This window comes from Balaenoptera physalus (assembly GCF_965194825.1).
Source record: "Balaenoptera physalus genome assembly, chromosome: 11".
Lineage (NCBI taxonomy): Eukaryota > Metazoa > Chordata > Mammalia > Artiodactyla > Balaenopteridae > Balaenoptera > Balaenoptera physalus.
Genome location: NC_138896.1, coordinates 107799879 through 107943319, shown reverse-complemented (window position 1 = coordinate 107943319; position 143441 = coordinate 107799879). Strand labels below are relative to the sequence as shown.

The window sequence follows — 143441 nt, the reverse complement described above, 5'->3', positions numbered from 1 at the left end:
TGTTAACTTTCTTATTTATTGTTTCTAGTTCTTTTCATTTGTTCTGGTGGATATTATTTACTATTTGGAGTCATTTTCTTAGACCAGTACAGTTTTGCTTCCACCCACCTTCTTGTACTTTTGTTGGCATTTCTACATTTAGAAATAAATAAATACATTTATTGACATTGACGTTTCTATATTTCATAGGCCCAACAATACATTATATACATATTACTTTATATAATTGCTTTTAAAATCAATTAATAGAAGAAAGGAGAATAAATATGAACTTATACTACCTTTGATAATTACACAATTAGTTTTATCAGTCCTTTTTTAAAAATGTGAATATAGGATTCTTGGTTCACAGTTTTTTCTTTGAGCACTTTGAATATATTATCCCATTGCCTTCTGGCTTCCATTATTTCTGATGAGAAATCAGGTGTTAATCTTATTGGGATTCCTTTGTAAATGATGAGTCATTTTTCTATTGCTGCTTTCAAGATTTTCTCTTTGTCTTTGGATTTCAGCATTTTTACTATAATGTTCCTGCTTGTGGATTTCTTTGTGTTTATCCTGTTTGGAGTTTAATGAGATTCCTGGATATATAGATTAACGTTTTTCAATAAATTTGGGTACTTTTCGGCTATTTTTTTTTTTGAAAATTTCTTTGTTCCTTTCTGACTCTCCTTTCCTTCTGATACTCCTATTACATGTATGTTGTGCTTAATGATGTCCCATATTTCTCTGAAGCTCTGTTCATTCTTTGTTAGTCTTTTTTCCTTTCTGCTCTTCAGATTTCATGATCTCTATCAGTTTATCTTCAAGTTCACTAATTCTTTCTTGTGCATGTTCAAATATATGGTTGAGCCCCTGTAGTGAATTTTTCATTTCAATTATTGTACTTTTCAACTCCAGAATTTCTACTTGGTTCTTTTTTTTTTTTTTATAATTTCTGTCTCTTTACTGAAATTCTCAGTTGGACGTGGCATTGTCGTCATACCTTCCTTTACTGCTTTAATCATGGTTTCCTTTAGTTCTTTGAACATATTTGCCATTGCTATTTTGAAGTCTTTGTGAGGTTCAACATCTGGTCATTCTCACAGGCAGTTATAGTCACTTATTTTTTCCTTTCTCTGCTATATGAGTCATCAGGTCCTATTTCTTAGATGTCTCATGATTTTCTTGTTGTTGTTAGAAACTAGACATCTTAAATAATGTATTGTAGCAAATCTGAATGCTAGTCCTAACTTTAAGGGCTTGTTATTGTTATTTCCTTGTTTACTTGTGATTTGCTGTATTATCTCATTGAAGTTTATTTCTCCCAACTCCAACAGTGTGTACCCTCTGATGTCATTCCTCATAGGGCACAGCCTTGGGTATGCCAGGGTCATCCTGGGATGACATGGTTTTTATAGGACTCTCTTTGACTGTTTCCCTGGCCACACCCAGCTGTTAAGCTCCACTAATTGCTGGCTGATTGCCCTATTGTCTTCAGCAATGCCCTGGGGCATACATTTCTTCACAGACTGATCCAATCAAAACCAGGCTCCTTCGAAGAGATAGTTCCTGAGATCAGTGTTGGAGTTTTGTTGTAACACCCAGGAGGGCTCTTCCCAGCTTTCTCTTTCCATGGTTCTCTTCAGCAAAATGGCTGGTTTCCCATTTAACCTATATCACCAATGAATTTATCAGTTGCCTCCCAATTGCCGTTCACCGCAACTTCCACTGTTTCTGAATGTGCTCTTAGGCTTGAGCTTCTCCACATTGATTGCAAATTAAATCAGTTCCTTTGAAAGAAATTTGGAGCTCTCTTTTCTATGGCCTGCTTCTTCCTCCAAGCAGAGTCTCTTGAGGCATAGTTCTGGTGCTAGGAGTGGGGCAATGGTGAACTTCTCTTTGAATGACACCCCAAATTTAGGGCCTGAGTGCTTAGTGTATGCAGGGAAGCAGTCCAAGGTCTTGGCTTACCTCTCTTGGTGTGGAACCCTTGCCCCATGAGCTGGAGCAAGGGTAAGTGGGTCTCCGTGGATCTGTACCCAAGGCAGAGCCTCCATGCCATGAGTGGGGACTGAGTGAAAGGAGGAAGAAGGAGTCCTTCCCTCTCGGCTGCACTTGCCTGGAACTTAGACTCAGCAACAGGTAGCTGGGGCAAAATGAGAAATGCTGATGTCGTTCTCCTCTTGGGAAGATAGCCCCTGACTAGGAGCTGGGGAAAGAGGAAACCCTGTGTTCTTGGCTGTACCAGTTTGTCTCACTGAGCTGGGAGTAGGATGGGATGGAGTGGATCTTGGTTTAAATACTACAGATTCTTGCTGTTCTTACTAAATCTTAGTATATTTTCTTGAATAAATGTTACTCATTTCCAGATACTTTAAATGTTTTTTTTTTTTTTGGTTTTTTTTTAAAATTTTCACCTATTTCTCTGGCGAGTGGTCCATGGAAACACTCACGCTGTCAAGCTAGAAGTGGAACTCACAAAGATATTGTCTTAAAATAGTTTCTAGAAGCTATATTGCTTTGCCTTTCATATTTAGGTCCATAGGTCACCTGACTTTGATTTTTGTATATGATGTGAGGAAGGGGTCGAATTTCTTCTTATGCCATATTGAATAAACGGTCTTCCTCATTGTTCAGATGAGTCTTCTTTGTCATAACTCAAATGTCCAAATATGGCTGCTCTACTTATCTATTCATCTATTCTTGTGCCAGTACCACACTGTGTTGATTACCGAGGCTTTGTGATTAGTTTTTATATCTCTCTTGGCTGTTCTAAGCCTCTTGTATATCCATACACATATTACAATTATCTTGTCAATTTCCACCAAATAATCCTCTTGTACTTTGGAACTGCATTGATTGATTCTTTAGGAATTAAGAGTGAACTCCTGAACATAGTTATGTAGGTCAAGAGTTGGCAGACTGTGACTAGCCGGCCATATCTGCCCACAGCCTGTTTTTGTAGGATCCTCAAGCTAAGAATGGGTTTTACATGCTTAAAGAGTTGTTTTAAAATAATATGCAAAGGAGGCCAAACTGCTCAGTTTTGATTGCTATTCTTTTGTTTAAGAATTTTGCATTTATGTTCATGAGTACTACTGGCCTATAATTTTTCTTTTCTTATGATGCCCTTGTTAAATCCAGGGTGCTGGTATCAAGATTATGTTGACCTCATACAACTAAATTGGAGAGTTTCCTCTCTTTTTCTGTTTTCTGGAACATTAGTGGAAAGTAAACTTTGCTTCTTTCTTACGTATTTGGTAGAGTTTTTCTGGGTTTTCAAGGTGGAAAATATTTTAATACAGGTAGACTTTCTATAATAGTTATAGGTCTACTCACATTTCTGTTTCTTCTTATCTCAATTTGACATTTTGCACTTTTCTAGGAATTTTTCCATTTTACCTATATTTTCAAATTTATAGCTATAAAATTGTCCATAACATCACCTTATCATTTTTGAATGTCTGCAGGATCTGTAGAGATGTCCCTTTTTTATTCCCAATATTAATAATTTGTGTCTTCATTCTCTCATTTTCTTGATCAGTCTTATAAGGAGTTTATTGGCTTTATTATTAGGCTTTTCAAAAATATAACTTTTGGCATTATTGATCCTCTTTATCATATGTTTCTTGTTTTATTAACTTCTGATATTTTTATTATTTTCCTTCTATTTACTTTCTTTGGATTTATTTTGTCATTTTTCATCAAACTTCTTATAATGGTTCACTGATATCTTTTCAGCCTTTCTTCTTTTTAACTGCTAAAAAATTTTAATTCATGTTTAAGCATTGCATTAGCTTTGGTCAAAAGTTTTGATATGTAACATTTTCATTATCTTGTAGTTAAATAAGTTTTCTAATTTTCTTCATGATTTCTTTATTCACCTATTCGTTGTTTGGAACTATATATTTTAACTTCCAAAAAATGAGAATTTCCTGGTTATTGATTTCTATCCTAATTGTATTGTGGTCAGAGAGTGTACTCTAGGTGATTTCAGATCTTTTATATGTGTCAAAACTTGCCTTACAGCCTAGAGTATGGTCAGTTTTTTGTCCAGCTGTGCTAGAAGAAAGAGAAACATCTTGTATTTGTGTGTGCAGTGTTCTATATGTGTTAATTAGGTCATGTCTGTTTGCCACGTTGTTCACATCTTATATATTCTCACTGATTTTTGTGTTTTTTTTTTATCAATTATGGAGAGAGGCACAATCTGCCAATATGATCATGGACTTTTCTGCTTCTCCTTGTATTTCTGACAATTTTTGCTTTATATATTTTGAGGCCAGATTATTAGATGTTTTCAAATTTAGAATTGCTATGGAGTTCTGGTATATTGAATTTTTAATAGTGTGAAGTGCCCTACTTTATATGTCTACTAATGCTTTTTGCTTTAATGTCTACTTTGCTTGGTATTAACATAATTGCACCTGCTGACTTTTGGTCTTATTGTTTGCCTGCATATGCTCCATTGTTAATTTTCAATCTATTAATTATCTTTTATTTTCTTTATATCTTTTGAAAATAGCATATAGTAATAGTTTTAAAAATCCAATCTGACAATGTTTTTCTTATTGTAGGAGGTTTTCAGTCAATTTACATTTTACGTAATTGTTGCTACATTATTGATTTATTTTTGGCCATGCCATGTGATCTTAGTTCCCAGACCAGGGATCGAACCCATGCCCCCTGCATTGGGAGTGCCAAGTCTTAACCACTGGACTGCCAGGGAAGTCCCTACATTTAGGTTTAAATTTAACATCTTACCAAGTGCTTTTTAATTGTCCAACATGTGCCATTTTCCTTATTCTCTACTTCAGTGACACTTTCATTTATTTAAGAATTCATAAATTCTTATTTATTTAAGAACTTAAAAAATTATCCCTTGTTAATTTGGAAAGTATATACTTTTTTAATATTCTTTTAGTAGTTACCCTAGAGATTACAATAGGCATCCTTCATTTATCAAAGTCTAATGTTAATTGGTACTTTACCCTTTCCTGGACCATGCAAGGACTTTGGCATATTTGAATTTAAATTAGCCTCTTGACTTTTATGCTGTTGCTGTCATTTATTTAATTCCATATATATTTTAACACTGTAATATTAATTGTAGTAGTATTAATATTATCAGTATTCATTTAGACTTATCTGCATATTTTAAAAGTTTTTGTTTTGAGGTATTTTTAGACTTACGTAGTAGTTGCAAAAATAGTTCAGAGAGCTCCCCTGTACCCTTCACCCAGCTACTCCCAATGATGATATCTTTATAACCACAGTACAGTGAACCAGACCAGGTGATTAACAGTGCTGCGGTGCAATGAACTAAACTATAGACCTTATTCAAATTCACCAGTTTTTACATACACTCCTTTTATAGGGGGTGGGAAGGAATGTACTTATAGTTCTATGAAATTTTATCACATATGTAAATTCATGTAACCATCATCACAATAAGAATACAGAAATATTATATTATCTCAAAGAAACTCTCATGCTACCACTTTATAGTCACACTCTTCCTTCAATCCTAACCCCTGGCAACCACTGATCTTTTCTCCTTAATTATAGTTTTGTCACTTTGAGAATGTTATATAAATGGAATCATATAGTATGTTACCTGGGATTGGCTTTTTCCTCCCTCAGTGTAATGTCTTTGAAATCTATCCAAGTTGTTGCATGTAACAGTAGTTCATTTCTTTTTATTTCTGAGTAGTATTCCATGATATGAATGTATCATTGTTTGTTTAATCATTCACCTGTTGAGGAACATTCTGGTTGTTTCCAGTTTTTGCCTGTTACTTATAAGGCTGCTATGAACATTTGTGTAAGGTTTTTATGTGGACATAAGTTTTTATTTCTCTGAGGTAAATACCCAGGTGTGTGGTTGTTGAGTTGTATTGTAGTTTCAAAAGAAAGTGCCAAACTGTCTTCCAGAGTAACTATAGTATTTTACACTTCCATGAGCAATGTATGGGAGATCTAATTTCTCTGTATCCTCACCAGCACTTTTCCTAATTTTTAATTTTAGCTGCTATAATAGGTGTGTAGAGATATTTCATCCTGATCTTAGTTTGCTTTTCCCTAATGATAATGATATTGAATAACTTTTCATGTGTTTATTCACCATCCATATATACTCTTTGGTGAAATGTCCCTTCGTGTCTTTTGCCCTTTAAAATTTGATTGCTTGCTTTTCTGTTTTTTTAATGTGGAGTTTTGAGAATTATTTATATATTCTAGATATGAGTCCTTTGCCAGATACATGGTTGCAAATACTCTCTCCTGGTCTGTTAATTTTCTTTTCATCCTCTTAACAAGGTTTTGCAGAGCAAGAGCTTTAAATTTTGATGAAATTCAGTATATTGATTTCTTTTCCTTTTATGGGTCATGCTTTTGGTGTCATTTTAAGTACTATTCACAAAGCCAAGGCTTTCTCCTAGGTTTTCTTCCATAAGCTTTATAGTTTTATGTTTTGCATTTTAACCTATGATCTGTTTTTGCATTAAGATGTGAGGCTTAGGTCTAGATTCATTTTTTCACCTATGGATATCCAGCTGCTGTAGCATTTGTTGAGAAGACTAACCTTCCTCCATCAAATTGCTTTTTGCGTATTTGTCAAAAATCAGTTGGCTATACTTGTGTGGCTCTATTTCTGAGTTCTCTGTTTTGTTCCATTGATCGATGTGTCCACCTCTTCACCAAATACCACACAGTCTTGCTTACTGTAGTGGTATGGTAATACTTTATCTGATATTAAATAGCTATTCCTGCCTTCTTTTGTTTAGTGTTTGCATAATATAACTGTCTCATCCTTTTACTTTACCTGTGTCTTTAAATGAGGTCCTTGTAGAAAAGCATATAGTTGGGGTCGTGTTTTTATTTACTCTGCCAATCTGTCCTTTAATTTACACTTAATGTAATGCCGTTTCATTTTCTGTTTATTCCCTCTGTTTTTCGTTTCACCATTTCTTTTTCCTGCTTTCCTGTGGGTTACTTGAACAGCTGTTAGAATCCCATTTTGATTTATCTGCAGTGTGCTTGTATCTTCTTGTATAAACTTTTATTGGTTGCTATAGATATTACATTATACATACATAACTTATCAGCACCTACTGGTGCTGACATTTGACTAGTCTGAGCAAAGTGTAGAAACTTTATCTCTCTTTACATTCCTGTACCCTCCCTTGTTTATAATACAATGGCCTTAAATATTTCCTCTAGGTTCATTGAGAACTACATCAGACAATATTATAGTTTTGCTTCAACCATGTAACGTAATTTAAAAACCTCAAGAAGAGAAAGACCGTCTTTTGTATTTACCCATATTTTTACTCTCTGTTCCTCTTTCCTGATGTTCCAAAAGTTCCTTCTTTTATCATTTCTTTTTTCTTCAAGAACTTCCATAAGCCATCCTTTTAAACAATTTCTCTTATTTTTCTTCTGAGAATGCCTTGATTTTCCCTTTATACCTGCAGGATAATTTTGCTGGATACAGGATTCTAGGTTAAGGGTTTTGTTCTTTGAGTGCTTTGAAAAATGTGCTACTTCTTCCTTCTGATCTCTGTGGTTTCTGATGAGAAACCCACTGTCATTTGAATTGTTTTTCTCTTATAGGGAAGGTGATGTATTTATCCTACTGCTTTCAAGATTTTTTTTTTTGCCTTTAAGTTGAAGCAGTTTCATTGTGGTGTGTCTTGGTGTGAATATCTTTGAGATAATCTTATTTGGGATTTGTTCAGCTTCTTGAATCTGTAGGTTTATGTCTTTACCAAATGTGGGGATTTTTTAGCTGTTATTTGAATACTTTTTCAATCCCACTGTCTTTCTCCTCTCTTCCTGGGACTCTGATGATGTGAATGTAAGATTTTTTTTTTAATAGTCTCATAAATCTTTTTTTCCCCTAGTTTATTTTCTCTGTTGTTCAGATATGGCAGTGTCTACTGCTCTGTCTTCAAGTTCACTGATTATTTCCTCTGTCTCATCCATTCTGCTGTTGAGCCCATCCATAGGGTCTTTACAATTTCAGTTATAAAATTTCCATTTTCTTCTTTTATTATCTCTTCTATTTCTTTGTTGAGACTTTGTATTTCTTCAGTGAAGCTTTGTGTTTTTTCATTTGTTTCAAGTGTGTTCACAATTGCTTGTTGAAACACTTTTATAATGGCTACTTTAAAATGCTTGTCAGGTCATTCTAACATCTGTGTCATGTTGCTATTGGAATCTGCTATTGTCTTTTCTCATTCAAGTTGAGATTTTTCTGGTTGAGATTTTCTAGGTATGGTGAGTTATTTTCAGTGGTATCTGGGACATTTGTGTGTTATGTTAGGAGTCTTTGGACCTCACTTAACTATTTTGTTTCAGCAGGGCTCCTCTGACACTGCACTGCTAGGGTAGGAAGAGTCATCTCAGTGCTGTCAGGTGGGAAAGGGAATCCAGGTTTTCTAATAGGCTTCCGTTGATAACTTCGAGGCTCATGCCTTGTTATTGCTGGGCATTGAAGTTTCCCACTAGACCTCTGCTGACATATGTGGATGTGAGGGAGAGGGAAACTTTGTTACTGCTCCTCACATGGTCCCTTTCACATTGAGGGGGTGTCTCATCACACCTAGGCAATGGTGACGATCCTGACTCCTACTTTTCCACCTCTGACACCTCCCCAGAGGGGTGGGGGTGAATGCTCTGGCCTCCCACTCAACCTTTGCTGATAGGAATGGGGATGGGGGCACAGTTTTTTCCACGAAGCAGTAGGCTGGTTTGGCTAGAGGAAGGCAGTTGCCTAACAATTTTCTGCCTGGCTAGGTTTGTTCTTTCTTGGTTCTTTCGCTAGAAAAATCAGACTTTTTGAAGTACTTTTAAATTTCTGTACCCCTTGGTATTTCTGCTGGCTTTTCCAGCACCCAGTCTGAGTTCTAGAAGACGGCAAAGAACACTTGGGAAACTCACTGCCACCTCTTCTGGAGTCTCGAGGTCTCTAGCTGGTCTGCTTTCTTCTCTCCAACTTTCAGAGAATTTATTCTCTATATGAAAGAGTGTTTTTAGTTGTACTTAGAGGTGTAGGCAGAAGTGCATCTACTCCATCTTGTCCTGTGTGAAATTTTAATTATTAACTCATTTATTTACTTGTTATAATTCTTTCAGATTTTTATTTTTCTTTAATTAGTTTTTGGTAATTTGTGTCTTTTGATAATTTACTCTAAATTGTCTAATTTGTTGGCAAAAAATTGTTCATAATCTTCCCTTATTATCCTTTTAATTATTAAAGGATGAGTAAGAATATCTCTTCTTTCATTCCTGATTTTGTTAATTTGTATCATTATCTTGCATCTTTTTTTCTTAGTCAATCTAGCTGAAGTTTTGTCAGTTTTGTTGATCTTTTCAAAGATAAAAATTTTAGATTCATTGGTTTTTCTCTATTGTCTGCCTATTTTCTATTCCATTGATTCTGCTCTAATCTTTATTATTTTATTTCTTCTGCTTGCTTTGCATTTAACATGGTCTTCATTTTCTAGTTTCTTAAAACAGAAACTTACGTTATTGATTTGAGATCTTTATGCTTTCCTGATATAGGTGTTTAAAGCTTTCAACATCCCTGTAAGCACTAGTTTAACTGCATCCCATAAATTTTGATATGTTTTGGTTTTTTTTAATTCAGGTCAAATATTTTTGAACTTCCTTTGTTGCTTCTTCTTTGGCTCATAAGTTATTTAGAAGTGTGTCATTTAGTTACTAAATAGTTAGAGATTTCCCATATTTCTTTCTGTGGCTGTTTTCTAATTTAATTTTGTGTTTGGAGAGCATATTTTGTATGATTTTCATTTTTAAAAATGTATTGAGACTTGTTTTGTGTCTTAACATGTGTTCTATCCTGAAGACTATGCCATGTGCACTTGAGAAGAATGAGTATTGTTTTGTTGTTGGGTGGAGTATTCTGTAGATGTCTGTTAGGGCTAGTTGGTTTATAGTGTTTAGTGTTCTATTTCCTTTTTGCTCGTCTTCCTAGTTGTTCTTTCTATTATTGGAAGAGGGTATTGAAGTCCACCTACTATTGCTGAATTTCTGTTTCTCCATTCATTTCTTTTAACTTTGTGTATTTTAGGGGTCTACTCTTAGACGCAAACATGTTTGTTTGTTTGTTTTTGAACTGGACCATTTTTAAAGGCTTTATTGCATTTGTTACAATATTGCTTCTGCTTTTTATGTTTTTGGTTTTTTGTCCCTGAGGCATGTGGGATCTTAACTCCCCAACCAGGGATCGAACCCATACCCCCTGCATTGGAAGGCAAAGTCTTAACCACTGGACGGCCAGGGAAGTCTCTGCAAACGTGTTTTTGATTGTAGTGTCTTCCTGATGGACTGGCCCTTCTACCGTCATTAAAATGTTCTTGTTTTTCTCTAGTAAGAAGTTTTGTCTCCAACTATTATTGTTGAATTGCCCATTTTTCTTCCAGTTATGTCAGTTTTTGCTTCATGTATTTTGAAGCAATACTGTTTTGAGGCTCTTGTTAGGTATCTATATATTTATAATTGGTATATCTTTAGTTGATCATTTTATTATTCTGACATGTTCCTCTTTGTTCCTTTAGTAATATTTTTTGGCTTTAAGTCTATTTAGTCTGATTTTAACATAGCCACTCTAGCTTTCTGTGGTTGCTGTTTGTAGAGTATATATATTTCCATCCTTTTTCTTTTCAACTTGTCTCTTTGCATCTAAGGTTTGTCTCTTGTCAACAGTTTATAATTGGATCTCACCTTTTTATCCAGTATGACAATCCCTGTCTTTAGATTGGGATGTTTAAACCATTCACATTTAATATAATTATCAACATAGTTGGATTTACATTTGCCATTTTGCTATTTGTTTTCCATGCCTCTTATCTTTCCTGTTTCTCTGTTTTCCTTGACTGCTGTCATTTGTATTAAGTAAATATTTTTTAATGTACCATTTTAATTTTTCTGTAGATTTTTCCCCTACATTTCTGAGGGTATTTTATAATGCTTGTTCTAGGGATTTTAATATGCATCTTAACTTATAACAGTCTCCTTCAAATTAATACTAATTTAATGCTAGTAAAATATAAAAGATTTGCTCCAGTATAGCTCTATTCTCCTCCGCCTACTTTATGCTGGTATTTCCATATATATTACATCTAGATATGTTGTAAAGCCAAGAATACAGCATTATAATTATTACTTCATGCATTATTTTGTATTTCAAAGGCATTAAAAGAAGACATGAGAAATATATATTAATAGAGTCTTTTATTAAATTATGTATTTACTATTCCAAGTGTTTTTCATTTCTTCCTGTGGATTTGAATTACTCTCTGCAGTCATTTCCTTTCAGCCTGGAAGGCTTCTTTCAGAATTTCTTTCAAGGTAGGCCAGTCGGCAGTGAATTCTGTCAGTTTTTGCTTATCTGGGAATGTTTAAATTTTGCCTTAATTTTTGAAGGGTAGGTTTGCTGGACATAGTAATTTTGGTTGACAACATTTTCCTTTTATCACTTGGAATAGGGCATACGACTGCCTCATGGTTTCCATCATTTTCTGATGAGAAGTCAGCCATTAATCCTATAGTTGCTCCGCTGTACATAATGAGTCAATTTTCTCTTACTATTTTCAAAATTTTTGCTTTCTCCTTGGCTTTCAGCAGCTTTAATGTGATGTGTCTATGTGTGAATATTTTTGTGTTTTCCAACTTGGAATTTGTTGAGCTTCCTGGATGTGTAGTTTAATGTTTTTCATTAAATTTGGGAAGTTTTGGCCACTATTATTTCAAAAAAAATTTTCCTACCTCCTTCTCTTTCTTTGCTTCTTTTGGTGCTCCCATTACACATATGTTGGTATGCTTCATATTGCCTTATGCAGGGGTCCCCAACCCCTGGGCTGTGGACCGGTTCTGGTCTGTGGCCTGTTGGGAACCGGGCAGCACAGCAGGAGGTAAGCGGCAGGCGAGCAAGCAAAGCTTTGTCTGTCGCTCACCATCATTCGCATTACCGCCTGAACCATCCCCGCCCCCCAGGTCCATGGGAAAATTGTCTTCCACAAAACTGGTCCCTGGTGCCAAAGAGGTTGCGGACCACTGGCCTTATGGGTCTCTGAGGTTCTCTTTATTTTTCTTCAATCTTTTTTACTCTCAGTTCTTCAGACTGGATAATTTCTTTCGATATATCTTCAAGTTCACAGATTTTTCTGCCCCCTCAAGTCTGCTGTTGAACTCTTACAGGGATTTTTTTCATTTCAAATGTTGTGCTCTTCAACTCCACAATTTGATTTTGATTTTTTCCTATAATTTGTATCTCCTAATCAATAATCTTTCTGTTGATTCATTGTTGTCATACTTTCTTTTAGTTCTTTAAATATGGTTTCTTTAGTGATTTGAACATTTTTGTAATAGTTTCTTTCGAGGACTTTTCTGCTAAATCCAACGTCCTTTGGCACAGAGGGTCTTCCAGGGTGGGCCAGGGTTAAGGAGGCTCCCTCAGTCTGGAGCTGTGGGTGATGCCCGTGCCAGCGGGTACTGGTGATGGAAGTGATGATCTCAGAATTGGAAAAACAGGGAGAGCCAAGGAGTCTATTATCCTGAGTTGTGGTTGTTGGTGGGGTAAAGATATCCCTGACTGAGGCTGCGCATGTGAAGCAAAGAATGGAGAAGGTCCAAGCTATTGGACAGACTCCTGGTCACCTGATTTGAGGAAACAGGAAATGGCCCAAACACAAAGGCCACACAGCCTTCCACTGTTCTTATCTGAATCTCAGCAGTTGTTCAAGCATAAGAGCTTCTTGGGTTTGGGGCAGTGAATGGAGGTAGGAGAGGCAGGGAAGTAGGTTCCCTTAAAGACCTACGTGATCCCGCTATCCTGGAAGAAAGAATTCCAGGTGATTTGTCTAGGAGGTCCCTCAGGCTGCCCCTTAGGACCACAGATGCCATTTGTGTACCCACAGGACTGAAACCATAGCCGTGGAAACTGAGGCCCAGGGTGGAGAAGGGGATTGTGAGTGGGGTGCAGAGCTAGGATGCTGGCTGTTCCCCCAGGCCACAGACCACCTCGGTGGCAACTTCTGTGACCCTTGAAGGGTCTGATCCATGAGAAGAGCAGATGCCCCTCCTAGCCTGGCATCCGCCTGCAGCATGGATGGCACTGCCCCCACACAGCTCCTTGCAGTTCTCTCTCTGACCCCCGCACGTGTTGGGCTTGTCCAACACCAGGGCCTCTGCACCTGGTCTTCTCGGCCTGGGGTGCACCTGCCCACTTCCCCGCAGGCCTCACCTCCCATGTCATCCTCTTCAGAAGCTCTCCTGACCACCCAGCGTAAAGTGCGTCTCCCTTGTTCTCCATCACAAATCTGATTTTTCTTCTTTTTAAGTCTCTAATCCCCATCTGCAGTTACTGAAATTATTTACATATTTGTTTCTGGTTTGCTTCTCTCTTTATGGAAGGAAGTTCCCTAAGCTCAGGAACCCGGTACTGGGGCTGGTGAGGAGACAACAGTCACACCAACGGATGTGGGGTGAAGGCTCAAAGGGGGGTGAGTGAGTGAATGCCATGATCCCCGGGCCCTTAGTGTGAAACTCCTCTGTGAGGGGTCAGCCCTGTGTGGCAGGAGGACAGTGGCGGGGCCGTACCCTGCTGAGAATAGGGAGATGGCTCTGTGTCTGTATAATCCCAGGCCATTTAATTACCCAGCGAAGCTCTACTTACTGGGGGCCTATAATATGCTAGGAGTGAATACAACCAATAACATTTCCTGCCATTCTGTACACACAGGATGAATAGCTCCATTATATAATATCATTTAATATCTGATATGACAACAGCTGTTAGAAATAAAACAGGGAGATGGAGAAAGAGCTGGGGGGACCAGCTGCAATTTAAGGCAACGTATATACAATGGCATAATCTCCAGCCAAGGGAAAGAAGGAAACCCTACCATTTGTGACAGCGTGGGTGGACCTGGAAGGTGTCATGCTAAGTGAGAGAAGCCAGACAGAGAAAGACAGCTACTGTGATATCTCTTATACATGGAATCTAAAAAAGCCTAACTCATAAAAACAGAGAGTAGAAGTGTGGTACCAGGGGCTGGGGGTGGGGGAAACGGGAGACGTTGTTAAGGTACAAACTTGCAACCAGTGGATAAATAAGACCCGAGAGCTAATGCACAGTAGAGTGATGATTTTAGTCAACAATACTCTATTATAAAAGTCAGAGTTGCTAAGAGACTAGGTCTTAGTAGTTCTCAGTACAAAAAAGAAATGATAATTATGTGACATGATAGAGGTGTTGGCTAAGACTACTACTGTTGTGATCCTATTGCAAAATGGAAATGTACCAAATCAACACTGGTACACCTCAAATACACAGGGTTTATGTTGATTATATCTCAATTAAAAACCATAACTTAATGCATATACCTCCCTGAGGTTATTACATACAAATATGGTAATATATAATCATAGAATATCGCATTCATTGTATCTAATGTTATATAAAGTATATTACATTGTATCTATATATGTTATAGTGTTGTATCTAGTATATGATACCATGTGCGTAATCATAATATAAAATTATATCATATGATAAATTATGTGATGATTGCACATACGTGGTTATCACATATAACAATATAGGGTATTGTGTGTAAAGAGTACTCAGAATTAGAGAGATGGCATAATCGTGACACAATAGTATCCCCTCTCACACCTCATCAGAGTCAACCAGCATCAAACTCTGTGATCTTACTTTATGCTAATGTCTGTATCTGTGTGTGTGTGTGTGTGTGTGTGTGTGTGTTGGAAGTGGGTGGGGGGCGGGGGGTTACCTGGCATAATTTCAAGGAAAGGAAATCCCAGACTTTACACATACGGATTTTTAAGAAGTAACCACAAAACCATCATTGTGTCTGAAAGAATGACAATAATTCCTTAATATTTTCTAACTTGGAATGTATTCAGTCCTTCCTGTTCATGTTAAGTGTTTTTTTTTTTTCCCCACACCTGATTTAATCAAATCAGGATCCAAGCAAGACTCACATATTCCATTTGGTTTATAAGTCTCCTGTGTGTCTTTGAATCCATAACATATTCTCCCTTTTTATTTTCATGCCATTTATTTCTTAAGCAAACCAGGTTATTTGTCCTTTAGACCAGTACGTGCTTTAGAATGAATGAATGAGTTAGTGAACAAATGATCACTCGCAGCCTCTCAGGCATTTTTTCAGGAAAAGTGGGAGAGTACTGATTTCAAACTCAGGCTTTGGAGGGTGTGTCCGTACAGCCCATGGGGCTTGCATTTACTTATTGGTTGTTTTTTCCGGAAATCCTTATTTCCCGAAACTTGTCTAAGCAGCTGACCTCTGGCAGGAAATGTGGAAACGGCAGCATCTCCCGGAGCATCTGCAGCTCCCTGGACTGAGCGGGGATCCTCTGAGGGGCTGGGCATTATTTATGGAGATGTCCGAGTGACAGGGGGAACTTCTGGCCAGGGACTGCCCGTGGTGTCACATCCTTAACCCGCTGACATCGGAATGCCCTGGAGGGAGCATTTCTCCAGGAAAGGATGGTGGGTCAGGAGCCCCCATGGCGTCTTTTCAGAGCGATAATAGAGATATCAAAAGGGCAATCTGTCAGGCGCGGTCGGCGGCAGGGAGCACTGCGGCCGGGCAGGTGGTGCAGAGGAGAGGGACGGGGCCCGGAACCAGATGTTACGTTTCCTGAAAATAGACATGTCAGGTCTTCGGGGCTGTCAGGTGCCCCCTCATTAGCCCATCAGCCTGAACGGAGCCACGGAGCGCTGACATCTCACTCAGCCGTGGCACCTGGCGGGGACCCAGGTCCAGCCTGGGACCCAGGCCTGGGCTTTGAAGAGGCTGGGGAGGTAGGGCTCCGATGGCCAGTCCTTTCCCCTTGGGAGAAACTGAGGCTGAGACCCCAGCAGAAGGTACTGCAGAGCCCGATGGGCCAGGGTTCAGCTCGAGGGACCCGGAGGGATGATTCTCTCTGTGACTCGGGACCCACGTGGGAGGGTTTCTAGTGCCCAGTTGTTCAAGGCTCTCCTGAGCGGTCCCTGAGCTGCACGGCCCCTCCCCATTTTTGCCATATTATGGAGCACTTGTCCTTGGACTGACCTTTCTTTAAGCACATTCAATTTTTTTTTTTAATTCAAACAAGTGGAAACTTGATAGACTATCTTAAAAACCCACACAAACCACCACCCCAGCCTCACCTACTAAAAATGAAAAGTAAGGGTAGAAATAAACTCAGTGACTCTTAAGCGACAGTGGTGCCTGAGCCAGCAGGTCGGTCTCAGGACGCCTGGCCTGAGGTCTCCTCTCGGTTCTGACAGCAGAGGGAGGCGTGGAGGGTGGCGATGACAGGCAGGCACCAGGCTCCCCACGGAGCCGTCGGGGGAAGGAAGAGCCACGGGGGCAACCTGCTCGCCATGCACGACGCCAGCGGCACCTAATAGCCCGGTCCCACCCAATGCCACGGTCCGGACGGGAAGCTCCAAGGTCGGCGAGGCGCCCACTCAAGGCCGCACAGCCACAGTGCTGCTGCTGAGAGTCTCATGTCCACGAAGGTCCCTCTGCTTCCCTGCGACCAGCCGGGCTGTGTGACTGCTGTGTGGCCGTGACCCTGGGAGGACTGCCCGCCCTCTCTGGGCCTCGGTTTTCTCTTCTGTCCAGTGGGAACAAGAACCCTCCCTTTTCCAGGTTGGTTGTGAGATGTTAAGAGGAACCCATTCAGTCAGCAGATACTGACTCAGCATCATGTGTCCGGCACCTAGTAGGTGCTCAATACACAGAACCGCCTCACTTGTAAAAAGTGACTTTGTGGCATAATAAACACCGAGTACCAGCACCTACTCCACGCCAGCACCTGCCTTGGGGCATCACCCATGCTCCACTCAGCAGGTATCATGGAACCATTTAACTGACGAGGAAGTAGAGGTTCCGCCTGGCACAGAGCAGCGCTGGGACTCGGACCCTGACACAGGCCCAGGGAGACCAGACCCGCCCGCGGCCTTGATTCGAACATCCAAGCTGCCTGCCAGCGGTTGCAGAGGCAGGTTCTGAATTTCCAGACCCCAGAGAAGAGCGAGCCTGTCTCCAGCCTCTTGGGGGAGAAGATGTGTAATTATTTCGGGCAGATTGAATGCTTCTGACAGAAAGAAGGAGGGAGGAGGGAACACTTAGCCCCGCGTTGCAGGCCGCCGGTATTTCTCTTGCAACGAGCACCGCAGCCCGAGACGCTGTAATTAGGACCTGGTAATAACAGGCTCGGTATCTCCTGCACCCTGTCAGAGAGAAGAATCCATCTTATCGGTAATTGTAGGGTTGGCGGTTTCTGAACGTCTCTTTCCGCTAGGCCGGGCCTTTCCCGGGGGGAAGCTGGCAGGGCTTTCTGAGCGAACGCTGCCTGGGCTGGGGTGCAGGAGGCTGGGGGGAGGAACCTCCCTCTGAGCTGAGCTGAGGGCCCCGAAGCCACTGCCTGGATCCTGGCCCCGGCCTCCCAGTCTGGGTTCTCTGTCCCCCACCCTCCCACTACCCACCCTCCACAAGCAGCCAGAAGGCTGCAGCTACCCTGGGAGTCACACCACGTCCCTCCTCTGCCCCGCGCCTTCCCTCAGAGGCAGCCACAAAGCCCTCCAGTGGTCTGCAGGCCTGCATCATCCGGCCCGGCCCTCTCTGTCTCCTACCTTCCGCTGGCTCACTCTGCCCAGGGCCACTGGCCTGCTTCCTGGGCTCATGCCTACACAGTCCTGCCTCAGGGCCTTTGCACGTGCTGTTCCCGCCTCCTGAATAGCTTTTCCTCTAGACACGTGCCCCCTCGCCTCCTTCAGATCCTGGCTTGGATGCTCCCGTCTCAGGATCATCCACTCCAGGGCCTCCAGCACCTCCTTTATTTTTCGTCCTCTATGTTTCTCCTTACTCTCTGTTTCCCCACAAGCCTCTCAGCTCCAGGAGGCCAAGGGGTTTTGTCTGGCCGGCTCACTGCTGTGCCCCGAGTGGCTGAAACAGTGCCTGTCACACAGTGGGTGCCGAATAAGTGGCTCACAGCTGGCTTGGCTCTCGGCCCAGGTGTTCTCTGCTTCACGTGAAGTTCTGATCATCACCGAGGATGCACCCACAGGCCCCTTCCTCTAGGAAGGCTCCCTGGAATCCCCTCTAGGAAGGCACACCCTCCCTGCCCAGGCCTGTCGAAGACACTTGATCTCCCCGCACTCAGTCACCGTCTTTTCCTGAATCGGTCGCCATGTACTCCCCGGGGCCGGGGCCAAGGCTGATGTCCTCTGGGTCTCTAGGGACCGGCCATGGCCCTGGATCCTAGCCAGTGCTAAGTAGATGTTTCTGACGAAATGTGGGCATGAAGGGGGTGAGTGGCTGGGGAGGTGGGTGGCCAGGGAGAACAAACAGTAATGACCACTGAAATTAATCGAGAACGTCCCATGGCCACGCGCTGCGCTGTGCGCCCTGCCTGCACCTGCTCGCTCCTCGAAATAGCCCCATGAAGCAGCTATGGTTAGCATCTTGCCCATTTTACCAAGAACAGAGGTTATTTTAACAGGTGAGGTCGAAACTGTTTTGGTAGCACATCCTTATTGGTTAAAAAAAAAAGAGTATAGATCTCTATTTTTGCCATCTTTTCATTTATAAATTATATATATTAATATTTATACATACGCTGCACAAAAATAGAAATATTAAAGAGATGGATGTTGATAAAGAGATGTTTTTATGTGTTCTTCCTTTCCACAATGGATCTTGCACAACCTCTGGGTCTGTGCATCCCGTTTTGGAACCGAATATGCCACAGATGTGTGATGCAATGAACGAGGGAATGAGTGAATGCCCATGAACCATGGTGTTCAAGAGCCGAGGCTCTGGGCTCAGATTGTTTGGTTGCCTTCTTCACTTATTAACTGTGTGTCCTTGGGCAAGTTACTTAACCTCTCTGAGCCATAGTTTTCTTATCTATAAAGCGGAGATGGAAATAGTCTTGGCTTCACAGGGCTGTGGTAAGGGCTAAATGAAAGCTCGTCATCAAGTCCCCTCTGCTCTTTGTCTACACTGACATGGGCTGGAGTTGAAATCCCTCTTTGCAAACAGCACGTGAGGGGAGAGTGTGGAGATTGGGGAAGACTCAGCCCCGCCTCTAACTTGTGTGCGGCCAGATCGGGCTCTCGTCTGCAGTGCACAGCGGCTGGATGACTTAGTGGCGTGAATGTGCTCTGCCAGTCGGAGGAGAGTGCGCTGGGCTCTGGGTTGCTTGACGGGGTCATAACTCGTTCATCTTCTGCCCAAATTGGCATCCTCAATTCCTGGTTTACAGGGATAATTTTTCCTCAGCCCAACTGTGGACAGAGTACATCAGAATCACCTGGAAGGCTATACACATATAAAACCAGCAACCCTGGCCTTATTACAAAGGGTAGACTCAGAACTCTGAATTTATAACAAGTTCCTCAGGAATGTACAGCACAGCCAATTTGGAAATGGTTGTATTACATAATCCACATTGCCTGCTTTATAATGTTTAAGGGACTCAGGATTTCTCTCTGTGAGGGGTTATAGACCAGTAGGCAGGATCAGACAGGGCTAGGGTTCAAATTTACCAGCAGTGTGACTTTGGATGATTTGCTTTTTGGCTGAGCCTTGGTTTTCTCATCTGTAAACAGGGATAGTAAGAGCACCTGTTTTCCTAAAGCCTCTAGCAGAGGCCTGCCTGGTAAGGGCTCAACAAGTAGTAAGTATGATTATTGCTATAATAATAATAATAAATTGCTATTTGATGTAAATATATATAAAATATAATTTTTTAATTATAATTATATATAATTGCTATAATTAATAATAAATTAGTTGCTATAATTAATACAGCAGAATCGACCCCTCCTCTGTCTTCAGGCACCTCTAAGAGTGTAACGTACTGTGCGTGCGTTAACCACTCTGTCTTTCTGTTCAGTAAGGGAATGACTGCATACCCAACAGCTGAAGCTGAAAAAATAATACAGCAAATTATTAAAACAGACTTTTCAATGCAAATACACTCAAAATTTTTCACATTAAAATCGTTTTCTTTAATTACTTTAAAAGACAGCAGTGCTCTGTAGTTCACATAGTATTTTTTTAAAAGCAGTTAAAAAGCCCTCTAATAAGTACTTAATGAAAATAAATTGACTGAAGGGTAGCAATGATGGCTTTTGCATTAACAATAATATTTGGAGGGTAGGTGGAGAAAATATCAAACAAGAATATAGACATTTAAAACTGTGTTTTATCCAGCCTTTATCTGTTTACTAAATCTTGTGTGTATTAGAAGAGGTAATTCAAGATACTCAGCTTCAGTTGTACTTCAAACGCCCAATAGACTTTGGCATCATTTGACATAAGCGAAATCATCGATTGACACATATAATAGGAACTCTTAGATGTTTAGGTTTTTGATTGGCTAGAGTCTCTCAGCTGAGGACTCTGGCCTTGTAAACCTTTTTTTTTTGGTCCTCATTGGTGTGTTATAATTTTTAATTAGATAAAAGGGCATCTTATTGTGGGTACTGTGATGGCAGTTGTTAATGATAAAATAAGAACACACTTAAAAATTGGAACGTACGACTCACTATCACAAGAACACTCTAAGCAGACTCAAGGATGGTTTGAAGTTTCTCTATGTGATTTTTTAAATGTTTCATGCAAAGCGGTCATTGCCTTTGTAATTACCCTGATAGTTCATTTGAAAATTTTCTTGTGCTTTCAAAGCTAATACAATTGGAGTGAAATTGCAAAAAGAATACTTAGCCCTTGAAATCTTGTTCAAATGAGTGTATTTACAAAATCAAATGTTCAGTGAAAAATGCCTTGAAAACTTAGCCTAAGACCAGGGATTTGGCATCTGGGCTTTCCCCGGGTTAATGCGCAGAATTAGATGATGCAAGACATTTCTGTGGGCATTTTATCTTGAAGGGTGTTTGCTGGTTTCTGTAGTGAAAGAGCTGCATTTAATACCAGATGAGACTCATCATGATCTCAGCTACCCAAACTGATAATCAGAGAACCTGGTTTTAAAGAACAATGCAGGAAGGATGGTCAAGTAGAATCTGCAGACATTTCGTGATTATTTCTGGTACTGCATTTTTCATCGTTCATGGACTGAGGGTCATTTATGAAAGATGCTGGGAGTCATAGGAAATCACCGCCACCAACTAGAAGAATTATCAGGGTGTATGATTAACCAGGATTAAATCGAGCCTTTAGCAACAGAGGGACCAACAGATACCACCTCAGTGTGACCTTTTATTAGACCCGAACATCTTTGGGCCCTTTTAAAGTGACTTGAGCATTTAAAAATAGAAATAAATTCCGGCCTTAAAGACTAACCAAAAAAAAAAAAGAAAGAAAAAAAAATTCCTGTGACATCATCAGAGCTTATCAAAATTTTGACCAAGGGAATTTGGGCTGTGGGAAACACACATTTAAAAAGCTATTTTCCACATGTTTCTTATAAAGGCAATGCTATCGTTCTTCAGGTGTCCATGATTTCACCAAGTCCTGTCCATCCCTTTAGCGAAATGTCTATTGGCTTTCAACATCCTTGGATCAGTTTGTCTTTTCCAATATTTTTAAAGCGTTCTAAATCCTTTAGGCCTTCAACATACTGGAGAAATACACATCCCAACTCTTTGCATCTTAAAGAAATGCAGGCAGGCTACTTTCCTCTTGAATGATCTTCAGAGGAGTTGGAGCCCTAGACTGAGTAAGATGAACTTGATCAGTGCAGCACCCACCGTCATAACCTTCACAGCGCGGTCCTGAAACCTCACCCCACAGGAGACTCCCAGTGCAGGAGGCCACGGACCCCACTTTGAGAAACAGCCATTTACAGCTCTTGTCTGTTTTTCCTTCGGTGCTAGGTGTGCCACTGACAGCATGATTTATTACCTTGTGGGTCACTGGAATGAGAGGCACACAGACATTTGTGGAATGTCATCGGTGGTATTTTCACGGAGGCTCATCACTAACGTGGTAACGCTGGCGCCAGATTTCACTGAAACCCCAGGCATCCCTGTCTTGATCACTGGAGTTCTTAACACATCCTGGTATCTGATAAGGCAGGTCCTTGACCCTCTTCTTCAGGCATGTCCTGATTCTTCTTGCATTCTACGTAATTTTTGTGTGTGTTATTTATTCGTGTTTTAAATTGATATATAATTCACATATAATAAAAATCTATCATCTTAAAGTGTTCAATTCAGGGTTTTGTATTATATTCACAGGGTATGCTTCCATCACCATTATCTACTTCCAGAGTGTCATCACCCCCAAAATAAACCCTGAGCCCTTTAGCAGTCACTGCCTATTGCCCCTCTCCCCAGGCAACTGCAAATCCACTTTCTGTCCCTATGGATTTACCTATTCTGGACATTTCATATAAAAGGAATCACACAATACATGGCCTTGGTGGCTGATCTCTTTCGCTGAGCATAGAGTTTTCCAGGTTCATTCCTGTTGTAGCAGGTGCCAGTACTTCATTCCTTTTTTATGGCCGAATAATATTCCACTGCGTGGATAGACTACATCTTGTGTATCTGTTCATCAGTTGTTGGACATTTGGGTTGTTTCCACCATTTGACTACTGTGAATAGTGCTATAATGACATCCATGTACAAGCTTTTGTGTGAACATATGTTTTCAATATATACCCAGGAGTGGAATTGCTGGGACATACGATAACTTATGTTTAATTTTGTGAGGCCCCCTCCAAACTTTTTACCACAGTAGCTGCACCATTTTGCATTCCCACTAGCAATGTCTGAGGTTTTCAGTTTCTCCACATCCTCGCCAGCACTCCTCATTGTCTGTCTGTTTTATGAAAGCTGTCCTGGTGGGTGTGAAGTGGAATCTTCTTGTGATTTTGATTTACTTTGCCTTATGACCAAGGATGTTGAGCATCTTTCATGTGCTGTTGACCCTCTGTACATCTTCTCTGGAGAAATGTCTGTTTAGATCCTTTGCACGTTTTTAATTGGGTTGTCTTTTTATTGTAAGAGTTCTTTATAAGTTCTGAATACTAGACCCTTGCCCGTCTGTTTGTGGATTGCCTCTTCTCCTGTATCAGTTATTTGTACCAGGGTTTATCTTCCTGACTACATAAGAAGTTTCAGTAAAGACTTAGAGTGGCCACATGATCTGCTGGAGCGGGGAGGTTGACTTTGAACTTATACAGCTGGGGGATATCGGGAAAGTCATGTACGGTCTCTGTGCCTCAGTTTCCCCTCTCTGTGAAATGGAGATGATAATAATAGTGCCGACCCCCATCTGTGGCCGAGGGAATGGCACGAGATAAGGAATGTGAGAATGCCCGGAGGAGTACCTGGCCGGTGGCAAGGTCTCAGTCACTGTTCGGGTGGAGTTGCCATCCTCCTCCTCCTCGTCACCTCCAGCCTTCTCCACAGTGTGAAACAGACGACTGTGGGTTCAGTGGATATGTGTCTGAATAGTGGACAGACCTCTCTGTAGCCCCCCCTTACCCCTTCTCTGCTAAGTGCCAATCTTCACCTGTGAATTCACGCCTCTCCAGGGGTCAGCCCCGTGGTCCTGGTGGGTCCACCCTAGCTCCCACCCTGCCACATGTCAGTCTGTGCCTCACTGTCTCAGCCACAGCGATTGGGTCCCGGGTTACCACATGACCAAGGCCTGGCCAATCAGAAATAACCAGGCTCGACTCTAGGTCTTTGAGTTCTCTTGCCCCCAAGGACCTAAAGCTGGAAGGGGTGGGGTGTTGACACCGCTGCATCCCTCTCTTCACCACAACAGGGGACCTGCATGGGGAAAGATCCAGTGCAGAATGGGTGACCCCATAGAGGAGGTGAGAGAAGTCAGTAGCAGTGACATACCTTGACCCCTGCATTAAGCCTTACCTGAAGGCGGATCTACTCTTTGCCTTTTCAATTAGTGAGAAAAAAAATCCCCCTTATGCTTAAGGCAGCTTGGGATAAGCACCTGAAAGTTTCCTAAACCGTAGTTATTCCAAGCCTGTGTGACACACAAATTTACATGTATTGCTACTTGCGTTTTTAAAAAGAATTTATTCCGCAAATGTAAAATACAGTGCATGCTGAAATCACAAGGTACTTGGCCTTTGACGAGCTTTTGAGTGCCTGTCTCCGCACCTCCCCCCTTCTGAAAACCGTTAGGTTACCTGCTTCCCTCCACACCCTCCACGCATCCTGAGCTGCAACCAAGCTGTCTTGTGCCAGCACTGCCACCCTATGGCCAGGCAGTGTCGGACTCAGTGTTTTCCTATACCTTTTTCCGGTCCCAGGAAGGAACTGTTATCACCTCTCCCCTTGTATCTCTTTTTATTAATAATCAATTCAGCTCAATTCAGACAGTTTCCTTCTGACCCACACACTGCCCTTCTCCTTGTCGAATCCCTTCTGGAAATCACACCCCCCAAACCCTTGATCTGTCCCTCTGTTTCTCTATCCACTTGTGTGTCTCCCCTCACCCCAGAGATGCTCTACTTTCCTCATTATGACCAGGGAGCCTCGAAGATGCTAGTGATGTTGGCAGAGGTGTGATTTCTTTTAGGAGCTCACCACACCTCCCCCAGTCTGTGATTAACCGTCTGTGTACCCCCTCCCTCACGGGCAGAAGGTCTGATCCAGAGGAGACCCTATAAGTGTTTGTTGAGGGAACACACTGCAAGGCTCTGCCTGAGGCATATACAGTGAGCCTTCCTCTGGGCCAAGGCCCCGTGGCTTGGAGCTGAGACCCGCTGCCCTTCCCCTTCCACTTATAAGTATATTGCAGTGGTTCCTCTTCTCTCCTGAAATTGAATTCATAGATATTATTAACTACTTGCAACCCATAATCTAAACAAATCAATATAATGCCCCAGTTGTAATATTAAAGAGAAATAAAAGGAAAATCATTTGTAACAAAATTACACATATTTCATCACATGAATGCTCGGGCAGGACTACACCAGAAGAGAGGATAAAGTTGTCAAGTGATTGTGCCTATTTGTAATGAACGTGTTTAGATTTAAGAGAAATAGGACGCTCTTTAACTGAAAAATGTAATGCTTTCAAACAAGGGCTAACACATGTATTTACACATATGCATAGAATGTACCATGTATACAACAGCTGCAGATGCAGACGGACACAGGTGTGGTTTATAGTAACTGGGGAATGCAAGTGATGTTATGAAACAGTGAACAACTCTTGGCAAAGTCCTGGGAGATAGAAAGCATCGCCTTCCCTTGATTTACACAGTGGTTCCACCCCTGGCAAGACCATATGTATTAAAAACAAAACCTTGCAAAAAATAATAAAACTGCTTTGTGTTTAAATGCAAAATAGAGTGAGATTCTAGACTCTGGGAATCACAAAGAGGGGTGCCGACAGCTCTTCCTGGTGGGACAGTCCTGTGTGCTGAGACGTCCAGCTTCTGGGATCCTGTCTGCTAAGTGGGAGTAGCTCCACCCCCCAACTACCGGGATGAACATAAACACCCCATAAAAGTCCACATGCCCCTGGGAGATAAAACTCCCTTTGAGAAATCCTAGTTTAGAAAAAAGTCTGGCAGCTGCAGGGGCCAGAGTTGACTCTGTACAGCCTCGGGTAAAGGGCTCCCTGAGCCTCGGTTTTGTCCTCTGTTGAATGGGGCTTTTTTTTTTTTAAATTATTAGCACCTTTAATTATTTATTTATTTATTTATTTATTTTGGCTATGTTGGGTCTTCGTTTCTGTGCTAGGGCTTTCTCTAGTTGTGGCAAGTGGGGACCACTCTTCATAGCGGTGCGCGGGCCTCTCACTGTCGTGGCCTCTCTTGTTGCGGGGCACAGGCTCTAGAGCACAGGCTCAGTAGTTGTGGCTCACGGACCTAGTTGTTCCGTGGCATGTGGGATCTTCCCAGACCAGGGCTCGAACCCATGTCCCCTGCATTGGCAGGCAGATTCTTAACCACTGCGCCACCAGGGAAGCCCGAATGGGGCTTTTTGATGTGAGGTAAGATGGTGAGTTGGCGCGTGACAGGTACTCAGCAGGTAGGAGCTCTCTCTTCCCTCCCCTGTAGTCCTCGGCCAGGCCTCGAAGCCCTCACTCTTACTCCCACTCCGGGAAGATGGGCTGCAGGCCCACCTAGCCCTGTGTGCTTCCAGAAGCTTCTGTGGGTTGGCCTTTCATTGCATCTGAGATCCCTTGCCCTCCTAAAGCCTCTGCCAGCCAGAAGCCTGAACCTCTATAGCCCTCTGATTCCTTCACTCAAATGTTGCTAGAGCACCTGCTTGCTGTGGGTATGGGAAAGCCCGGGGAGGGTATGAAAGGAGCACAGACTGGGGCTCAGATTTAAGGCGCGGCCGAAGCCCTGTGCTGTCCGAAGGCAGCACAGAGGGCTTCCTGGAGGAGGGGGTACCTGAGCAGGGCCCAGCAGCTGGGGAAGGTTTGGACATGGAGCTCTGAGGACAAGAGCATCGTGGGTAGAGGAAGTGTTGGGGTCAGTGACTGAGAGGCCAGGACATGGGAGGTGGTCAGAAAGTCACTCAGTTTGTCAGGGGCCGAGTTCAGGTCTGCTGTGCTCTGGCCTGTGCCATGGCACCACACCTCCCTGGTCTCCTGGCTTCCAGCGTGCTCCTCCAATCCTCCTCTGATGCCTCTGCTAAGAGCAAGCTTCCCCAGTTTGCTGTTAACCTTGTGTAGCCCTGCTCAGACCCTCCATGGCTCCCATCTCCCACAGGGTGTTCAGGTCCTTGGTGACCTGGACCCACCTCCGTACTTGTTCATACCCTTTAGTTTAGTTGTTTCTTCATTCAGTACATACTGAGCACCTACTATGTGCCAGATCCTGGTCTAGAGGCCAGGCAATTAGTAAAACCCCAACACAAAGGTTCCTGATCTGATGGGACTGACATTTTGGTAGGGAAACAGACAATAAAGAAAACAAAAATATAAGATGATGGAGTTAAGAGCACGTAAGAAAAATATAGCAGGGTCAGGAAACAGAGAGCAAGGAAGGAGTTTTCTTAAATATGTATATTTTAAATGTTAAGCGTTGATCAGATACCATTTTGTCATTCGTGGTTTTTTAAAAAATCCATATTTTGTTCCTGTGAAAGTTTTGTGTCTAATTCTGAGGATGAATTCTGACTGGACTTGGTTGATCTTGGCTGTCCCACTCCCCTTGGCCAGGGATTTGTTCAGGGGTGGGCACAGGTCCATTTTGGCCAATAGTATTTAATGGAAGGACTGCCAGGGGCTTCTGGGAACAATTTTACTAGAAAGAGATATGCATGGAGAAAGCCTTTTGGCCATAGCTTCCCTTACTTTTTGCTTGAGCTGCTATCATGAGAGGATGTGATACTGGGAACTGTGGCAGCCATCTTGTGACCATGAGTAGAGATAGCATGGCATGCAAAGAGTGGCAGAGTGGCAAAGTAGAAAAACTTGTGACCTCAGTGACATCACTGAACCCCTGAACAAGAGCAAGGCCCTTATTCAGTCAACACTAATGTTTTAGATAACACTTTTTTATTAGTGGGTGTTATTGGTTATAGGTGTGCTAAATTATGGCTTCCCACAGGCCTCAGGCAGTAGAGCAGGCTGAGTGGCTGGGGTCCCAGGCTGGTAGCTTCTGACCTCAAAAGTGCCTTCTATTTCCCCCGGTAGCCAACCCACAGTATCATCCCTCTGCACACCCTAGAGGGATGGGGCGAAGGTTGGGAAGCCCTGCTTGAGGCCCAGCAAGTCCAACATCCTACTGTTGTCAACCGTGCCCATCTTCAGTGATCGCCCTCTGCTCCAGTTGTTTGGAATTACTCATGCTTCCCCAGACAACCCCAGGCCCTGTCTAGCTCCATGCTTTTGCACTTGCTGTTCTCTCCTCCTGAATTCCCTATTTGCTCAGCTCTTTCTGGCAAACTCCTACTCACCCTTCAAAGCCCAGTTTGAGATTCAGTGTTGCCTCTTGTGTGAAACTTCTCCAGACCTCTGCTCCAGTGTCTCTTTTGTGCTGCCCTGCCACTCCCTCCCATTGGTGGATGGTCTCTCCAGTTGAGGGCCTTCCAGGGACTGGGTTTCATTTCTACCTGTGGTCCCTGTTCCTAATTCAAGGACCAGAGGGCTCAGACCAGAAGCTAATGGTTTTTGTTGGTGAGTGAGTGAGCGAGTGAATGAATGTTCTCAGCTGCCAGACTGAGGGCAGAGGCTGGGTTGGCCTCTCCTCTGCAGAGCACAGCGCAGAGGTGGTGCTGGCACCGTGGTTGTTCCGATGATCTGGAGGTGATGCCCCAGGAAGGTGGGGCAGGTGGAGGCCTGCCTGCTCCCAGCCCTCCTGCTTTCTGTAATCTCCACTCTCTCCCTGCATCTCCGGCGGGCAGCTTCGCAGGGGCCAGTTCCACCCTAGTTCTTCCCCAGGCCTCTGCCAGCTGAGTTATCTTCTCTGCCATCTCTGGGATTCCGGGAGCAGCACCCCCTTCCTTCGGGTGTGCTTGGGGGGTGGAGTGGGACACTGGAGAGGAGACAGGTGACAGTCAGTCCTTGCTGCTCTGGGGAAAATTAATTAGCCTGGGTTCCGCAAAGCACTTTGAAGACAAAAAAAAGAAAGAAAGAAAGAAAGGAAATTCACGCAGTAGTCCCTTATCGGGACAGTTATTACCTGGAGGCTTACCTCTCCCCTCTGCTAGGGCAGGCTGTGTCCCCATTCCCCTACATACCTGTTTTTCTAGAAAATCCAACTTCTGAAATCCAGGCACTTTGGTGCACAGAGCAAGGAGAGGCGCATTTGGCTTCCCTCTAGGTGGGGCCCCAGCTGCTGAAAACTGATTCCCAGTTGCCGCTGGGATGCTGGGCTTCAGATAGGATTTAGGATTCCAAGACCACCGACCCTGGCGGGGCCTCGCCTATTTGAGCCTCCGGATTTCAGCAAAATGAGGGTGGTGATGCGTCCCTTGGAACCAGCGTGTGACAAGTACTCAGTCCACCGAGCTCCCGGCCTCTCCTGTCAGGACAGAGCAGACGGAGTCCGCGCAGCCCGCAGGTAAAGGCTGGGCCTGGTGTCTGGGCTTGGTTCCCCACAGACCACCCAGCCAGCCTGCCCGCTACAGGGCGGCTCCAGCTCAGAACCGCAGAGCCAGCTGCCAGCTGCCGGGATGCCAGCTTCCTCCACACAGTCGGAAAGGCCTCGCCGGGCCACAGGCAGGCGACATAGTGGACTCTGGGTGACCGGAGTCATCTCCTTGAGATACTCTGGAATGTTCCCTCTGCCCTTTCCTGAATTGGAAGCAGAGGCTCAGAGAGGTCCAGTCTCTGGTGACTGGATCCCCAGCTGGGCTTCCCGGCTTCACACCCCAGCTGGGCTGGGGGAGGGAGTGGCCGACAGGCAGGCAGGTGAGGTTTGGCAGAAGGAAGCTCTGTGAGCTTTTATGGGGCTTCAGAAGTTTGGCACGGTTCAGCTCAAGGTGGGTGACGCTTCCTTCTTGGGGACCCCTCCCCTTCTCGGGTCCTGGCATACCTGTCAGGCAACAGGTGGGCCTCAGAACCAGCTCATTTATGGTTCCAGGTGAGTGATGGGGGGCCCCTCACTGAGGACTGGGGAGGAGGGGCCTCGGGCTCCGGATGAAAGGCCAGAGATGACCCCCATCTCCACCCCTCCCCACCTGGAGCTCAGGACCCAAGAGCGTTCTGGGAAACCAAAGTGCTTCTCTTTCATTCTGTGCCCCCCGGGGGCCCGCCTCTCCAGCTGGGTCCCTTCTGCCGTGGAAGGGGCGTCACAGGTGCCTGGTGGGTGCAGGCCTGCACAGGGTGCTCCAGGGGCCCCCGGAGAGGAGGCACTGCTGGCGGACGTGGTCTAGAGCAGGTCCCTCACCTCGCTGAGCCTCAGTGTCCTCTTCTGTAAAATGGGGGTAAGAGCGAACGTCCCCCGGCCCCCCAGCAGCGTCACTGAGAAGATTAAGTGAGATGAGAAGTAGCTGCATCAGGGGCTCCCCGGCACTGGCCCAGCTTGTGCAGGCACAGGGGATGGAGAGAGAGTGAGCACGGGGACGCCACGTCCTGAGGGCAGGCGACAGGGCGGCTGTTGTTGGCGTCTGCCTGCTGACAGACTCTGAGCCCGTCTTTGCCCCCAAGGAAGCCTGGAGGCAATGTGGGAGATTAAGGCAGGGAGGATGACGGTGATGGGGTGATAGCAGGGACCAGGTTTTTCGAGCGCTCGCGATGTGCCAGCCCCCGTTTTAAATGCTTCACCTGTTCTGAGTCATCTAATGCCTCCACCACACCACCCAGGAGGCTGGTATTTTATGGCCATTCGCAACCCTGGGGTGAGGGACGGAAGCCCAGGGAGGTTGGGTCGTGGCCTGAGGATGCCACACGCAGCTGCAGAGTGCAGCCCTAGGATCCGAACCTGTCAGGCTCTGAAGCCACTACTTCTAACCATGGAATCACTCTGCCTTCCAGAGAACAAATGCTCAGGATCTTTATATAGAAAAGAAGTATAGGATCAACGTCATAAAGCAGAGGGAAGAAGAATCTAGGAGATGCCCATTGTTCTTCCCAAACTACAGCTTCTCCTGCTCACACACCATCAGCGGCTCCCCAGTGCCTATGGGACCAGTGCAGGGCCCTGGGTCCCCTGAGCCCTATGTCCTCCTCACCCTCCACCGCCCATGTCACCTGCTGGCCACTCCTTGTCTGGCTGGTCTTGCTGACCCCGTTGCTCCACCGACACTGCTCTCTGCCCAGCCCCCCGCTCCCTTTGCACAGGCCCAGCTCCCTGGCTGCCTCGGCTCCCGCGTCACTGTTGCCCCCCATCCCTCCTTGGCTGGTGGGTTCCTGGTCCTGCCAGCGAGACACAGTCGCTGCAGGAGGTTCTCAGACGTGCCAGGTTTAATACTGGGATTGTTTTATCACATTTTTGTTTCTTCTTTTTAAACCCTTGAGGGTACCGTAGACACGTTAAGTATCATAGAAAGTCAGGAAAATAGAAAAGCAGAAAGCAGAGAAGGGCTTTTAAACTGTACCCCTCCCCAGGAGATGACTGCTATTACTGTACCTGGGGTGTGGCCAGCAGGCCTCCTCTCTTTTTTCTACTCATGTGTGGTTTCGCAGGCAATGGGAAGTCCCACCTTTTCCTTTATTTCAGGGCCTATCCCCAGGGGATGAGTAAGTCCTCCTGCATCTAACCTACGTCCCTCTTATGGGGTTCACCGCGGGTCCTGCCCTCCAAAGCAGTGGACCCCCGAGAAGCTGCCGTCCTGGGTTGCAGTGGTGGGCAAGAAAGAGGGTCTTCACTGGAATCTGGTCAGAGGGTCAGGGGCTCCAGGAGCCCCATAAAATGAGGGATGGAGGGTCACTAAGTAACCTTGGCAACCTGGAAGACCAGCTCCAGGGAGGCAGGTGCCTCTGCCTGTCCTGTTCGCTCCGTATCCCCATGGCCTGCAGCAGGGCTCCCAGGGCAGGCGCTCCTGCTTGTGGAATGAAAGAGGCAAGAAGTGCCATGTGGAGAGGCGGGGAGATGGACCAGACCAGGGGGGAGGAGGCCTCGCCCACCGTCGAAGGCTTGGCCATCAGAGGCTGGGCAGTCCCTGCAGGGTCGGGGGCCAGGGTGGAGTGGAGGCGCTTCCTGGCAGCCACCCAGCCATCATCGCAGAGGAAGTGGAGGCTACCAAGTCAGAATGCCTGAGGGCAGCCTGGCTTTGGAGACATTTATCACCTGCAGCAATTCCAAGAATGCGGAGCCAGAGGAGGGAGGGAGGCTGTGGGAGCGGGGATGCCCCGCCTTTCTCCAAGAAGCAGAGAAGCCAGACCCTTGGCATCTGGAGAAGGCAAATCTCGCCCGAAGACTCAGACTCACAGAGCAGTGGGGGCGCTGGCTTTTAGGGGGTGCCCACCGCATGCCAGGCACTGTGGTGACCCTTACGGCACTAAGTGCTGCCACAAGACCCGAAGGTCACACCCCTGGGGCCTGGCAGAGCCAGGACTCACACCCAGAGCTCACACATTGATGGAGAGTGCTCCGCTGGAACCCAAGCCAGGCAGGGCCTGCTGTCTGCTCAACTGCCTGCATGGCTCCCACCTGCTCAGAGGAGAAGCCAAAGCCCTCACAGTGGCCACGGCGCCCATGTGCTGCCTCAGGGCCTTTGCACTTGCTGGCCCCACTGCCTGGGATGCTCCTCTCCTGTTACCTGCTTGGCTCACTCCCTCTCCTCCAAGTCCCTGCTCAGAAATCACCTCCTCCAAGAGGCCTTCCTTGACCACCGTGATGTGACCTGCTCTCAGACAGCAGCCACCAATTACTTAAAATGTGCGACTCAGAATCCAGGCGTGTCATGAGTGTCAAATAGGCACCTGATTTCCAAGACCTGGTGTTTAAAAAAAACGTAAAACAAATCACTAATAATTTTTTGTATTGATTACATGTTGCCATGATACTGTTTTGGATCTATTGGATTAAATTAAATATACTATTAGTATTAATTTTGTCTTTCTTTTCACTTTTTTCCAAGTGGCTGTGAGAAAATTGAGAATGACGTGGCGCTGCCTTCACTCTGACCTCTTTTCTCCCAGCGCTCACCCGCCTGCCCGTTACAGGTGCCCCTGCCTGTCTATCTACGATCTGGGCCTCCCAGGAGGAGGACAGATCCGCTCCTGTTCCCTCGGCTGTAGCCCAGCACACGGGGCAGTAGCTGTCGCTGAACGAGGTGCCTGCTCTGTGTCTGGTGTTGCCCTGGGCTTTGTTCCTGAGCATCTGAACTTGGGGTAGGGGTGGAGAGTCACGGGAGGAGGGCTGGGGTCCACAGGGGTGGGGGGACAGAGCACGACGGGGATTGGGTCCAAGCAGTGCCTCTGGCTCGCTTTGTCCCTCTGCATTTTACTGTCTGTCCTCTGAGGCCGTCGTTCTGTGCAGAGGTTCTGATGGGCTCCATGGGGTTGTGCCGTGAGCTCCGGCGGGCCAGAGGGGCTGGGGAAGCTGCCGTCTCTGCTGATTTGCACCTGAACCAGGCAGCATGGTGAGTGAACCGTGCCCCGGGGCACTGCCACCTTTACCGTGGCCCCGTAGCGGGCAGTGGGAATGGAGGAGCCGGCGATTTGGGCAGGAGGTCCCCGCACCTTCTGGGATGGGGACAGGGGCCAGGCAGAGGGGCCTGGGGACACACACAGGGGGACATGGCCTGGTCCTCCTCCTTGACAGGGGTCTCGAGAATTCCAAAGAAGTGAGGCAAGGGCAGGGGGTCCGCAGAGAGGGGCTGCGGGATTCCAGAGGCGAGTGTGGCCTCTGCCTGGCTTGAGCAGAGGATTCCCAGAGGAAGTGACGTTTCCCCTGGGAGGGGAAGGCTGGGTGGCGCCTGAGGGCAGCTGAGCAAAGGCATGGAGGGGCGTGGGGTGGGCAAGGAGGTGGTGACGCTGGAGCCGTGGCCCCTGGTGGTGGTGGGAGCCCGGCCAGAGGGGTTGTCAGGGGCCCGGGTGCCCTCGAGGGGACCCCGGCCTGCCCCGGGGCGCCGTGGCAGCTGCTGCTCCGGGTCTGCTGAGAGTCGACCAGAGGGCCCAGGCATCCCTGCTGAGAGGGTGCCGGGAAGTCGGCCAGCCCGCAGTTTGTCTCTGGTACCCAGATGCCCGTCCAGCCACAGCTCGCACACCTCCACTCCCTCCAGGGCGGCCCATGGCTGGGAGAAACGTCACCTCGGGCGTTTTAGGAGGATCTCAGGGGGAGGGGAGAATGCTTAGACTCCGTACAACTTCTAAGTGTCTTGATTTTTAAAGAACCGTTCAAACCCTAGAGTGTTCAGATGCCTTAGAGCAGGGTTTTTCAAATGTCTCCTTTGTCTCTACCAATTTGGTATTGTTCTTCGGTCTTTGGTCATTTATATTTTGTTTTAGGTTGTGAAAGAATGCCCATCAGTTATTTTGTTGACGGACCTTCAGCGTGAATCTGTCTGGTGTTTTCTCATGATTAGAAGGAGGTGACGCATTATTGGCAAAGGTGCTGCAGACATGCTTCTTGGAGCATCTTATCAGGGGTCTCCGCCTCTGCTGTCATTTGTATTTTTATCGAAATGGATCCCCTTTTTAAATTCACTGCCTGACTTAATCTAACCATAGGAAACACTGTCCCCCGAATTATGATGGGTTTGATATGCGATAGCTGTTGAAATAGAAAAGCTTTTTTCCTGTTCCACCTAAAATCAACTCGATGCCCTCCAGGGCGACATGCACCACTTTTGACAAATGTTGCTGTAGATTGTGTAGGATCTTTGGAACTGCGCAATGTTGCTCTGGTTTATTTTATTATTATTGTTTTCAAAGAGTCCTCATAGCCGTCAGAACTGTTTGCCTCCTTGGTCCCTCTTAGATTCAATATGTTGAGAACTTTTAGGAGTTCAGGCCCGAGTCCTCCGTCTCTGCTCCCACCCGGCCTCCTCAGCTTCCCAGTTGCCTGGAAGGGCGTGGCTTGTTCAAACTGCATGTTTCTTGATCCTGAGAAACCTTGGCCAGTGTAGGAGCTTTGAGTTGAGGCCCTGGACTCTGCCACTTGATCAAGCCCCCACCCACGGGGGTGAGATTCCCACACTGCCCCCTCAGCACCCTGCAGAGGCGTTTATCACACCTCGGCTGGTATCGAAATTTCAATCAGGAAAAGCAGAGAAGTCTGGGGGACTCTGAGATCTGGCTTCCCAGAGTCAACCACGCACGACACGGGAGCTTGTGTGGATGTCTGTGGAAGCTGCCACGTGAGCCCAGGCCACGCCAGAGCCACGTCCACTCTGCCACCCCGTCTCATGGGAATTCCGCTCCCAGGAAACTCTTCCTCCAATGGGATGGGGAAGGGACCCTGAGAAACGCTGTTCCCAGGCTGTGTGGGGTTTGAGGCTGGGCGACAGCCATGTTTCGTCCCGTCACCTTCCCCAGACGTGCATAACGTGTTCCCTTCTGTTTAGCGATGTGACAGCACCATGCTTATACCTACCCTTCCACCAGCGGAAGGCAAAGTGCCCCCCACCCCCAAGGAGGAAGCGTGGCATCTGTCACTGGGTCTCTTCCAGGTGAGCCACGAGCCCTTTGACACTGCGACTTGAATGCTGAGATTCGTGTGCCTTGTATCTTGACAGGATGGAGTTGGGGGGGTGGGGAGGAGAAAAATCATGGGTTAATATATACAAGGATATTCATATGAAAGCAAGAAAAATGCACATAAATCCTAGTCCTCATTTCTGCCATTAGCCCTGTGGCCTCAGCCGCGTCTGGAGCTTCCTTTTGCCCTCGCCGTCCCGTGTCCCGTTGGCTCTCATCTGAGTGTGGCTCCTGGCCTCGTGGCTGTGTCCCTGAGGGGGCTGTGCCACTCGTGCTCCTGCCTGTGCTGGCTGGGCTGCTGTAGTTTCCTGTTAACCACAGGGCACGGGTGTACCTACAGGTGGCCCTGCGTCCAGGGGCCTGCCCTGTCGCTCTGCTGCCAGCACCCCACAAACCTCCGCTTTAGGAGTGCCAGGCTGCCCCCTGCTGAGCCCCGTGACTAGGAAGGGGGGCCAGTGGGGAGCAGAAGACGGGGCATGTCCTGGTGGGTGCCGGACAGCAGCCCAGCTGCCCCCCCACCCCCGTGCCAGGTTTGAGCCCAGCTGCTCCAGGCGCTTCAGGAGGTGGCCTGGGGCCTCTGGGGACTCGTTTGGGCCTCTTTTATCTTGCCCTGTCCCTGAGCCCTGCCGTCTGCCACCCAGGAAGCCGGGCCAATTCTGGGCTTGGAGCGTGGGGAGGGCAGCCTGGCAGGGCCGCCGGAGATGTTCTCTCTCGGGGATGTGGAAGGATGCACTGTGGGGTTCAGGCGGAGCCAGGGCGCGAGCAGTGCAGGCCGCGGTGGGTGCATAAAGCGCCCTTTCACTGCCTTGCGGGGTGGTGGCAACTCGGGGGATCCCTCAGCAACCTTGGGGTGCGGGGAAGCCAGTTCCCAGGAGACAGCTTCAGGCCCGTGTGGCATGACATCTCGGTGGTGACACTCCTCCAAGATGCGTACACACGGAGCCTGAAGCCCAGGCCTCAGGAAGACTTCCTCTGGGCACCACGTCTGAAACTTCTCACCATCTTCCAGGACATGTTGCATCTTCCTTCCCAGGTTCATTGTCACTCTTTAGCCTTTTTTTGTGCTCTAACGCACCAGACACCCCAATTACATTACTCATCTTCATGGTTACTGTTTGTCCACAAGGACAGGGGTTTTTTTGTTTGTTTTTTATCCAATACATCCACTGCCATAACTTCAGCAGCTGGTGAGTGCTTTGCACGTAGAAGGTTCTCATTAAAGACTTAACGGAAGGAACACATGCTGTGTGCTTAGAGTAGGGATGTGGGAAGCTGTCTCTGTCCTCAAGGAGCTGACATTCTTGTGGTGACAACAGATGCAGGAACTGGTGACTGCCATCTGGGAGGTGGCAGAGCCTCTGGCTAAAGCCAGCCCAGGGCTCAGAAGAGCTGAAGGGGGTGCTGGGCCCCTGGCTGGCAGGGGAAGGACATGGGAGTCGGGGGAGGAGCAGAACATGGAAATTTAACATTAATACCGCAGGACCTAATTCGTGAAAACATCTAATTACAAGATGCCGGTGTTTAATTGTCATTTTGGCAATGACCTGCAACTGCATACAGATTATAGGGTAATCAACTCAAACGTGCTTACAGTTGCTGTAAATGCCATTTAATCTAACGTGGGGCGCAGACAAGGGCAGGGTGCTAGGGACGTCCTCCATTTGGCTTGTAACGTCACAGCCAAGGAGGTGACTAGCATGGTGCTGGGCTGCAAATGCCAGCTGCCGTGCATTCCCCCCTCCCCTGTGCATGAAGAGTAGCCTGCACATAGGCCCCAGTTTAAACTGCAGCGAGAGAGACTTAGGTCAAACCCAGGCTGAACCGGAAGGGCTTGGAGGAAGAGGAGGAAGGTCGGCCTGCTGGTTGGTTTGGGCAGGTGGGAGCCAGGAGACAGGGGCTTGGCCGGGTTGGCTTTCTTCGTACTCGGAGGGGGTGGACCAGTTAGAGGTTGGAAACCAGTGGCCACGGAGGTGTTTTATTTGGGCTGCGCAGCGTTCTGAAGGAGCGGATCTGAGAGCCTTGGATGGGGCGCCCCCTCTCTTGTAACCGCATCCCATCTTGCCCCCTGTGGTCACCCTGCAGCCCACTGTCTTTTACCCTCACTTGCACCTTTACTGCCCGGGCCCTGGCGGCACTGAATCGCCCACATGCTTCCAGAGGCAGAGATTCTGGTAAGAGGAACATGGGCTTTGGGGCTGGACACCCAACGATTGAAACCCATACTCTGCCCCTTGCCGGCTGAGTGGCCTTGGGCAGGGAAAGGGATCTATGAGCCTCTCCGTGTGTGAGAGAGATTATGCACATGTATAAAATGCCCAGCTTTCAGGGTCAGCCAACACGTTCTCCAGCTGCAAGAGGCAGTCTAGCGTCGTGGATAAGAGCGTGGGCTCTGGTGCCAGCTACCTGGGTTCCCATCCCAGCTCTGGCACCTGTGGGCTTTCCAAACTTGCATACCCTTGGACACCCTCATTTCTCTTATCTGTAAAATGGGGTTGGTTGTAAAGACTGCTGCCTAGCTCAGAGGGTTTATGGAATGAGTTCATGAACAGGAAGGGCTTAAAATAGTGCCTGGCACACAGTAGGCACTCAAGAAATGTTAGCTGTGAATACCTGCCGTGTGCGGGGAGCTGTGGGTAAAGTGGAAGACAGGATAGCTCAAGTTCCTGCACGGGCGCATGAGTCTCCACTCCCTCTCCTCGAAAACTTTCCCTGGCTGATCTGCCTGGAGAACTTTTATTCATCCCTCAACACCCAGCTGTTTTTTCCCTTGTCTGTCCAGTCTTGGCTGCTCCCCTCCTCCTCTGGGGTGATATCTGTTGGATGCTGGCTGCTCTGGTGGCATCCAGTTCAGGGGGCCATTGGCTTGTCTCTGTCTCCGAGTGGAAGTGTTTGGGAGCGTTTTGGTGGCTGGCATCGTAACCACACTGGGCGTGGCACCCAGGAGAGCTTGCTAAGTGTTGGTTGAACTGGTCCTATTGAATTAGCAAGCAAGGAGGCCCCTCAGAGGACTCAGTGCCAGGGTAGATGCTTTTTATTTTTTTTATTTTTATTTTTTTTATTTTTATTTTTATTTTTTTAAGAAATTCACGTTCTTTTATTTATTTTATTTATTTATGACTGTGTTGGGTCTTCGTTTCTGTGCGAGGGCTTTCTCTAGTTGTGGCAAGTGGGGACCACTCTTCATCGCGGTGCGCGGGCCTCTCACCATCGCGGCCTCTCTTGTTGCGGAGCACAGGCTCCAGACGCGCAGGCTCAGTAATTGTGGCTCACGGGCCCAGCCGCTCGGCGGCATGTGGGATCTTCCCAGACCAGGGCTCGAACCCGTGTCCCCTGCATTAGCAGGCAGATTCTCAACCACTGCGCCACCAGGGAAGCCCTAGATGCTTTTTAATTAACTTTTTTTTTTTAAAGGAAACATGTTTGTAAGGAAAAATGTATGTATTAACAGTAACTAATTATATAGGGTAAAAGTAAAACTTTCCTTCTCAACCTCTTGAATTCTCTAGGGGCGACCAATGTTTATAGTTTCTAGTACTTCACTGCAGACGTTTTCTATACATCTACGCGCCGTGTATATTTCTCTACAAATGGACCCTCAAAACACACGTGTCTGCATCTCCTGTTTCCACTTGCTAATATTTCTTGACCATCCTTCAATTTCAGATTTCACAGACCACCCCCATTTGTTTTAGTGGTGCGTGGAGTTCCAAGGTACGGATGCCTCATGATTTATTTAGCTGGCCCCCTGTTCACAGACATTGGGCTGTTTCTGATTTCTGCTCCCCCAAGCCAGGCTGCACAGGCCTCTCTGTACATACCCCTCGGCATGCGGATCTGCTGGTGGTGAAGCAGTGGACAGCGGTGAGGTCTCCTGCCTGGCCCGGGCTGCCCCCCCCCCGCTGGGCCTTGCCGTTGCTTTCAGTCCTTTGCTGTTTCGCGGGTCTTTTAGCGGCTTAGTGCTCGTTCTGCACTGCTTTAGAAAGAGCCTTATTCCCGCCACCGTTCAGGAGCTCCGAGGTTCTGATGGGAAACACCCTCGAGGGTGAGAAGATGGACAGACAGGTACATCTCTGCCATCTCCGTCCCGTATCACCACCAGTCAACTGGGGCGACTCTGCTTTGCCCAGTTTTATGTGGATTTTTTTTACTATAAATGTGGAGTTTCTCAGCTACGGAACCATGTCCAAAGGCTCTTCTCTCTCCATGTTTTAGACCCAGGGAAACTGAGGCCCAGGGAGAGGGGCATGGAGGCTGAGGCCCTGCTCGGGCCTGGGGCGGGGGGGTTAGGGGCCCTTTGCCGGAGCAGCCCCCCGTCGGGGCCCTGCAGCCCTGTCCCCCGGCCTAATCCCGTTTTCTGCCCAGCTGAACAGCGGAGAGGGCTTATTTCTCATCCCATTTTAATGCAAAGGAGGCTGCCAGGCCTGGCTTGTTCTGAGCTCGGTGACAGTGGCCGTGAATGGGGACCCCAGTAACCGGGACAAAAATGTGACAGGGCCCTCCATCATGGCATTGTCCGACAATCAGGACATTATAGTTGCTCCTGGAACCCTCTCCGGGAAGGGCGGGGGCCTCCGCCTCGTATGCTAAGCAGACAGGGGCCGGCCCGCCTTGGGCCACCCGGCCTTGGCCTGGTCAGTACTTCCATTGTGTCAGGAGCTTGGACCTGAGCAATTCAAAGGGTCCCCCCGCTAGCCCCTCCCTCCCTCCCTCCCTCCTCCCGCCACGAGGCCTGGACGTGTGCGTGCAGTGGAGGGGCTCCCAGACCGCCACCCCGGGGAGGCTGCGGCTCCCCCTGCCCTGCTGCCCGACGGCAGGACAGGTGCTCCCCTCTCTGGGCCTCAGCGACAACAGTAACGATCACCACCCAACAGCCAGCGTTTCTGAGTGGCATGGAGGGGCGCGGGAGGCGCGGCTGGGGGGCCCCCAGACTGCGGGGTGCAAAGCGGGGGCAGCGCTGTCCAGCAGAAAAGGGGCCCAGACCACACGTCATCTCAGACTTCCGGGTAGTCACGTTAAAAGAAAGTAAAAAGAAACAGGCAAGATGAATTTTAATAGTATAGTTTATGGAACTCCATCCAAAATAGCATTTCAGCACGTAATCTATATTGAAAATACCGTTAACAAGACATTTCACACGACTTTTTTCATACCGAGCCTTTGAAATCTGGTGGCTATTGGACCCACACTGCACATCTCAGTCCCCTTGCAAGTGCCCAGGGTCCACACGTGGCTGCTGGCTGTCGTGCTGGACGGCTCAGCTCTAAAGGGGACCAGCGGGCACGCCCACACTCTGCCAGGGCTGCTCACCTACTCTGTGACCCCGGGCAGGGCGCTCCGCCTCTCTCGGGTTCACTTCCCCCTCTGGAGCTCCCTTCACAGCCGGGTGATAGAGAGGAGCAAGGCGATCCCCGGGGCCCTGGCTCGTGGCACCTCGTGCGTAGGCCCTCTGCCAGGCCCTCTCTGGGCCCCCTGATCATTCTGCAGCCACGCCCCCCCACCACGGGCCTTCCCCCCAGACCCTCCCCTCTCCAGGCACCAGCAGAGCCCACACAGCTTCTGTCCCACTCCTCTGGGGGGCTGGGGTGGGAGCGCTGGGGTAATGCAGGTTGGGGTGAACTAGATGGGTATCTCCTAAGCCAGGCGGCAGTCCCAAGATGGTTTCCCTTTGCTAAACCTCTCCTTACTGAACCCATTTTGCAGATGTGGAAACAGAGGCCCACTCGCACAGAGGCACAGGGGGCAGGCGTGGCTGAGCCAGTCTTTGACCTGCCTCTTGCAAGACGTTTAGCTAGGACAGTGGTCCCCACTCCAGTTTCTTCAACGATTGGTGAACCTCCTTCACTTACAGATGCAAATGCCACTACTGCCCAGGGTGAAAACCCAGGGTGGGGCAACTGGGAGGGGCCTGCGATCAGAAATCGGGTGGCCTCCGTGTGTGTGATCAACAACTGTAGGTAAGTCATTGCCCGCCCCACCCGGTTTCCCACGGGCAAGTCCAGGGTCTTTGCATCCAGGGCAGGGGGGGGCAACGTTTGCAAGCTGTGATGGGCAGTTCCCAGGCCAGGGGTGGGAGGGCAAAGGGAGCAGGTGTGGACACAGCACCTCTCTCTCCTCCCCCACCCCCCTCGCCAGACCCCATTGATCGCAGGAGGCTCCTGTCCTCAGAACCACAGGCTCGCCTGCTCTCGGCTCCCTTCCATTTGCGACTGGACAACTTCCAGGGCCGGAGTGGGGCAGGCAGTAATGGACCACAGAGTGAGTTATGCAGCCACGGTGGGGGGGGCACCTCGGAGGAGGTGATGGGGGCTGGGGGCACTCAGGTGTGAAATGCCTGCGCCCTCCGCCTCCCTGCCTGGCTCCTCCCCGACGCCCCAGTCTCCTCTGAGCCTCTCTCCCGTTCTCTCCCCGCTCCACCCCAGGTGGGCTAGGCGGCTCCGTTTTCCAGAATTGGAGACTGAGGCCTGGAAGAGGGGAGGGGCTTGTCCAAGGTCACAGAATAAGTGACCTCTAGAGTCTGAGGTCCTTTGTCCTGGTGCAGAGGTGCCTGGGGACCCTCCCAGCAGCCTGAGCCGTGAGCCCTCCCCCTACCTGCTCCAGTGGTGCGGGATCCAGCCCTGAGGCTCCCAAGTCTGCTCTGTCCCTGGCCTTGGATTGGGTCTGCCTGCTGGAGGGTGCTGGGCCCACTGCTTCACCTTTACGTGCTGTGCGACGTTAACCAAATCACTTCTCACGTGAGTCTTTCCTCATGTGTAAAATGGAGAATGATTTTTACACCTGGTCACAGAGCAACTGGGGACAATGTGAGAAAGCCTATTAGGGCCTCTGCCCTTTGGGGCACGCTTGCCTGAGCCTTGACACTTGGCATGCTGGATCCTGGAGCCCAGATTCAAGCGGGGGTCCTGACAGCCCTGGGATAGCCCCGAGAAGGGTGGACCTCTGTCCCCCCTGCCCCCCTGGAGCTTCTGGGGCCCAGACCCTGGAGTTGCCCCCTGACCACAGAGGCGGCCTGGGCTCTGCTGGTGCCTGAAGGGAGGAGAGGATGCCCAGACACAGTCTGGGGGAAAGGCCCCTAGGTGGGGTGCTGCAGAGTGATCCGGGGTCCCAGGGAAGCCTGCCCAGGGTCACCGAGCGGCTGAGCAGCCCAGGCAGAGCGTGCGCGCGTCCCTAGGTCCTGAAGCTTGTGGTCCGTCACCTGCCTGCAGCGCACGGTGGGCACATGGGGGCCACGCACTCATTCCTGGAGCATTTATTGAGCACTTGCTGTGTACTGAGCACCAGGTGTTGTAGACCAGTCCCAGCCCCCAGGAGCTCCCAGCCCACTGGGGACCCCATCAACCGAGTAGGGACAAAGGAACAAATGAAAACCTGTACCGGTGATGGAGGAAATGAGAAAGTCATCGGTGGGGAGCCAGGGGCTCAAGGAGCGCCCTCTGAGAGGAGACTGGAGCTGAGGCTGGACAGCAGAGTTGGGAGAAGGGCATCCTGGGCAGAGGGACCACACGTGCCAGGGGCCTGAGTGGGAGCAGAGCCCAGGAACAGAAAGGGCCTGTGTGGCTGGGAGCAGGGGGGAGGGGGAAGGGCAGGAGTCAATGCCAGAGACAGGCCACGGTGAGGAGTCACTTTGCTCCCAGTGGGGTGGGGAGCCCTGGGCTGTTGTAAGCAGGGCCATAACCTGGACGAGAGATGGTGGTGGTGCGTCCACGTGGCAGTGGACGGAGAGGGAGAAGTAGATGGATTCCAGATCTGTTAGGAGCGGGGAAGGGTGGGCTCAAGGATCAGACGTGGGAGCTGAGGGAGAAGTGAGGAACAATGCTGAAGTTGGTCTGAGCAGGAAGATCTGGGGGGTAATCAGCGTTTCCACACTGGCCTCATCAGGTTGCCTGTGAGACCTTCAAATGGACAGGACACGCAGGCAGTGGGAGGCCTGATCTCACTGGGGTGGGTGTCTCACAGCAGTGGATGAGATCACTTGGAAACAAACACGGAGCGAGCAGGGAGGATGGGCTCTTAGCCGGGCCAACTTGAACTCGGGTCCCATTAATCAAGGTCTATACCTAGAATGAGGGAGGTGTAGTTGTGCTTTAGGCTGCTCAGACCCCTCCTGGATCCTGTGCCTGGGGCTGGTTGAGAGGAACCAACCAGCTTTGGGAGGAGTCTGCAGACACCATTCTATAAGTGGGGCTGGGGAGATGCCGAGCTCCGTCTGGAGTCTCTGCCGGCTGCCCCAGGCGGGGGAGGAGGTGGGCCGTGGGCCCAGAGGGCCAAGCTGGGCTCCAGCGGCCAGAGCACAGAGTCAGGCTCCAGCTTGGTGTGAAGGAGAGCGTCATCCCAGGCAGACTCAGCAGGGATGGGGCGGGCTGACCAGTAAGGGGTCAGTTCCCTGTTCAGGGAGCCTCACCTGGAGGGTGATGAAAGTGGTCTCCGGCATTGGGTGGGGGCTGGACTCCGGGATCCGCAGGGCCCCTCCTGCTCAAAGATGCGGCCTCCAGCGGGAAACAATGTTCCCAGGAAGCAGCAGGAACTACCACTGATTACAAATTGCTCTGTGATTTTTCTCCCGTTACCAGGGCGACAGCAGGCTGAGCATCTTAAGCAGCAGCGGGATCTTTTAAAGCCGTAGATGATTTCTCTTCAGCGTTCTACACCTCCTTTCTCCACTTCCCAGCCTCCCCTTCCCCTTGTACTACCCTGTCTCCTTAACACTGTTCGCTCCCTCCCTCCCTCCCTCCTAGCCTCTCTCCCTACCTCTCACCAACCCTGTACTTGGCAGTAGGGATCATACCTATTCCCTACTCACCTTCTAAATACTGTGCCTTCTCTCTGCAATTCATACCAAGGCTTCTTGCTCTCAGATTCTCTGGGCCTCAGTTTCTCCATCTTTAGAACGGGAAGGGCATGAGCCTGGGCGACCCTCCCCGTCTCCACATGTCCAAATCAGCTCACCCTGCATATCCAGCGCCAATACTTCCTCCTACAGGAAGTCTCTTGAGTGTCCTAGCCTGAAGCAAACACCCATTCATTCATTCATTCATTCATGTTCGCAGGCATTCATTAGCCTGCACTGTCCAGTGAAGTAGCCACAGGCCACATGTGGCTACTGAGTCCTTAAAATGTGGCTGGTACCATGTTTTGAATTAATATTGAGTTAAATAACATATATTATTAGAGTTACTTGCATCGGTTTCTTTTCACTTTTTATTTTATTTATCTTTTTTAACATCTTTATTGGAGTATAATTGCTTTACAATGTTGTGTTAGTTTCTGTTGTTTAACAAAGTGAATCAGTTATACGTATACATATGTCCCCATATCCCCTCCCTCTTTTCACTTTTTAGAAAATTTTAAACGAACTATGTGGCTTGCCTTGTATTTCTACTGGAAATGACATTAAACTAACATGTGTGACCACAGAGTAGCAAGGACAGTAGCAGCTGCTGTGGACAGAGCATGGGGACTCATTTCAGCCGACAAAACCCCGTGACATGATGTCCATACCGTTAGTCTGACTGACAGGGAGAAGGAGACTCGGAGGAGGGAGGGGCTTGCTGAAGGCGCCCTGCTGGGTGGTTGTGCTAGGACCCCGTCTCGGTGCGGGGGCTCTAGAAAACAAAGCCCCCAGATGCGGGGGTTTAAGGCAGAGACCAGGAGCCTTCAGAGCTGGGTGGAGGCTTCAGAGCTGGGTTGCAGCTTCAGGGCGTTCAGGTTGGCAGCAATGCCAGTGGCCACCCCCGTGTCCAGGATGTCAGGTCGTGGTAAGCCCCAAGGGGGTCCTCACCAAGCCTGGAGCCCCCCTCAACCTCATCGCCCTGAAACTCTGGCATCATCACCTCATCCAGTTGGATCTAACACCCAGGTCCCACCCGCTGTTCTGTCCTGGCCCCGCACGTGTGCAGCTTTGTAGCAGCTTGTGTGATACCCTCGTCCGTGAGTAAGCTTGGTATATACAAGCTTGTGTATATGCACACATGTACGCACACGCATATACACATACATATATCCAGTGTGTGTGCGCATATATGTACGCACGTGTACATATAATCCTATACATACATATGTGGTGTATAGGTGCACGTATGTACATATACACATATGTACACATTCACATAATACGTGTATACCTGTATATACATATGTATGTATGTACGTGTATAAAATTTGTAAAAGTCATTAAAAAATGCCATGTAAGTGTCCAGACTGTGCCCTGCAGATGCCAGTTGGATGCCTGGGTGAGCCGGCTTCCATCCTTGGATGGAGGATGGAATGCTTTCTGCCGCCTCCACGGCTTACCTGGTTCACTTTGTGTCCAGCTAGCATCTGGCTCGGTGCCTCCAGTCCCCTGGACAGAAAGAAACGGAGACACCATATTCCTGGGACTTTGCGTCATCTCTGTGGCCAGTGCCAGGGCTGAGCACTGGTGAGGCGAGCTGGGGACCAATGGCAAGCGTGCGTGCGGGCAGGTGCTTGCGCCCTGCGGGAGCCCAAGCTCTGGCCTTCGCCAGCTCTGTGGAGACAGCTGGGCTGCCTATTCTCCATCAGCCCCTCCAGACCCCCTCCCGTCCTGGGGCTGGCCCTGGGGCTGTCCACAGCCTCCCAGCTGCCGGTCAGAGCGTGAGTGGGGCTCCCTGGCCCTCCTGCAGGGCGGCAGGTGGCTGCATCCACCAAGGCCTGTGGCTCCTGCCCGGCAGCCCACTCCTCTGCTGTCTCTGGTCCCAGGAGCAGCTTTTCTGCGCCTCAGGCCTCGAGGGAACAGCTCCCCGCTGCTGCCAGCCCCCAGGTGCCTTACCATCCCTGCTGATTTCTCTAGCCACTGCCCACGCCTCTGTAACTGTCCCCTGTGTTAATTACCCACTTGACAGTGCTGTCTGTTTCCTGCCAAGACCTTGCCTGGTGCACCAGGCACACCCCTTCCCATAGCTGAGTCTTGGTTTCTGTACAATGGGAGTGATCACAGGAGCTACACCTGGTTGAACAGGTTAAGTGAGAGAATTCATCCAGCGGCGTGGCCAGCCCATCACCAGTGCACGGTAAATGGCTGTTATTTAACTGGGCTATGGGGGTGGGGAGGGTACAGCAGTGGTCAATAGCATGGACTCTGGAGCCAGACGGTCTGGACTCAAATTCCATCTCGGCCATGTCACAGCCGTGTGACCTTGGGCAAATGACTCAGCTTCTCTGCGCCTCACCTGTAAAATGGGGGTGGTAATTATTAGAACACCTATCACGTGAGGACTAAGCACGCTTACCAACTGGGCTGTGACTACCATTCCCTAGCGGCCATGGATGCCCATGTGTGCTGGTGAGAGGCTGAGGGCCCGTGGTCTGTGGGGTGCAGTGGGCGCCTGCTTTCATTTACACCGTAGAAGCTGACAGACACGGCACGTGGGGCCTCTTCCATTTCCCCAAATTCTCCTCGACTTCCTCTTCCACGCTGATGGTCGGGTGGATGTGGCCATGCGGTCCTGGACGGTGTGTTCATGTCCTCTCTTCTCTGGGTGAGGGGTCTTGGGTGAGGGCTCTGTGGCCTCGAGGCTCTCCCCCTTCCCTCCCTCGCGTGGATGTGCGGGGCCTCCCGCAGGGCCAGCAGCACCGTGGCCCCTCCTGGGGCAGGCGCCCCCCTCCCCTGTCCCGTCCGTGTAACCGGAGCCGCAGCCCGGGGAGCCAGTCCCGCGCCAGATCGCACAGGTATCAGCTGACCACCTGTGTCCCGTTTTCCTTCACACGAGGGCAGCTAACAATGGCTGACAGTCCTCACGGGGGGCCCGGCCCCCCCAGGGAGAGGCCCCTGCGAGCTATCGGGCCACACGATCTCGCCCCTTAGAAGGCCAGCCCTCCCTGCTGACACGGCGCACAAACGGGGCCTTCACCGGCTGCCAGCGCCCGGGGAGCGGCCGGAACCCGGGCCCCCGTGCCAGCCGGGCCCGCACGGCGGCCTCTTCCCCTCCATGTGAACCTGCCTCTCCACACACCTGACCATTCTTCTCCCCTCGGCCTGGATTACACCCCGTGAAAGCCCTTTGTTCCCGGCCCTGGACGAAACAGGGCCCGGCCCGGCGAGGGCCCGCCCTGCCTCTGCCCATGGAGCCTCCTGCCCCCCGCGGCCCTCGGGCTGTGACCAGCTCGGTGGGACACCAGGCCCAGACCCAGGAGGCAGGTCGGGGGGGGCGGTGAGGCAGGGTGCTGCGGTCGCCTCAGGTGGCCCTGATTTTGTCTCTTTCCTGCCCCCAAGATGCTGGGCTCCTTTGCTGGAGGAATTTCTCCGCAGCAGCACGTGGGAGACTGGGATTTGCGGTCCAGCGGGGCCCAGCTCTCCTGGATGAACGGGGGAAGCCTCTGGCCCTCGCTGGACCCTCTCTTCTTCACCTGCAGGTCGGTGATGATGGCGGCTGCCTGCCTCATGGCTGCAGGCCTGCCTGTTCACGCCCGCGCACAGTAGGCCCTCAGCTCACACTGGCAGCGGCGGCCACAGGCCTGGCAGCCGCACAGTCAGCTGTGAGGGTGTTCACACGGGGCAGCGAGAAGGCCAAGCTCAGCTCCAAGCACTGCGCTTGAGACCTTCAAAGCCACACCTTTCAGGGCAGTGGGGAGGGTGGCCTGAAGAGCCCCAGTTTCAGGCCAGGACTGGGGTTTCTTGAGAGAATTCAGCCTAAGCGGTGGCCTGTCCCCGAAACAGGCTCTCAGTCTGTGGGAGAGCCAGGTCCTGGGAGAGCCAGACCATCCAATGCAGGAGCTGCTTGTCACGTGCGGCTACTCACATTTAAGAAAGATAAAATAAAAACTAGTTCCTCACTCGCACTGGCCACATTGCAAGAGCTCAGCAGCCAGGCATGGTTGTCGCTGGCACCCTGGACACTGCAGAACATTCTCTGGGGTGGCGCTGCTTTAGAGCCTGCAGAGAGTGAACCAACACACACTTGCTGGGCACCTGCCGTGTGCCAGGCCCCAGCCAGGCTGTCCGTGAGCTGGCCGGTCACAGGCGCCCTCCAGCCTCGCGGCTGCTCTTCCCACGTGCACGTGTGGGGCACGCACTGTGCTAGCACCGGAGGGAGGGGATGCCGGCTGGGCCCTGGGCAGGCTCGCAGCAGGCAGCGGATGCATGTGGGGTAACATGGCCCTGGGGTGTGATGATCCCTGAGGGAGGTGCCGGCCAAGGGCTGGGGGCCTGGTGGGGAGGAGTCACCCCCACTGGGGCAAAAGGGATGCTTCAGTTTCTCCATCCCGAAATGTGCAGGATGGGCTGAGAGTGAGTTCCAAGGTTTCGGGTCTGAGTTAAGCACCCATGACTCCCACCACCAGGGTTCTGAGTGGGCCTAAGATGTGCTTCCATACCTCCAGGGACGGGGAGATCACTACCTTCGCTTTGGCAAGACACAGCCCAACCTAGCTGTGGGAGACAGGATAACGGCCCCCCAAAAACTCCTGTGTCCCAATACCTGGACCCGAATATGTTACCTTGTATGGCAAAAGGACTTTGAATATGTGAATAGATTAAGGGTCTTGAGATGCGGGGGGTTGACCCTCAACTGCACAGGTGGGCCTGATGTTATCTTAATGGCTTTCTGAGGAAGGCAGGGAGTGATGTGCTCTGAAGACAGAGGGAGGAGCCAGGAGCCAAGAAATGCAAGCGGCCACTAGAAGCTGAAAAAGCAAGGGAATGGATTCTCTTCTCAGAACCTCCAGAAGGAACCAGCCCAGCTGGCACCGTGCCTTCAGCCCAGTAAAAGTGATTCCAGACTTCTGACCTCCAGAGCTGTAAGGGGGTAAGTCTGTGTTGTTTTAAACCGCTAAGTTTGTGGTCATTTGTTAACAGCAGCAAGAGGAAACTAATACACTAGCATAGTGGTCGGTATCATGGGTTTTGGCGCTGGACAGAAATAGGTTTGAATACAGCTACTACCTTTTTTCTTCTTTTTTAAAAATATTTATTTATTTATTTGGCTGCACTGGGTCTTAGTTGCGGCACGCGGGACCTTCGTTGCGGCACGTGAGATCTTTAGTTGCAGTACGTGGGATCTAGTTCCCTGACCAGGGATCGAACCTGGGCCCCCTGCATTGGGAGCATGGAATCGTAACTGCTGGACCTCCAGGGAAGTCCCCCAGCTACTAAGTGGATACTCTTGGGCAAGTGGCTCCATTTCTCTGTTCCTCAGTTTACTGTAGCTGGAAAATGGGTCTCATAATGATACCCACCTAATAGGGTATTGTGCAAGCAGACTATTCGGAAAATGCCCCCTGTTGGCATCATTCTCATTATCTCTTGAAAGGCAATATGTGGTTTCTTGAGCGTGTAGTGCCCAGAACTGGACCATCTGGGCTGTAAAATTACTCATAAGGATTTCTTTATCTGTAAAATTGCACTGGTGATGGGATGTTATTAAGATTAAATGAGGGACTTCCCTGGTGGCACAGTGGTTAGGAATCCACCTGCCAACGTGGGGGACACGGGTCCGATCCCTGGTCTGGGAAGATCCCACATGCCGTGGAGCAACTAAGCCCGTGTGCCACAACTACTGAGCCCGCGTGCCACAACTACTGAAGCCCGTGTGCCTAGAGCCCGTGCTCTGCAACAAGAGAAGCCACCGCAGTGAGAAGCCCGTGCACCGCAACGAAGACCCAATGCAGCCAAAAATAAATAAATAAAAATAAATAAACTAAAAAAAAAAGATTAAATGAAATACTCTGCATACCTCACTAAGAATAGTGCCTGGCCCCTGGTAAGCATTAAATCAACGCTAATTATTATTATTGATGTTATTGTATTCCCAGCCCCAGCACCCCATCCTGGGGGCCCCGTGGGCGTAGCTGAGCGTGCGGCCAGGAAGGCTGCTGGGCAGTGCCCTGCCCGGCGGACAGGCAGGGTGAGGGTCTGGCCGGGCCTGGCTGTCTGCATCTCTGCTTGCTCTGCCCCGCGCCCCTCAAGCTGTCCAAACACGGGCCGGGCGCCCGAGGAGGACTCCCAAGGAGCAGCCCTGGGAAAGGCTGGCTGTCCACAGTGCACGGCTGGAGGAAGTGGCCCTTGTTTGCTTTCCTGCAGCCCCGGGAGCTTCCTTCCCTCTGCGTGTTTGCTTTACTTCCCAGCAGCTGTCTGCTGTGGAGGGCTGGCCACCCAGTGGACCCGGGACCTGGAGCCCCAGATGCTTCCAGAGCCGCAGAGGCCGCTCAGGACAGCTCAGCCCCTGGTCTCAGCTCCCAGACTCGGCTCTTGGATTCCTGGCCATTGAGACGAGTTGTAAAGCAGCTGAAGCCAGCATTGCCGAGCACCAACTGTGTGCCAGGCCCCCTTTGCAGCGGTCCACGTAGGTGAGCTCCTTGAACCCTCCCTGGGACACTTTGAGCTGGTACCTTCTGTCCCCATCGACAAGCCAGGAAACCGAGGCACAGAGCCACCAGGCAGAGCAGCCAAGTTCTCACCACCCCTGGGAGGTGGATGTGACCTCCAGGAACCTCGACCCAAAGCCGCCCGCTCTGTGTGGCCCCCCTGGAGCTTTCACATAGACTCAGAGGCTCAGAATGACGTTATCAGAGCATTTTAAAGCAGAGTCGTAAGATACAGGAATCCGATGATGGAAATCCTCAATGGTATTACAAGATCTTGTAGTAAAATCAGAGATCCTTATTCACAGGCTCCTTACATCTCACTTCCGGGAGCCCCTGAATGTCCTGCGGTCCCCCTCCTGCTCAGTCCCTCCTAGGATGCATTTTCTTGCACGGCCCCACTGTGAGGCTCTCCCACCTCCCCAGCCCGCATGTCCTCCTAGCAGCCTCCCTCCCATCTCCCCTTCCTACTTGCCTGCATAAATTAGCACCCCTGCCTCTGAACATCTGGTGACAAACAGTGGCACGGATTCTACAAGGCTGTGCATTTCTTGTGTGGATTTCACAGGGCCGTCCCCGGGGAGGATGGGGAAGTGTCATCCTGAGGCTGAGGCTTCTCTAGTTCCCTCAGCAGACCCCACCCCCCTTTCAGATCATGGCTGTGAAGGAACCTCATGCAGGTCTCAGCCAGGATCAGCCTGCAGTAGGTTGGTACAAAAATAAAAGCTGCTAGTGGGGACACATGAAAGGTCGTCCAGGGCAACTCAGACGTTGACGGAGGAGCCCCCGGCTGCGGCACCCTGTCGAGTGGCGGTTGAAAAATCCCTTGAATTCCTCCAGCAAAGGAAAGCTCACTACCTCAGGGACTCTCCGGGGCTGATCCAGGGTCATCCGAGGGGATGACCAACCCCCTTCCTGGGAGGTCCATCAAAATGTAAAAGCCACCACCATTTGACCCAGAAACCCCACTTCTAGGAGGCAGCCTTACAGCAAGGCTCACGCCAGCGTAGAAAGGTAAACGTTCAGGGGTCTTTGTCACCGTGTTGTTTGTGATGTTGGGAAAGTGCACAGAGCCCTTTCCCGTGTCCATCATCAGGCGGCTGATGAAATCATTTGGGTCCCTCCGTGCCGTGAGACACTCTACGACTGGTAAAAAGAAGGAGGTAAGTCTACGTACATGGATGGTGCAGTTAGCGGAACAGCCTGGGAAACGGGCCCGGGGCGGAGATGAGGGTGTGCACGTCCGTGTTCACAGAGACACGGTGCGGTCCTGGGGCTTCCCTCCCGGGAGTAGGATTTTGGAGGAGACATGCATATTTCCACCTTTCACTTTAGACACTTCTGTGCGGTTTTAAACCAGGGAACAAGTGTTAACTTTTGTTACTGAAGATATAAAGAAAGAGGGTGTCCCTCCTGTGCCTGGAGCGAGCACAGGAGAGGGAAGGGCTGCTCGATTCATCCCATCTGTCAGCGCTGTCACCAGACTTAGGGCCAGGCCTCAAGCTGCTGAGATGGACACGGCCCCAGTCCCGCTGTTCCAGCTGGTCATTCCTGCTGCTCTAATAGCGAAACCTCGGCATCTTGGTGGCTTCATGCAGTCGAGGCCAGCCCCTTGCTTTTCTTAAGTCTGCAGAGGGCACATGTTGGGGTGGGTGGGGGGCGCCTCTGGGAACAGGGACCTGCCTGGAGGGGAGGACGGACGGAGTCCTCAGAGTGGGGATGAGCGTGGCAGGTCAAACCCAGCCTGGAAGCCCCGGCTTGGGCCGCCGGCAGGCCGTTCAGGAGAGGTGGGCTGCAGCAGGAGCCAGGTCCCGGGGCCGCTTCGGCCACGGTAAGGAGTTTGAATTTATTCCAACTGTGGTGGGAAACCAGTGGATGAATGAACGAGGCAGAAGAGCAGACGGGTGAGAATGCAGCGTGGTCTGTCCCCGGCGGGGAGAGGGCAAGCGCAGGGCACCACCCGAGTCCAGAAGCCCCCCAGACATAAGGAGACGACGCCAGGGAGCAGGGAGGTTGGCCAGGCAGGGAGCTCAGGAATGTTTGCTCAGGCAGTGGCCCTGGTGGGCAACGAGGCCAAGGGTGTAAGCAAAGCCATTCACGGCACAGGAGACAGAAAAGGCCCCAAAGCACGTGCAGAGATGGGCAAACTCACCAGTCTCACTTTCATCCACTAGACTGGGAAGGACAGGGCCGGGTGCTGCCAGGTGCGGGCATGGGTGTGGGCGTGGAGGACCCCTGGTGCCCTGCGCGGGAACAGCAGCTGCTGGAGCCAATCACGAGAGCCAGCTCTGGGGCTCATGCAAATGAAGTGCCCCCGGCCTGGGACTCAGCAATTCTGCTCCTGGACACTTGTCCCAAGACTTCCTCACAGGTCCCTATGGCGCCCTGTGGTGCTGTCTGGGGCAGCGGGCATTGCAGGCACCTGGGTGCCCATCACTCGTGACTTGCAGGCACTGTGCTGTGCACTTGACCTCAGGATTCCACTGCAGAAAGAATCTCTTTTGTGCCCATTGTACTGCCAAGGAGACTGAGGCTCAGCAGGTGGGACCCCTGGCCCAAGGCACTGCGTGTCCGGAGCTAAGGTCTGACCCAGAGTCAGCTGTCCCGGTGGCTTCAGCTCCTGACCTGCTCCCCATCACAGGGGCAGCTCCTGCAGGCACAGTGGCTGTGAGGCGGGGAGGAGGTGGTCTTGCGCCCTGGCCATCGTCAGGAGCCTGGTGTGAGTCGCGGCCCTGCTACTCAGCAGCCCCACAACTTCAGACAAGTTGCCCCTTTGCTGGGCATCCTCAGGCTTCCCTCCTGTGAGGTGGGCACAGGGGGACCCACCTCAGAGGCCTTAGTGGGTTTCTTTTTTTTTTTTTTAACTTATTTATTTTGGGTTTTTTTTGTTTGGCTGTGTTGGGTCTTCGTTGCTGCGCACGGGTTTTCTCTAGTTGTGGGGAGCAGGGGCTACTCTTCGTTGCAGTATGCGGGCTTCTCACTGCAGTGGCTTCTCTTGTTGTGGAGCACAGGCTCTAGGCATGCGGGCTTCAGTAGTTGTGGCTTGTGGGCTCTAGAGCGCAGGCTCAGTAGTTGTGGTGCATGGGCTTAGTTGCTCCGCCGCATGTGGGATCTTCCCGGACCAGGAGTTGAACCCATGTTCCCTGCATTGGCAGACGGATTCTTAACCACTGTGCCACCAGGGAAGTCCCCTTAGTGGGTTTCTTATATCCAGCCCCTGACACAACTGATGTGTCTTCGCCTTCTCCCCAACTCCCCATGCACACGGGGGAACTCTCCCATCACTACCCCAAATTTCAATAAGGAAGGCTTCTCAGCCGGGGAATCATAGAAACTGGTTTTGCAGAAGTTGAATCCAGGCTGACTCAGCTGTGAGGCCTTCACTCTCGGGCCTCCGTCCCCCCAGTATTAGGCCAGATGGTCCAGGGGAGCTGACACTCTCTGACGCAAGCAATGCTTCCTGTTGGGGGCCGGGAGCTCTGGGTGCTCTTGATGAAAGAGCCCGGGGTGGGGGGAGAGGGAGACTCCCCAAGGGAGTGTGGACTAACCTGCACACCGACGTGGGGGCATGTTGAGGGGTTCACAGCAGCCAGAGGCCCCAGCCCTTTTCTCACCAGCAGAGCCTCACCCACATACCTGCCTTAGCAAAGACCCTTGGACCTGAGACCCATTGCACTCTGCCTGGGCCCAAACAGAACAGAGAGGCCAGACACTGAGCTGCCAGCCTTCCTCGGGGGGCAAGCTGGCCACCGGGCTGGGGTGGCTGGAACCTTCAGACCGTCAGGGAAGAAACAGGAACCAGCGGAGGGTGGCTCACGGTGAAGAGTCCAGGCACTGGGGCCAGACGGCCTGGTTCGCGGCCCGCCCATCTCCCGCGGCTCCCTGGGCAAGTGTGTCGCCTGCCTGTGTCACCACAGGGACAGCAGCGGGGCCTAGTCACTGGGTTGCTGTGACCACGCAGCAGGGCAGTTGTTGCATTAGGCACACGACACAGGTAAGCCACTGTCATTGTGATTCTTGCACGTCCACCAAGCCCTCTGGCGAACACGTGGGCCACGGCATCCCATTCATCAAGCCTGTCAGTCAGGAGAGGCTAAGTTATGCTGTGGTAACAAAAGCCCAAATCCCGGGGGCTTAATACAACAAAAGTTTATCTTTCACTCATTCAGCATGCCCCAAATGGCTCAGCTGTGGCTTTGCTCCGTCATCGAGTCAGGCTGATGGGGCAGCCAGCGTCAGGAACACTGCCAATTGCTGTGGCAGAGAGAAGGGAGCAGTGGCTGCTGCTGGCTCTTAGAGTGTCTGCCTGGACGTGAGACACATCACTTCTCCTTCAGACTGACCAGTGCAGGTCACATGGCCAGTCCCAAGGGAGGAGCACGGCCCTGGATGCACCTGGAGGATAGAGAGACACCTTATGTATGAGCAGCGCCAGTGACTGCCTGCCCAGCCAACCTCCTTAATCACTGTCATCACTATTATTCTAAACGCTGGGCTCAGAGGGACCAAGGAGCCGGCCCCAGACCACAGGGCAGTCACCGGCAGAACAAGAGCCGTTCCCTTGGTTGACGATTGTTTATTGAACAGCTACCGTGTGCTAGACCCTGTCTTAGGCATTGGAGAAATCACACAGAACAGGGAGCCAAAAAGCTCTGTGTTTAAGACAAACTTTATTTTTTTCTGGTGGTCGTGGGAACAGAGACATAAGCAGTCAACATAATAAGTGAGTGAGGGATAGCCTCGGTGAGAAGGTGGAAACAAGAGTCAGGGAGGGGAGGTTGGCATCCTGGACGGAAGGAGGCCCTTCAGTTTTAAGTACGGTGGTCAGGCCTCATTGAGAAGGTGACATTTGAGCAAAGACTGAAGAAGGTGTGGGGGTGAACTATGGGGATGTCTGGGAAGAGCATTCCAGACACTGGGAGCAGCATGTGCAAAGGCCCATTCTGTTACTCAGTCGACAAGCACTTATTAGTCCCTACTCGGGCTGGGCACGGCACACAAAGCCAAATGAAATAATCCCTAACTCTGAAGACTTCAGAGTCCAGTGGGGAAGAAAGGAAAGGCCTGGTCATTAATGAATTAATCATCCATCCATCCACTAAGCATTTATTTAGTGCCCACAGAGTACCCTGCTCTGTGTGGGGTACGGGGGCTTTGGCACAGGTGTCTGTGCCAGCCTGGCAGGGAAGGCAGTTGCTATCCAGTGTGAGAGAGAAGCACAGAGGTCAGAGCTGCCCAGAGAGGGGCCTGGGGCTTGGAGAGCTCTGAGACCTGGGCCACAGTCCCAGGGAAAGATGACGAAGGCTGACTATAACAGTGGGGCTGGAGGGAAGGGATTTAGGAGGTGGAATTAGCAGGACCTGGTGACTGATTGGATTTGGAGGCTGGGAGAAGGGATAACCCAGGGTGACTTTGGGGGTCCCACCTGGGGTAACTGGGAAGCTTGAGAAGGGAAGATTAAGAACGTGGGACGCAAGATGAACAACACAGTCCTACCGGACAGCGCGGGGAACTGTGTTCAATATCCTGTGATAGACCACAATGGAAAAGAAAAAAAAAAAAAAAAAGAAGGTGGGATGCAGAAACATCTTGGCAGAAAATGATGAGTATAGACTTGACCATATGGTGTCTGGTGGGACGTTGTGCTGCTTCATCAGAGCCCTGCGGGGTTCGAACCTGGGTCTGCCCTTGCCTGGCTGCACGGTCTGGGACAAGTCAGAAGCCAGTCCTTCTCTGAGCCTTATTTTGTCACTTGTAACCTGGGAATGAATATTATGTACTTTGCAAAGTTCTGGCATGGGCGGGGGGTGGGGGGTTAAGTGATGTCACCTATGTGCTGCATTGGTGGCCCTCAGCCTCAGCTGCTCACAAGAATACCAGGGAGCTCTGAGAAAACCCCACGCCCCAGCGGCTCCCCAGCCCCACTCAATCGCAGGGCGGGGGCGAGGCATTGTCCTTCCAGAGCTTGGCGGATGAGGCCAAGTGCAGCCAAAGTTTGCTCTGCCTGGCACACTGGGGAGCTTTTCATTTTCAGGTTCGATGCTGTTATTTTCTGTACCACTATTTAGGTGGCGACATCCAGAAGGCAGCTGGAGAGCTAACTCTGGAGGAAGGTCCTACTTGGTGCTGCAGACCCTGGTCTCTGGCCACGTGGGTCAGAACACTTCCCAGTGGGAGTCACTGCCTTGGGCCTTCCTAAAAGGGGCCCCTGTGGGGATTGACTTCAAAAAATGGGCAAGAAAGGAAGCAGATTGTGGAAACAGTTCCCACACGCCCATGTAACCGGGAGCTTTATGTCTCTCAAAGTAATTGAAAGTTTTTACACCAAATCGGCATAAAGGACAATTACAAAATACAGGTAAGGAAAAAGAACACAAAATGCCTAAGTCCACCACCTGGGGGAAAATCACTGTGAATAACCTTACAGGCAAATCACAGGTAAATATGTTAATTATACACGTATAGATTCATATATATGTATGTATATACAAATATTCGTAACTATAATACTTTTATTTCCACCAAAAATAAAACCAAACCCTTAAGCTTCAAGCAGACCTGGAGTCACACCTGCCTTCACCTGTTAGGCAGGTAACTTAACCTTTCTCTGCCACGTGCTCCTTGTCTAAATGATAACTCCCACAATAGATGCGTCGTTGCTTGTGTTTAAACAGTCAGTTATTTTGAAAGACATTTAAATACTGCAAAATATCATCTTTTACATTTCCCCATGGAGTCACCATTTCCAGTGCAATCTGTTCCTTTGTGTAAATCCAAGTTTCCATCTGGTGTCATTTTCCTTCCTCCGAAAAGACTAAATGCTAATTCTTCAGCATTTCTTGTAGTCTTTGTTTGCTGGTGATGAAATAGTTTAGTTTTTGTGTGTCTGAAAAAGTAGCATGTTTTTTTCCTCTGCCTTCTTTTAAGATTTTCTCTTTATCACTGCTTTTGAGCAGTTTGATATGATGTGCCTTACTGTGATTGTCTTTGTGTTTCCTTTGCTTGGGGTTGGTTGGGTTCTTAGACCTATTGGTTTATAAATTTTCATGACATTTGGAAAGTTTCCAACCATTACTTCTTCAACTATTTTTTCTGCCTCCCTCCCCGCCTTCTCCTTCCCAGACTCCAATGACTTGTATGTTAGGTGGCTGAAAGTCGTCTCACAGCTCACAGGTGCACTTTTCAGTTTTTTAAAATTTTTTCTCTGTGTGTCTCATGTCAGATAGTTTCTGTTGCTGTGTCTTCAAGTTTCTAATCTTTTCTTCTGCAGCGTCTAATCTGCCTTTATCCCTGTCTAGTATATTTCTTCATCTCAGACCTCATAGTTCTTATCCTGAGAAGGTGTTTTTAATAGCTTCCACATTTAAAATTCCTGAACCCGTGGCACCCAGTTACGGTAACTATTTTAACACCCTTCTCTGCTAATTCTAGTGTCTATGTCAGTTCTGGTTTGGTTTTGATTAGTTGATTTTTTTCCTCTTCATCGTGGTTGTGTTTTCCTGCTTCTTTGCCCCCCTGGTGATCTTTGGATGCCAGACATTGTAAATTTGACCTGGTTAGGTGCTGGTATGTTTGTGTCCTGTGAATCTTCTTGAGCTTTATTCAGAGATGCAGTCAAGTCACTTGGAAATGGTTTGGTTCTTTCAGGTCTTGCTTTTATGACCTGGTCGGTGGGTCTGGAGCAAGGCTCAGTCTGTGGCTAGTCATGCCCGGCTCCCGAGGCCAGGCCTTCCTGAGTGTTCCACTTACCGCCCTGTGAAATGGGAGACTTTTGGTCTGGCTGGCGGACACAGGCACCATTCCCAGTCCTGTGTGATACCAGGCCTCCGTCTCTCTGATCCTTTCAGCTGGCTCTTCCCCGGCCTCAGGTAGCATCCTCACACACCTGCACAGGTTACCTGCGGGTGCTCAAGGGGGCCCCTCCTTGGATCGGCAGGTTCTCCCTCTGGGCACTCTCTCCTCCTGTGCTCTGCCCTTGAACCATGGCTGCTGTAGTCTCCGTGTCCCCCAGGAGTTCTCTGAGCCCTGTGAGCTCCCCTTCCCCACGACCCAGCCTGGAAGGTCTCAAGGCAGCAAGGTGGGTAATCATGAGAGCCCACCGTGTTCATTTCCTGTGTTGCAGCGATCATGGTTCTTTGTGGCCTGAAGCCAGTGTCTTGATAATCGCTGAGTCATGTATTTTATCTGTTTGGTTGGTTTGTTTCAGGTGATAAATCGGTCCCTGTGACTCCATCTTGGCCAGAGCAGACAACCCCCAGTGATTCTGGGCCTCTGCACCTGAATTAAACTTGTTTCTTCTCTCTCCTCCCTCTGCCAGCCAAGGCTGATGTGCACCCTGGGTCAGACCTTCTGCCACCCCTGAGGGAGGCCACATGGAGGCGCAGAGAGCCTTGGGCCTGGAGAGGGCCCAGCGCCTGGGGAGAAGGAGGGGTCACAGTCAGCACGGTCCAGGCACCCGGCAACACGTGTCATCCACCCCACCTCTCACAGGTGAGAAAGCTGAGGCCCAGAGAGGTGGAGCCCCCCAAGGTCACACAGCACGAGAAGTCAGGGCAGGATCTGAACCCAGGCCTGGCAGACCATAGGATTAATAGCTAACATTTGTTCAGTACTTACCCTGTGCCAGGCACTGTTTGAAATGCCTTCTGTGGCTCGTGATGTTTAATCCCCAGCACAGCCCTGTCAGGCAGAAGTGGTTGGCTCAGTATTGAACCAGCAGTGCTGCTGAGGGTTCGAGAGAGAGAGGGCCTCTGGAGCCTGGGTTTGAATCCTGCTTCTAGCTTTTAAAGCATGTGTGATCTTGGACCAGTCACTTAAACTCAGCCTCAGTTTTCTCACCTATAACTAAGTGTTATAGGTTGAATTTCCCCCCCAAATTCATATGTTGGAGTCCTAGCCCCCAGAACTTCAGAATGTGACCTTATTTGGAATGAGGATCAATGAAGATGTAATTAAATTGGGATGAAACCATTAGGGTGGGCCCTAATCCAGTATGACTGGAGTCCTTATAAAAAGAGGAAATTTGGGTGCAGAGACATGCATTGAAGGCAGACAGTGTGCAGATACTCGGGTTGAAGAGTGTCATGTACGAGCCAAGGAGAGAGGCCTGGAACAGATGCTCCCTCACAGCCCTCACAAGGAACCAGCCTTCTGATGCCTTGATTTTGGATTTCCAGCCTCCAGAACTGTGAGGAAAGAAGTTTCTGTTGTTTAAGCCACCCAGTCTGTGGTACTATGTTACAGCAGCCTTGGTAAACCCATATGTCAAGGCTGATAACAGTACCTATCTCACATGGAGAGGATTACACGAGAGCAGATGTGTGAAAGTGCTTAGAAAAGGGCCTGGCCCACACCAACACGCAATAATTGATGAGGCAGCTTAGGCCCAGAGAGGTTAAGCAATTTGCCCAGGATCACACAGCTCCTGTGCTCCTGATCTCTTGATCACCCTACTGAACTCCAATCTAAGTTCTCTCCAAGTACACTTTGTGGGGTTCCTGCCACCCTGGGCCTTCTTTGCCTGTAGTTGGTGCTTAACCACACCAATCGATCATCCTTTCAGAGGTCAAAGGAAAAAACTGAAACAGCAGAGAAGGGGGCCAGGCTGGCGGAGGAAGGATCTTACTCAAGGAAGTAATTATATATTAAGTGGAAAAGTCCACCAGTGTGTTCAGTGATTCAGCACTGCCATGTCCCTGTCAGATGTGCAGCCCTGGCTGCCTTCCAGGGGCTAGAGCTGTGTCAGAATGTCTGCTGTAAGTCACCTCTCTGACACCATCCAGGTGTGCTGGCTTGTGGGGGCTGGCAGGTGGGCTGGAGGCTGCTCTGGGCAGAAGTTCCCGTGGAGAGGAGGGCGTGGCGTTTCAGGATGCAGCGGCCTGGCGCCTAATTAAGTGCTAAATCACAGGCTCTGGGAGCCGAGCCTCAGTTTCCTTGTCTGTAAAATGGGTGTCACTGTGATGGGGAAGCCCCAGGACCTGTGGACGTTCAAGAGCCTGTTGCCGGGTGGCACCTCCCCAGCCGTGCCCTGCTGGAGGCCAGAGAGAGTCAAAGCAAGGCTGCAGAGGACACAGTCCTTCCCAGTCATTCAGGGCTGGGGAGAGGGTGGGAGAGCAGATTGCAGCAGCTGTGGGACAACCTCTCCAAGTAGACCTGACTGGCTATAGCGTGTGGGGTAGAGGGGCGGGTGTGTAGGGTGGGTGAGTGGATGTTGTGGACACTGAATTTTAGGGAAAATGTTACTAGAATGAAATGTGCCCACGATCACCACAACTCTGCTCCTGCCACCCCCTCATCTCTGCTCTGGGGAGGGAGACTATCATGCAGATCAGAGAGGTGGAGGGACTGCCCCTGGGGTGCACAGCCAGAAAGTGGTCAGGTCACGCTGCTGAGGACAGATGTCCAGAGGGCAGGGGCCCTGAGCACCCAGAGCAGGCCTGGCACAGCTGGGGTCACCAGATTTAGCAAATGAAAATAGAGGACACCAGTGCAATTTGAATTTCAGATAAACAATGCATTAGCATAAGTATGTCCCATGTAATGCTTGGTACATACTTGTACTAAATTTTTTTGCTTATCTGAAATTCAAACCTAACTGGGCATCTTGTATCTTATTTGGAATCTTAAGCACAGGGACGGGTAGAAGATGGTGGGGTTTCGGGTGGGAGACTCTCAAGCCAGACTGCCTGAGTTTCAGTCCTGACTCTGCCACTTACTGGGCCCACGGTCAGTCCCCTCGGGTTACTGGAAGCTCAGCCTGGGCTTCCTCCTCGTCTTCAGATCACCTTCCTCATAGGACTGGTGTGAGGATTCCCTGAGATGACCCTTCTAGAGCCCTCAGATGGGGCCTGGCCACAGTAACGACTCAATACATGCTCCCTATTATTCACTGAATTTGGGTGCACAGAGGAACTATAATCAGTCATTAGCCCTGTGTCTAAGGCAGCAGGTCTCAAACATTGGGGGTCTCAGGACCCGTTAGCTTTTAAAAAATTATTGCAGACCCAGAGCTGTTGTGTATGTGTATATCTATCAATATTTACAGTGATAGAAATTAAAGCTGAGAAAAAATATATTTATGCATTCATTTTAAATGACAATGAACCCACTGTGTTTACAGAAATAATACATTTTTAATGAAAAACAGCTCTCTTAAAACCAATGAAATACAATAAAACTTAGCGAAAAGAGTGGCACTGTTTTTCACTTTTGCAAATCTCTTGAACGTGTGGTTAATAGAAGTCAGCTGGATTCTCACGGCAGCCACTGCTTTCCACCTCTCGCGATATCACACCTCACGTAGCCTCTAGAAAACTCCACAGTACGCCTGTGAGTTGTGAGCGTGTGAGTGTGAAAAACGGAAGTATCCGAGTTATTACCATGAAAATAGTTTGAGCTTTTGATCTGCTGATCCCCTGAGAGAGGCGCCAGGACCTGGCTTTGAGAATCACTGTCTGAGGCTCGTTTGGGACAAGGGCCCCCCCCCACGCCCCCCCGCCCGCCCGCCCGCACGGCCCCTGAACGCACCCGGCCGCAGTGGCAGTGGGGCTGAGCCGGGCCCGCGGTGCCGAGGTGGTCCGGGCGCTGCTGCTGACTGCGCCGCTAGCAACGGGGAGCCCCGCCTGGCATCATGCGTGTGCCCCATCTCTCCAGGTAAGAGGGGGCGAGCTGTGCTTGGAACCCTGCGTCTGGGGCTGAGAGCAGGGGCTTGGTGGGGGGCACACTGCTCTGTGGGGGGCAGGGCTCAGCCTCAGGGCTTGTCTCTCTTTACACACACACACACGCACACACGCTCACACGCTCGCTGCGGGCCTGCCGCACAGCAGGTCCCAGGGACCACAGGTGAATGGCGGGCGAGGTCAGGCCGTGGCCTCGCAGGTGATGCAGGTTGCTTAGTCCGCGTCTGGCTTCTGGGTGGGCGTGCATCTTGTGAGTGACCCTGTGCCCCTTGGGGAGGCCTGTGCGCGTCTCAGGGCCTCTTGCGGGGGTCTGTCTGCGGCTCTGGTCAGGGCGGATGTGTGTCTGCCCTTCCCATGTGGGTGTCTGGCCTCTCCCTGGGCGTGAGGCCCTCCGGGTGTGTGCAGGTCCCTCTGGGTGTCTTGTTCAGTCCGCCTGTGACCATGGGTCCGTGTGTGCCTGCACATGAGCATGTGGTGTGACACTTACTCTGGGTCAGAGGTGGCTTGCCATCTTGGAGGCTAAGCTGGGGGTGGCTGCAGAGTTCTCCCGTTGTCTTCAACACATTCTTCTGGGGCCAGGAGCGTCGTCATGGCAACCAGTGGCCACCTTGTCAATGGAACAGATGTGCCTGTGACCACGTCCAGGGGGCTTGAGCTGTCTCTACACTCCCAGCCACTCCCTGAGCAGGCAGGCAACCCTCAGGACAGGCCACCTCTTGTCCCCCAGCTCCTGGGCTCCAGAAGCCTGCCCGAGCCCACTGCCCCCCAGCCTGGATCTGGGCAGGGGCCGGGCAAGTCTGGGAACAGATCCAGGTCTTCATTCTTTCTTTTTTTTCCCTGTTTTTATTTTTATTAAAAAAATTTTTTTTTATTGAGATAAAGCTGATGTACAAAATTATATAAGTTATGGATGTACAACACGGTGATTCACAATTTTTAAAGGTTATTGTTCACTTATAGTTATTGTAAAATATGGGCTGTATTCCTTGTGTCTATAGTATAGCCTTGTAGCTCATTTATTTTATACACAATAGTCTGTACCTCTTAATCCACAACCCCTGTCTTGCCCCTCCCCACTTCCCTCTCCCCACTAGTAACCACTCGTTTGTTCTCTATATCTGTGAGTCTGTTTCCTTTTTCTTATATTCACTAGTTTGTTTTATTTTTTAGATTCCACATGTAAGTGATATCATACAGTATTTGTCTTTCTCTGACTTACTTCACTTAGCATAATGCCCTCCAATTCCATCCATGTTGTTGCAAATGGCAAAATTTCATTCCTTTTTATGGCTGAGTAGTATTCCGTTTTGTGTGTGTGTGTGTGTGTGTGTGTGTACACCATACCTTCTTTATCCATTCATCTATTGATGGACACTTAGGTTGCTTCCATATCTTGGCAATTGTAAATAGTGCTGCTGTGAATATGGGAGTGCATGTATCTTTTCACATTAGTGTTTTCATTTTTTTAGATATATACCCAGGAGTGGAATTGCTAGGTCATATGGTAGTTCTGTTTTTAGTGTTTTGAGAAACCACCGTACTATTTTCCACAGTGGCTGCACAAATTTACATTCCCACCAACAGTGTACAAGGGTTCCATTTTCTCTGAGGTAATAGGTCATTGTGATTTTTGCATTTCTCTGATGATTAATGATGTTGAGCATCTTTTCATGTGCCTGTTGGCTATCTGTACGTCTTCATTGGAAAAATGTCTGTTCAGGTCTTCTGCCTATTTTTTTAATTGGGTTGTTTGTTTTTTTGATGTTGAGTTGTATGAGCTGTTTATATATTTTGGATATTAACCCCTTATCGGTCATATCATTTGCAAATGTTTTCTCCTATTCAGTAGGTTGTTTTTTCATTTTGTTTCCTTTGCTGTACAAAAGCTTTTAAGTCTAACTAGGTCCCATTTGTTTTATTTCTGCTTTTATTTCCTTTGTTTTAGGAGATGGATCCAAAAAAAATATTGCTACCATTTATATCGAAGAGTGTTCTGCCTATATTTTCTTCTAAGAGTTTTAGTTTTGGTCTTACATTTAAGTCTTTTAATCCATTTTGAGTTTATTTTGTATATTTCATTCTTTTACATGTAGCTGTCCAGTTTTCCCAGTACCACTTGTTGAAGAGACCATCTTTTCTGCATTGTATATTCTTGCCTCCTTTGTCATAGATTAATTGACCATAAGTGTGTGGGTTTATTTCTGGGCTTTCTATTCTGTTCCATTGATCTAGGTGTCTGTTTTTGTGCCAGTACCAGACAATTTTGATTACTGTAGCTTTGTAGTATAGTCTGAAGTCAAGGAGCATGATTCCTCCAGTTCTGTTCTTCTTAAGATTGTTTTGGCTATTTGTGGTCTTTTGTGTTTCCATACAAATTTTAAAATTGTTTGTTCTAGTTCTGTGAAAAATGCCCTTGGTATTTTGGTAGGGATTGCACTGAATCTGTAGATTGCCTTGAGTAGTATGGTCACTTTGACAATATATTTTTTTAATATTTTAATTTTATCAGAGTATAGTTGATTTACAATGTGTTAATTTCGGGTGTACAGAAAAGTGATTCAGTTATACACATATACCTTCACTTTTTTTTAGATTCTTTTCCCATATAGATTATCACAGAATATCGAGTAGAGTTCCCTGTGCTATACAGTAGGTCCTTGTTGGTTATGTATCTTATATATAGTAGTGTGTGTATATTCATCCCAAGCTCCTGATTTATCCCTCCCCACAACGTTTCCCCTTTGGTAACCATAAGTTTGTTTTCAATATCTGTAAGTCTCTTTCTGTTTTGTAAGTAAGTTCATTTGTATCTTTTTTTTAAAGTTAGATTCCACATACGAGTGATATCATATCACACTTTAACAGTATTAATTCTTCCAGTCCATGAACATGGTATATCTTTCCATCTGGTTGTGTCGTCTTCAATTTCTTTCATCAGTGTGTTATAGTTTTCTGAGTACAGGTCTTTTACCTCCTTAGGTAGATTTATTCCTAGGTATTTTATTCTTTTTGATGCAATTTTAAATGGGATTGTTTCCTTAAATTTTTCTGATAGTTTGTTGGTAGTGTTTAGAAGTGCAACAGATTCTTGTGTATTAATTTTGTATCCTGCAGCTTTAGTGAATTCATTGATAAGCTCTAATAGTTTTCTGGTGGCACCTTTAGGATTTTCTGTGTATACTATGTATACATGTCATCTGCAAACAGTGACAGCTTTACTTCTTAATTGAGCTCTTTTATTTTTTTTTCTTCGCTGATTACTGCGTCTAGGACTTCCAAAACTATGTTAAATAAAAGTGGCAAGAGTGGGCATCCTTGTCTTGTCCCTGGTCTTAGAGGAATTGCTTTCAGCTTTTCACCATTGAGTATGATGTTGGCTGTGGATTTGTCGTATATGGCCTTTATTATGTTGAGATATGCTCCCTCTGAAGAGTTTTTATCATAAATGGATGTTGAATCTTTTCAAAAGCTTTTTCCACATCTATTGAGATGATCATATGATTTTTATTCTTCAGTTTGTTAATGTGATGAATGCATTGATTGATTTACAGATATTGAAAAAGCCTTGCATTCCTGGGATAAATCCTACTTAATAATGGTGTATGATCCTTTTAATGTATTGTTGGATTTGGTTTGCCAATATTTTGTTGAGGATTTTTGCATCTATGTTCATCAGTGATATTGGCCTGTAATTTTCTTTTTTGCAATATCTTTGTCTGGTTTTGGTATCAGGGTGATGCTGGCCTCCTAGAATGAGTTTGGAAGTGTTCCTTCCTCTGCAATTTTTGGGAATAGTTTGAGATGGATAGGTGTTAGCTCTTCTCTAAATGTTTGGTAGAATTCACCTTGAAGCTGTCTGGTCCTGGACTTTTGTTTTTTGGGAGTTTTAAAATTACTGATTCAGTTTCATTACTGGTAATTTGTCTGTTCATATTTTCTATTTCTTCCTGGTTCAGTCTTGGGAGATTGTACATTTCTAGAAATTTATCCATTTCTTCTAGGTTGTCCCTTTTATTGTCATTCATTCTTAGTCAACCAATATTAACCCCCAGCTGTGTGCTGGGCACTGGAGACCCAGTGGCCGCAAAGAGAAACAAAGTCCTGCCCCCAGGATATTTAAACATGTTAATTAAACCTCACACTTCCTCAGTTCTTATAGTGTACTAGGCACTGTGTTTTGCAATTTACATGTGTTAGTTCATTTAATCACTGCGATAATTCTATTACTGGTCCCATTTTACAAATAGGGACATACCGGCACAGAGAGGTTATGTTACTTGCCCTAAACCACACAGCAATAAATAGCAGAGGCAGACTTGAACATAGAGTATCTGGCTCCAGAGTGCATGCTCTTAACCACCTATACTGCACAACCTCTAGTAGATGAGAGATAACATTTCAGATAGTGGTAAACGCCACAGAGAGACAAAAATAGTGGGTGAGGGGTGCTGGAAGCCAGGGTGGTAGAGGTATATACTTGAAGTGTTGGCATTTGAGCTGAGTCTCATCAACCAGAAAGAGCCAGCCATGCAGAGGTCATAGGGGATAGCACATGCAAAGGCCCAGAGGCAGGGTGGAACATGGCATGTTGGAAGAACAGAAGGAAGGCCTCTGAGGCTGGAGCCTAGTGAGGGAGGGGCTCTGTGCTGTCACAGATGAACTCCAAAATCTCAGTGGCTCCCCACGACAGACATGTATTTCTTGCCCTTGGGTGTTCCTGATCAGCAGGTGGCTCTCCTCCAGGTGGCCATTCAGGGACCCAGGACTCTTCCTTCTGGGGCTCCACTGCCCACACCTCATGGCCCCCTGTGTCAAGCTAGTGGAAGGGAAAGAGTGTGTGGGGTGCCGATGGGCCCAGAAGTGGAGCACACCACCCCTACTTCACGGTCCAGAACCTAGTCCCGTGGCCACTTCCAAGTGCACGGGAGATGGGAAGTGTGGTCCAGCAGTGTCACCTGGAGGAAGAGGGCCTGTGTGGCGGGAATTCAGCCAGATCCAGCCACACCGGTGGATGGTGGGTTTGCAGACAGAGAGTAGTCCTGTGGGATTTGCTGATGGCTGGGGGAGCGGAGGAAGACAAAACCCATGACTGACTCTAGGACCAAGCAGCTGGTGGAGGTGGCTGAGGCTCTGGGGTGGGAGTGGGGGTCCATCAAACAGAGTGGCTGTGTCCCTGCCACATGGTCAGTGCTAAGACTGTCTTCTGCTCAGGACAGCATGTGCCAGTGTCTTCACAGGGGTCCTGTCTCAAGTCCCCTCCCTGTGCCACACCCATTGTTGTGTGGCTGGGCAGCTGCTCCCATTAAGAGACAGAGTCTCCTTCCCAACGCCTGGAACCTGGGCTGGCCCTGTGGTTTGCTTTGGCGCTTAGCATGTAGCGGAATTAACGCAGTGCCAGTGTTGGGCCTGGCCTCAAGGAGCCTGGCCACTTCTGCTCCTGTTTCTGGAATCCTTCTTCTCTGATGTGAATGAGGCCTGCTGGAGGATGGGATCATGTGGAAGAGGACCCAGCCATCCTAGCTAAAGTTCTAGATCAGCCTAGAGCCGCCAAGTCTGAAATACAGACCCAGCCATCCTAGCTAAAGTTCTAGATCAGCCTAGAGCCGCCAAGTCTGAAATACAGACCCAGCCATCCTAGCTAAAGTTCTAGATCAGCCTAGAGCCGCCAAGTCTGAAATACAGATTCTCACCTGTACGTGGGAGTGAACAGCCTCCCAGGGGCTCAGGAAACATGTCACGGACTTGCCTGGAGCTGGCAGGGGACGGCTGCACCTCAGGTGGAGAAAACTTTGTCCCAGGACTCTCCTGACCCGGGTCTCGCGGAGGGAGTCCCTTGAGTGGAGGGGCATGGGGCAGGGAGCGTGGGAAGATTGGGGGGGGGGTGGTCCCAGGCCTTCTGCCGGGGCACCCCCTGCAGAGTGGTGCAGGGCACAGCCCATCCCTGCGGGGCCGTGGGAAGACTCAGATCCCTCCCTGGGGAGCCTTGAGCTGATTTTAAACTTTAGTCCAGGGGGCATGTGAGAGTGTGCACACGCACGCGTACTCACATATGTATGTCTGAACAACAGATTGGCCTTGGTCATCCCTCTGCTGTGCTTGCTGTGTGGTCTGGGGTAGAATCCTGCCTCTCTCTGGGCCTCAGTTTCTCTGTCTCTAAAACAAGAGATTTGGTCCGAGTCCGAGGCTGCATGCCGCCGACACAAATGCCAAGTTCAGCTTGCAGTCATGTTTTGCTCCAGCCTCATGGTGTTAACATACAAAAAAATAGATTTTACTTTAGAAACCTGAACGTTCAGCCCTTCTTGAAAAACTCAACTGCGGGCTCACTTGCCGCCGTTTTGTGACACCTGGGCCCCGGCATCTGAGTGTTCAGCACCACAGTCCTGGGGGGCTTTCTAATTTTTGATTCAGCTTCTTATGATTTTGGCCTTTTTAAAGTCAGTTTTCTTGAAAAGCCACTTTAGGAATAAACCAAAGAGGGGAAAAATACCTTTGCCCAACACAGAGCCAAATATTTATTACCATAAGCCATGTTTGAAGAATCTCATCATTATGGGAAGAATATAGTAATAGTAGTAGTGATAATTAATAATACTAATATTTAGCATTGATCCATTGCTCCGCCACTCAAAGGGCCGTGCAGTCATTACCGGGAGGGAGGACCTTCACAACAGCCCTGTGAGGGAGAGATTATTCTCCCCCTTTACAGATGGAGAAGCTGAGTCTCAGAGCACAGCTGAGCTGGGCACCTCGAGAGAGAAGGCAGGCCCCAGGCTTGGGAACTAACAGTATTCTAAAGGGCCACGGGAAGCCTGGCAGCCCACCTGGTCATTATTCTCAAAGGCCTGGTTGCCCTCATGCCACGCCCGCTCCTCACTCGGATTGAAGGGGAATCATGGGGTGATTTCTGATATAATGTTATGTGATTAGCATTAAATGGTCATCTGGGGAATCTGGTCAGAAACTCCCCCATTCTCAGGGGCCATGAGACCAGGAGCAGAAGGACCACAGGACTGGGAAGTCTCTGCTCATGGTAGACGCTGAAGGTTTTCCAAGGCAGAGATAAACTGAGACATGGGTGGGGGGCTTCAAGAAACTTCTGTATGCTTTCTTCTCCCTTATCAATCCACCCATCCATCTACCCATCCACCGACCCACCTACCCACCCATCCTTTATCCATCCATCTGTCCATCAACTTATCCATCCACCCATCAACTCATCCATCCATCCACCTACCCATTCATCCATCCACCCATCCATCCACTTATCCACCAACCCACCCACCTACCCACCCACCTACCCACCCATCTATCCACCCATCTATTATCCATCCATCCACTTATCTATCCATCCATCCACTTATCTATCCATCCATCCATCCATCCACCCACCCATCCATCCATCCATCCACCCACCCATCCATCCATCCATCCATCCACCCACCCATCCATCCATCCATCCATCTACCCATCCACTGACCCACCCATCCATTATCCATCCATCCATATACCCACCCCATTCATCCATCCATCCATCTACCCATCCACCAACCCACCCACTTACCCACCCGTCCATTATCCATCCATCCATCCATCCATCCATCCATCCATCCATCCATCCACCCACCCACCCACCCATCCATCCATCCATCCACCTACCCATCCATCCATCCATCTACCCATTCATCCATCCACCCATCCAACCACTTATCCACCAACCCACCCACCTACCCACACACCTAGCCACCCATCCATTATCCATCCATCCACTTATCTATCCATCCATCCACCCATCCATCCACCCACCCACCCACCCATCCATCCATCCATCCATCCATCTACCCATCCACTGACCCACCCATCCATTATCCATCCATCCATATACCCACCCCATTCATCCATCCATCCATCTACCCATCCACCAACCCACCCACTTACCCACCCGTCCATTATCCATCCATCCATCCATCCATCCATCCATCCATCCATCCACCCACCCACCCACCCACCCATCCATCCATCCATCCACCTACCCATCCATCCATCCATCTACCCATTCATCCATCCACCCATCCAACCACTTATCCACCAACCCACCCACCTACCCACACACCTAGCCACCCATCCATTATCCATCCATCCACTTATCTATCCATCCATCCACCCATCCATCCACCCACCCACCCACCCATCCATCCATCCATCCATCCATCTACCCATCCACTGACCCACCCATCCATTATCCATCCATCCATATACCCACCCCATTCATCCATCCATCCATCTACCCATCCACCAACCCACCCACTTACCCACCATTATCCATCCATCCATCCATATACCCACCCCATCCATCCATCCATCCATCCATCCATCCATCCACCCACCCACCCACCCATCCATCCATCCATCCATCTACCCATTCATCCATCAACCCATCCAACCACTTATCCACCAACCCACCCACCTACCCACACACCTAGCCACCCATCCATTATCCATCCATCCACTTATCTATCCATCCATCCACCCATCCATCCACCCACCCACCCATTCATCCATCCATCTACCCATCCACCAACCCACCCACCTACCCACCCATCCATTATCCATCCATCTATCCATCCACTTATCTAGCCACCCATCCACTCACTTTTCCATCCATCCATCCATCCATCTACCCATCCACTGACTCACCCACTTACCCACCCATCCATTATCCATCCATCCATCCATCCATCTACCCACCCATTCATCCGTCCATCTACCCATCCACCAACCCACCCATCCATTATCCATCCATCTACCCACCCATTCATCCATCCATCTACCCATCCACCAACCCACCCACCTATTATCCATCCATCCACTGACCCATCCACTGACCCATCCACTTACCCACCCATTCATTATCCATCCATCCACTCATCCATCCATCCATCTACCCACCCACCCATCCATCCATCCACCATCCACTGACCCACCCACTTACCCACTCATCCATTATCCATCCATCTATCCATCCACTTATCTATCCACCCATCCACTCACTCATCCATCCATCCATCCATCCATCCATCCACTCATCCGTCCATCCATCTATCCATCCATCTACCCGCCCATTCATCCATCCATCCATCCATCCATCTACCCATCCACCGACCCACCCACCTACCCACCCATCCATCTACCCATCCAGCAACCCATCTACTTACCCACCCATTAATTATCCATCCATCCATTCACCCACCCATTCATCCATCCATCCATCTACCCAACCACAGACCCACCCACCTACCCACCCATCCTTTATCCATCAAATTGTCCATCCATCTGTCAACTCATCCATCCATCCACCCACCTACCCATTCATCCATCCACACATCCATCTACCCATCTACCAACCCACCCACTTACCCATCCATCCATTATCCAACCATCTATCCACTTATCCATCCACGCTCCCATCCATGTATCCATCCATCCATCCATCCACCATCCACTGACCCACGCACTTACCTACTCATGCATTATCCATCCATCTATTCAGCCACCCATCCACTAACTCATCCATCCATCTACCTATCCATTCATCCATCAACCCATCCACTTGCCCACCCATTCATTATCCATCCTTCCACCCATCCATCCACCCACCCATTCATCCACCCACCCATTCATCCATCCACCCATCCATCCACTGACCCACACACCTACCTACCCATCCATTATCCATCCACTTATCCATCCACCATCTACTCACTCATCCATCCATCCATCTACCCACGCACCCATCCATCCATCTACCCATCCACTGACCCATCCACTTACCCACCCATTCATTATCCATCTATCCATCCACTGACCCACACACCTACCCACCCATCCATTATCCATCCACTCACTCATCCGTCCACTCATCCATCCACTCATCCATCCATTCACTCATCCATCCATCTATCCATCCATCCATCCGTCCGTCCATCCATCCATCCATCCATCCATCCATCCATCCATCCATCCACCCACCCACCGACCCACCCATCATTATCCATCCATCCATCCACTCACTCATTCATCCATCCACTCATCCCTTTACATGCCTACCCATCCTGACACCCATGTAAAGAAGAAAAAAATGGTCCAAGGGAAGTAGTCAACCAACTGTTCAGCCATTTTATTTGTCCATGCTGTGATCCAGGCCCAGTGCTAACATTGGGGAGTCCAACACAGCTTAGACACTGAGGGGCTCCCAGTGTGTGGGGCCATGGGGCTGTGGTCTCAGAGGTATCTGAGTTTCATCAGTGTCTATGGGCACGTAGTTCAGAGGTGCCATCTCTTGGTGGCTCAACACAATCACCAAAGGTCCCCGCTGTCTGCTTCATACCACAAGCCCTCAACCGCAAGCAGAGACAACCCGGGACCAGCAGATGCACGGGCACACAGCAACCTCAATCTCCCAGGCACATGGAGAGAGATACACAGATAGCTGTGTACATGCAGGAGCACACAAGACATACACACATCAGCACCCGGGAGGTGCTCGAGGGTGCCGTCACATGGCAACCCCGAGGATCCTTAAAGTCTCTCCCTCTCTCTCACACACACACACACACACACACACACACACTCAGACACAGGGAAATGCAAACGGACACACATTAGGACACCACACCCTCCTGGAGGAGAGCTTTCCAGATTGAGAGGCACTGGATGTAGTTGGACCCAGTGTAGAGAGGCCTCATCCACACCTCTCTCTGCCCTGGAACCGTGACACCAACCACGCATCCACTAACTCACTGCTGCTCGAGGGACCCCTCACCCCAGCTCTGCTGCCCCATAACTGAGGATACACGGCAAAGGCAGGGCATCCTGGTGAGGAGCGGGCTCCCTTAGCTGGCTTCTGCTGAGTGACGATGACCTGTCCCTGTGATGGTCACGTGATGCCGAGGGCAGGAGCCTGCCCGCTGCATGGCTCCACTCGAGGCCACCGCTCAGGGACCCTGCTCGAAAGGCCTGAGCTCAACAGGCTGTGGCCAGGGGCCTGCTTCCTTCCTGGGGATACCGATGACACTGCAGCCCAGGCATCTGGGGCCGCTTCTGCCCACGTGGCCAACAGAACTTGAGAACCCAGCCATGTGAGGGTCCCCGTGGGGCTGACCCCACACCCAGGCCTCGCCCCCCCTCACCCCAAAGCGAGTACTGGAATTAAGAAGCAGCAGAAGCCGTGGAATGATACAGGCAGACGCAATATAAATAAAATAGTCATATAAAAATAGTCTCTTAGAAAATATTCTCTCTTATCCAGTGGCTCACTTTCCAAAAGATGGAAACTGCTGGGACTTTTAGTATTACCTTTCCTCTCTCTATATATTCCAAACTGGACTTTTCTAATGGTGACGTTTGAGCTGGGGAGGACTACAGGATGGGAAGCGTATCCTGGAAAACGTCTCCATTTCTGGACCAGCTTAAATCTCTGGAGAATTAGCAGCAAACAGCAAAAAAATATAAGTGTGTGTGTATATGTCTACATAGGTATACAGGATGTCTGCCCTTGCACTTAAACATCTAGTGCGGCAGGGGGGTACTTGCGAAATCAACTAGTAGAAGTATCTGCAGAAAGAATCATTATGTACAGTTCTACTCGGCTCCTCGTCCTAGCGACAGAATTATCCCACAGGAAAGCAAGCGGTCCACTTTGATTGCAGAAACGGATCCCGACGAGGTGGAAGGGTTCTTTTTAATTAAATAAATTAATATTATTTTTTATCAGAATAAATTGTTAAATATTGCTCTCTTGAGGCCCCGGAGTCCAGAGTTCCTGGTGCGAAGGCTCTGCTCCGGCCGAGGAGGCCCCAGGCGGTGTCTGGGGCCGAGGGAGCGGCGCTGGGTGTGGCGTGGACAACTCGGGGCCCTGGAGGGGTCCCCCGCAGGGGACCCCACAGCAGACAAGACAAGCTCAGCGCGGCTGCAGAGGTCTGGGCCGTGCCCGCGGCGTGGAGAGCGTCCGGTCCTCGCCGCCCCGCGTGCGGCCCGTGGGGCCGCCGCCCCGCCGCTCACTTGCACGTGTAGACCTCGGTGCGCTCGCTGCACGTGTTGCACTTGACGTAGCAGCACCAGTGGAACTTGCAGTTGCACTGCCACACGCGGGCGTACTGGTGGGTGTTGTAGCCGCGGCCGCAGCACATGAGGTCGCAGCCGCTGGCCTGGGGGGCCGTCTTGTTGCAGGCTCGGCCCTGCGTGCCCACGCTGCCCGTCACCGGGTCCTCCTCGCAGTAGTTGGGCGACTTCTCGATGTACACCAGGTCGGTGTCCATGGGCTTGCGGTAGGACAGCGGCTTCTTGATCTTCAGGAAGGTGGGCCGCTTGTTGCGGCTGGCGCGCACGGGCTCCACGTGAACAGCCTCGTTGTACTTGTCCTTGAGCACGTAGCCCAGCTCGCGGAACTGCGGCAGCGTGGTCCAGCAGGTCTTGGTGGTGCATGAGCCCGACACGCCGTGGCACTTACACTCCAGCTTCATGTTCTCCTCCAGGATCTGCGGGGGTGGCAGGGAGAGCACAGCGCGTCACTGCGTGGCCGGCCGAGTGGGGCCCCGGCCCGCCCGCCCCCTGCCCCGCCTGGCTGGGTTGGGCGTGGGTTTTTCTTTCTGGTGCAGGAAACTGAGACCTGGATTCGAACCGCTCTCACCTGCAGCCTGTGTGCTGTGCCTTCCCCAGGACTCGCCTCCCCTCCCTGCCAGCCCGCCCTGAGTGGCCCTCATGCCGGCGCGTAGATCAGTTCAGGCCAGTCCAGACCACACATAGGTTCTCTCGGGGCTGCACAGGCTTAAAATCATTTTTGAACCAACATTTAAAAACCAGGAGACTTTCAAAGACAGACTGCCAGGTTTGTTCGCAAACAGAAAGGGCATCTGGCAACTCTGGAGTGATACTCAAATTATTTCATAACCAGTGCAGCTGGGCACTGACCTGCTGGCCACAGAGGCCACACGGCAGTCCTGCTGCATCTGGCTCTCCTCAGCCCGCGTCATCGCATGGCATGATACCTGGAGTTTTATCAGCACCTGCCTCCCTCACGGGTCGGCATCCCTCAGCTCGCCACAGTCCTTACCAGTCCCTATCGCTTCCCTGACCGCCAGCTCTGCTTTTTCAGAAGTCATCTGCTTTGATCACTTGTGACAGCTGCCAGGCCCTATGGACATCTGAGTCTGGGAACCCTGACTCTGATTTCACCTTCCCTGACTCCCAGCCTGGGTGATGTTTTCCTTCCTCTGAGTTCCCAGCACCTCTCAGGCATCATCACAGCATGAGGGCCAGCATTGTACAGGGAGTGAAAAGCAGAGATGTGGACCCTGGGTTTAAATCCCAGATCTAACATGAGCCTGCTGTGTGCCCTCAGGCAACTTGCTTCAGCAGAGCTGCAGTTTCCCCACGTGCAGAACGGGGAGGATGATAGTACTTCATTATAATCATATAATGAGATGCTGGACAGAAATGAGGATGAACTTCTAATACACATAAGAAGCTCCGATCTCTAAGATGTAATGTTGCATGAGAGAAGTTGGAGGCAAAAGAGAATATACTGTGTGATTCCACTGATAGGAAGTTCAAGGACAGGCAAAGCTAATGACTGGTTTTCACTTAATCTTTATTTACATGTATAGGCAGTGGGCCAGAGATGGTCCACGTGCTGGATTTTGCTGGCCCCTGCTTTGGAATATCCCAGCAATAAAAGAAGACACCATTTACCAAACCCCTCATAGTGCAAGATATTTATATTGCTTTCAGGTTTGTTTTTTTTTTTTCCAATTTTTCTCTTCCCTCCTTTCTTTCTGTTTCTTTAAAAACTATACGTAATGTGTAAGGCGGCGTTTTTGGAACTAAAGCTTCTCCTACTTCCTCCTCATCTTCAGCCCGATTTCACCCCAATGGACACTTGCTGTTGTGTGCCAGGCGCTGGGATGGGGATGTGTTAGTGAACGCGGTTTCTGGGTCATTTTCCTGGTTCTTCATCTGGACCGCCACATTGCCTTTGCCTGTTACGTAGTGAAAGAATAAGTGAATGAATGAGTAAATGACTATTCGTCACCTGTGCACACCACACACTGGGTCCATGCTTTTATACGTGGCGTCTTATTTAACTCCATGGAGTTAGTGTGACTCCATTTAACAAGGCAAAAACCCAGGCTCGGCTAACTCCTAGAGCTGGTCTATGAGGTGTTCGGGAACGAGGGTCTTACTGCCAAGGGGTGCGAATCAAGTGCTTGATGGATGCTTACTTGCTGTGTGACCTTGAGATTGTCACACACCCTCTCTGGGCCTCAGCTGCCTTCAGTGAACACGGAGTGAAGGCAATTTCCATCTTTTCTGACAAAAGTTAGAGGGCTGGAACAAAATCAGATATCCCAAAAATAGCCATTAGTTCTGCCTCTGGGTCTGGGCCTATGCTGGTGCTGGGGACACAGAGGTGACAAGATAAGATTCCCGTCTCCAAGGATGGGCCCATGTCCAGGGTCCTCCCGACCCTAGATGCTCAGCTTCCAGGAGGAGGTGACCAGTGCTGGTCAGTGTACTCAACAGAAGGGAAGACCACAGTGTCTGCACTCAAACAGGCCAGCGAGGCCGGGGCATCCAGAGTGTTCGGGGACAGGGATGGATTCTGGTCGGCTGAATGTCTGGTTCCAGGACACCTAGAGCGACAGAGCACGTGCTGTCCTGCGACCTCCGCACACGTGCAGCTGGTGGTGGGTGAGCAGCCCCCCAAGTCACACAGATGCCCCTTTTGGTCATCAGTGAGGAGATAGTTCCCAAATGTCACCTTTCCGTGTTGGCCTAGAAAGCGTGGGGAAGAGCGAGGTGCAGAGGTGTGGTGTGTGCTGCGGGCAGAGTTGGGCAGGCGTTTCTGAGGCCTCCCGGCCTGGCTGGTAGATCTTAGCGCGTCAGAGACTCCAACGCGGATGCCTGGGGGCAGGGGGCATTGAGAACAGATTCTGACACTGAGTGTGGGTGAGGCCACAGAGCACCTGGAAAGCTGAGACGCACAGAGCTGTGACTCAGAAGTGTCCCTTCCGAGATGTATGCCCTAGAGAATCATATGCTTGTGTGCACAGGAAACAGGTCCAAGGATGTTCAGAGCGTCAGCGTTCATTGTGGCTCCAACCTGGGCATGATCTGATGTCCGTCCACGGTAAAATGGATAAGCGAGGGGTGTGGGCTCAACGGGACGCTCGAGGGCAGTGACCATGACCGGCCACGGCAGCAGAGGTCAACCTCAGAAATACAGTGGGGAGGGAAAGAGGCCATCGTGGACGATTTCCACAGAACGATTTCATGTGTATCAAGTTCAAAGGCGGCAAAACTGGACTGTGTTGTTTAGGGGCACATACAGAGGCGGTGAGTGCAATGGAGAGTAAAGAAATGCGGGTCGTAAATATCAAGGCAGTGGTTGTCCGTCGGGTAGGAGGTGAGGGGCTGTGGTGGGTGAGGGTCACCCAGGGGGCTCCTGGGGTCCTGGCAATATTCTGTTCCTTGATATGAGTGCTTTATAATTATTTTCTAAAATCCAAATGGATGATCTGAGTGGGTTTTTTTTGCATGTAAGCTATACTTGCAATTTCTAAAAATGCAGTGGGCACAGTAGCCCATGAGCACATGAAAAGATGCTCAACATCATTAGCTCCAGGGAAATGCAAATCGGCACCACAACGAGACACCAGTTCACACCCACTGGGATGGCTACAAGAGGAAATACAGGTAGAACAGTTGTTAGCGAGGATGTGGCGAAAAGGGAAAGAACCCTCAAACGCTGCTGGTGGGAATGTGAAATGGTGCAGCCCCTGTGGAAGTGGCCTGGCAGTTCCTCAAAGTGTTAAACCTACAGTTAGCAAATGACCCAGGATTATGGTCGCAATGTCTGGGTCTCCCCCTCCCCACCCCCTCAACTCATACGTTGAAATCCTAACCCCCAAAGTGATGGTATTTGGTGGGGCCTTTGGGAGGTTCTTAAATCACAAGGGTGAAGCCCTCATGAATGGGATTAGTGCCTCATAAAAGAGGCTCCAGAGAGACCCCAGCCCCTTCCAACTCGTGGGGACCCAGGGAGAAGGCCCCAGTCATGAACCAGGAAGTGGGTCCTCATCAGGACTCAAGCCTCATCTCGGGCTCCCAGCCTCCAGGACTGGGAGAAATCAATTTCTGTTGTTTCTCTGCCACCCTGTCTGGGGCATTTTGTTGTAGCCACTCGGGCACACTAAGACACCCAGCAGTTCCACTCCTGGGCATATACCCAGGGGAAATGAAAACACACATCCACATAAAAAACTGATAAAACAAAGTTTATAGCAGCATTCTTTAAAAGAGCCCCAAAGTGGAAACAACCCAAATGACCACTGACGAACAGATCAATGAAGTCCATCCATTCAGCAGAATATTATTCAGCCGTAAAAAGGGATGAAGTGCCGACACCTGCTACACCATGGATGGACCTTGAAAACATGCTGCTCAGGGAAAGAAGCCAGACACACAAGACCACGTATTCTATAACTGCATTTATAGGCAATGTCCAGAAGAGGCAAACCTGTGGAGACAGAAGGTAGACTAGTGGGCTGGGAGGAGGTTGGAGAAATGGGGAGAGACGGCTGAAGAGGGTGTAGGTCTCTTTTTGAGGTAAATTGATTGTGGTGATGGTTGCACATATCTGTGAATATATTAGTGTTGGACTGTACACTTTGAGTGAGGGCATGGTACAGTATATGAATTAGACTAATTAAGTTGGCTTTTTAAAAAAAAGTCCCTGGTAGGATGTCGTGAAGAAGCATTGGGTTGTATTTGTGCATCTGTGACGCTGAATGTGTCCTCGGTGGTGGCCCCTGGGCAACGAGCCCCAGAGCCAGGGCCAGGCGCCCGGGCTGGGCAGGCAGCTGCCTTCCTCTTCCTCTGTGGCCACCCATGACCTGAGGCCGTGGTGGCATTTGTGTGGGCCCCTAATCAGACGACACGCAGCCCCTTAACGCTGCAAACTCTGCATTTTGAGAGCCTCAGTGATCGCGTTATGTCCGCATTAAGCTGGGCATAATCACAGCCGCCCTGGCCAGGGCTGGTCACCCAGATGGGCACCGAGCCCTTTGCCCAAAGCAGGGGACAACAGCAGAGGAGGTGTGTGGGACAAAGCCACGCTGTGCTCCCACCGTGAGGCCAGCCTGGCTCCCAGCTTCCGAGCTGCCCAGGGGGACTTCCGGGGCACCCCCCTTACACTTGAAGAGCTTGGGTTGTGATTCTGAGTCAGGCGGTCGAGGGTTTGCAGGTTCTGAGAGGACACGGCTCCGTGCACCTTCCCAGGGGCCGGGCACATGGCGGGTGCTCTCAGGAAATGCCCAGAGAGAAATCAGCAGTGGAGTGCCTTCAAACCCTGGCACAACGGGTACCTCCAGCCCAAGCATCCAGCCTGAATGTCCAGGGTCCTGGAGGCCCTGCCTGGCTGAGCAGCGGCCCTGCATTGCCGGATGGAGGGCAAGTCGCAGGACCTGGGGAGGGGCTGCGCGGGGAGAGGGGCAGTGGGGGGCTTGGAGCCGCTGGTGTGGACCGATGTCAGTGGTTGCACTGGTGGGTCCTGGCTTAAAGACCGGGCACCTGGGACTGCTCGGGTGCTGCTGTTTCACCATCCTTGATGCAGAGGAGCCTCAGTGCAAAAGGAAAGCCAATGAGAAAACAGATCGTGAGGCATCTGGCCTCGGTACACACCCAGTTCTCCTTCCGCCTCTCGCCTCCATCTGTCGCTGCTGGTTGGTCACGGCAGGGCAGGGAACTGGCCTCCACAGGAGCCAGGGACACGCCGAGCACCTACTGTGTGCCGGCACCGTGCAAGGACTGGGGTCTCGGTAAAGTTAAGGCCACGAAGCTGCCGCCCGTGTAAAGAAGACACGCTGCGGGGAGAGGGGAGCAGGCAGCCACTTCAGATAATAGAGTAAGTGAGAGTAAGGAGAAGGTGGGACAGGATCTGGGCTGGAGAGCGCGGGAGGAGGCAGGGGCGGCTACGCGACACTGACGGGAGGGGGACACCCGAGCGGAGGGCAGCACAGACCTGGTCCCTCGTTTCCCCTCCACTTGAAAGACGGACCGAGGCAGGGCCAAGGGCCTGAGGGCAAAGGGCCCGAGGCTTCTGCACAGTAGGGCCAAGGCCTTGCGGTGGCCGGGCTACAGTGCAAGTGCCCAGGTGGCACAGGTAGGGGGGCCCATCCCAGAGGCTCTACCAACCATGTTAAGGAGGTGCGATTTTTTTATTATTCAGTGTTTTTTTTATTGAACTTGTTTTTAGTTTTACATTTACGGAAAAATTGTGAAAATAGTACAGAGGATTCCCATGCATCCTGTATGCGGTTTTGCCTATGACTAACATCTGACATTAGTGTGGTAAATTAATTAATTAGCTAATATTAATTTATTATTATGAACTGAAGTCCATACTTTATTCAGATTCCCTTGGTTGATACCTTATGTCCCCTTTCTGTTCCGGGATCCCATCCAGGCCACCACATGGCATTTAGTCATCCTGTCTCCTTGGGCCGGGAGATGGGATTTTATTGTGTGTGGACAGGGCAGCCAGTGGTGGCCAGGAGCAGGATTTACGATTTTAAAAAGACCTCACGTTGGCTGTAACAAATCCACCACTCACTCTGGTGCTGGGGGAGAGAGAGAGAGAGAGAGAGAGAGAGAGAGAGAGAGAGAGAGAGAGAGAGAGAGAGAGAGAGAGAGAGTGTGTGTGTGTGTGTGTGTGTGTGTGTGTGTTTGGGGGTGGAGGGTAATATAGGAAAGCTCTCTACCTTCTCCTCAATTTTGCTGTGAACCTAAAACTTTTCTGAAAAAATAGTCATTTAAAAAAAAAATCCTAGGAGAGAAGGAGGGAGTTTTTCTGGAGTCAAGATTTGGCCGTTTCTGCAGCTGCCCGGCTGGATGTCCTCGCTGGGCCTGGCTTTCCCCATTTTGAACTCAAGGGTTTGAACTAAATGATTTCCGAGGCTGCTTCTGACTCTCTCCGAGAATCCTGACCTCGTATCCACACTGCTTTTTAACCCAGACAAAGCGTTTTCAGAGCTCTGGTGGCATCTGGTAGTCTGACACCTGCTGAGAGATGGGCATATCCATCCCATTTCACAGGTGAGGAAACTGAGTCTCAGAGAAAGGAAGGGACTTAAGACCACAGAGCAGGCTGGATCTCCTCCATACGTCTCTCCGGAGCACTCCCCACCCTTCCCCAGGAGGCTGGACCAGAGGGTGGCACCCCTGAGCTTGATCTAGTTCCCTGATGGTTATCGGTGAGTGGCCTGGCCCAGGGCACACCGGCCGAATGCAGCCGCGCCCCTTCCAGGTGGGTCTGGCCAGTGGAAGGCGCTGGAGGGAGCCCTGAGGGCAGAGCAGAGTCCTGGTTGGTATTCCTCCCTGCTGGCCCGGAGGGTGGCTGCGTTCCTCTAGCAGAGGTCACGGCTCCCACATGCTCTCTGTGAGTCCCCCTGGGTTCTAGCAGCCCGACCTCCCTAAGGAGTAACGGGACCCCTGGTGCCAGCCCCAGGGTGCTGCACCATCCCCCTTGGTTCCTTTAACTTTGTCCTTTGTTTTATTAGCAACCTCTCCTTTACAAAACAGCTTTGTTGCAATATAATTCACATACCATACGATTCACTGTCCTAAAGTACACGATTCAGTGGTTTTCAGTATATGCAGAGCTGTGCAACCATCACCACTAAGTGTAGAACATTTTCATCACCCCAAAAGAAACTCCATGCCCATCAGTAGTCACTCCTGTTTCTCCCTTCCTCTCAGTCCCTGGCAACCACTAATCTACTTCCTGTCTTTAGAGATTTGCCTGTTCTAGACGTTTCATATAAATGGACTCATACAATATGTGGCCTATTGTGTGTCCAGTTTCCTTCACTCAGCATCATGCTTTCAAAGCTCATCCATGGTGTAGCAGGTGTCAGCACTTCATTCCTTTTTATGGCTGAATAATATTCCATTATAGGGGTATGCCGCACTCTATCCACCCATTCATCAGTTGTTGGCCTGCAGTCTCTGTTTAAAACTCTCCCGAATTTCCTAGTCTGAATGTGCCCGTTGCGTGGGCCCTGACCCCGGCACTGCACACCATTCCTCGTGGCAGAGCCAAGCACGAGCCCACCCCGGGACTCCCAGCCTGTCCTCTTTCCCCTTCGTCCACCTCTGGGCTCTGCACCTGCCGGCCCTTATCTGGAAGGCCAATCTTTACTGCCATTATAGAGGCTTAACCCAACAATTCCACCACAGAATATGTACCCTCCGGGGAGGCTCATGCATGTGTAAAATGACAGCCTCAGAGAGGCATTATCTGAAATATCAAAAGGCCGAAAGGATCTAAAGGTCCACCAATGGGGACTGGTTCTACAAATCATGGTGCACCGATAAACCGGAATGTCCTGCAGCTGCCAGAGAGAATGAGGCGGCCCTGTACTTTCTAGTGAGGTACACGGTGGAGGGAACAGAGGTGCAGGAAAGTATGCAGAGCAGGAGCTGTTTGTACGAGACAGAAAAGACCTGTGCGTGCGTGTTCCTAAGAACACAGAATAACATCCCTGGAGGAATACGTGAGACACCGGTAGGAGTAGCTGCCTCCGGGGAGGATGCCAGGTATCAGGGGCCTTACTTTTCATAGGATTGTTCTTTGTACCATTTGAATATTCTACGCTGTCAGAAAAAACGTCACCTCCTCCACAAAGCCTTCCCTGATTGCCAGGTTAGTCGTTGACTCCCTCATGGTTTCCATAACTGTCCTGGGCTGTTGTTGGGTAATTTTCACTTTGTCCCTGTGATGACTATCTACCTGTTAGCTTCCCCCATCAGGCCAGAAGCTCTCTGTGGTGGACATGGAGATATACCACCCAAACCCCCTTCAAGGGAGGTCTTGCTTCACAGCTACATGTAGAAATGTGCTGGTGGACAGGCTCTCAAAAAAAAGCCCTGTTTTGTAGTGTTTGCCAATTCCTGTGGGATAAATGCTCCCACCATGGCCAATTTTAAGCTACCGGTGGTTTCCCAATCAGCTTGCAAATCTCTAATATTTAATACTGGGTCTTGCGAGTGATAAGCCCCGGCACCAGCACACCACGGGACAGGGCAGCCTCCAGCTGTCAGATCCTGCAGGGTCTGTCCCAGCTCCAGATCCCTGCAGCCCTCCCGGCAGCCCGGGACAGAGAGAGGCGGGGGTGCCAAGGTCCGGCCACTCCCACCGCGGCTCCAGAGCTCCAGAGCTCCCACCGCGGCTTTGCAGGCCAGCATCACAGCTGCACTTCTGCCCTGTCCTGCTCCTCCCGCCCTCTTCACTGACCCCTAATAAGCAGCTTAGACCGAACTCCATCTCAGCCTCTCCTCCTGGAGAACCCTACCTGTGACACTCCAGGGGGGCTGGGGCCAGGACATTCCCCTCCACCTCCTAGCCTCGGGCAGAGAGCCTGGCGTGGAACAGGTGCCGGCCAGCTGCGAGGGGAAAGAAGGACCTACTGTGTGTCTGCTCTGATGTGCATTCATTCAGTCGCGCACTCATTTTGCATTGAGCACCTACTGTGTGCTGCTGGCATCACTCCTGCTGTGGAGGCCCTGGGAGGGTCATGATACAAGCAGATGCTGCCCCTGCCTTCTCTGAGCCTGCAGACCCACACCAGAAGCAGCCATGGAATTAATGCCCCCCCCCAAATCTAATTACAAGTTGGTGAGTGCTGTGAAGGAGTGACACACAGAGCGAAGAAAACTTGACCCAGGAGGAGCTGCGCCGTTTGCAGCAAGGGCCAGATACCAGGAAGGACACGTTAGAATCAGCCAAACTCAAGGCCATACAATGGAGAAAAGACAGTCTCTTCAATAAACGGTGCTGGGAAAACTGGACGGCTACATGTGAAAGAATGAAATTAGAACACTCTTTAACACCATGCACAAAAGTAAACTCAAAATGGATTAAAGATGTAAATGTAAGACTGGATACTATAAAACTCTTAGAGGAAAACATAGGCAGAACACTCTAGGACATAAATCCCAGCAAGATCCTTTTTGACCCACCTCCTAGAGAAATGGAAATAAAAACAAAAATAAACAAATGGGACCTAATTAAACTCAAAAGCTCTTGCACAGCAAAGGAAACCATAAACAAAACGAAAAGACAACCCACAGAATGGAAGAAAATATTTGCAAACGACGCGACCGACAATGGATTAATCTCCAAAATTTACAAACAGCTTATGCGGCTCAATATCAAAAAAAACAACCTAATCAAAAAATGGGCAGAAGACCTAAATAGACATTTCACCAAAGAAGACATACAGATGGTCAAGAGGCACATGAAAAGATGCTCAACATCACTAATTATTAGAGAAATGCAAATCAAAACTCCAGTGAGTTATCACCTCACACCAGTCAGAATGGGCATCATTAAAAAGTCTACAAACAAATGCTGGAGAGGGGGTGGAGAAAAGGGAACCCTCCTACACTGTTAGTGGGAATGTAAACTGGTGTAGCCGGTATGGAGAACAGTATGGAGGTTCCTTAAAAAACTAAAAATAGACCTACCACATGATCCAGCAGTTCCGCTCCTGGGCATATATCCGTAGAAGAACATAGTTCGAAAGGATACATGCACCCCAAAGTTCACAGCAGCACTATTTACAATAGCCAAGACCTGGAAGCAACCTAAATGCCCATCGACAGATGAATGGATAAAGAAGATGTGGTACGTATATACGATGGAATATTAGCCATAAAAAAGAATGAAATAATGCCATTTGCAGCAACATGGATGTACCTGGAGATTATCATACTAAGTGAAGTAAGTCAGACAAAGACAAATATCATATGATATCACTTATATCTGGAATCTAAAATGATACAAATGAACTTACTTACAAAACAGAAACAGACTCACAGATTAGAGAATGAATTTATGGTTACCAGGGGGTAAGGCAGTGGGGAAGGATAGATTGGGATTTTGGGATTGACATGTACACACTGCTATATTTAAAATAGATAATCAACAAGGACCTACTGTACAGCACAGGGAACTCTGCTCAATATTCTGTAATAACGTAAATGGGAAAAGAATTTGAAAAAGAACAGATACATGTATATGTATAACTGAATCACTTTTCTGTACACCTAAAACTAACACAACATTGTTAATCAACTATACTCCAATATAAAATAAAAAAATTTTTTTAAATTCGAACTTGGAATAATATTTTTAAAAAAATTTCTATGGAACCTGAGGAAAGTGAATAAACGTAAAAATGTAAAGGAAAAGAAACTAAAATCTTTCTAAATAAATACCTGACATTAAAAAAATAAAATAAAATAGATAACCAACAAGGACCTACTGTATAGCACAGGGAACTCTGCTCAATATTCTGTAATAACCTAAGTGGGAAGAGAGTTGGAAAAAGGATACATGTACATGTACACGTATAACTGAACCACTTCGCTGAAACTAATGCAACATTATTAATCAACTATACTCCAGTATAAAATAAAAATTAAAAAAAAAAGAATCAGCCAAACTTGGGATGGGGCAACGGCAATTCAAACCAGGGAAGAGCACATGCCAAGGCCCAGAGGTGGGAGGGATGCAGCCCGACCACGAGAGGAACGGAGGAGACATGGCTGGGGCTGCGTGAAAAGAGATGGAGCAGGGAGGCGGCGGGGCTGGATGCTCAGGGCAGGGATGCACCTGGAGTACCTGTGAGCCAAGGGGCTTTCGTGCAGGGAGTGATGAGGTCTGACTGACACTTCGAAAGATCATGCCAAAGAGAGTGGAAATGAGGTCAGAGAGTCAGAGTGGCAGGATGGAGATCCAGAGGGAAGGTCCCCATCACCCAGGCCAGAGATGATGGCAGCTCCGACGAAGAGGGTGCAGTGGAGGGAAGAGAAGGCGGTACTCGGTGGGGGAGGATTGCGGGGCCCAGGGGTGACTCGTGGGCCTCTGATGGATATGGAGGCCGTGCACTGAGACGAGGGACCGGAGGAGGGGCCAGGCTTGGGGAAGGGCATGTGTTGAGGGTGTGATGAGAAAATTTGGGGCACAGTGAGTGGCCAGGAAGAGGGGCCTCTCGGGGAGCGGAAGGGTCTTCTGGTGCCACTGAAATCTGGCCCCAGCCAGCTTGGGTGTCCACAGTGGATAATCCCAGTCAGGATTCAGTCACTTCCAAAGACTAAATAAAACGTGTGGTTGAAAACAGCCAAAAGTAGGACGAACACCTATAATTTTTGGTATTAAAAAAAACAAGATTGCGGAAGCACAAGATAGGAGAGACTGAGAAAGATGGAAAGCTTTAGCTGACCACCAGAGCACTATGAACTAAGAGGCTGCTAAAAAGCCACCCATCTGAAGCCGTATTAACAGAGGCCTGGCGCTCACAATTCGAGAGGAGATGGTTTTGCTCTATCGTTTTCAGAACTGGGCTACACCCCAGCAGATGGACAGAACCAGAGCACACGTGGAGAGGAAGGGGCTGGAGAGCCCAGGCTAAAGGAGCTGGAGCTGCCCCGCCTAGAGAAGGCAGTTTCTGGGGTCCTGGTCACCGCCCCATACATTCTGCAGGCCTGTCCTGGGGCAGGGTGAATGGGAGGGACTGGGTGTCTGTCCCAAGGGCAGGACTGGGACCCCAGCTGGAGGGGAGTCATAGGCAACAGATCCCAGCTCAGTGAGATGCCAGCCGTCCCCACTAGGCTGACCAGCACTGGAGGGGCCGCCGGGGGGCGGGGGGGTGAGCACCTGTCCTGGGAGGGTGTGGGGTCTGCAGTGGAGATTCCTGAAGCAGGTGGGGCAGGGCTGCTCTCACCCTGCTTCTCTGTCCCCCAGCCCAGCCCCAAACCTGTCTGGAGCAGTAGGAAGGATTTTCTGCACCGCTGGAGGGAAGAAAATCAATCTCCTTCTGACAGGTCCCCCAGGAAGTGCCAACAATGTACCAGGTGCTGCCCAGAGCCCAGAATTACCAGGGCGGGGCTCCCAGGCCTGGGAGAGGCCTCCGGAGAAACTTGGCTCCAGAAAGATTCCTGATTCATTACACCCAACAGATACCATCAAGGTTGGCCTCCCGGGCTGTCCAAATTCTCGGGGCTGCCCAGACGATCTAGGGGTGAACTTCCTGGAGGAGGAGGGGTTCTCAGGGGAGGGAGGTCAGACAGCGACCTCTGGCTCCCACACGTCCCTGCCACATGGCGCTCCTGGGACCAGGAGCCTCTGTCACCCGCCACAGCATTCTGAAAGGCATCTGAGTATTAAAGCCAAAAGCAGTTTGCCAGTGTTGAATTCCACTGCCCCCCTTCACCTCCCCGCCAAACTGCAGTCCCCAGGAAAAACACAGCCCAGGAGGGTTTCCCCACCTCAGGGCAACCGGTCCTCCTACCTGCCCTCCTCCAGGAATGCACCTCCATTCATCCCGGCATGGGCCAGGCCATCCCAGCCTTTCCAGGGCCCCGGCAAATGCCACCTCTTCCACCTCTTCCTCAGAGTGCCCTGCCCGCGCCCCGTCCAGCCCCAGCAGGACTCCTCCAGCACGGACCTCTCCCACCCCTGACACCCTTCTCTTTGTGCCTTGTTTTACAGCGAGCGCAGTGTGGCCTCCGAGCTCTGCAAACTCTGACTCCTCGGTGAGCCTTTCCCCAGGCGCGGACACTAAAGCAGTCCCACGGGTCATCACCCCCAGATCCCACCGGTCATCACCCCCAGATCTTACCGGTCATCACCACCAGTTCCCACCGATCATCACTCCCAGTTCCCACCAGTCATCACCCCCAGATCTCACTGGTCATCACCACCAGTTCCCACCAATCATCACTCCCAGTTCCCACCCATCATCACTCCCAGATCCCACCGGTCATCACCCCCAGATCTTACCGGTCATCACCACCAGTTCCCACCGATCATCACTCCCAGTTCCCACCAGTCATCACCCCCAGATCTCACTGGTCATCACCACCAGTTCCCACCAATCATCACTCCCAGTTCCCACCCATCATCACTCCTAGAGCCCACGGGTCATCACCCCCAGATCCCACAGGTCATCACTCCCAGATCCCACCGGTCATCACTCCCAGATCCCACCGGTCATCACTCCCAGATCCCACCCATCATCACTCCCAGAGCCCACGGGTCATCACCCCCAGAGCCCACGGGTCATCACCCCCAGATCCCACCGGTCATCACTCCCAGATCCCACCGGTCATCACTCCCAGATCCCACCGGTCATCACTCCCAGATCCCACCGGTCATCACTCCCAGATCCCACCGGTCATCACCACCAGTTCCCACCCATCATCACCCCCAGAGCCCACGGGTCATCACTCCCAGTTCCCACCCATTATCACTCCCAGATCCCACCGGTCATCACCCCCAGAGCCCACCGGTCATCACCCCCAGATCTTACCGGTCATCACCACCAGTTCCCACCAATCATCACTCCCAGTTCCCACCCATCATCACTCCTAGAGCCCACGGGTCATCACCCCCAGATCCCACAGGTCATCACTCCCAGTTCCCACCGGTCATCACTCCCAGATCCCACCGGTCATCACTCCCAGATCCCACCCATCATCACTCCCAGATCCCACTGGTCATCACCCCCAGTTCCCACTGGTCATCACTCCCAGTTCCCACCGGTCATCACTTCCAGATCCCACTGGGCATCAATCCCAGTTCCCTCTGGTCATCACTCTCAGTTCCCTCTGGTCATTGCTAGGTATGGGCTGGTGACTCAGGCAAGTCAGGACCAATCAGAGTGAGTCCTGGGGATTCGGTGTGAAGAGAAGACGAGAACTATTGGTAATTTCGTGCCAGAGGAACAGGATGGGATACAGAGGGCAGAGCCGTGGACAGCTATGGACAGGCATCTCGCAACCATGTGGGTCTAACTAAGAAAGCAGAGCTGAGAAATAGAGTATGAGGGGTGTGTGGACTTGGTTCCTGGGAGTATCATTTGTACCCTGGATCAAGCTGGCCGTGAATCCATTACCTCAGGACCATTTGGTTCCATGAACTAACGAATTTCCTTTGTTTTTAAGCTGGCTTGAGTTGGGTTTCTGTCCTTTATGGATTAAAATGTCCTAACTGTCCCAGAGGTCCTTTCGTCTGTGCAGTAAGATGTTTTACACAGACCCAATAGACAGTCCTTAGTTCATGGGTTTGAAGTCACAGCACGAAGCAGATCTGAGGGCCTTGGGGAGGCCAGGCCCTGAAGGTGGAGGCTGCGGGTTAGCTGGGCATCTGCTGCTCTGTCCGTCTGACCCCCCACTGTTGGCCAGCCTGACTCTTCTGCAGGGAGAGGTCAGTTCTGGGCCGTGTGCACCCCAGCTGGTGAGCAGTGACCCAGGCAGTCAGAATCAGTCTCAACATGGCAGCACACTGTGACAAAAAGCAGCCTGAAGCAGGGGAGAAGGTACCAGTGTCAGAGCCAGGTAGCCCAAGAACCTGCTTCGAATCCCACCTCTGGCCACCACATGCTGGTGATGGCAGAAATAGCCAGAGGGAACAGGGCACACTCCCTGTCTGGCCCTCCACGGCCTAACCACAGCTTGCCTGCTGCTGACCACAGAGGCTGAAAACACAGGAAACTACCTGATAAAAAGAGAGACCTGAGAGAGCAACTTCTTGTTTTCCGTCTTTGTATGCTGTGGTGTGAAAGCGTGATTCTGGGAGCTTAGGCAGCCATCTTGTGACCCCGAGGCAAGAGAACCAGAGGGCAACAAGGTGACAATCTGCAGATGGAAGGATGGAAACAGCTTGGGCCTTGAAGAGATTGTTGAACATCTGAAAGAAACTACATCCAGATTTTCATTTTGCAAGAAAAAGCCAGCTCCTATCAATCAATGAAGCCACATCTGGTTAAGCATTCTGTTACTTGGCACCCATGCATCTTCAGTGATCTGCTCCTTGTTTTAAAGTAGGAGCAGCTCTTTCCTCAGAGGAAATGGTGGGGATTAAGGAGAGAAGGGCTATCAGGGCCTGGTGTGGCGCGTCTCACACTACAGGCCCCTAACCCGTGAGTTCTCGTTTCCGCACAACGAATGCTGGGGATGCCGGGGTGAGCCTGGTGCGGTGCTGGAGGGGCAGGGGTCAGGGTTGTGGGGTGGAAGGAGCTGACAGGCGCTGGTCCTGCTTCTGCCTCCATCCACATTGCTGTGTGTCTGCGAGCAAACCCCTTTTCTTCTCTGGGCCCCAGTTTCCCCGCCTATACAATGAAGGCGCCAGAGGGGGATTTCCAAGAGAGAAGACAGTGACACAGAGGGACAAGGAGGGCACATTCTCCCAGACGTTGCTGGGTGGGAGTCGACCTCTGGGTAGTGCGGTAGTGCAGAGACACGAGGGACTGAACATCCCCCCGGGGCCACCGTGAGTGGCCAGTGGGCCCCCTGAAGCAGCTCGGCCCGTCGCCCTGCCTCCTGCCTCCTCCCACATGCAGACGCCTGTCCTGTCGTAACCCGCACCCCCAGCTCCTGCGGCGCGTCTGCGCTGCTGCCACCTGCACGGGAGAGCCTCCACGGTCACCACCTCCTCCCTCACCCCATCTGCCCCACTCCCTGCGGCATCCTTTCCCGTCCGTGTTGCTGCTGTGCCTTCTCCTGCTCTCAGCTGCCAGCCACCCTCCCCCAGCAGGAGACCCGGCTCCCGAACCTTCTCCAAACCCACTCCCACCCCGACCGGAGGCAGCCGGGCCACCTGGGAGAGGCGGCACCGTCGGGGAGAACACAGAGAGCAGGGGGCACATCTGCTGGGCGCCGAGGCCTCCTCCTCCGGGGCTGTGTGCTTTCCACAGAAGGCCCTGCCTGGGCTAGACTCGGGGGACGTGGGCAGGAGGATGGTCCCCGAGTCCCGCTGGTTTCCTCTTCCAGGGCTCCAGGCCCCAGCTGCCCGTGTTTCTCGTCTCCAAGCTGCACATGACCCAAACCACCTGCAACAACAGAGGCCAGCACCGGTCCTTCGTCCTCTGTGTGTGACAGAAGGTGTCCCTCACTGTGCACGTGCTATGGCCGTGCCCTGTGCTGGGCCCCTCATGCCACCTGCCTAAGGAGCCCCACAAGGTGGGGGCCATGCTGGAGTCAAGGCTGAGGGCCTGGGTGTGCTGGGCACCTCTGCGCCCCCTCCTCCGGCCCTGGAGGTTCACCTGTGTACCCTGCGCCCACAGGCTCCCTGTCCTCCAGCGTCTGGTCAGGCCCAGCCGGCAGTGGGGAGCAGGGAGTGGGGAGTCCTGCAAGAGACTGGACGGCAGGAGGAGAAAGAGGCAGGGACATCTCTTCCCCGGATCCCCTCTCTGTAGGGCCACGTGGTGGCCGTCACCCCGTTCCTCTACCTGGGGCCACGGCTCCCGCCAAGCGGCCCCTCTCCTCCAGTCCACAGCTCCCCCCTCTGCCCCGCAGGCCCCGGGCAGTACGAGCGCCCCACGGCTGCCAGCCCCAGGTGCTGCAGCACCCCTCGGAGGAGAGCCTGCATGCTACGTATGCCCTGTAAGTAACCCCTTCGTTCAAGTTCCTTCCGTGACCCCAACAGACCCCGGCTGGGACACCGGGTGAGCGCCACCCCTCCACCGGCCTCGGTCGTGTCTCCTTGTTCAACAGAACACATCCAGTGGCGGCAGCATCAGGACCCAGTGACCAGAGGCGTGGTGCCCGGCCGGAGGAGCCCTCAGGAAGGGCAGCTGTGTTATTATGGTGGTTAGATTACTGACGGCGCTGCATGAACTCCCTGTGTTCCTCCTGGATAAGAGTAGGGACAGCTGCTCACACAGAGCCCCATGCTTGCTCCACGCCAAACTGCCCTGTGTCATAACTTCCTGTCTGCACACCCATCCCTCCCGCCAGGCTGTGAGCCCCACGAGGGCAGGAACCGTGCCCAACTCCAATAAAAGCCACTGACAGCATCAGCTGGCGTTCCAAGCCCTTAACAGACAGCAACTCGCTGAATCCGCACGGTAACCCTATGAGGCAGAGTTATCCTCATCACCCCCATTCTACAGGTGGGGAAGCTGAGGCACCAGGGGCCACAGATGGGAAGTGCTGGGCTGGTATGTGAACCCGGGTAGTCTGGCTGTAGCACTACGGGGTGCAGCTGGACAGAAGGAAGGCGGGGGTGCCGGGATGGCGTTGCTCCCCCAGGCCACGGTCACAGGACTGGATAGTGCAGTGGACGCCATGGTGCCCCCCGCAGGCCCTCCTCCGGGACCGTGCACTCGCTGCCCGGCTGCCCGCAGTGTCAGCCGCTGACACCCCCAGCCGCATCCCTCCTGGAATTGTCCTCCCGTCACGGGAGCCGCCTCACCCGCGGTCACGGCCCCGCATCAGGGCGGCCCCAGCCGATGACTGGTTGATGCTGGAGACAACTCTAAAGGGCCGTTGCAGCCCAGAGCCACTCACGGGACCAGCTGAGGCCTCGGTGGCTGCTGCATCACAGCCCAGCTTGCCTCCCGCTTCCTGGCAAATGCCCTGCACGCAGGGGTCCGTTGCAAGGACGGTGGCCTAAGACAACGTGGAAGCCAGCGGGCAGGCAGCCGTGGGCGCTGCCCTCACAAAACGTACACCGGAGACCCCGGGCGTGAGCGGCGCCCGGGGGGGGGCTGCAGGCTGGGGGCCCAGAGCCGACACCGCCACCCCTGCCCCTCCCGCCCCCCTCCTGCCCCTCTTCCTCCTCCGCCTCCCCGCCTCCTGCACGTCCATCCATCATGAGCAGAAAGCTTCATTTCTTTCAGCTGCAGCTGTATTCCTCTGGGCAACTCACATGAAAGAGGGGAGAAGACAGCTTTTTTTTTTTTTTTTTTTTTAGTAAACATTTGGAGTATTTTCTCCTTGGTCACATTCTTTGAGTCACATTGGATGCACCGACTTCAAGCAAGTATTCCTGTCTGCCTCGGGTGGGGATGGCAGGGTAGGCTGCGTTCCACAGAACAAGGCCGCTGGAATGCAGCTGGGTTAGCCCGACGGCACGGGAGGCGTGGACTCCGGCCAGGGCCTCAGGAAAAGGGGTGTCAACCCCATCCCGAGGGACAAGCTTCCCGGTTTAGACTGGGACCTCCTGCAAGGAGTGTTCGCCGGATTACGGCCGCTCAAACACTGCCTCTGGCTCCCAGTCATCCTGGGGTTGAAGCCCGGAGTCCGTGGCCTGGCTCTCGAGGCCTCCACGAACTGGCCTCTGCCATCTATGGGGTCTCGGAGGAACCGTTTCTCGGGGACCGACACCCCTCACCCACAGACTTGGGTCTTTCTTGACGTGACTCTCACAGTCACCACCCCCCACACAAGCTCACACACAGATTCCTGGACGGTGGAAGCCAGCAGGGGGGTCCCCGCGCTGCCCGCCAGGGCCCGGGCAGCCTCCGCCGCGCTCGCCTGTACCCAGAGCCAGCACGGCCCACTGTCGACGGGGAACAGACAAGCCCCGTGGGCAACCCTGCCCCAGCCCAGCCCTGCCACCGCTCTGGCTGCTGCTCTCTCACCTGGGGGTGGCCTCGGACGGGGTCTGCCGCCCTGGAGTGTGGACTGTGGACTGAGTGAGGCAGTCAGGGACCCCAGCTATTGCCTGAGGGGCAGGGAGGCCAGCGGGAGTGGGTGGAGCCAACAAACACACGTTCCTCCCCACCTCTGATGCATCAGTGGATTGGCCTTGGCATTCATTCATTCATTCACTCACTAATTCATTTTTCTACCACATGTTAATTTAATCCCTGCCCTGTGCGGGCCTGAGGTTGGTGGCCAGGTGGCAGAAAGAGGCCAGGCCCCTGCTCTCCGGAAGCTTACGCTCTTGGGGGGTAAGGCGGCCATGCATCCAACTGTCACATGGGCACGAGGCCAATGCCAGCCTCCACCATCGGCGGCTCTGAAGGGAAGTGCGTACCTGCCCCTCCTGTGGTCCCAGTCCCCCAGCAGTCCCCCGCTCCACAGCCCAGCTGGAAAATGTTTCTAAGACAACGGAAGAATCTGAGTTAGGTGGGGTGTTACACAGCACTGAGGGATTGTTCACGTGGCTCTGAGTAATAGCGCTGCCACTGTTATGTTCTTAAAATCCTTATTGATTAGAAATACACAGTAGGTGAAATAACATCTTGTTGGATTCGCCCCATACCGTTCCAGTTTGTGGGAGCTTGGGGGTGGAGACTAGAACAATGCTGATGGCTGATGGCCAATGCTGGGGTTCTGTGGGGGGTCCGTGGGGTCCCGTACACTGTTACCTCTCCACCTACACCCCGTGGTCCCTCACACGGTTCTCTCTCCACCTACACCTCGTGGTCCCTCACACCGTTCTCTCTCCACCTACACCCCGCGGTCCCTCACACGGTTCTCTCTCCACCTACACCCCGTGGTCCCTCACACCGTTCCCTCTCCACCTACACCCCACGGTCCCTCACACCGTTCCCTCTCCACCTACACCCCACGGTCCCTCACACCGTTCCCTCTCCACCTACACCCCACGGTCCCTCACACGGTTCCCTCTCCACCTACACCCCGCGGTCCCTCACACGGTTCTCTCTCCACCTACACCCCGCGGTCCCTCACACGGTTCTCTCTCCACCTACACCCCGCGGTCCCTCACACGGTTCTCTCTCCACCTACACCCCGCGGTCCCTCACACGGTTCTCTCTCCACCTACACCTCGCGGTCCCTCACACCGTTCCCTCTCCACCTACACCCCGCGGTCCCTCACACCGTTCCCTCTCCACCTACACCCCGTGGTCCCTCACACGGTTCTCTCTCCACCTACACCCCGTGGTCCCTCACACCGTTCCCTCTCCACCTACACCCCGCGGTCCCTCACACGGTTCTCTCTCCACCTACACCTCGTGGTCCCTCACACCGTTCTCTCTCCACCTACACCCCGCGGTCCCTCACACCGTTCTCTCTCCACCTACACCTCGTGGTCCCTCACACTGTTCTCTCTCCACCTACACCCCGTGGTCCCGTACACTGTTCTCTCTCCACCTACACCCGGTGGTCCCGTACACGGTTCTCTCTCCACCTACACCCCGTGGTCCCTCACACCGTTCTCTCTCCACTTACACCCCGTGGTCCCGTACACCGTTCTCTCTCCACTTACACCCCGTGGTCCCGTACACCGTTCTCACTCCACCTACACCCCGTGGTCCCGCACACCGTTCTCTCTCCACCTACACCCCGTGGTCCCTCACACGGTTCTCTCTCCACCTACACCCCACGGTCCCTCACACCGTTCCCTCTCCACCTACACCCCACGGTCCCTCACACCGTTCCCTCTCCACCTACACCCCACGGTCCCTCACACCGTTCCCTCTCCACCTACACCCCACGGTCCCTCACACCGTTCCCTCTCCACCTACACCCCACGGTCCCTCACACCGTTCCCTCTCCACCTACACCCCACGGTCCCTCACACCGTTCCCTCTCCACCTACACCCCACGGTCCCTCACACCGTTCCCTCTCCACCTACACCCCACGGTCCCTCACACCGTTCCCTCTCCACCTACACCCCACGGTCCCTCACACCGTTCCCTCTCCACCTACACCCCGCGGTCCCTCACACCGTTCCCTCTCCACCTACACCCCGCGGTCCCTCACACGGTTCCCTCTCCACCTACACCCCGTGGTCCCTCACACGGTTCCCTCTCCACCTACACCCCACGGTCCCTCACACCGTTCCCTCTCCACCTACACCCCACGGTCCCTCACACCGTTCCCTCTCCACCTACACCCCACGGTCCCTCACACCGTTCCCTCTCCACCTACACCCCACGGTCCCTCACACCGTTCCCTCTCCACCTACACCCCGTGGTCCCTCACACCGTTCTCTCTCCACCTACACCCCGCGGTCCCTCACACGGTTCTCTCTCCACCTACACCCCGTGGTCCCTCACACCGTTCTCTCTCCACCTACACCCCGCGGTCCCTCACACGGTTCTCTCTCCACCTACACCTCGTGGTCCCTCACACCGTTCTCTCTCCACCTACACCCCGCGGTCCCTCACACCATTCTCTCTCCACCTACACCTCGTGGTCCCTCACACCGTTCTCTCTCCACCTACACCCCGTGGTCCCGTACACTGTTCTCTCTCCACCTACACCCGGTGGTCCCATACACGGTTCTCTCTCCACCTACACCCCGTGGTCCCTCACACCGTTCTCTCTCCACTTACACCCCGTGGTCCCGTACACTGTTCTCTCTCCACTTACACCCCGTGGTCCCTCACACCGTTCTCTCTCCACTTACACCCCGTGGTCCCGTACACCGTTCTCGCTCCACCTACACCCCGTGGTCCCTGCTACCTCTTTGGCCTCATCTCCTACACCTTTGTTCACTCCACCCTAATCGCCATGGGCTCCTTGCTGCTCCTCCAACACACCAGGCATGCTCCTGCCTCAGGGCCTTTGCACAGCTCTCCCTCTGCCTGGAACACTCTTCCCCACCCTCTCCATGGCTCCCGCCCTCATTTCTCAGGGGCCTTTGCTGAAATCTCACCTTTGCAGGGACTCTCCCTGACCCCCACCCTGGTTCATTTTGCTCCCCACGGGCATCAGTATCTGACATAGCACACATTTCTGCCTTCGGTTTCTCTTGTCTCCCACCAGAATGCCAACTGCCCAAGGGCAGGGAGTCGGTTTGTCTGCTCCTGCCGTGGCCCCAGCACTCCGAGTGGTGTCCAGAGCACAGCCAGTGCTCAGTGAATACTTGCTGAGTGAATGGCTGAGAGCAGGAACAAAGGGGCCCGACTGGAATGAGGAGGTGAGGAAATAACCCCTGAGCTGAGACAGGACCTGAGGAGGGCCAGGCTGGACAGAAAGCAGGAAAGGGCAGGCCGGGCAGAGGGAACGGCATGGGTGAAGGGCAGTGCGGAAGGGAGCAGGGGGAGCCCAGAAATGGGAAGGAAGCCAGCCGTCAGGGTGGAGGGCCGACCCACCGCCGGACAGGACAGGGTACTTGGCACTGGAGAGGCTCCCTCAGGCAGCCACGTGGGGGACAGACCAGAGGCCTGAGCAGGTGCGGGAAGAAATAGGACAGTGGCTCAGCCAGGCAGAACCACAGATGGGGAGCAAGGAAGCACAGAAGCCGGAGGCCCGCTCACCGCTTTCCAGGGGCAGCGCCCGCGAACCAGCTGACGGAGACCGAGCCAGTGCCCACGGCACCTGCTGGGCTGCGGGGCTCTGGCCAGCCTCACGGGGACGCAGAGCCAGAGTACCCAGGGCGCAGGTCCTGCCTGCGTCTGTCCAGCCCCTCCTCCTCTCTTGACCCAGAGACATGGGCTTTTTCAGGGACAGCCCTGAAGAGGATGGACTTCAAGGGTGTGTGGTACTGACCACAGCACAGTACAACTATCAGACCAGAAACACGCGTCCGGAAACACACAAAACTTGTCCATGCGTGTTCACAGCAGCACTATTCAAACAGCCAAAAGGCGAAACAACCCAAATGTCCGTCAACGGATGAACAGAGAAACAAAATGTGGTCTATCCATACAGGGGAGTATTATTCAGCCATAAAAAGGAATGAAGTGCCAACACCTGCTACACCATGGATGGACCTTGAAAACATGATGCTCAGTGAAAGAAGCCAGACCCCTAAAGTCATATATTGTACAATTCCGTTTACACACAATGTCCAGAATGGGTAAACCCACAGACACAGCAGATTACTGGTTGCCCAGCGCTGGGGGAAAGGGGGATGGGGAGTCACTGCTAACAGGTGCGGGGGTTCCTTTTGGGGCGATGGAAAGTTCTAGAATTGCTTGTGTTGATGGCTGTGCAGCTCTGTGAATCCCTCTCTGCACACTTAATGCCAGGTCCTTCTGAACCACTCCAAGCCCCCAGGGCTTCTGCACCTGCTGTCCCCTCTGCCTGTGACACCCTTCTTCCGGTTCCTCATCTGTCTCATTCAGGAGGCACCAAGACGAGGCTGAGATGTTCAGCAAGCATTTGCCGAATGAACGAATGAGAGAATGAATGAATTCATCCTGGCTCGGGAGCCTGGATGGCCATTTCCTTCACAGTGGGGTCTGGTAGAAGAGACCCTGACTTAGTCCACAGAAGATCAAGCTGAAGCCCCCAGGGAGGGGCTTTGGGACAGAGGACATAGGAGCTGATGCCCCAGAGCACAGAGGCATCTGCCCTCTGGCTGACCACCCTCTGTGCCCCTGGCCACCCCCAGATGAATTGCCCTGACCTCAGCAAGGCCCTGCCGGGTGACCAAGTACCACTGAAACTCTTTGAAGCCCCCATGCCAGAGCAGAAGCTCCTTTTGTGTTGGTGTCCAGGAGGGTGGCTGGCCTGGCCCGCAGTTCCATGCTGCCCTGCAGCCAGGCCTGAGGACACGGGCACAGGGCCACCTCCCCTGAGATAGCCTCTTTCCTGCCCCCAGTGGAGTCAGGTTTTTTTCCAGGCCGGCGACTGGGAAAAACACCCTGGGTTATCTCTATCCCAGGGCAGTTTCCAGCCGAGATGGCGGGGGCTCTCCCCCGGGCGGGGGGTGGGCATGGTGGGGGGACGAGCTGGCTTCTTACTGCTCTGCGGCAACAAGGAGCTGACACAGGGGCTGAGCCCCGGGGCCATGTGGCCTCTGATGCCCACCCTCCCGGCCAGCTCTGCGGCTCCGTCAGGCCAGGTGGGCCGGCCCGTGTGCCTGGAGGAGCTCGAGTGGGCCAGGAAGATCCGCTGAAACTGTCATGAAGGACCTGGAGCCTCTTACAGCAGAGGGAGGAGAGGTCTCAATGTCCTTACTTGGAGCCCTAGCTCTGCCACCTCCTGGCCGGGTGATCGGGGGAACAGCACTGAAACTCCCTGACCCAAGAACAACAACGACAGAGACCATGGCTGAGGCAGAGCGTGTGAGGCGCCCGCTCACAGGAGGGAGGTGGAGGGGAGGGCTTCGAGGCGCCCTCCGCATTTTTGCAGGACTAGATGCCAAGCAGCTCGGGGACCCAGGGAGTGAAGCTGGCTCTTCCCAGTTGGCCTGGGGGCAAATCCCAACTAAGGGCCTGTGGGGATGGAGTGAACGTCCCAGGAGGGAGGGAGCTCCCTGTCACCAGAGGCATTCAAGCCAGACTGAGATGTGTGCCATCCAGGAGGGGAGCCACCAGCCACACGAGCTCCTGAACTGTGGCTAGTCTGAACGGAGATGCGCTCTAAGTGTAAAGCAATTGCCAGGTTTCAAAGACTTATTATGGAAAAAAGAAAAGAACGTAAACCATCTCAGTATTTTCATATTGATTACCTAGGGAAATGACAATATTTTGGACATATTAGATTGAATAAAAGATATTATTAAGTTTACTATCATCCTTTTTACCTTTTTAATGTGGCTACTAGAAAATTTAAATTACCTGTGTGGCTCGTATTAATTTCTATTGGACAGCGCTGATCAAAATCCGTGTGCTCCAAGAGTGGTCCCAGGGCATCACTCGGGAGCTTGTTGGAAATGCAGACTCTCAGGCCTCATCCCAGACCTGCAGAATCAGAAGCTGCATTTTCACACTCCTCAGGTGATTCGTGTGCAAGTTAAAATCTGAGACGCCCTGCAGATGCCTTGGCTGGGGGTCTGAGGGACCCCGCTTTAGGGGTCAGTGAGAGCAAATGGCCTGAAGTCCAGGCGTATTCTGTGAAATATTAAGGAATGGATACCTTCGCCCCCTGAGTCACACACTCGGTCCAGCTCGCTCTCACCAGAAAGCAAACACAAACTTTCAGGAGAAAAGGGCAGCTCAGCGGAGACGAGGCTCTCTTAGAAACGAACGATGTCCCGGAATACACCATTAGTTGGCATCCTGCAACTTTTTTAAAGGCTGGGCAATAATCTCAGAAAACAACTGAAAAATGGATCTACGTGTTAAAAAAAAAAAAAAAAAAGTAACCAACTCCCCCTAAATTCCTCCTTCTTTTTCTTTCTGAAAACTTGGCCTAGAGGCATTAAACAGCACTAAATATAGAAATGGTGAGCAAGTAAATCACTCCGAGGTGCCACCCGTGGCCCAGGGCCTGTTTCACTGTTGAGCTGTAAACCATTGAGAGCTGGGAGCTGTAATCAAAATGCTGACAGCCTCCCAGCTGTGAACAGGCCAGGAGGAAGCAGGGCTGGGACCCCCACCGAGGGGAGCAGGGAAGGAGGGGGGGTGCCTTTCCAAACACAAATCAGCCCAGGTTCAAAGTCTGCCATTGGTTTTCCGAGACATAACCAAACCCCCACACACTCCTTATAGGGCCCAGAAGGTGATCTGCCCATATCTCCCACCTGGACCCCAGACGCCAAACACACCATCTGGGACCTCATATCCTCTCTCCCTCACTCAGTGAGCGACAATGGCCTCCTTGCCTCCGGCTCTTACATTTGCTGTTCCCTCTGTCTCAAATGCTATTCCCCAGACGGCACACTTCCTCACTTCCTGTTCAGAACTCGCCTTCTCAAAGAGGTCTCTCCTGACTCCTTAATATAAAATGCTCCCTCCATCATCTTTGCCCTCTCGACCTGCTTTACTTTTTCATCATAGTATTTATTACTCTCTGACAGCAGATTCTATATATATTTGATTATTTGTTTGTCCTCTGCTTTCTCTCTGGAATGTCAGCTCCATAAAGGCAAGTACCATCTAATTCCAGAGCCTAAAATGGTACCAGACACATAAATAGGTGCTTAATAAACATTTGCTGAAAGAATGAATGCATGGATTTCCATCCCTTTCTTTCAGCTGTTCTGGTGATCTCATTGGGATAATGTCCAACTTGCCAGCAATGAGCTCAGCTTTTTACCCATCCATTCACCAAAGCATGCTTCCAAATAACTATCCATTCATCCATCTATCTATCCATCCATCCAACTGTCAATCCATATAACCATTCATCCAACCATCCTTCCAAACACTTTCTTTCTGTCTATCTATCTACCTACCCTTCCGAATACCTATCCATCCATCCATCCATCCATCCATCCATCCATCCATCCATCCATCCATATATCCATCCATCCAACCATTTTCTAACATCTACCCACCTAATCATAAATGTGTTCATCCATCCATATAACCATTCATCTAACCATCCTTCAAAATACTGTCTATCATCTATTTATCCATCCAACTATCCACATATCCATCTGCCCAACCACTCAGCCATCCACCCATCCAAACCAACCCCCAGATGGTTAGACCTCCTATCCTGGGGTCCCAGAGTCCCCTACCTTCTCCTTTACCCTATTCAGCTCATGCTGTCATGATTACATGCAGTAATTCACACTTTCCCTCTGTTATTACAATGTAAGCACCTTGAAAGCAGAAACTGTGTCTTATCTCTGATTTCCAGTGCCTAACAGAGGGCTGACATTTAGTAGATGTCAGTGAATGTTTGCTGAATGAATATATTTTTCCATTCCCCTTATTTATTTGTTTTGCATTTCCTACTAGACTGTGAGCTCCCTGATAGCAGAGACCTTTTTTTTTGAATTTTTGAATTTTATTTTATTTTTTTTATACAGCAGGTTCTTATTAGTTATCCATTTTATACATATTAGTGTATATATGTCAATCCCAATCTCCCAATTCATCACACCACCACCTCCCGCCACTTTCCCCCCTTGGTGTCCATGCGTTTGTTCTCTACATCTGTGTCTCTATTTCTGCCCTGCAAACCGGTTCATCTGTACCATTTTTCTAGGTTCCACAAATATGCGTTAATATACGATATTTGTTTTTCTCTTTCTGACTTACTTCACTCTGTATGACAGTCTCTAGATCCATCCATGTCTCTAAAAATGACCCAGTTTTAGTCCTTTTTATGGCTGAGTAATATTCCATTGAATATCTATACCACATCTTCTTTATCCATTCGTCTGTCTATGGGCGTTTAGGTTGCTTCCATGACCTGGCTATTGTAAATAGTGCTGCAATGAACATTGGGGTGCATGTGTCTTTTTGAATTATGGTTTTCTCTGGGTATATGCCCAGTAGGGGGATTGCTGGGTGGTATGGTAATTCTATTCTTAGTTTTTTAAGGAACCTCCATACTGTTCTCCATAGTGGCTGTATCAATTTACATTCCCACCAACAGTGCAGGAGTATTCCCTTTTCTCCACACCCTCTCCAGCATTTGTTGTTTGTAGATTTTCTGATGATGCCCATTCTAACTGGTGTGAGGTGGCAGAGACCATTTTTTAGTCATCTGCTGGTCTCTAAAATCTTGTGCCGGACACAAAGTAGATTATGTTATAAATATTTAGTGAATGAGTGAGTGAATGAATGCACACAAGAGAAGAACTATAGCAAGAGTAGAGACTCTGGAGCCAGACTGCCTGGATTCAGATCCTGGCTATTTTTTTAGCTGTGTGACCTTGGGTGAGTTAGTGAACCTCTCTGTGCCTCAGTGTCGTCATTTGTAAAAGTGAGATAATACTACTTACATCATAAGTCAGAAGGAGAAAGACAAATACCGTATGATATCACTTATATGTGGAATCTAAAATACAACACAAATGAACCTATCTACGAAACAGAAACAGACTCACAAACATAGAAAACAGACTTGTGGTTGCCAAGGGGAAGGGGGGGTGGGGGAGGGAAGGATTGGGAGTTTGGGATTAGCAGATGCAAGCTATTATATATAGGATGGATAAACAACAAGGTCCTACTGTATAGCACAGGGAACTATATTCAATGTCCTGTGATAAACCATGATGGAAAAGAACATGAAAGGGGCTTCCCTGGTGGCGCAGTGGTTGAGAATCTACCTGCTAATGCAGGGGACATGGGTTCAAGCCCTGGTCCGGGAAGATCCCACATGCTGCGGAGCGGCTAGGTCCGTGAGCCACAAGTACTGAGCCTGCGCGTCTGGAGCCTGTGCTCTGCAACAAGAGAGGCCGCAATGGTGAGAGGCCCGCGCACCGTGATGAAGAGTGGCCCCCGCTTGCCACAACTAGAGAAAGCCCTCGCGCAGAAACGAAGACCCAACACAGCCATAAAAATAAATAAATAAATAAATTTAAAAAAAAAAAAAAAAAAAAAAGAACATGAAATAGAATATATATATATATTTATAACTGAGTCACTTTGCTGTACAGCAGAAATTAACACAACATTGTAAATCAACTATACTTCAAAAAAAATTTTTTTGAAATAGTACTTACTTCACTAGGTTCTTATCAGCATTTTATGAGTTAATATATATGAAGTACTTAGAATAGTGCCTGGAGTAAGATAAGGGGACATAGGAATTTAAAAATAAAATCTCTATTTACTACCGGCCCCCTGGAACAAATACTGGAGACACAGGTGAGAGGAAAGCTTCTGTCTGAGCCTGTACAGTTCCCACAGAAGCCTCCTACAGCACTTCTTCTCCAGCCACGCTGGGATCATTTGGCGACTTACCAATATTATGTCAGGTGGTCATAAGTGCCATGTAGAAAAAGAAAACATGACAGCGGAAAGGAATTGGTGAGGCAGATGGGGGGCAATTTCAAATAGGGTGGTCAGGAAAGGCCTGCTTAAGAAGGTGATATTTGAGCAAAGACTTGAGGAGGGGAGGAGGGTGGATGTCCAGATGGCAAACGTTCCAGGCAGGGGGAACGGCAAGTGCAAAGGCCCTGAGGTAGGGACACACTCGGTGTGTTTAAGGAACAATGTAGGTGGAACGGAGTGAGTGAAGGGGAAGTAGGAGATGAGGTCAGAGGGTCCCAGGGGTCCAGGTCATGAAGAGCCTTGTCGGCCTTTGTGAAGACTTCGGCTTCTCCTCTGATTGAGTTGGGAGCCACTGTGAGGTTATGAGTGGAGAGGAGACGATTTAACTTACATTTGAAGAGGCTGCCGGGGCCAAGGTGGAAGCAGGGAGACAGGTTAGGAGGCTGTTGTGCTGCTCTAGGTGGGAGATGATGGGGGCAGGGGTGCGGGCTGTGAGACGGGGAAGGTCCTGGACAGATGTTTTAGGCAGAGCCAACATGCTGGATGTGGAGTGTGAAAGGAGTCAGGATGAAGCCAAGGTTTTGGGCCCAGACAACCGGGAGGACAGGGCTGCTGTTTCCTGAGCTGGCAGGGGATGGAAGGCAGGAGCATGGCTGTGGGAGAAGGACCAGCAGCGAGGTTTGGAACAGGTGGGTTCCGGGCCAGCAGACATCCAGGAGCGGGGGGCGGGGGGCAGCTGGATGCATGAGGTTTGAGTTTGGAAGGAGGTCTGGGCTGGAGACTGGACTTTACGGACAACTTTGCAGGTCCCGGAGTGTGGCACGGGCTTGGGTGGGCTCTCTCCACAGGGAGCAGCTCAGATACCCCCGAGAGACCCAGATGGACTTCACCTGTCACAAAGTGAGGAGGGCCAATGTGGTATTGCAACAGCTTTGTCCCCAGCGACCCCCTCTTTTCAATGAGGTGACAAATCTCCATGGATTCCCAGACATCTCCTCCCCAAGTCCTCTTAGCAGGCTACACAAATGGTACGTGGGAAACATGGAGCTTTAGAGCTAGAAAGATCCTGCGGAATGGAATATAGGAATTAAAACCTAGCTGTGGCTTTAAAATGACTACTGCTGCTACCAGCACTAATAATAGTAATAACGATATTCATAACAACAGCTACTGTCTTCCAAGCACTCATCACCCGAGAGTGTGGGACTCGGTACTTCCAGGGCATCATCTCATTCACTCAGCATGATGGCTCTGAGAAGTGCAGGTTATCACGGCCTTTCTGCCACTGAGGGAGCCAAGGCTGCGGGAGACTACCCAAGGGCACGCAGCAAACAAATTGCAAAGTCAGGGTTTTTCTGGCCACTTTTCTCAGCCGTGTCATTCCTGCTAGGAGCCCCCAGCCTCCCCCCCCCACAGGACTCTATGCCCCGCAGAGCCACCCACCCTGCAGGCTGAGCGGTGCCCGGCCTGAGCCTCAAGTATGTCGCCTGAAAAACGGGCACAGTTACACCACTTGCTTGGAGGAAAGTTGTGAGGCTTGGCCAAAGAAAAGTGTTAGAAAAGGTTTTGCAAATTATAAAGTGTTTTTACAAACGTTGTTAGAATCATTATTTCAAAATACTACCAATCCTTCCAGGTCTAAACTAGACACACACACACAATTGAGGGCTAAGAAGAGACCCAGAGAGGACGGGCAGAGCGTGGGCTACAGAAGCAGGATGGCTGGGAGGGAATCCTGGCTCGATGTTTTCTACCTGGGCCACCTCAGTAGAACCACTCTACTTCCACTCTCCTCAGCTGTAAAATGGGACTAACCACACCTTCCCTGGGAGATCACTTATGGAGAGCACTAGGAGTGGGGCAGCACATGGTGCATCAGGCCTTGGGAGAGGCGCGCAGAGCAGCTGAGGGCTGGCCTGACCCTGCCCACCCCCAGCCCGCCCTGGGCCTGCCCCCTCCACACGACGTCCTGGGGAGGTCCTGAGATCAGGTGAGCCCTTGATCTACTGCAGCGGGGGCTGCCCTGGGACGCTGCTCAAGTCCCTGCCTGGGCCTCAGCTGCCCATCTGTGAAATGGAGTTCACAAGGACCCCCAAGGTGGTTGGGCCAGTGAAATGGATTCACTCGTGTAGACAGAGCACGGGATTAGTGTCTCGAAGGCACACTGCAGGGTGAAGACTTGAAGAAGGCCCTGTGTCAGGTAAGGGGTCCTTTTTCGGGACATAATAGTACCTGGATTTCTCCTCAAAGGACACACAAGTGTGCAAGATTAGGGCAAGTGACGCTGCCGCCTGGGTGCCAATTCCTCCGCACCCCCCACCCCGCCCCTGCCTACCCTCCACCACTTGGCTCCCCGTCCCCTGTCTGGGCAGATTTGATAACACCCGAGAGTCCCACTCCCCCTGCAGAGGACAAAGGCGGTAATTGTCCCCGGTGGGCGCCTTTTGACTTGGTCTCACCGCGGTGTAACCGAGCCCCCTCGGCTGCACCTCACCTGGGAGGCCTCCCGGGGCCTCGCCACGCCGCCCCCTCCCATCTCAGCCGGTTTCAAATGTGCCCCCTCTGAAGGGCCAACAGCCATGGTGGGGATTCCTTCCAAGAGAAGTGACACGGCCACTACTGGAGACCCCGCCTTGGGCTGGCAGGGGCCCAGGGAGGTGAAAGGATTGCTCCCCTCGCTGCTGAGACCTTTCCGGGTCCCCTTAGTAGTGACACCGAAGCCTGAGCCCAGCGCCCGCCGCTCCAAGCCGGCCCGTCCACTGGACCTTCCTGCAGCAAGTCACGAGCAACGTGGCTACCTAGCACCGGACATGTGGACCGAGGGGTTGAACGCTCAATCTTATTCATTTGTGATTAATTTACATTTAAATAGCCACACGTGGCCTGTGGCCACCGTATAGGACAGCAGAGCTGCAAGCACTTTAAATGCATTTAATCTTTTAACCCTCACAATACTCTACAAAGCCATCATTGTCCCTGTTTTACAGATGGAGAAACTGTGGCACAGAGAGGCAAGTGAACATGCCCAAGGCCACATAGCTGAGAAGCAGGGAAGCCGGGAATGGTCTCCGGAAGCCACCTCCCACACCGGGACAAGCCATCCTCAGTCCATCCCCATCCGCTGCACAGCCGTGCCCAGGACGGCAGAGGACAGGCACTCCCAACCCCCAGGGCTGCCAATCCTCTAAGTCCCCTTCTGGATGCCGGCCTTGCACTCACGTCACGCCACGTCGCTGAGAGCACCCACTGGGTGCCAGGCTCCAGGCTGGGCTCTGGGAGATGGCGAGGTGTCTCTCACGCCTGCCCGGAAGGATGAGAGGATCCCGCAGGGGGACAGGATGTGGGTCCCCCACTGCCTTCCCTAGGCTGAGCCAGCCCAGAAACCCCGTGACAGCAGGAGGTGTGCCGGGTCTCTGCACAGGTGTGGGCACTCCTGGGCACCCCCCATGGCGGTCCAGGCCCCCTCTCCTGCTGGGGAGGAACAACGCGCAGAATCTTCTTCTCCACGTGGCCAAGCTCCCTCCTGGCCTGGAAGAGTCCTCTCTCAGCCAGACGACAGCGGCCCAAGGACTGTCCCAGGGCTGCAGTGACCAGGAGGGGGGAGCACAAACAGTGCCAGAATAATCTAAAGTCCCCAAACCACCAGACACTGGGGCCTTTTGGGGGCTGGGGACCCCAGAGTCTCCAAGTTGCCCCAAACAGGGGATTGGAGAATCTTAGGACAACATTTTGGAATGGCAGGATGTGAGAACTGGGTCTGGGGATAAACATATCTGAGTCCAAGAAGCCCCAGGGCTGGTGAAACAGTTCAGAGGTTAAGAACTGGGTCTGGAGCCAGACGACTTGGATTCAGACCCTAGGGCAGCACCTGCCAGCTGTGTGGCCTTGGGCAAGTTTCTTTACCTCTCTGGGCCTCCATTTTCCCATTTGTAAAATGGAGAGAACAACGGAGAACGTCAACCTCACAGGACTCGTGGAGGTTAAGTCAGCATGCACCCCATCGTCTACATTCTCCCAGCAAACAGGCACCTGCCCTCCGGCCTATCCCATTTTCTCATCAGAGCTGCAACCTGCATCTTCCCACACTCCTCTACTCCGTGGTCCTGGTCCTGCCTGCCGCCTTCCCACCGCCCCCGCCCCCAGCCCTTCACTGACTGCAGGACAGTGACAGCCCCCCGAGGTGGCCCACTCCGGGCTGAGCTCCCGAGCCCCTCCCAGGCTGGTGTGTCCAGCCGCCTCCTCTGGGCCTGCCCCGGGGCCGCTCACGCCCACCCAGACTGGGGTGGGGAGGGGGTCTCAGGAGCCCAGAGCAAAGTGGGGTGCTGAGGACCAGGCCTTACGGAGCTGGGGGCCCACAGACATTTCCCTTCTCTGTGGGAAGGGCCGCTCCTGCCCCGCCCCTGCTCCCCACCCCCGTCCCCCCCATCTCATCCCCTCCCTTCCCCGGCACCATCCACTGCTATCACCGCAGCGTCACCCACCGGACCTGGCTGGGCCCTGCCCTCGCTGTGTCATCGGAGAAAACTGGAAAAAAACCCTCAGGCCTCGTGGGCGTCCTCCACCCGGGACCGAGTTGGTTCCCCTCCAGCCCCTCCTCAGTGGCTTCCGCTCCGGACCTGTCTGACTCTTTCCTCCGGGCCTGCACATCCCGGCCTGGTCATCCCAGTGGGCATTCCCCAGTGGACATGTCAGCCCCGCCCAGCCCCACTTGCCCCGGCCAGTCATGGGGGGAGGAGGGGGCAGGAGGAGCTGGGAGCCGGGCCCTGGGTGTGAATCCTGCTCCGCCCCCCTTGCTGTGTGTGGCCTTGGCAGGGCCCCCGTGGTGGTGTCAGTCTCTCATCTATTAAATGGGACCAAGGAAGGGAGTCTGGTTCTGAAACGATTTTTCTCAGTACTCTCTGGAGACCAGCCTCCTCCACGGGGCAGCAGGGGCTGGGCGGGGTTGCCAGGTTGAGAACATAAACAGACAAAACGATAACCCTGACCTAATATATGCACCTTATATAAAAGTTAATTCAAAATGGATCATGGAACCTTGAAGACATTATGCTCAGTGAAATAAACCAGCCACAAAAGGACAGACATTGTAAGATCCTACTCATATGAGGCCCCTAGAGCAGTCAGATTCATAGACACAGAAAGTGGACGGTGGGGGCCAGGGCCTGGGGAGGGGGGAGGAGAGTTAGTGGTTAATGGCGACAGAGTTTCAGTTTGGGAAGATGAAAAGTTCTGGGGATGGATGGTGATGACGGTTGCACAACAGGGTGAATATACTTAATGCCACTGAACCAGACACTTAAAAATGGTTGGAATGGTAAGTTTTATGTTATGGGTATTTTACTATAATAAAAAATAAATACATTTAAAAAATCAATTTTCAGGGGCTTCCCTGGTGGTCCAGTGGTTAGGACTCTGCACTTCCACTGCAAGGGGCATGGGTTCGATCCCTGGTCAGGAAAGTTCTGCATGCTATGAGGTGCGGCCAAAGAAAAAAAGAAAAAAAAAAATCAAATTTGCAAACTAAAAAAATCAATTTAAAAAAGAAACAAACCTTAGTTGATTTAAAATTAATTAATTTTAAAAAACAAAAGACAGACTTAAATGTAAAATGTAAAACTACAAAGCTTTTAGAAAAAAACACAGGGCAAAATCTTCAGGACCTAGGGCTCAGCAAACAGTTCTTAGCACAAAAGCACTATCCGTAAAAGGAAGAACTGATAAATTGGACCTTATCAAAGTTAAAAACTTTTGCTCTGCAAAAGAGCCTATGAAGAGGAGGAAAAGACAAGTTATAAATTGGGAGGAAAAAACTGCAAACCATGTGTCTGACAGAAGACTAGGATCCAGAACATACAAAGAAGTCTCAAAACTCAACAGTAAAAACCTAATCTAATTAGAAAATGGGCATAAGACACAAACAGACATTCCACTGAAGAGGATGTACAGACGGCAAATACGCACGTGGAAGGATGGTCCACATCACTAGCTGTTAGGGAAACAGTCATTAAAACCACAGTGAGATATTGCACTCACCTCTCAGAACGGCAAAACCAAAAAACAGTGACGACCGTCAATGCTGGAGGGGATGCAGCAAAACAGGATCCCTTGCACATTGCTGGTGGTAATGTAAGATGGTTCAGCCACTCTGGAAAAGTTTAGCCCTTTCTTACAAAGCTAAACATACAACTACCATACGATCCAGCAGTTACACTCTTGGGCATCTACCCCAGAGAAATGGAACCCTGCGTTCACACCAAAACCTGTCCACAAATGTTCACAGCAGCCTATTTGTCATAGCCCCAAACTGGAAACAACCCAGGCGGCCTTTAACAGATGAACGGTTCCATACTGTGAAACACCACTCGGCAATAAAAAGGAACAAACTACTCATAAATGCAACAAGTTGAATGAATCTTGAGGGGCTTATGCTGAGTGAAAAAAGCCAATCCCAACAGATTACACACTGTACCATTCCATTTATATAACAATCTTGAAATGATAAAACTGTAGAAATGGAGAACAGATTAGTGGCTGCCAGGGATTAGGAGGGGATAAAGGAGGGAGGGAAGTAGATCTGGCTCCAAAAGGGTAGCACAGGAATCCTCACGGTGGAATGTTCTGTGTCGTGACTATACTGATATCAATACCCGGTTGGGATACCATATAATTTTACGAGCTGTTAGGGAAAACCGGGCAAAGGGCACATAGGATCTTTCTGAATTCTTGCAACTGCACATGAGTTGACAACATCTCAACATAAAAATTTGAATTTAAAAATGCAAGAAACCCACTTAAGTTTTAATTTGAGATAAATAATAAAGTTTTGCTATAAGTATGTTCCACACAATATTTGGGACATACTTGTACTAAAAAATATTTGTTATCTCAAATTTAACTGGGAGTCCTGTTTTTTATCTGGCAATCCTACTCCTGGGAAATTCCCCCAGGTAAGAGGAGGCACTTGTCATGTCATTCATTCACTCAACAAAAATTTCTTGAACACTTACTATGTGCCAGGCACTGTTCTAGGCACAGGGGATACAGCTGTAAACTCAGGCCACCCCTACCCTCGTGGTGCTGACATTGTAGTGGGAGGAGAGAGGGAATAAAGACATAAAGAACTGTGCAAATAAAATCATTTCATATGGTGGTAAGTGTTACAGAGAAAATAAAGCAAGACAGTGTACAGACAGAGCCGAGGTGGAGAAAGGGGAGGAAGGTCAGAAAGTCAGAGAGGGCTTCCCCGGGAGGGCGACATCTGAGCAGAGACTTGAAGGAACAGCAGGAACTAGTTATGCAAACATCTGAGGGAAGGGCCTTCCAGGCAGGGGAAACAGCATGTGCAAAGGCCCTGAGGCAGGAACAATCTTGGCGGACTCCAGGAGCGTGTGGCTGGAGACATGGTTGGCGTCCAGTGGTCCTAAGAACCCTGTATTCCCCACCCCCACATGTCAGAACTAGAAGACTCTTCTGAGACACGAGGTCCCACCATGGCAGAAACTGAGGCCTTGGAGGGCCGGGATCTGCCCAAGGCCACCCCTGGTCCAAGTGCCTCAAGTTCCAGCTGGAAGCCTTTGCATCTGGGAAAGGAAGAACCCACATCTGCACCAGATCTGGAGCAGGAAGGGAGGGCACGGAGCCCTGCGGAGGCCTCCTCACAGCCCGGCCTGGTCAGCTGGCTTCAGGCCAGGCAGGGCCTGGCTCCTCGGGCCCTCAACGTGCCACCACTGACCATTCTATCCGGTCAAATATGCAAGTGGCCCTCGGGACAGCAGAGGAGAGCATAGCTGAGCAAGCCTTATCGGGGCCCCGCCCCAGCTGCCAGAGGCCAGGTCCCTGGTGTCCCCTGACTCACAGGCCTGCCTGCAGCCAGGGCAGGGTGGGAATCCAGCTCCCAGGAGCACCCAGACCAGACAGGGCAGGGCAGGAAGGGACAAGACCAGCACCCTCCGCGCGCAGAGGCTGGGCAGGGACTGGGAGGTGACTCTCGTTTGGGTGGAATTCCATCCCCCTGAGCTCACCTCCCTTGGAGCACATTCCAGCAGGGGCCAGCCCCGTCCCAGCTGGGCCCCCATCCCCAGGGCTGCCTCTCTTGGGCTCAGTCACCACGCTCCCAGGAAGGGGTTGTGGAGGCCCCCTCCCTCCCTGGGGCCCCCAGAGCTCCCAGCACACTTTGCCCTCAGTGGCCGGCAAGGCCTCGATGGCACCCCCGGCCCGGTGCAGTACCATCACTGAGGCGCGGAGAGCCCGGATCCCCCCGGCCCCGCAGCCCAGCTTCCACAGCCAGGATGCAGCAGAAGCTGGCTCTGAGCTCAGTGCTCGGGGATGCATCCACAAGGACCCACCTCTGCTCTTCTGTGTCCCATAGCCCTCCTGCCCCAGTGCCCATTTCCTCAGGGCTGTGCCCGGCTCTGGGCTTTCCCACTACAATCTTCCTGCTGGCCAATCCTGCCAAATGCCAGGGCTTCAGCAACTGCCTCGCGTTGGTGGCTGCCAGGAAGTGGCTCCAACCAAGACTTCTCTCCAGGCACCAGTGGCCCCTGGGCATCCCCATCTGATGCCCACAGGCTCTCCCACTCACATGCCCAAAAGCACCCTAATAATCATCTCCCTTCAAGTCTAGTCTCCGCACGCCCCAGTACCTGACCCCAGTGAGGAAGAGCGCCCACCCATCCACCCCAAGTGCAACTCAAGGTGGGTCCTGCCTATTCTGCTCCAAAACAGCTGTCCCTCCTGCCTACCCGTGGTCCCTGCTGGGTTGGGGCACCAGCTGCCACCCTGCCCCCTTCACTCTGTTCTCCGCTTTGTCCCAGAGAGGGCCAGAAACCTGAACACGGCACTCCTCCTGCAAAGTCTCCTCAGGAACTTCCAGCCTAAGGGGGAAGCCTGCTCCTGGACCCGGCAGGCAAGGCCCTGCACTTGACCCCAGCCGCCTCTGCAGTCTCATCACCCATCAGCCCCTCTCCCCAGATACACGCAGTCCACCCCCACCTGACCATGCTTTTTCAGGACTTCATGCTTTTATAGATGCTGTCACTTCTCCCTGAACTGCCCTCCCTCCCACCTGCCTTGTCCACCTGGAGGACTCCTACTTATCCTTCAAAGCCCTACTAAAGGGTCCTTTCTTCTTGCCCCAAAAGTGTCCAGACTCCTCCGAGAAGAAACTGTTCCCCCCTCTGAGCTCTTATGCACCTTCTGTGTTGCATTTCTCCTGTGGTGTTTAGCCCTGAATCATCATTTTTGCTCCTCTTAACCGCCTCTGTCACCAGACAGAGCACCTTGAGGGCAAGAAGTGCGGTGAGTTCATATCCTCACTGCCCCAAAGGTGGTAAAGAAAAGATTCAAAGGCCACTAAGATTCCGCCATCCAAAGATCTCAACCCGGGGCTTCCCTGGTGGCGCAGTGGTTAAGAATCCGGCTGCCAATGCAGGGGACACGGGTTCGAGTCCTGGTCCGGGAAGATCCCACATGCCACGGAGCAACTAAGCCCGTGCGCCACAACTACTGAGCCTGCACTCTAGAGCCTGCGAGCCACAACTACTGAGCCCGTGTGCTGCAACTACTGAATCCCACGCACCTAGAGCCCGTGCTCCGCAACAAGAGAAGCCACCGCAATGAGAAGCCCGTGCACCGCAACAAAGAGTAGCCCCCGCTCGCCGCAACTAGAGAAAGCCTGCGCGCAGCAACCAAGACCCAACGCAGCCAAAAATAAATAAAATTTTTTAAAAAACCAAAGATTTCAAACAGCAATTTAAAGTTTTCTTATTGGCTCCTTCGGACTACCACCCACTATGAGCTATACCTTCAACCATTAATAAGAAATACAATTCAAAGTTAGTCCAGTGCAAATTTCTTGTGAATCATTTTTTGTTTGCTTTTTAAATTGCAGTGTAATTACTCAAGTTAATCTTTAAAAAATGACTTCATTAAAATGTAGCTATACTTTAAAAAAACCCAAAGATTTCAACCCACTGCTTCTGACGCCTCTCTCCCTTCCAACCAAAGATCCTGATTCCAAGCCCCCCGTGTGAGGGTGTAAACCTAACATTCTACAGTCCCAACCTGAACCGTCTGTGATTTCAATGTCAAAATACTATGGTCCTAAAATTCCAATAGAGAGAGACTGATTCAAAAATCACGTCCCCAAAGGACCTGTTGGCTTCCCCCATTCCTGTCTTCTACCGTGACCCCTCTGATTCAACCCTGCAGACCACACAATTGCACAAGACAGTGCGGGGGAGGCAGGGCACAGACACCCCCAGCCCTGCATCCACATCTGCAGGTGAAACCCTGGCTCTGCCTGGGCTGGACCCAAACCGGAGACCTGTGAGGGCAGGTGCCCCCCGCGGCATTATTCCTCTTGATCTGCCAGCTGAGTCGGGGGCACCGTGCCACCTAAAGGGCCGCCCGGAGGACAAGCCCTGAGTCTCCGCTCACTCAGCCGGCCACCACCTCGGCTCTGGGACACACACCCCTTCCCCCCGCCCTCCCCCTTTTCTCTCGCACCAGCTGCCAACAAGCCCCAGAGCCTGTGGTCAGGTTGAGTCTTGTCTTCTCACAGCAGGAGGAGGGAGCCCGTGATAAACACATCTGTGATCCTTCCCAAGACGCTCAGCCAGGAGCGGCTTCAGGCTGGCTCCTCTCCTCCTGCCGGTTCCAGCTCCACTGTGCATGGGGCCCACGGAAGCCTGTTGTGGGCAGAGTTTCTGGAACGGGGTCCCGTGCCTTTGAATAAATGGCAGGCTGCAGGATCCTGGGGGGTCTCCAGTGAGGTGCCCTCACCTGGCCCTGATTGGCACCTGGGATCCAGAACAAATCGAGGATCATAGTGCCATTTGACAGATGAGGAAACTGAGGCCCCCAGAAGGGATGGAACCCAGAGCTGATACACACTGAGCCTTACCTTCCCCAGGCTAGGTGGCTGCCCTGCTCGTGGCCGCTCGGATCTGTGTCTGGGCCCTTGGGGTGCCCCATGGCTGGGAGTGAGGGGCTAGGCTGGGAGACCACCTTCCTGCCGTGCCCTGGCCGAGGGGTGTGGCCGCTGCCCTGCGTAGCTGAGGGCCAGTCGGGATCCTTTCTGGGCCTCTGTTTGCCGCCCCCCAAACCACAAAGGGGCTCGACTGGTGGTTAATCAGGCCTTTCCTGTGTACACTGGGGAGTCCCAAATTCTACCTCTTGGCCCTGGAAAACATATAGTGCCTGGCCGAAATGCCCTTCCAGGAGATGACCCTCAAGTGTCCTCCTGAACCAGAGTGGAGCTAGGCATCAGGGGATGGTGGGAGTGCAGGGGGCACCCTGAGCTGGGAAAACCATTCCTGCTCAGAAGTGTCAAGTGAGGCCCAACCCGTGCACCCCACCAAGGATGCCCACACCCCGTTCCTGACCCCGCCCAAGGCCTCACTCTGCTGCCCTGGAGTCAGTCTCTGTGACTTCTGACCCCCTGCTCCAGCACCATCAGTGGCTCCCCAGTGACCACAGGGGACTCAACCATTCACTCCGTACGTACATAGAGCGCCTCTGTACACCAGGCCCTGGGGTGCAGCTGTGAATGTGATGCACGAGGTCTCTGTCCTTATCAAGCTTATGATCTGGGGAGGGGAGAAGGCCTCGGAACAAGGCACTGCCCGGGGAAAGGCTAGGAAGGGGTTGATAGGGAAGCCTCTCTGAAGAGGGGATATCGGAGCTGGAACTCAAGCAGTAAGGACAGGGCAGCCCTGAGGGGAGAACCCACGGCTCTCACTCTCTGGCCTGGAAGGTGACCTTGCAGCCCTCTGGCTGCAGCTACCCCTTCAGGGACTCACAGACCAGCCAGTCTGGGCCCCTGAACTGGCCCCAAGCCCCTCCTCTGGGCCTTTGGCCACTACCTGGGTTGCCTCCACCTCTCTTCTCTGCCGAGCCAAACCTCACTCATTTTCTGGGGCCCACCTACTCCAAGAAGGCCCCTGAGGTTGACCTTACAACGTATGACGGTCCCATCATCTGCATCACCCGAGAGCTGCCCTGAACAGCAAGCACAGCCCTCATGCCTGCTGGAGCCGGTGGCTCAGGAAACCCTCTCCCATGTGGAGAGAAGGGAACCCTCCTACACTGTTGGTGGGACTGTAAATCGGTGTAGCCACTATGGAGAACAGTATGGAGGTTCCTTAAAAAAAAAAAAAAAAAGTAGAACTACCAGGGCTTCCCTGGTGGCGCAGTTGTTGAGGATCCGCCTGCCAATGCAGGGGACACGGGTTCGAGCCCTGGTCTGGGAAGATCCCACATGCCGCGGAGCAACGAAGCCTGTGCACCGCAACTACTGAGCCTGTGCTCTAGAGCCCGCAAGCCACAACTACTGAGCCTGAGGGCCACAACTACTGAAGTCCACATACCTAGAGCCATGTTCCACAACAAGAGAAGCCACCACAATGAGAAGCACGCGCACCGCAACGAAGAGTAGCCGCCGCTCGTCGCAACTACAGAAAGCCCGCGCGCAGCAACGAAGACCCAACACAGCCAAAAATAAAATAAAATAAAATAAATAAACAGAATTACCATATGACCCAGCAATGCCACTCCTGGGCATATACCCAGAGGAAACCATAATTCAAAAAGACACATGCACCCCAATGATCATTGCAGCACTATTTACAATAGCCAGGACATGGAAGCAACCTAAATGTCCATCAACAGATGAATGGATAAAGAAGATGCAGTACATATATACAATGGAATATTACTCAGCCATAAAAAGGAATGAAATTGGGTCATCTGCAGAGACGTGGATGGACCTAGAGACCGTCATAGAGAGTGAAGTAAGTCAGAAAGAGAAAAACAAATATTGTATAATATCGCTTATATGTGGAATATAGAAAAATGGTACAGATGAACTTATTTGCAAGGCAGAAATAGACACACAGATGTAGAGGACAAATGTATGGACACCAAGGGGGGAAGGGGGGTGGGATGAATTGGGAGATTGGGATTGACATATATACACTACTATGTATAAAATAGATAACTAATGAGAACCTGCTGTATAGCACAGGGAACTCTACTCAGTGCTCTGAGGTGACCTAAATGGGAAGGAAATCCAAAAAAGAAACCCTCTCCCGCCTGATGTGCGTGGGACCTTCCTTCCCCCAGCTAAGAGCTCTCTCCCTTCATTCTCACTGTGGCCGGACCAGGTAGCCACACAGGAGGAAACAGGGGGAGAGGGAAGCCACTTGCCCCTCTCCTGTCCACTCCCAGGGATGGGAACTTCAAGGCCAGAAGGGACCCCATGACCTATGACCTCAGCCCTAGGAAGTGATCTGACCGTAGAAATTGGGAGGAATGAAGAGCTGAGAACCCTGGAGGAATGTGCCGCCCTGAGCAGGAGCTCCCGGCGCAGGGCAGGGCCTTGCAATCTACCCCGGCCATCATCCTAGGACAGACCAGGTGAGCAGCCTGCTGCGTGACTCACCGTGGCCGCCTGGGAGGCTCTGACACACCGGATGTGGCTGGAGACTGCAGAGGAGGGAGGGAGTGAGGGAATCCCAAGGCAGGAGGAAGGGCTGCTGGTGCCTCCCATTTGTCTGTACACGGGTGGGCAAGCCACCCCCGAACACCGCTTACCAGACAGCTCCCTCCCTTGGTCTGGGGTCACACCCACCCCGTGCTGAGGACCAGCTGTGTGCCAGTCCTGGCGAAGGGCTCTCCTGCCTTCTCCCCCCCAAGGACACTCCTGCCAGCTCTGCTTCCTTCCCGGGCAGAAGCGAGTGACAGAGCTAGGATCTGAACCCAGGCAGCCCACCGCCAGCCCGCACTGTGCAAAGGACACCAACCCGAGAACCAGACGCCAGGCTTCACATCCTGGCTTTGCTCCCGATTAGCACGTGACAATCCCTCTGTGCCTCAGTCTCTTCACCTGCAAGATGGGATAACGATGTTACCGTTCACAGGGACGCCTTGAGGACGGAGCGAGAAGACTGCTGGCCCACGGACATGTTCTACCAAACCAGGTCAGCTGGCACCCAAATGGGCAGCTCGAGGCCCACCCTTAGCCAGCATGTGTGTGTTTGAGCTCCTATAGTAATCATCTTTCTTTTTCCCTTTTTCTACATTTTTTAAGAGTCACTGGTGACTACCAGTTTTAAATGCCAACGCCTAAAAAAATGAAGTGCTTGTGCATGAAAATCTGGGTCTAAAACCAGAGGATGAGGCCACCCTGGGCCGGCTTTCCCGCACAGCCTCCACGGGCTGGAGCCAAGCCGGGGGCCCCACGGACGGGGTCTGTGTTCCTTGGTTCCTACAGCCCTGGGCATGGTTTCCCCCATTCTCGTCACTGCTGCTCCTGCCTGGCCCCCCCAGTGGTGCCCACACACACCCTGTCACTGCAGCGGTCCGTCCTCCACCCCGGCGGCATGGAGCCCTCCCTCCCTGTCTGGCCTGGCCCATCAGAGCCCCTCCTTGCCCAGTACCTCCGGGGCCTGCGGGTCCTCACAGAGGCAGGACCCACCCTCCTGTGACAGCCCCACCCCATAGGCCCTCACTGTACTCTGCCGGCAAACCCTCCTGCTCCCTTGCCTCACGGGGTGGGGTGTCCATCCCCTTTGTAAGCCAGCCACCTCCATTAGAAGCATCCTGCGACAGCCTGGACTCTCTTCTAAGCTGAGTCCAGAATCTAGGAGGATCTGAGGAGGCGGTGAAGAGGGAATGGTCACCTCCATTATTTTGAGCTCCAGATCTTGGTTAAGGCGACCAAGGATACACCACCAACCCTGGCATCTGCCCCACAGCAATGACTCCTACTGAAGTCACCTCAACTCCTCCCCACAATCAGAGTTTTGTACAGCTGATTTTGTGGGCCCGAGGATGAGAGTTCACATCCGTCCCTCTTTCCATCTTGCTGAGTTACATCCAATGTTTAAACAGAGATTCGATTACTCAACCTTGTCGGTAACTGACAAGCGTCATGCCACACAGAGATCCTGACCAGCAGCAAATCGACCACAGATGCAAGCAGAACGAGGCTACGGGCAGAGCCCTGTGGCCCATTGCCAGAGACCCAACACCAGTTGTTATGAATAAGCCATTTTGCAGCATCTCTGCAAGAGCCGCCCGGCTCCCCTCCCTAGCTGCCTACCTTTCGGCCCGCCTCGTTATTGTGTAAGTTCATGAGAGTCCGGGCATTCTGCTTGATCTCCCGGGCATCCACAAAGACCTTGGCGAAGCCGATGCCGTAGCGGATGTCGGCAGAGCAGCCACCCCACTTCCAGCCCTCGTCCCGGTGGTACTGGCCTTGCTTCTCCTTGTCGCAGCCGCAGTCGCTCAGGTTGCCCTGGGTGCAGGCAGCAGTGATGGCGTGGGCCACGCCGGCTGCGATGATGGCGTAGGTGAAGGCGGCCTCCCGGCTCCCTGCGGGGACAAGAGTGGAAAGGCTGGGCTCAGGTCCAGGGCGTCCTGGGATGGGAAGGGAGGTTGAGCTCACTGTCGGGGCTCCACAGAGACTGACTGAGCGCCCGTTCCTCACTCCGAGAAAGCTCCGTCCCAGGCACCCCCATCACGCCATCCCCGTTCAATCCCCAGTCACTGAACGCCCTTGGGGAGTCGACGGGGCAGCGGAGGAGAGAGGCTGGAGGCCAGAAGAGGGACTCCTCTGCGGATGACCACCCACTCCCCCCAGGCTGATGTGGCCATGCCCGCTGCACACACGCACAGCACTCGTGGCACCTGGTGACACACTGTAAAGCGGCACTCTGACCACCACAGTGTACCCAGGCTCTGGAGCCAGAGGCCTAGGCTGAAACCCCAGAACATCGGTCTATAGCTCTGTCACCTTCAGCTGCCACCACCCCCTCCCTGGGTCTCAGTCTCGTCGCTGGGAAGTGGGGACACAGCAAGAGTCCCTTTCTCACGGGGATGACAGGGGATGATAAGAGAGTAGAGTTTGTCCATGTGAAGCTCTCAGCGCCCTGCCTGGCTCGTGGCGCCTGCCTGACACAGCAGCTCCTGTGCTCGTGGCCTTGCTATCGCCGCTGTGTCACCTGCCGTTTAGAGGTCTGGACCCCCGTGACCCCCTCACTCGACTGTGAGCATCTCCAGAGAAGGCTGGGACCTGCATCCCCGGGATTCTGACTGACACAGGAGACCAGGGCTGGGGGAGGGGAGAGGGACGGCTCGCGGGCAGGCGGGAGGGACAGGACAGCAATGGAAAGGGTCAGTGGGGGCCTGGGGGGCTGCTGAGGTGTCACTTCCCTGCAGGGCTTCCCAGCTACGTGGAGGTGGAGACGGCCCTGCTGGGGGGCTGGGAGCCACACGTTAAGAATTTACAAGGGCCCTGCAGGGCGGTGCTGGGCTGTTGAGTGGGGTGGAAGGGTCCTGAGTAGCTGGGGTGCAGGAGTGGGGGGCGGTCACTTAGGTCTGGTGCAGATACGCCCTGCCACCCAGCCTCCTGGCCTCCCTGGGTCCCAGAACGGCACCTCCTGCCGGGATGGAGATGAACCCAGACCCCGTGCCTAGTGTGGGCGCTCAGCGCGTTTGCTCTCGGAGCCAGGGTGGGTGGGGGTCAGGGAAGGACCCCGGAGGAAGAGGCCCCGGAGGTGGAGAAGTGTCTCAGGATGCCGTCACCCCGACTCAGGTGGACCTTCTCACCCGCCCCTCCTTCACTTCGCAGCCCCCTCACCCAGGCTGCTAGGATGCCAGCAACCTGCACGCCGACCCCCGGCCACCGCTTCCCCACCCTGCAGACACGTAGGCCTGTCCACCTGCTGGACCGACGGCCTCAGCGTGCCGACGCCTGGCCCTGACATTCCACGGCAGCCCTGTTAATACAGGGGTGCTGGAGCCCATACGCCCGGATTCAATCCCAGCTCTGCCACTGACTGACCGTGACTTGGACCAGTTTCTCCTCCGCCTGAGCCTCAGTCTCCAGGCACCAGCTCACACTACTGAGAATCAAACCCATGAGAAAAGGATACACTGGAGGAGCCAGGCGACAGCGAGATTAGACCCTCACAGACATCAGAGAAAGAATCATCAGATGGAGAGCATACAGAGAATAAGACGGGGGGACGAAATCTCTGTTCCACCACTTTCTAGCTGTGTGACCTTGGGTGAGTCACCTAACTGCTCTGTGCTCCAGTTCCTCCTCTACAAAATAGGATGACAACCACTCACTTTAATTAGGGAGGTTGAGAGAACTAGAAAGAATTAACAAAGGTAAAGCATTTAGCAAAGGGCCTGGCATGAGACAGTGACCCCAAATATTAGATTTATTACGATTTCTATTGATGATGGTAATAACATTCCCTTATAAGAAGGCTGTGAGGTAAGGAGTAGGAGTTTTCATTTGTTGAAGAAACTGAGGCCAAGAGAAAAGTCTGGTTCACCCAGGCCACCCAGCTGGTGGGCAGTAGAGCTGAGCTGCAGTCGTGGCCTCCGGACACCCTGTTCAGACCAAGAACTTTCCCCGGGGAGCAAATGATTGCAAAGTGCAGCGGCCCCGCTGGCAGCCTCCGGCAGCTAAAGGGAAACTGTATCCCCTTTATCAGACTCAGAACAGAGCAGCAAACTGAGGAGGGGTCGGAGCCTGGCCCGCCACCTGAGACTTGCCCTTCCCCCAGGCTCTTCCCTGGGGGTGGGGCTGGGGACAAGTGTGTGGGGTTCTACCACGCAGCAGGTGGAGGTCCCAGGTATCTCTGAGCCCTCTGAGCAGCGCATGCAATGCAGGTGGCTCTGCTCCTACCCGGGATCCCCCAGCACATCCCAAGGTGGGTGGGAGAAGGGCAGCTGCACCCTGCACACACACAACTCCCCTGAGTTCAAGGTGCACTCCTAGACCAGAGTGAAGTCCATCATGGGCCATGGCCTTCCCTCCCCACCAAGCTGGCCCTCACCTCTGCACCCACAGCCCCCGAGAAACAGAGGGACCGTTATTCTTAGCTTCCGAGCTCCCCAGGACCCAGGTACTGGCTGTTGCAGACCAATGCTTCCAGATGCTAAAGGGTCACTGCTGACTCCTGCCATTGACCTTGACCTGGGCCTTGCCCACCAGTGTTAGACTAGGACTGCCCAGTCCCCATACTTCCCCCTCCTCACTGACCACCAGGAAAGCTGCCCTGGGCAGTGGGCTGGCCGTGTAACTAATGTCAGGCCTGTCAACCTGTCTAAGCCTCTGTTGCTTCCTCCATGAAATGGGCTTAACAGCATCACGGGCTGGTGAGTGGACTGAATCACAGAGCCCGGCATGGGGTATGTGTTCCGTAAACACTAGCTGCTGCTGCTGTGATTACAATTACCACCAAGTCCATTTTGCCTCGTTGAGCTCCATGATGCCCTGAAGGACACGACAGCCTCACGCAGAGGCCAGTGTGTGGGGCTGACTCAGCCTCCGGCTGCCCAGACAGACTTGGGGGGTCCCGAGGGAGCAGGGCCCGTGTCTGTCTGTCTCCCACTGTTTACAGCCCCCACGATAGTGTGTGACGGATGAATGAGTGAGCAGACCTCACTGCCAACCCCACCCCGCCAGAAGCTGGGTGACCCTGGGCAAGTCACTGGGCCTCTCTGATCCTCCATTTCCATATCTGTGAATCTCACCCAGCTGGCACCCAGCGGGTGGGGGTCCCAGGTATCTCTGAGCCCTGGGACCAGTGCATGAATAAACTGTAGTATTATAATAATTACAATGGATGGAATTACAAGCCCCCTGAGAGGTACAGAGAGAAACTCCCCCGCTTTAGTTTTCTCCACGGCCCTCCTGCCATTTTAGACTTATTTGTTTGTCGTCTGTTCCTCACACCACAGCCACCACTCCTGCTGCCCCTACGGCATAATGTCCTTGAAGGCAGTGCTTTGTCATGTGCCCTTCGTGTCCCCAGGGCCTGACATGTAGGAGGTGCTCAGTACGTATCTGTTAGATGAATAGATGGATGGATGGATGGATGGATGAATGAATGAATGCTCCAAGCAGTGGCCAAAAACCAGGTGAGCTTCATTTAGTGTTTATTACTGGCCAGGCTCCGCGCTAGGTGCTTTGGGAAAGTGTTCTGGTCACCTATTTATAGGGAAACCAGCTGACTGAGGTTCAGAGAGGCTCTGACCAGGCAGGTGCGGAGCAGCGATGGGCTCCACCCGTTCGGCATGACCTCCCCCAGGGCGTCAGGACAGAGTCTGCCCAAGGCCTGGGGTTTCGGGGCTTTTCAGGGCAGGGAGAGGGTAGAAGGAAAGTAACCTTTGTTAAGCACCTGCTAGGTGCCAGACCCACCCTTGCGGGTGTTTCCCAACAGCCCCGTTCGGTGGCCACCACTCTCCACAATGTTACCGATGAGGAAACCGGGGCTCTGAGAAGTAAACTGATTCACTGAGGCCGCCAACCCAGAAACCAGCCAGAACTGGGATTCCAGGCCCAAGCTGGCAGCGTCCTCCCTCAGGCCCTGCTCCAACCACCCTTCCAGCTCCTCGCTGCGTGGCAAAGCCCACGGTTGAGAGAGATTCCTTTGCCTTAAGGCAGCAACCCTGATCAAAATGCCTTTATTTCTGCTGTTCAATTGTTACCAGTTAAAACATCAATAAATAATTTATAGGACCCATTCAAATGGGATGGCCTCCTGAGAACAGGGTTTGATGGCAGCAGGAAGGTAGACGAGGATCCCAGAATCTTAACATCCCAGATTCCCTGCGTGAGAGGCCACCTTAACCTCCATCCATCCATGCCTCCTTCGCCCACCCCAGGTAAGCAGCAGTTCCTTACTGTGTCTGTGGGCAACTGAGGCTCGAGGAGGTGACTTACAGAGGCAGAGCCAGGATGCAAACCTAGGGGTCACAGGCCTCCAACCACTGCAGAGGACACCCCCAACCCTGACCACGCTCGGAGCTCCGGGACAACCCCACTCTCAGCCCGGGGAAGCCCCTCCAGTTGGGCAATTTCCCGAAGCTGTCTATTTGTCTCTTGCTGGCTGTCTGCAAGGGCAGTTCTAAGGTGAGTCTTGTTGCTGCAGAAGCAGAATGAGGTGATGGTCCCAATGGCACACAGCTCATAAGAAGAACAGCAAAGTCATAAAATGCTTACTATTTGCCAGTCTCCTTCCTAAGCACTCAGTACAGATCAATTCGCTTCATTCTGGCAACAACACTGTGAGGTGTGGAGCATTTGTATCTCCATTTTACAGATGTGGAAACTGAGGCCCAGAGAGGCGTATACTCTGACCAGGACTCAACCCTGGTCAGCCTGGCTCCAGAGTCTCACCCTCTCTCCTGCCTTAAGGTTACAACACCCACCCCAGTCCTACTGACTCCTGGCCCAGGCTCTTTCCTGACTCTTCCATGTGGGGCCAGTAAGCAGAGGACACTGGGCTTGGCTTAATGCCCATCACTGACCATTGCCCCTCCAAGAACAGACCTAGCCCCCTCCTGCCTTGACCACCTACCTCTCCCTCCCGTGCACGAGCAGAGGAAGAACCTCCATCACACCTTGCCTCCCCTCGGCCCCCCTGACCGAGCCACGTGCCCTGTTCCTTCACTCAACAGATATTGCTTGAGCACCTACTATGTGCCAGGCACTGTGCTGGGGGCTGGGGAAACTGAGAGGGATTCAGACATGGCCTTGGCTTCTGAGGGGACAGAGAGCGAGATCCTATCACTCACTCAGCGGCAGCCGAGGACTCTGCAGACGCAGGACAGGGAGGTGCCGGGAGCAGGGACCACCTGGGGTGGGGGCTTTTGAGCCGGGAGGAGCCAGCCATGAGGCTCTCTGAGGAGAGAGGGGGCTCCCGGCTGACAGGCAGCCCCTGCGGTGGCCCTGACCCGGCCTGGGCAGTGGCGGGAGCAGGTGAGCCCGCGGGGGTGGGAGGAAGTGGGGCTGTTGGGGCAGAGGCAGGTCCTGCCAGCCCTACCATCCTGCCCTGGCACAGGGCCCTCTGTGCCCGGAACAAGAGAAAAGTCTCCCAGAGCCACAGACATAAGGCCCGTGGGTTCATCCTGGAATGAGAGGTTCACAGAGGCCGGGAAACTTGCCCAGGCTCATCAATGACTCAGCAGCGAGACCTGGGGGATTAGGACCAGGGTCTCCTGGCTCCCAGCGTGGAGTCCTGCCCTCACCTCCACCACGGCTTCTTTCACTCTCAGTCCACCGGCATCTCCAGGTAACCTTCCACGCAGAAGCTCAGGTGGCCTCAGCTCAGAACTTGGGTAAGATGGAGCCTATTAGTCCCTCCGCCCTGCTCCTTACTCAGGGCGGGATGACCCTGAGCAAGGACGCTGGCTCCCCGGCCTCAGCTTCCCCACCTGTGAAATGGGATCCACCAGGAGGACACTGCCAAGCTGTCCTGAAGACGAAACGAAACCTCTGTGTACAGAGAGGCCCCGCTCCCCAGAAGGTGCTTAGTAAAGACCGTTGTTATCACCGAGATGAACCCGGGGAGCCCGGCTGACGCCCTCCTCGCATTCCAGCTCCATAACGACCCCGGCGGGTACAGAGGAAATAAACTGATGTCCAAGCCTGCCTGAAAGATTCCATTCCACCGCCCTGTGCAGCCACTGCAAATGGTTTGCACCGGAATATTATCTGGGTGTATTTACGGTATCTTACTGGAAACCACAAAGTGCATTGTATTTTTTTCTATTTGGCTATTTAAAGCCAATGGGTCAGAGGGTGAGCAATCTGCAGTGACACCAGCTGAAATATATGATGAATTGGAAAATACACAGACGGAAAAAGGTTGCCTTTGCCAGCCCCATGGCATGACACTCACAGCCCTTCTGGGCTCAGAATACCACATCTGGCTGTCTTCGAGCAGAGGAGCTAGGGGGCCTCTGGATGAAGAGACAGAAGAACGGGGGCTGCAGGGGGCACATGTCTGGGCGGGGCCTGGCTGATGTAACAGGCCCACAGAGATGGACTCTGGTCTCCCAGCCCCCGCCCTTCTCTCACTCCTCCGTTCTATCCAAGCATATCTTCCCAGCAAGGAAGGCCAGAGCGCACTGCTGCCACCCGCCAAGGGTCAACAACCAACTTACAGAAGATTATTCAAATACCTGAGTTTTTTTTTAATACTTGTACAGAGGAGTAAATAGGACCATGAGTGTATTAAAATGTAAGTCAAAGTAGCCATATGATTGACTGATATCATGTAAACTGTATCTTTCTTTTTCTGATTTAATAAACAAAATACTTTTACAAAAAAAAATGCTCACGGCATTCCTTCCTTCCTCCAAGCCGTCCCGCCTCCAAGCCTTTCCACACGCTGCTCCCTCAGTCGGCAAATGCCCTTCCTCTCCCACAGGCTTGGTGAGAGGCCATGTAGCTCAGTGGTTTCAGAGCAGGGCCCTGGGGGGCCAATCAAGCTGGGTTGACACCCTGGCTCCACTTCCTTGGGGTGAAGGACCAGGGGTGAATTGACTGACCTCTCAAAGCCTCGGTTTCCTCCTCTGTAAAATGGGAATAATAAAGCACCTGCCTCCTAAAGTCGTTAGGAAGATGAAACAAGCCAAGGCACCAGCCACCAAGCCAAGACCACACCTGGAAGGGATCAGTACGTAGCAGCTCTTACTAGATGTGGCATTGGTTAACTGTCTCCATCAAGACACAGCTCGGGGTCCCCTCTCCGAGGGCCTTCCTGACATCCCCTCCTCGGCTTTTGGCTCAGCACCTTCGCCATCCTTACTCTGTGTTGAATTGAAAGATCAGTCTCTCCCCACAAGGTTGTGAGGACGCAGATTATTCATCTGCGAAGCCTCGACAGTTGAATGAATGAATGACTGTGCATGTAAAGGCGTGGGAGTGTGTGAGTGTGTGTCTGTCGACCATAAGAAAGCTGGCAAGAGAACATTCTAACAAAAGACTCATCTCAAAGAATGGTGTCAGGAGAGCTAAAACCCAGGATGAACTGAGGCTTGCAAAAAAAAAAAAAAATGCACGCGAGACAAAAAGTCCTTTGTTAGCTGCGTTCTAAGCAAGAATAGGGAAAGAATAGGTCTTTTGCTCCGGCAAGATGGCGTATTGTTAAGAAATGGCAGAGAGAAAGTGGAGCTGGCCTGCCCCTTGCTTCTGTGTCTCTCACCGGAAAGGTCTTCAAATTATCCCTCCAAGCAGCCATCAGCTCACCAGACATGTGCTCCATCCACCCACCCAGCCCGAGACGGGTGAAAAGACGGAGCCACTGTGCGAGGCATACGGATTCTCAGACCTGGGATCCAGGGCCCAGCCGGTCACCCGAGGGAGAGGGGCGAGCTGCTGAAGTGACCACTCGGGAGGAGAAGCGGTGAAACGGGACAGGAGCAGAAGCCCAGAAATGCATCCAAGTTCCCCAGTTGGTAGACAGAGGAGGGTGGCCCGTAGGGCCTGAATCCTAGGTCATCTGTGCCCTTCCCTGGAAAAATTCCACAGGGGAGTACCAAACAGGAGGTCGTGAGTATTTGAAAAAGAATGCAGCCGTCCCCAGGAGCGCACATCAGGAAGTCACCATTTCTTTGTTGATAATAATGCTGGACTCATAGCAAATTTCTATATGTGCTAAGAATTTGATCATCTTCCCACATCCTGTCTCTCCCCGGAGACAGGGGAGAGAGATTCTTCGGACAGCTCCCCTCCCAGGCAAACCCTGCGGGATGAATTTGTCTCCACTGCTCTCTCCAGCCTCTTTCTGCCCTCCCTGCCCCCCTGCCTGGAGCCAGTGCCCGGATCACTCTGGATCCCCGGCTCTGGCTGGGTCACACCTGCAAGCCTGCTGCGGCTGCCCATCCCCACCACACCCTTCCTCTCCTGGGCTGTGGCGGCCCATTTTAGGTGACCCTGCAGGCAGCCTTCCACGCTCCAGTCCAGTGCCACCCGGCCGGTGCCCTCCGCTCTTCTACCAGACCCCTCAGAGCACATTCAGCCCTGACTCTGCGTCTGTCCCCAACAGACGGTGAGCGCCCCGAGGGCAGACCCTGTGGCCGATTCACCAGCCATTTACCACACTGAAGATTCTAGTAAACATCTGTGGGACCAATGAATGAATGAATGAATGAATGGGTGGACACACTGTGGGTGGCGGGGGGGTGTCCCATGAGCACTTAACTTACATGAATTCAACCAAATGCACCCAGGGAGAAGTAAATTTAGCATACTGTATGTGTGGGAATGTAAATCGGTGCAGCCATCATGGAAAAAGAATACGGAGAGTCCTCAAAAAATTAAAAATAGAACTAGCATACAGCAATTCCACTTCTGGGTATTTAGCCAAAGAAAATGAAAATGCTAACTCAAAAATATATTTGCATCCTCACGTTCACCACAGCACTGTTCACAATAGCCAAGACGTGGAAACAACCTGAGCCCATCGACAGATGCATGGAGAAAGATGATGTGATACACACACACACACACACAAGCATATGTGTATATATATGTATATACGTACAATGGAATATTATTCACCCATGAAAAAGAAGGAAATCCTGCCATTTGTGACAACATGGATGGACCTTGAGGGCATTATGCTAAGTGAGATAAGCCAGACACAGAAAGACAAATACTGTATGATCTCATGTATATGTGGAATCTTAAAAAAAAAAAAATTGAACTAAAAAAATAGTGTATGAATACTTTGGATGGGGTGCATCTTCATTCTATATATTTGGTGCATTACTGTATATACGTTATACACACGTGTGAATGTTTTCCTGTACTTGTATAGAAAACCAGGTATTCTGAATTTTGTGGCTGATTTCAGGGACTTTGCAGAGTGACGCTGACTCGTGTAGATCTCATCGTCCACGTCCATATCAGATACTGGGACGTGCCTCTGCTGTGCCCTTGGGGAAGGATGTCGCACTTGGGGGTGGGTGAATATACTTTTGGTGGATCCCTGGTTAGTCCAAAAGCCACAGTACGAGCATGGCCAATCTGTGAGGGTCTCCAGAGCAGTGTTTCCTGGTGTGGGTGCCTTGGAAGAGCAGCTCCACCAGATGGTCAGTGAGTCTGAGGTCAGAGGAGCGTGGACCTCCAGGGAAGCCTCCTCAAGCTACTCTCTTGTCTGCAGGACTTTTCAGAGCCTTTAATACACTGGCTCTCTCTCAAGCAGGGAGTATAGCATGCTGAGTTCCCAAATTTATCATCCAGGGAGCCCTCCTTTTTACCCCAGAGCAGCGGGTGGGGCTGGAGAGGGGTAGAGACCAGTGTTCCGCTGAACAGACTGGGGAACAGGTCCTCTTGAGTCACGCCATGGAGGGGGGATCTCCCCTAGGCCTTGACCTAGTCAACATTTGATCCCATTTGAAGCCAACGCAAATGTGGGAGGAGAGCTAACAGAATGCTGGCCTGACATGGATCAAAATGATCACATGCAGGAATGAACGATCAGTCTTGTATTTTGGGTCAGAAATGAAAAACATTCACTCAACAAAGAGAACAGAGCGCTTCCCATGTGTGCGGTGCACCCAGACCTGGGGCCAGAAGACTAACAAGACCCTGGAGGGCTCAGAGCAGCTGGGCGTGTAGGGTAGAGAGGAGCTGGCCTGCCGGGGGGCGAGCAACTCTCCATGTGTTTCCTGAGCATCTACTGTGTGCAGGGCTGAACTGTTATTCTGGGCGGCACAAATGAGCAAATAAATAGAGAATGTGCCCTGGAGTAGTAAGTGATGAGGAGAAAAACATGGAAGGTGAGGGGTAGCTGGAGAACGGATGGTCTACACTACACAGGCGGTCCTGGTGAGGGGCTGCCATGTGAGCCGAGGGTGGAAGGACGGGAGAGCATCCAGGCAGAGAGACCAGCTGGGCCAAAGGCCCTGAGGTGGGAAGGACTTAGTCACGTGTGAGGGTGGGAAGAGGGTGGCAGAGCTGGGGTGGAGATGGGGTCGGGATGCAGGTCATGGAGGTCAGCAAAGCACCAGGGGACCTGCTGGCATTTTATTCTCAGAGCAAGAGGAAGGGTTTTACACAGGGAGACACCGTGGTCACAGCGACCGTGGGGAGATTCTTTGCTGGGTGCCAGGTGGTAGGGGGGTGGGTGGGTATATTAGGGGGCTGATGGAGTTGGGTGACAACTCTCTGAAGATGGAGATTTGAACCAGGAGGCGATGGGGAAGGTGGTGAGAAGTGGACAGACTGGGGGATACACTTTGTAGAAGCAAAATGATGAGCTCAGATTAGAAATGGGACCAATAGCTTCTCCCCTTTCTACTCCGTATCTTCCTGTCCTGCTGCACCAGGAATAAAATCCGGAGCATCCCCAGTTCCTTGAGTTCCTCTTCATAGGAGACAGGCACGTGGGCCTCCTGGAGGGGTGAAGGGACATCCTCTTAGGGCCCTAACCCACCAGGTGCTAGGGTCTTACGTCCTGTGAATGCTGCTGCCACCCGACAAGGTGGGCTGCGTGACTCGGAGGCCAGTGCTCGCGTGGCTGTCTCAGGGCCCACCAAAAAAACGAGCTTGTCCAACACACGGCGGCCTCAAGAACCTCACGTCTGGCAGGACCACACAAACAAGAACCCCTCCAGCAGCAGGGAACTCGCCGGCCATCTCAGTCTTGCCACAGAACACCCATGTGACTTGGTCAGCCTCCACCTGGCTCTGAGCCGAGCTGAGCTGTACGTGGACGTGCCTCCTTTCGGGGTTGGAGAAGACCCATGAGGTGACGGATGAGGAAGGGCTGCCTCTGCTCCTGGCCCCCACCCAGCGATCCTCCACGAAAAGATGAAAGACAGGGGTGTGAAGCCCCACGTGACCCACCCTCCCTGGGGTCCCGCCTGATGCAGCCCTCGCTCTTCTACCCGTGACACGACCACACACAACCGGATGGAAAAACGGGCAACAAGCACGAATAGGCAACTGACAGAAGAGTAAACCTGCACGGCCAGTAAACACAGGAAGGGATTTCAACCACTCGACTTCTCAGGGAAATGTAAATCAAGAGGACAGTGACAAAGCATTTTACACCCATCCCCCAGGCAAAAATGAAGACGTCTGGGCAGTCCCGTGTGGTTAGAGAGGCCGTAGGTCAACACTGCCGGCTGGGGGAGTGGCACGTGGCACGGTCACTGCAGAAATCAGGTCCATCCTCATACCCTGCGACCAGCAATTCCATTCCTCAACATATACCCCAGAGAAGCACACACGTGGGCCCCGGGAGACGCGCACAGGGAGGCCCGCGGTGGCACTGAGAGAGCAGGTGCTCAGAGACAACCCAGACGCCCCTCAACCAAGGCGTGGGTGCACAGATGGGGTCTCTTCACCACAGCTGAAATGAATCAACAACAGCTAAGAGGAACAACACAGATGAGCTTTGTTAATAGTGTGGGGAAAGAAGTAAATTCCAAAAGACTGCCTATAGTGGGATGCCTTTCCCCTGTAAAATTAAACACAACTCAAACTAAATAATGTACCTCTGGGGAATATATCAGTAGGATAAATTAGACATCAAGATTCAGGATAGAGAAAGTGTGACTTGGGAGGCGGAAGCAGGAGTTGCCTGAGGGATGTTCACAAGGGGTGCAAGCTACCGGTCCTTATTCTAATTGTCATGCTGGTGGTGGATTCAAGGGGGAGTTCATTGTTTTATTTACGAAAAGGAAAAACCTGGAGTGGGGTGAACGCCTTCTTGGGTCCCCGAGGGCCGCACTGAGCCTGGTTAGCAGTTGATAAACTTGTCGTGGGGTCACATAATCCCCGGCATTTAAGACCCTCGAGAGCCGGCCTGTCACCTCACCTGAGGCTGCAGACCCCCGCTCCCCATCCGCTTAGCAATCACACGTCGTCTTTGCCCTGATGTACCCTCTGCCTGGGATCCCATTCACTGACCCACGAAATTCTTCCCACCCTTCAAGACCCAGACCAAGGCCATCTCCACTGGTCCAATCTGCTCTTTCCACCTGGGAATCTCACCTCCGAGCACCTACCACACCCCATATGCTTTTCCCTAAAGTGCAGACCGTGCTGCTCTCTGGCTGCTTGTTATGGGCTGAATTGTGCGCCCCCCCCCTCGAATTCATATGCCCAGCCCTAACCCTCAGTACCTCAGAATGTGTCTGTATTTGGAGGTATGACCTTTAAAGAGGTGGTTAAGTTAAAATGAGGCCATTCGGGTGAGCCCTCTTCCAACCTGACTGGTGTCCTTAGAAGAGGAGATTAGGACACACAGAGACATCAGGGCACATGCACAGAGGAAAGACCAAATGAAGACACAGGAAGAAGGCGACCCTCTACACACCAAGCATAGGGGCCTCAGAAGAAGCCAACCCTGCCAGCACCTGGATCTTGGACTTCAGCCCCCAGGACTGTGCGTGGAAGTTGCCCAGCCTGCGGTCAGTCCTCATTCCAGCCGCCCGAGCTGCCTGAAAGCCCCACAAATAGTCCGCCTCCCTGGGAGATGGTGCAGGTGTGGCTCCCAGGCCTGGACAACAACAGCCCTATTGTCAGTGGTCCCTGTGATGGTTTGGGATGGACACACGCCCAGAAGTCAGGCCCCAGATCCAATCAGAGTGAGCTCCAGGGCTCTTGCAGGTGCTTCCACAGAAAGGTCAGGCTCTTTCCTGCAGGACCTGAGCCTGCAGGTTGACCCCCCCGACAGACACCTTTCTGCCCCAGAGGAAGCTGATGCCAGCTCACGTCCCAGGGCTCCCCAAGTCGGCACCTCGACCTTCAGTTCCTGAGGATGCGCAATTCCCCTTCCCGCCTGAGGCAGCTTGAGTTGGGTTTCGGTTTCCAGCATCCACTAGGACCTTGCCTGGTCCTGCCCTGGGGCCCTCTCCTCAGATCTAAGCAGTAAAATCGAGGACATTCAGGAGGGGAGACAGAAACATAGGCAGAGCAGGGACCGGACTGGGTGTGAAGAGGCGGAGAAGGGTGAGCCTTTGGGTCTCAGCACGGGATGCAGAACCCATGAAGGGCTGCTGCCCCCCCCCCAATGTCAATCTCCTCCTTCCTTCTCTGTCACAGACCCTTAGCTTATCTCACAGCTGCTCAGGAAAAAAAAAAGACTACATTTCCCAGATTCCCTTGCAGCTAGGTGTGTCACGTGACTAGGTCCTGGCCAATGGGAAGTAGGCAGAAGTGTGGGGTGGAGCTTCTGGGAAGTCTCTGCAAAGGCCGGTGATGTGTCCTGCGTCCAGAGTGTCGACCTGATGGCCCGAGTGCCCAAAGACTACACTCCTGATCCCTCACCCCTACAAGGCAGCCCTAGTTGGCTGGTCATTCCCAGAAAGAGGCAATCCCATGAGGGCAGAGCAGTGTTGAAGAGCCTGGAAAGCATAAATCAGAGGCTTGCTTCTTGCTGTCCTGGAGCAGGAAGCCTGTTTACACACGAGGAAACCAAGGCTCAGAGGGGAAGTGACTCCTCAGACTCACAGGGGTCTCATCTTGACCTCCCCTTCCTCTGCTCCCACTGTCACCACCTGAGAAGCCCAGACCAGGGTAACTCCTTCCTAACCAGCCTCCAGATTGTCAGTCTCTCTCTATCCTGGCAGCTCACGGCCAAAGCGGGTCTCCACTGCTACCACTTTGCCACCTCCTGCCTGGAAGACTGGACCAGACTCCACAATCCCACACTTGCCCCTCCACTCACCAGAGGAAAATCCAAACCCCGGACTTGGCCTGACAGGTGCCACACTGTCTGCCTCCTGGCTCCTTCTCTGACCTCTGAGCCTCTCTGTACTCCAGCCATGCCGGCCTCTGTGCTGTTTGTCAAACCACCAAGCACATTCCTGCCTCAGGGCCTTTGCACCTGCTGTCCCCTTTGTCTTCCCCCAGACACCTCCCTCACAAATCCAGAGGCCTTCCCTGACCACAGAGGCTGAAAGGGCAGCCTCCAGCCACAGCGAGCACTCAAGAAATTTTTGGTGAACGCATGAGTGAGTGAATGAATGAATTCTGTACCCACTCTTTAATGACTTTTCCAGAATTCCCATTAGATTGAATCATATAATGTTGCTATTTCTGTGGGCCTAAAACCACTGACTTGTGGCAATTTCATACGGTGCAACCTTACTTTGGCAGTCATGCCCCTGCTCAAAGTTCCCCAATATCTCCTACCACCTAGAAATCGAAACTGCGAGCCCTGACCCCACACACCTCCAGGCTCCTGCTCCCACCCCCTTCCAGGTCCCGCAGGCCTGCTGCTCTAGCATCGCAATCCCAGGGGTTTTCTTGGCGCCTCTGTTTGCTTAAATCCCCTGAGGCCATCCTACCCAAGTCCTGCTCTTAAAGAATGCTCCTTGCCCCAGGCCTCTGCTCCTGCTTGGTGTATACTGGTATTATAAACTGGTGGGGGCTTCCCTGGTGGCGCAGTGGTTAAGAATCCACCTGCCAATGCAGGGGACACGGGTTCGAGCCCTGGTCTGGGAAGATCCCACATGCCGTGGAGCAGCTAAGCCGAAGCGCCGCAACTACTGAGCCTGCCCTCTAGAGCCCACGAGCCACAACTACTGAGCCCATGAGCCACAACTACTGAAGCCCATGTGCCTAGAGCCCGTGCTCTGCAACAAGAGAAGCCACGACAATGAGAAGCCCACGCACTAAAACGACAAGTAGCCCCTGCTCCGCTGCAACTAGAGAAAGCCCACGCGCAGCAACAAAGACCCAACGCAGCCAAAAATAAATAAATTAAATAAATCAATTAAAAAAAATTTTTTTTAAATAAATAAATAAACTGGTGGTGCATACTGGCAGTATTCCCCCGCCTCAGCCTGCAACGGATCCCTCAATCCTACAACTCTGGGCAGCTGGGGGCTTCTGGACAGCAGGGACTCTTTCATCCCAGAGCTCCCTGCACTGGAGCCCTCCTGTTGCACCCTGGCAGGCATTATTACAATGCCACCAACGGGCTAGCTACTCCAAGACTGCGAGTGATACTGGGATCAGCCCAGTCCTAGGAGACCCTGCCACTCACTTTTTGCTGACCTTGGGCAAGTCCCCCTGAGCCTCAGTTTCCCCATATGTAACATCTCATATGTCAGCAAAGACACAGCTCAAAATAATGCCAGAGCCCAGGCCTGGGTCCCAGAAACAGGGGGCATGGGTGTGAGCAGGAGAAGGCAGGAAAACCATAGCGACCACAAGGGAAGGGGCGCAGGATGGTGGGAGATGATACCAGGCAGAAGGAATGCATGGAGCCGAGGCCCCCAAGCAGGACCCAGTGCCGTGTGCTTGGGAAACAGGATGAGGCTGGGTGGGCAAGGGGGTCAGGAAGATGGGAGCGGATGAGGACAGAGGGCAGCGGCGGGCCAGTGAGCAGTTGGGATTTCATTCTGAGGCCAGGGGGAGCCTCCCAAGGAGGTTAACAGGGAAATGACAGGATCTGATTTCCATTTACAAAGGACAACCCTGCCCGCAGGAGGGTTTGCAGAATGGCCGGGGGCAGATGGAGGCTGGGAGGTGCCACCTGTGTGACCCAAGGGGGAGGGAGTGAGGGCAGGGACCAGTGGCCAGACTTGGGGTGGACCTTTTCAACATGAACTGGATTTGCTGACGTCGGGGCTGAAGGAGACAGAGAACCCAGGGGTGCCCTGTGAGCAGTCGAGCAGGCTGGGTGAACCACTGCAGCCGAGGGACCTGAGGCTGACCCGACTTTCAGGGAAGTTCACTGCTCGGTTCAGCAGTGAGGCTGCAGGGTTCCTGGCCCCCCAGTCCAGACGCACACAAGCGAGAAGACACACAACATGGTCTTCCCCACATCGACCGGGGCCTCCTGGCAACCAACATTGTTCCCGTGCCCTTTCCACCAGGCTTTTCTCACAATTGCTTTGGAAACCAAATGTGTGGCCCAACACTCTGTGTGCGTGTCTGTATGTGTATATGTGCACAACACACCATTCCCATAAAACAGGGGCTGGAAATTCAAATGCCCACAGTGGCCAGGCAAGTCATACAAGGGGATTGAGTGGCAATGCAGAAGGGTGGGGACTGTGGCAGTGAATGGGCTGCCCAGGCTCCACCTAAAGGGCGCTGTGTTCTCAGCTGCAGCCCATTATTAACTAAGTGGGCACAGGTGTAAGCTATCCGTAGATCTGCCAATTTTTCAAAAGAAGCCAGAAGTTCATATTTTTAGGTGAAACAGATAGTTTTTAAATTTGGGCTTCAATTTAAAAAACAGTATCAGTGCTGTATCAGCCAGTTAGCATTTGGGCCACTGGCTGCTGGTTTGCAACTCTACTGGGAACAGTTGGTGGTGGATTCCAATCGGAGAGCTGACCCTCATCAGCAGACCTAAATTCAAGTTGTGGCACCTGCAGGATCCCATATCTAGGGCGTTCCAGCCTGTGGCAGAGAACGGGGTCCCAGAGCACTCCCGAGGCATTTTGGTCTCCCCATAGTTTATAAGACCCCGCTTGGGGTGTCTGGGTGAGCACATACCCACTTTGAGCTCCTTTCCGAAGACGGTGCGCTCCCCCAGCGCCGAGCAGTTCCAGCGGCCATTGCGGAACTGAAACTGACACTCGTCCAGGCCCATTTGCGAGCCTTCTCCTATGACGATGATGGCGTCGGGCCGGCTCTGGCAGATCGCCCGCTGTCTGGGAGCCAGGCCTGGGATCTTGTTACAGATGATGCTCGCGCCCAGAGCTACCACCGAGGAGAAGCCACTGGAGCAGGGGACACAGAGAGACGGAGCGTTAGGCCAGCAAGGTGGGGGGCACACCTACAGGCCCTCCCTAGGTGTCCAGCCCTGCCCTCCCCCTGCCACTGCTCCCAGCACGGGTCTCTCAACTTTTCTGATACTGCATCCCCAATCCACGTTCACTCATTTATAATTCCCATCGGTACTTGTACCATGTGTATATTCAATATTAGTGAGGTTTAATTTCTTTTTTAGACACAAAGAAAGATGATGCGTGTCACAAACATACTGTCAAATGAACTAAGCCAGTTGCCTTTGCATCTATGGGAGAATTCAATTGAGATGAAGTTTAAAATCATGCAAAATGGAACTGCACTGTTTGGGGGTCATCTCTGTGTGGTAAAACTGCGAAGGTAACCACCAAGTTTCCCATAGCGGTTGCCTCTGAAAGGGGGATGAGTGCACAGATGTTGATTAAAGAAAAAGAACTCTTCAGACATGTTATATATGTACAACATAATGTATGTATGTATATGTTTTATTTTCTTAAAATCTTTAAAAAGCAACTGTGAATAAAAGTTGTAGTATTTCCTTCCTGCATGCCAATGGAACATGTGTATCCCACTCCAGGCATAACTGGCCTAGAGGACGCTTATGACTATCGCAGCGAGGTTCTTGTCTTCCCAGCTCATTCACAGGTACATACTAGGCACCTGTCAGGGCACCAGGCTCCCGGGCACCATGCTGGGAGACAGGCAAGGCCATGCCTTCTAGGGGCTATGGAGGGAGACCATGCGAATGTCTCAAATGAACACAACACAACATTCAGTGACATGCACTACAAAGAAAATAAATGAAGATGCTGTGATAACAAGTAGTGGTGGGTCTGGGAGGGAAGGGAGAGGGGCCGCTTTAGCATGAGTGGTCAAGGAGGGCCTCCCTGAGGAGGTAACAGTGCAGCAGAGACCTGAATGGTCAGGAACCAGCCATGGGAAGGTCTGGGGAAGAGTATTCTGGGCAGAGGGAACAGAAGATGCAAAGTCCTGGGAAGGGAACAAGCTTGGGATCGCCAAGGAACAGAAAGAACCCACAGAACCCAATGCAGAACCAGGGCTCGGTGGGGGTGGGGGTGGGGGTTCTGGAGAGAGGAGACGGCTCAGGGCTGATCTTTCTCGGTACATCAAGAAGCACTGAAGGGCTGGAAGCAGGTTACTGACAGGATCCCATCCCTCCAGCCCCACGGGGGAGAGGACTGCGGGGCTCCAGAACAAGAGCAGGGAGAGTGGGCAGGCCAGAGGTGGCTTGGCCTTGGTGGCCGTAGTGGGGGTGGCTGCAGATGGAGGTGACCCAGCTCGCTGATGGATGAGGTGGAGCCGATGGGAGGGCTGGGGAAGGGTACAAGGGAAAGAGAGGCGTCAGTGTGACGCGTGGGTATCTGGCCTGAGGGTGGGCCCATTTCCTAATATCAAGAGAACCCCAAAGAGGCTCCAGTGGTAGCCCTGACAATGCAGCTAGCCCTCCCTTTACACAAAGATGGTCCACTTGTCTTTAAAGGTCATCAAGCATCCTTTGAAAGAGAAGACCTCACTCTGGTTATAATAATGAGCTCCCATTTTACATGGGCCATGGTCAGCCACTGGGCTAAGTGCCTCGTCTTTCCAGTCCAGGCTCAGCTGTGGAAAGTTGTTCTGGAATTGGGATTTCTCAAGGCGAGGGTCCCCTGACCAACACCACAAGAGCTGAGGTGACCCCACTCTTCTCGAAGCACATAACTGCCGCTGCTGCCACACACCAGCCCTCTTCCTGCCTCGGGCCCTCGATCCTTGCTGGTCCCTCTCCCTGGAAGCTCTCTCACCCACTGACCTTCACACGGTTGGCTTCTTGCCATCGTCCAAGTGACCTCAAGGGTCACCTCCCTGACCATCCCACCTAAGGGAACCTGCCTCTCCACCCCATCCCTTCTAACTTTCCATCACAATCTCTGTTTTGTTTACTTAATACTCTTGATTACTCATGGTCTTCTGAAATGTTTTAATGTATGTGTTTGTTTTTAACCTGTGTGCTTATCACCTGTCTTCCTCATTAGACCATCAGCTCCTTGAGGACAGGGAGGCTGTCTGCTGGCTCACTAAATGGATTGTGGAGCTTCAAAAATGTCACTCAGGGTGAGTGCCTATTACACAGCAGGTGCCCCCAGTTATGCCTTGAATGCATCCGGGAACTTCTGCAGCATCCCTATTATATGCAAAGGCAGTATGGCAGGTGCTGCCACTAACTCTAGACCACTGGGCCTTTCTAAACAGCCCTATTGGGCAGGAATCACCATCTCCATTTCACATATCCACTTTGCGTAGCTGAGAACCAAGGCTCACAGAGGTTGAGGGCTGGAGGCTAGCAGGTGTTGGATCTAAAACAGAACCCTAGCAAGAGCTCTCGGTCATTCGTCTCAGCCACTCAAAGAGAGTCTAACACGGAGCTAGGATGTTTGAAATGTTTCAGGAAGACGCAGCACAGAAAGAGGTCAAGTGGAGATGTTCTGGCCACAGGTCAGGAGGAACCTCTCGACACGCAGTTGACCACCAGGAAATCCCTACACTGGCAGAGAGTGAAACTATATATTGGGGTAAAAAATGCACAGGCACCATAGTCTCGCAGCTAAGAGCTCAGGTCTAGGGTGCCATCTAAGCTTCCTTCAGCCTAGTAGCTGTGTGACCTTGGGCAAGTTACATCCCCTCTCTGTACTTCAGTTTTCCCATCGCTAAAATGAGGATATTAACTGGACCTCACCTCATAGGGCTGCTGAAAAATTAAATGTGTGAAAACATGGGAAGTGCTCCGAAGGTGTCAGGCACACAGTGAGTACTCAGTAAATGAGCTGCTAGTGGTAGTTATTATTATTGCATCTGATTGTTACAAAAAGGCTAGTGCTTGAGTCACTTGAACTATCCAAATAAAATAAAAATACCACAGGTGCCCCGCCATCCATCCGAGGAACCGAAAGGCCTCCCATGCCCATTTTACAGATGGATAACCCGAGGTACAGAGAGCAGCAGCAGGGCCTGGCCCCAAACCACCCTGCAACCCCTCCCGACCTGGCCCTCTCCCCACCCCAAAGGGCGGCAGCGGGGCGGAAGGCCGGCGCCCTCCCTCCGGGCAGCTGGGCCCCTGCGGGGACTATGAGGTCTCGGCGCCGCCAGCGGGAGGTCGGGCGGGCGGGGCGGCCAGGGGAGGTTATTTTCTGTTGTTTTCCCTTTCTCTCTCCCCTCCCGGGCCCCTCCGCCCCGTTTCTAATTAAAAAGGAGATAAAGCTGCACGCGGCCAGCGCCAATCAGCCCGACCGGCTTCCTGGATGCTGGATGCGCGCGGGACGGCGGGGCGCGGGCCAAGATGAAGATTAAAGCAGGGGAAAAAAAGAAAAGCCACCCAGATGCGGGCGAATCAATAACACTTAAAACACACCGGCAGGCAGGCAGCGCGCGAGCCTCGCAGCCGCCTCTCCGCCCGCGGTCAGGGCTGGCAGCCGCTTGGTCCGCTCTGTGCGCACCTGCTGGCCGCCACGGCCGGTCAACTTGAGAAATCCCCGCGCCAGAGCCGCGGGGTGGGGAAGCGGGGGAGTGGTAGTGACAAAACACAAAGGATCCACCACACACACACCATCGCCGCCGCCCCTGCAGTCCGACCTCTCCCCGAGCGGAGCTGGGGGAGCAGGTTGCGTGAAACCTGCCAAGGTGGCCCTTGAGCGTCAGAACCTCTACCCATCCCTAAAGCCCCCGCCCCCACCTCCTGTGCTTCACGCGCATTATCTCCGAAGTACAAAGGGTGACTAGCCGTGCAAATGCAGCTCCAAGACGCGTCCCGAGCCGCCCCCTCCCACCTTCCAGCCAGCGCGCCGTCCCGGCCCCACCTCCTAGAAAGGCTGGGGTGAGGCTGGGAGGGCTGCTCCGCGGGCGAGCCGGCCGCCTCGGGTGCCCAGTTTTAGGGGGCGGGGTGTCCCGCCTCTCTCTGGCGCTGGCTCTGCGAGCTTGTCTCCCTGGGTGTCTCGGGCCATCTCTAGTTCTACCTTTGTGTGCGTCTGTTAGGGTGGTTGGCGCTGTCCCCTTCGCCTGGGATGGGGCTCCGGGAGTCTGAGGGTCCTTGGAAACCGGGTGGTGCCAAGGCACTGAGCAGCGGTTTGTGTTTTTGCCAGCGAACGTCCCTCCCTCCGGGTACCTGTTCCCTGTTCACGGACCAGCCCCGCCTGCCGCCCGGGGACTGCCCTGTACTAGGAGCGGCTGTGCCCGCGCCTCTGTGTACAGAGTTCCTTTCGGGCTCTGGGGGCTGAGCTCCCTGCGAGCGGCTGTGGTCCTGGCTGGGTGTTCCCGCTGGACCTGCTGTTCCCATCCCTGGTCTGAAGGGACCCTGGGAGACGCTGACCTTTGCAGCGGCTAGCCCTCTTCAGAGTCCCCCAAGCTGGAGCGTCCCTACTGGCTGTCCTTGGTTTGGGGGGCTTCCAGCCTCAGGCATTCTCAGGACGGCCGGTCCCCCTTGCCCGTGTCTCTGGAGCTGTGCGCGCCCCTGGGGCTCCCGCCCGAGGGGGGCCTTTGTGCGCCCACCGCTCCCGCACCGCGCCCACCCGGCCTCTCTGAGGAGCCAAGGAAGTTGGCGGCCGGCGGCGGCTCGCGGGCGGCGCAACCCCTCCCCGAGCCACGCCAACTTTGCCGGGACGCGCGTGCAGGAGGTGCGAGCGGCCCTTACCCGATCCGGAGGTAGACCATGCCCAGGCTGAGAAAGAGGTGGCCCAGGCAGCGCCGCGCTTTCCGGTTCATAGTCCCCGCTGGCCGCAGGGGCCGCGGGCCGGGCTGTGCTGATCCCGCGGGCCGGCCCTGGCGGGGCAATCAACATAGCCCGCCCGGGAGGCGCGGGCCGAGGCTTCCCGGGGCCGTCTGTCGTGCGCCCGTCCGCGCGCTCGGCGCTTGAGCCTCGCCGGGAGCGCGGGAGCCACGGAGCGGGAGGAGGGAGGGAGGAGCGAGCGCGGCACGGGGCGACGCCGGGCTGCGCGCGAGCGGCCGGTGCAAGTGTGCGAGGCGCGGAGAGTGCGGGGGCGCTGCAGCCGCCCGCCCCCGCCCCTCCCTCCTTTCTCCCGTCCCTCCCCCGCCCCTCCCCCACCCGCCTCCCCGGAGCGCCCGCCCCGCGCCCCCGCGCCCGCGGGACAGGACCGCCTGCTCCAAGCGCGCTCGCGCTTGCCCCACGCGCTCCCGCGGCGCCCCCTCCCGGCTCCGGGGCGCCGAGCTGGGTCCGGGGCAGTGGGAGTCCGGAGGGGCCCCACCCGACGCTAACTCGTAAATTTGCTGGGCGAGCGGACGCGCAGGGACTGCCCTCGGCTTGGCGGGAATCGGGGCTCAGCCGAGAACCCTCTAGCCCTGGCCTGCCTCCCCGTCCCCGAGGCCCGGCCGAGCGCTCGGAGCTGGGGGGTGTTAGGGCGCACCCAGGTTCCTCCCTCCCCCTGGCTTCCAGCCCAGCTTCAGGGGAGGGCGCCCCCTTCCGCAGGGCTACTGGCGGAGCGGGGACGACTGGCTCAGAGTATTCCTCCCCGCCCCCGTCTATTCGAGGCGGGGAGGCAGGTGTGTGCCCAGGTGAGACAGCCTCCTCTGGAATCCCGCTCCTAGAGGAAAGTCGGAGTCGGGCTGAGGCCTGGATGCCCCGCACGCAACCCAGACGTGGGGCGCCCGAGCAGCTGTAAGGCTCCGGGCGCAGCCGGCTGCTCAGCGCGCTCTCGCGGCGACACCTGGCGGGCGCGGCGGGCGGTGCAGCTCCGCCTCGCTCCCGGGGACAGCGTCCAGGCTGACCAGAGGTCCTGATCCCTTCCTGTGATACACACCCCAATCCAGTGAGCTAGGGGGCGGTTGGACTCAAGTTTCAGCTGAAGAAATCGAGGCTCAGGGGCGCAAAGGTGTTTTCCCACAGTCACCAGCTGGTGAATGGCAGCGCCAGATTGGAAACAAGGCGTGCCTGACTCTAGTTAACAAACCCCTCCCCAGGGCTATTACTTCTGAATTGCTTTTCTAAATTACACACACGTGGGGACTTCCCTGGCGGTCCAGTGGTTAGGACTCCGCGCTTCCACTGCTAGGGGCTCGGGTTCGATCCCTGGTTGGGGAAACTAAAATCCCGCAGTCTGGGGAACTAAGATCCTACAACCGCATGGCACAGCTGGAAAAAAAAAAAAAAATCATATACGTTCCCTGAAAACCACTATTCTTGCCTTCATTCCCATTCCACAGATCTCTGTGCCAGGCACCAGGGTGGGCACCGTGGATACTATGAGGAACAAGGACAACGTCCTGCTCTCGGAGCTGGTGGAAGAAGCAGACCAGACATAAAGAAATGTATCATTTGAGACATCACAGGGGCAAGTGCAGACAATAAAGCAGAGTGATGGGAGAGGCACTACTGGGGCTGGAGGGTTGATTTTAGACGTGAGGAGGTGGCCTGAAGGACACGGGAGCCAAGGGCCCAGCAGCGCAGGAAGGAGGAGGCAGTGCAAAGGCTCAGAGGTGGGCGGGGCCCCAGGAGGGCCAGGGGCTGTTCCAGAAAGAGAAGGAAGGGCAGCGGGCCCGAGGGAGGAGATGGGGGCATGCGGATCCCGCAGAGTTGTGTGGGCACGTGCGGAGCTCAGCTTTCAGCACAGAGTTTGGCGGGAAGACGTTGGAGGGGTCAGAGAAAGGGGGACTCATGTGACTTGTGTGTTCAAAGGCTGCCCTGTGGAGAGTCCACGGGGGGCATGGGGAGGGCTGGGCAAAGTGGGACAGAGCAGAGAGGAGGCTACCCTGTGGTCCAGGTACCAGACATGGGTGGCTTCACTTTGTGTGGCCCCTCAGTGAGAGGCGGGTCCTCCGTGTCTCCCTGCTTGAGTCTGGGCAGGCCCGTGAGGGCTTGGCCCAGTAAGGTGACAGAGTGACACCACAACGCTCCTTCCGTCTTGTTGCCTGGAACACTGCTCTGCAGCCCTGAGCCACCAGGGGAAGAATCTGCAGGCTGCCATGTTGTGAGGAAGCCCAGGCACATGCAGAGGCCCTGGGGGGCGTTCCAGTCCACCGTCCCCGTTGAGGTTCGCATTGGAATTACCCTGGCCCAGGCGCCAGACGTGTGGGTGAAGGAGCCTCTAGAAGAGCCCAGCCACCAGCCATCGTGTTTTCCCATCTTCCCGGCCGAGACACTGTGGACAGTGGCTTCTGTGGTCATCCCAGTGCGCCCTGCCCAAGCTCCGAGCCCCATAACCTGGGAGTATAATGAAATGGTTATTTTATGCCACTGTGTCTTGGGGTCCTTTGTTGCATAGCAATTGTAACTGGAACAACTAGGGTGGACATGGGGTGCAGACAGGAGGGAGGAGGCTGGCACATGAGCAGCTCTGATGGGACTTGGGAGGAGTCAGTGGGGAGGGGCAGAGGGAGAGAGAGAGAAGCGAGGAAGCAGCAATGTCCCCCATGCTGGCTGGGGTGCCTGCGTGGAGAGAGGCGGCAGTGAGTGACTGGGGCGGGGACGGAGCTACCC

General features: G+C 52.0%; 1 protein-coding gene across 2 annotated transcripts; it reads right to left on the bottom strand.

Annotated features, from left to right (window-relative positions):
* Positions 1-72193: 72193 nt before the first annotated feature.
* WNT7A (Wnt family member 7A) lies at positions 72194-141004 on the bottom strand. Of its 2 annotated transcripts, none has more exons than XM_082411761.1 (4): positions 140643-141002; positions 135707-135933; positions 118529-118800; positions 72194-74573 (listed from the first exon to the last, which is right to left on the bottom strand). In XM_082411761.1, the coding sequence occupies exons 1-4, from the start codon at positions 140711-140713 to the stop codon at positions 74094-74096; spliced, it is 1050 nt and encodes a 349-aa protein (XP_082267887.1). In that variant the 5' UTR covers positions 140714-141002; the 3' UTR covers positions 72194-74093. The 2 variants fall into 2 exon arrangements, with proteins under 2 accessions (XP_082267887.1, XP_082267888.1); XM_082411762.1 differs by having other exon boundaries at positions 74401-74573; positions 118684-118800; positions 140643-141004.
* Between the last annotated feature and the right edge of the window lie 2437 nt (positions 141005-143441).

What these genes read in the sequence shown, in the direction of transcription:
- WNT7A (XM_082411761.1), bottom strand. Translation starts at nt 140,713, where the DNA reads ATGAACCGGAAAGCGCGGCGCTGCCTGGGCCACCTCTTTCTCAGCCTG. An exon ending in ATGGTCTACCTCCGGATCGG is followed by an intron (nt 135,934 to 140,642) that starts GTAAGGGCCGCT and finishes CCCCTGCTCCAG; the next exon opens with TGGCTTCTCCTCGGTGGTAG. An exon ending in ATAACGAGGCGGGCCGAAAG is followed by an intron (nt 74,574 to 118,528) that starts GTAGGCAGCTAG and finishes CCACCCCCGCAG; the next exon opens with ATCCTGGAGGAGAACATGAA.